At 41.3% G+C, this 121,896-nt stretch overlaps 1 protein-coding gene across 1 annotated transcript; it reads right to left on the bottom strand.

Moving 5' to 3' along the window:
* Positions 1–1,401: 1,401 nt before the first annotated feature.
* RSPO3 (R-spondin 3) lies at positions 1,402–60,223 on the bottom strand. Its single transcript, XM_066315347.1, has 5 exons — positions 59,901–60,223; positions 28,118–28,309; positions 26,433–26,579; positions 23,940–24,137; positions 1,402–2,442 (listed from the first exon to the last, which is right to left on the bottom strand). Exons 1-5 carry the CDS (start codon positions 59,995–59,997, stop codon positions 2,249–2,251), a joined length of 828 nt encoding a protein of 275 aa, XP_066171444.1. The 5' UTR covers positions 59,998–60,223; the 3' UTR covers positions 1,402–2,248.
* Positions 60,224–121,896: the final 61,673 nt, after the last annotated feature.

Genomic DNA, 121,896 nt, shown 5'->3' with positions numbered 1-121,896 from the left:
TTCCAAGAAGCTGAACATCCCTGTTTACCCACCAGCACTGCAGAGAGATGAATGACTGCAGCTGTAGGAGAGGGTTTGAAGCACTGCGTTCCGCTTTCTGTTGCGATACCAACACCTCTCAGCCCAGAATTGCTACTTGCACCTCATCTTTTGGTGCCAGCCTCTGCATCTGGCAGCCTGAGGATTTCTCCTTTCCCCTCTCTACATCAGCATCACCCAGAGCCTCAATGCTGCACACAGGTTCTGCATCCTCCACTACTCTAAGACCAGCTCCTCCTCAGCTGCTGCTGCCAACAAGGTGGGAAGATGTTGGTGGAGGGATTTGAGTGCTGCTGCTTGGATCAGTAGTGGGAGACTGAGACCAGACCACTCTGGAGGAGGGTGTAAACAAGTTATGCAATGGAACTGGGAGCTCACAAATAGTCACCCCTGCTCCAGTCTCCCACTGCTAGGTGCTCCTCACAGGCATTCAGCACACCCTGCTTTGCTCTCTCTCCCATTCAGCCTCCATTCTGTGTGAAGAGTGTTACTTGTGTACAATGTTCATCTCAGTAAAATTCAGCCTTTCGGTCTTCTCACCAGCAAAAATACAATAAATGCATGAAATCAGGGACTGGTTACAGAAAGTTTTAATTAATTCTCATGAACGTAGGAGGCAAACTACGGAAGTCATAAACACCATGTGGTTAGACTACTGCATCTATATATATCCTTAGAGACAAAGCTCTTACAAAGCAAACTGTAGAAGACCATCCTAACATTGCTGCCTGGATGATTAGGATATTCCTTGGAAAGTCACTGAGGCCTGTCACTCAGGTGTCCTCACCCTGAGAGACAGGCTTCAGTGTTGGACAGAGTCTTTTTTAAGTCAAACTCACTGTATGAAACAGAAATAGTGAACAAGGAAGGGAACTGACTCCTGCCACCTGTTCTAGTCCATGCTCCACAGTGGGTGGGCTGCTACCTCCATGACAGCTATCATTGGGCAAAACATGGCAACAGAACACATACCCATGAGATATGTTGGCTCCTCAACATGTTTCTGTAAAGGGTAAGTCCATTTCTGAGCAGCAACTCAGTGTGTAGCATAATCTGTGTTTCACTGGTGGGCTGTTGTAGCCTCTAACATACCCAGAATGGTACCACAGGATTTGGTTTGTTCTCTGAGCAGTGGAGATTTTCTGTGTCAGAGAGAAGAATCAGAATAGGAATTTAAGTAAAATTAGACAGAAATTTGTGATTTGTACACATTTGTAAATTTATTTTTGTGGATACTCTTTTGCTAGATGCACAGTGTGGGTATAAGTTGTGTCCTCTTCTGTCTGTGAAGCTGTGAAATGATTCCCTTCCCCAGCTGAAAAAGTGACACCATCACTGTGAAAAACACATACTTACATGATCTATTTTTCTGGTTTTTATTAACTCAACATTGTCTCCTACAAATACGATTTGTCATTCACCAGAAGATTTGAAATGTAGACTTAAGTTACACATAGGTATAAAAAGCATAAAACAGCACACGGTACCACTGTTTAGACCAGAAAACATTGTGCTGTCCACAGATAAGAGTGTTATTCAAGCTCAGCTCGGTTTCCTTCTGCCTCAGGGATTCAGTCTTCAAAGCTGCAGATGCTTCTGCTTCTTACCCCTCAGCAGCTGAAGCCCTGCTGGCTTTCTCCTGATGTTTCTCACCCATAACTGGAGCATGGACTAGGAAAACACAGGGCAATCCCATCCTGCTCCACCAGAGGTTGTAAAACCTTGGGCTCCTACTGGCTCTTCAGAAATGTTTTCCTCCTTCTTTAATTATGTACAATATATGAAGGGATACAATTTTCGTCTTTGATTTAGACATATCTCTTGCCTCATACTTAAACAATAACTTGAAAAATATTTTACAAAGAAAAAGAACATTGTTCATCTGAATGTCATTCATTATTATATTGCTATATTTTATATCCTATTATTAATATATACAAAATTTCTTAATTGCCTTTTACAGATGCATGGAAGCATATAATATAACAGTTTTAAAGTATCCCATCTTTAGATTTTTTTCCTTGGCTCATGTCAATCTCTTTAATAAACTATTGTTGCTTGGAGAATATAGGAAGTATTTGGAATGTTGTTTAAAGTTTAATAATAACTGGTAGCATTGTCCATTTGCGGCCTGAATGGTTGGAACACCTGTCAGGGCGATCTGGTAGAGATAGCAGCATCATAAGACTCAAACAATCATGGAGGGCCACTAATGTGCAGTGTCAGCGGGTGCCAGGTCCTGTTCTTTGTTTGGGGCTTTCCTTTTCTTCGGCTGCGTTTTGTTGTTGCTTTCCCTCTGTTCTCGATTTTGTCTTCGGGCTGCTCGCCCTTTGCTTTCCTGTCTTGTCTCCTTGCTTTCATCTTTGGTGGTTTTTTTTCTTTTCTCCTCCCTATTTTTTTTCCCTGAAAAAAAATGATGGCACATTAGAAGATTTGCTCAGACTATTGCAATTTCTGAGTCCCTCACTTTGCCATAACCTGTGAAACCAGCCCTGGATTAGCACCTCCCATTAGGAGCTGGGCACTAGTATTAGTATTTGGAAATGTCCAGTCACCACACTCACATCCCAGGGGATTTTTGGTACTGCAACATGAATGCCATGGCAAAGTGTCTGCTTGTCTGCTCCAGCCCAGATGTGTGTGATAGTATTCAGACTAAAATGTGTCTCAAATCAAACTCTAGACCGTTGTCACAAAATTAGGTATTCAACTACTTTCTTAATTTAAAAATTACTTTAAAGGTAACATGTTGAGGAATTTGTTGCTGTTACAGACCTCTCCAATAAAGCATCTTGTCCCCTTAGGAACATTAAAACCATATATTGGCTGTGGAGCTGTTACAATGGGGTGCATTTATGCTTGCACATGAGAAAAAATCTTTATGCTGAGTGTGGTGCAGCACTGGAACAGGCTGCCCATAGAAGCTGTGGATACCTCATCACTGGAATTGTTCAAGATCAGGCTGGATGGGGTTCTGAGCAGCCTGACCTAGTGAAAGATGTCACTACCCATGACAGAGATGGTCTTCAAAGATCCCTTCCAACCAAAACATTTTTGTGATTCTATTTCTTCTATTAGCTTTATAAACCAGTGCAGGAATGACGTTGGCTTGAACTTGTAAGTACATAAAAGCCTAAAACACATTAGATTTTTTTTTTTTGTCTATGTGAAACTACTGAGCTATGCAGCTGAAATTCACCTGCAGTTAGATTAATCCCAATGATATCTTCAAAGATAACCTCTCTGGGGACTTTCCTGATAGAATGTCATACTGACCTGCATGCCTTCTTACATGGAAAAATTCTGGACAAGTATTGAAAAGCATATGGCTAAACTCTCTTTTATGATATCCCAATAGTGATACTAGTGAAAGTAATCTATCCTTCTTTGTTACAGAGAGAATACTTTTTGGTTTTAAAATTTAACAGAGATAATCCAGGCTTTCTTATACTGGTGTAGGGGGAATTGCACAAACCTGGCAGTAGCTCTTGCTGTTGAGGGTGCTAAATTTTATCAATTTTGCCAATTCCTGCCTCAAAACCAAAGACAGTGGGTTCTGGTGCCTCACTGAGCTCTGTGGGAGTATGTCACAATGAGGGAGTAGGTGCAGGGGAAGCGGCTTTGTTCTGAGAACGGATAACCATCTAAGGTGGTGCAGGGTGCAGGTCAGATAAAGGAAGAGAGATTCAGAGGAGGTGAAGAGAATGCAGAAAGCAAGGAGCAAGATCAAGATGTGAGAATATGCGGTATCTTCTTCTTGTGTAGCTCTATGGGAATATTTTACAGCTTCTCCATTCTTTACCACCACTGCCTGGGATTGGAGAGCAAGGGAAGTTTTAGATACACATATTAAGTCCCTTCAAGTAGGGACCAATATCTGCCTTTATCATTTGTTGTTTCTGAAACAGTAAAATTTGAAATGTAAAATGACATCTTAAATTTTAGGGAACCAGTCAGAGATTACCTGAATATACATCCACATACCTGCAGAATCCCTCACTGAATTTGTAAATGCTACCTAAGATGTGCAGAGGTGAGCAGGGGAGACCTGCAGAACTAATGTAGGAGGCTTAGAAAGAGCTACCACCACTGGGAGAACTGAGAGACCTCCATGCAGAAGTAAGGCTGCATCTTGCCCAGCTGTAATGCTGTCTCTTACTAATGGATAAATGACAGTATGGGATTTCATTCCAGTGGTTTGTAAATACTGTTGTCCCAAGATGAAATGTTATTTGAATGGAAACTGTCCAGACATTCAGTGTTTGACATTACTCACTTGGTGATTAGCCAAAATCATTCAGCTGTGACTTCCCAGCCACAGTTCTTTAAGTATGTTGGAATGACATGTAATGGTTTCCCATTCAGTCATGGGCCAGGATATATGTATTTATATGTGTGTGGATATACTAAGAATAAGATATCGTTATCTAGCTAGAGACTTATCTAGGCACGGCTTTACTATTTCTGTTTTAATCAGACTAGTATCTTTACAATTGACAAGGAAAACTGATCTCTGGAAAATACTTAAAACTGAATCCCAATTCTCTTCTACTCTGAGGGTGGCTAGTGTGGAGTCCTCTGTGGTTTTGTACATGATTTAATCTTACTTCCTCCGTTCTGCTGCCATTTGTGAAAAGATTTGCTCCCTAGACCTGTACTGTTACAGTAAAGCAATATAGCATAGAAGGGTCATCTTTGCTGGTTCTTTAGTTCCTTTCACTACTATTTCTAAAACCAGATTTTTTTATATGACAGTGTAATGTTACTCCTAGTCAGTCTTGTGTTTCAGTTTCGACCCAAGAGAAGATTCTACCAGCAGTTCTCTGATAGCACTGGGATATAGCTGGAGCCTCATTCTTGTGTACATTACCCTCCCTGTTCATATCTCTTCTCTCTTCTTCCCAGAGATTTATTCCTGAATATTTTTTCTTTTTTCTTCTACTTGATGAAACTCACTTTATAGCAGCACATTGAACTCGGTACCAGCTATTGTGAAAATTCATTGGAAATTTGGGCATTTGGCTATCTGTGAAATGAAAAATGCAAAAATTACATGGGCCATTTTGTTCACAAGTTCTTCTCTGAATAAGAGATGGCCTTTCAGTACTTAAAGGGAGCTTATAAAAAAAAAGATGAACGATTCTTAATATGGACAGATAGTGATAGAACAGGATAGAGAGGTCATAAACTAAAAGAGAAGAGATGTAGAATAGATGTTAAGAGGAAATTCTTTACTGTGAGGGTGGCGGGACACTGAAAAAAGTTGTTCAGAGAAGCTGTGAATGGCCCATCCATGGAAGTGTTTGTGGCCAGTTTGTATGGCGCTTGGAGAAACCTGGTCTTGTGGAAGGTGTTCCTGCCCACAGCAGGGGTGCTGGATGACGTCTAAGGCCCCTCCCAACCCAAACCATTGTGTGTTTCTATGACCTTCTTTGCCTTTGAAGATGACAAGGCAAGGCCACCATTAAAAGTGGAACTCAGCAAAGAAGTAAACAATACAGTAACATGCCCTGGAGGAATATATTCTTCTGGAATTTCAATTTCATTTAAGAAGAATGTTCTTGTTAGGAAGTTCTCCCGGGCTGAAGCCTGTAACATTTTAAGCAATTTGCGGCTACGTGTCTATGTCTCGGTGCCTGTCGCTGCCTGCTCCCGGGCTGTGCTGCAGTGCCGGTGCCGCCCGCGCGGGGGCGGCGCGGTTCCGCAGGCGCAGGTTCCCTTCTCCGTCCCTCCCGCCCGTGCCCTTCCTGCCGCTGCACCGTCCGGCTGCTTGATTTTGCCTGCAGGTGAACCTTCTCAATGGGTCAGCGAATCCTTACTATGATGCATTAACGTTGCTAACGTTTATTTCTTCTTATAGACTCAATACAACCGTTCGAAATTAAAAAAAAAAAAAAAAATAGGATAAGTCTTTTTAGACAGGAGGTGAAACATTTTCCAATAGAGTGTTTTGCTCATGAAGAGAATATATATAATATTAGAGAAGTATTCATGAAAATCTAATACATCTCTAATATTGTATATTACAACTATTGTGTATAATACTTGCAATATGTATTACAATAAAGTAATTATTGATGTTAAAGTAGCTTTTATGTTGGAACTAAAGCTTTGTACAGACATCTGTACTAGAAGAACTGATCTGCAGGCACTCTGAGTTTTCTGGTACACAGGAGATACCTTGCTGCTTCTAATAATAGCAAATTCCTATATTGATGAAAATCTAGAGACTTACTATAATTTTAAGAAGTGCAGTAGTTCAAATTAAATGCAGCCATGAAATTAGTTTGGATAACAATGTAATTACATGTCTAATCAGATTCAAGGTGCTGAGTTCTTTTTAATGTATTTTATAGCTCCGGATCAAAGAAATTCCTGTGTCTGTATTTATTCAATCCATGTCTGAATACATCTATTTAAACAAGCCAGGGTATTTCAGAGAAGCCTTTGCATTACCCCATTAGATCTGGTATTTCCACTAGATCTATAGCTGTGTTTTATGGATTAGCAGGAGGAAGCATTGGCCACGGCTTGGGAGGCCTTGGTACCCAATAGCAGTATATGACAGACAGTTACTTAGGAAATCATGGCTGACATGGATTAACTACCACAGGTGACAGATTTCTTATGCTTTAGGCATTGTCACTTAGTCCTTCCTATTATATTCAGCTATAATTACAATGGAGCTGGGTGCTGAAATCCCAAAACACCATAGGAAAACATAAAATCTGATTGGGCAAACCAGGCAAACTTTGATGGGGGGTGGGAGGGAAGCATCACAGAGTAGGCCTCATGGAAATCCCAGAGGGATGAGAATCTGGTGTCAGACGTTTGTGATGATTGTATTTCTTTCATCACTCCCATGAAGACATTTACCATGGGAGAGCAAAAGGAGCAAGCGGAGTCATGGAACTTCTGTTGGGATTGCAGGCACTGATGTAATAGGCCCCTCTCTGGAAGGGTCCCACTGCTTCTACTGTGACTGTCACCACGGACCACAGATCCTCCCCACTACACTGTAATAAGCTGAAGAGCTGCAATAAAAGACCACAAGTGACTGCTGTAACATGCCACAGTGTTCTTTCACACCCCTCACAGCCTTGTCTGACCTCTTGCCAGTTTTCTGACTACTGGATACTGTCAGCACTGGTGCTGCAGCACCACTGCCCCAATTTCTCTGTAGCCCATGAGGTACAGGGACAAAACCTAAAGGTTAAGTGCCACCACACTGTGTTGCTCTCCTTCCCACCTGTCCACACCCTTTCCAGAGGCATTTTTAGTCCTCTTAGACTGAAAGTCTGTCACACTTTCCTCATGATGTGGCCTGGACAACAGCATGACGCAAAGAAACCATGCTGAGCAAAGAAACCAGGAAGAGGAGCATGCCCCAGGCTCTGAACTCCCTTACTCTAGCTCTGTCAACAATACAGTCATGCCATATTATGCAAATGAGCAGATCATTCTCATTTTCAAGAAAAGTGACACATTTTTTCTGGAACATAGCCTGTAGCATGTACTCACACTCCTTGCCAAGATAACAATCCTCCAAACCCCCAGCTGCCCAATGATGCAATGGACTTTCTCCTTTCATTCCCAAGCCACAAGTGGCTGATTCATCTGGTATGAGTTTTTGAAGTTTAAACAGCATAAGTGCATAACCTTTTTTCACAGCAGTCTTTTTTTTTTTTTTTTTTTTTTTTTTTTTTTTTTTTTTTTTTTTTTTTTTTTTTTTTTTTTTCCCTTACCAACTGTGGCCCTATTTTGTAATCAGAGTGTGAGGGTCGACAACTTCAGAACAATCTAGATGCTACATGACTTAGTGCATTTCCTGACCTGCCTTACTGCTGAAGATATTCCAAATGCTGAAGAAAATATAGGTAAAAATTTTAACAGAGCTAAGGTCCAAAGACATTAAAGGAGCAAGGAACTTGGCCAAAGCTATGTTCTCCTACTGTTGAGATGCATGACGACTGCCTACCTGGTTTCCATACCAGTCCAGATGGATACAGGTCTTAAGGCACATGTCATATCCATAGTTCTATGTGGTGATCTTAGATAATCCAAGATACCTGGACAAACCCAAAAAGTGGCCCCATGGGAATCTAATGACCAAGTACAAGGTCTGGACACCTGTGTCTGGACAACTCGCAGTGTCAGTACAGGCTGGGGGGTGAACAGATGGAGAGCAGCCCTGCTGAGAAGGACTTGGGGGTGCTGATGGATGAGGCTGGGCATGACCCAGAAATGTGCTCCTGCAGCTCAGAAAGTCAATGATGTCATGGATTGCATCCAAAGCAATGTGGCCAGCAAGGCAAGGGAGGGGATTCTGCCCCTTGGTGCCTGGAACACCCCAGGTCTGGGGTTCCAGGCACAGGAAGGACACTGGCTTTTTGGATCAAGCCCAGAGGAGGGACTCTAGGCTGATTAGAGGGATGGAGCCCCTCATAGGATGAGGAAAGACTGAGACGATTGGGATTGTTCAGCCTGGGAAAGAGATGGCTTTGGTGTGACCTAATTGTGGCCTTAGAGTACCTGGAGGGAACCTACAGGAAAAGTGGAAAGGGGCTTTTGACAAAGGCAGGTAGTGACAGGACAGGGAAGAATGTCTTTAAAATGAAAGACAGTAGGTTTATATTAGATCTTAGAAAGAAATTCTAGAACAGGTTGCCCATAGAAGCTGTATCTGCCCCATTCCTGAAAATGTTCAAGAACATGTTGTACTGAGCTTCAAAAAACTTGGTCTAATGAAAGATGCCCCTGCCCATGGCAGGGGGTTGGAATTAGATGATCTTTAAGGCCCATTCTAATCCAACCCACCCTGTGATTCTATGGTGATGCTATACCTCAAAAGCTATTGAGACTTATGGTTGAGCAACTGTATTATGGCACTTGGTGACTAATTTGTACTTACATGTCCTATCTCCTCTTAAGAGTGGAAATACTTCTCTAGATGTAGACTTTAGATGTCTTTGTATGAGGATCCTTAAGGCTCTTTTGCCTCTGAAAATAGCATCCGGACTACTAGGTTGCATTCACTTGAAAAATGTTCTTATTTACATTGTATGTGCTAGCTTGTCCTAGTGCTGAAAGTGGCATATTAGCAGGAATGAGAATGTTGTTTCCAAATCCAGAAATAGCTCTGGCCTGCATCACAGCCGTTTGCATAAAGCAGGCAGAGAGGAATGGGAGGAGGCTGACTAGATTAGTTATGCCAAGACAGGAGATGTAGGGTTTTTCACTGCTGTAGGAGATAAGGAGAAAGTTGTATCCTGTTAGGTGTATGGAAAGTCAGGAGATAAAATTTCTTCTGTGGATGGTTGGGAAATGACACTTATACACTCATGAGCTCATAAGCAAGGCTTATGGAAAGTCCCTGGCTTGTGATGACCTCTTGCAATAGAAACTGGTTGGATGTGCCTTTCCCGTGCCATAGAAAAGATATTGCCAGTGCCTGAAAATAGGATATCCTTCAGTCAAAGAAGCAGCCAGAGAAGGAGGGTTCCTATAATGAGTTCTCTTTGCTGTTTATGGAGACATTTACTGCTGCCTCTTCAAACAAGCACTTGTGGGGATTTATTCCCTTCATGCTTGTCTGTTGGGACTAAGGGAATTTGTCAGCAGCCTTGTTTTAATCAGAACTAACGTGCTAACAACACCAATTTTGTAATTACATAACAGTTTTAATCTTATAAGAACCCGCAGCCTATAAAGTCTGAACACAATTTCCAAAGACAGGAAAGTAATGGCAGTTTAGCAGGCCAGAAAATCACTCCCCTTTCCTTAGGACAGGAAGTAACATAGACCATGCTGATATTTAGGAAACTGGCATTTTCTTCCTTTGAGACTTTTAACGGTGACTTCTGAATGGGACTGGATTTTTACAGTTCTCTTAAAAGGTCTATGAATGTCCAAATCCACTTGATAGGCCTCTTTTAAGAATTAGGAGAATCAGGAACCAGTACAAAGATTGGGAATAATAGTGATTGGTACCAAAAGCCCTGTTGTTAGGGCATCAGGATACTGGGAGAAATCTCTAATAGCTTGTTTTCCTTTTAGTCACCAATAATCCAAGCTCTCCCATTACCTTGAATTGAGGTCATAAATATAGTCCTTTTTAGAGACTTACTTCAGCTGGTGCAGCTTTTGAAGAAACCAGAAATAAAAATCTAATGCTGCATTATGTCAGAGCTGCATGTTTAGTCTGCCTCTCTAGAAATAATCAAGAAAAGTTATACATGATAAGAGACAGATGCTAGTGCCTCAGCAGACATTTAAACTCTTTCTAGTAGAATAGTAAAATGGAGAAAACCCCCAAAGAAGCTTGTTTCTTTAGTACTCAAATTTGTGCTCTGAAGGGAGGGATAAGTGAGGGATAAGTTTTCCTTGGCTTTACTTAAACTGATTGCCTCAATGGAACCTGGTAATTCAGATGATGCTAATATGACCCCACTGACTGGGTGTATCCCAAGGAATGCCTTTTTCCATTATCGACCATGGCTCAGAGCTGAGCTATATTGGTGACTAAGTACAGATCCTGGAGGCATTTTGCAAGTGCTGATTCCAACACTTGGATCAGGCCAACAGTTCCTGCCCTGGTACTACATACCAGGACCAGGGAGCCTGGACATCTTCCACCATTTCATTTGCTGGTATAGGTGCACTGATATCCTCCCCCTGGAGTCCCCTCCTTACATTTTCTTAAGTTTTCTGATATGCCAGCAAGATAAAGGAAGATGAGGAGTCAACAGGATGCACCTCTGGCCCCTCTCGGCATGGTTCACTTGTCCCCTCCACTCTGAGCATCGTTTGTTTGCATTTCTGCCTGGGGTGACACCTGTGCTGACAGGTAGACAGGAGTCCCTGTGCACCCCAGGCTAGCTGGACAGCTGGATCAGCCTGTCAGCAGCAGGTAACATATGGGGGGACAGCAGCTCCTGATGGATCCTCTCAGCAAAACCATCAGCACAGAAGCAGGATGTTATTACTTAAATTCACCAGAGGCCTGATTCTGACCTCTGTGTTGTACTTGCTCAAACACATGGAGATCACCAAGGTTGGTGTTTGGTGTAATTGAAGGGAGAATTGCTTTCAAGAGTACTTTTCAAATCAAGGTGTTGAAAATTGACTGTCTCTTTCTGTTTTGTGTCTCTAGTGTGTGTGTACTATTTCAGCTGGCCAAAACAATTGTTCCTCCCTCTCTAAGTAGTGCCAATATTTCCAAATACATTTTCACATTGATTAAAATGACAGGTCAGGCTTTTAAATTTCATAAGGATCTGAGACTCCAAAGATTCCCTCTCTAAAAGGGTGACATGAGATTTAACTTTGGCCATCTCCATACATTTCTGAAGGATTTTTCTTACCTATTGAGAGAATACCTGGAATTTTACCAGGTAAAGAGAATCTTGTGGAAAAGGGCATTGGGATCAGAGCGACTCATGGGCTGCCTCTGAAAAAGGTTCAGGGAATTCATATGCCAAAAGAATTCAGAATTTAGCCCAAGGAAGCTTGGGAATCTTGGACCAAGTTACCAAAGGGATCTCAGGTTTTCAGGCTGTTGAGTCCTTGTCAGCCTGCCAGGAGGGTTACCAGAGGCCAACCCAATGGACAAGCTGGAAGGATACTAGGCAGAAACCTAACACAAAGGCAAGGTTGTTTCAAAAACCTGCCTGCTTTTGACTGGGACTTCATTGAAATCAGCAAGTTTCTGGGAAATGTGATGACTTTGGTAATCTTATATTTTCCATTTTTTTGGAAAATCAATGCCTATAAAATATATAAAAAAATTTTCTAAGTAGGAGTCATGGTGGATATGCAGAAAAGGAATGCAAATATTTTAACATTGCCCATAAGCCTTCAATTTAACATGAATCACAGATAGGAATTGTCCATGTGAATTTTATCCAGGCTGTCTTGCCTTCTTTTATTTTTTTTTCTTCCCCAAGAATGTGATAAGTTTATTCTTTTTAAATCCCTCTGAGGATGAACTGTGCATTTAGAGCTTTTTGTAGTAACACAGCTTTGCACACTGAAGTGAGCAGCCAACTTTATGAGTAGCTGGAAGTGGAATGTGAAGAATGATTTTGCCATGTGACAGTGCATCACCGGAGCCCACTTCACTTAGGATACTTCACAAACTGACTGCCATGTTCTTGAGATGGATGGCTCAAAGGCTGGAGGAGATGCAGCCCCCACTGACATGAGAACACAGCCTCTCATGACAGGGCATCCCCAAATGCTAAGGAAGATCTGCAACCCCTGATCCACCTCTACCAGGAGATCAGCCCTATGTCCTGTCTCACACAGATCCAGCCAGCAGTGCACAATGGCCACTTGGCACAACTTGCAGGTTTTATTTTTCCACTTGGCTGGTGCCTTAAGAGTATTATAGCAGTGCTGGTAAAATGGTAACATGCCTAGGTGTTCCTGTGGTGTGTGTGCAGCCCATACAGCAGGGCTGGTTACAGGAGCTGAACTGCTGGAATGCAAGAAAGATTCTAAGGAACCTGATGCAAAAGTTCAGCAAGTGATATTTTCAGTGCAGCAATATGTTGCAACAAGTCAGGATCCTCTCTAGTCTCTCTGGGAAAAAATTGGACTATGGGGATCAGCAGCCTCTCTCTCCAGCTGTCTCCTGCCTCCAGCTGAAGACCACTGTACACTTCTTACCAAATATATTCATGCTTCTCTTTCAAACTGAGTAACAAATCATTTTCTTGCCTTCTCCAAGAACTTCTGCTTTAGCCAAAAGCAGAAACTGCTCACTATTTCTACAGAGTTGAACACCACCTGCTTTTGTTAGCAACTCCTTTGACACTCTTTTATAAGACCTGAGACCAGCCCTTTAGCCACTAAATCAAATAATATTTTGCAAGGATCTAGGATGGCATACTCAGAAACTGTTTACAGACAGTGTAATACAGAAGTGTAGAAATCTCAGGGGCAAGAAAACAGCAGATAGTTGATGCATACATACTGTAGCAAGATACTGTAAAGAGCAGGATGCTTTGTCCAAGGGATTCAGAACAAATAGACTCTTACTCCAACCTCAACCAGAAACTATAAGAAGTTACTTAAAATTTTTCTTGTACTTTTGAAAATGTTACCCAAGATGTCTCTATGTCCAGGAAGTTAATTTATGTGCTGTGAAAGAGTTTCTTTCAGATAGAAACCAGAGATTCCATCAGCCTTAAGTATTCACAGGTATTCACAGAGACAGGATTCTTCCATCTCCGTATTACATCTTCCATCGTGTCACATTTAAACTTGAGAGATTTATGCATCATGGATTTAGTTTAAGACCACTGTGAAAAAAAATCCAGCAACAAAAAATATACTGTGCCTGAGAATGCAACCCTTTGTCTCAGTGACAAGCATTTTTTTCTTTATAATACCATCCTTATATGACCTCTTCGGGTTCCACAAGTTTAAAACAGAGATAAGAGTTTCTTTAATTTTGGTTGGATGGATATGGACTCTTATGGATAAAACCCACTAGTGCTGCAAATCAGAGCTGCCAAAGTGCACAGAGAGTCCTCCTTACTTCAGTTAATGTTTTGAAGAACCAAATATCGTACTTCAAATAGAGAGCTAAGGATTCTTTTTTACAGAATTATTATTTCCATGCTCATGCTTAAAGACAGTAGGGGCTGGATCACCCACTGGCATTCCCCACCACCACCCCACATCCGTACAAGAAATAAAGTCAGTTCCTCTGGATTTAAACTAAATCCTTCTGGTTTAGCAATGCACATTTCTGCTTAGGCAATAAACATCTGTCATCTGCCATTCATTAATATTAATTATAAATGGTCACTAGCTCATGGGATCCAAGTCCACCAGCTGAGATTTTTCCAACTTTGACCTTGTTAGGGTTTGTATAAAAAGTGTTCAGAAGGGTTCTTCGAAGCTCGAAGACGGCAATAAGCGCAATTTGCAGAGTACAGCATTTAGATTATGCACTTAGAAAAAGGGCAGTCACAAGGGGTGATGGGGAGTGGGGGAGGGAGGGGAGGAGGGAATACAGAGCCTGAAATGGAGCTCCTTTAAATGCTTAGGCGTTTTAGACCTTTCTGCAGGCTAATGACAGGGAAAGGCATTGTCCATAATGAAACGAGTCCATCCATTAAACATTACTGTAAATGAAAGGTTGCATGAATTAAAGGTTGTTCATCTCATGTTTCAGGAATGTAGCTGTGTTTCATGTCTGAAGCCTGTTTTCCTTTTAAATGGAGTTCTTCAGATGACAAATGAGAGAGAATTTCAGAAAGCAAATGGGCAGAAGTAAATACATGCTCAAGAACAAAGCAGAGACATAACTGTAGCTGTAAATCTTTACACTGGGGCTACTGTTTGCTTAGATATTGGGGAGGATTAGATTAGAATTGAGAAATTTCATTACTGGGTCATTTTGCTTGTAAAACAAAACAACAATAGAAAATCCCCACAGTTAATTGTCAAATTCTGACCTTACTGTCAGCTGTATACGTTTCACTCATGGAACACCAGTTAATTCTTCCACTACCACTTTGAATTTCAAGGAACTAAAATTAGAAAATTTAGAAAATGCTTTTCCTGAATTTTGCATAGCCACCACATTTTTAAATGAAAAATATTGGGGTTTTTTTTCCAGTATTTTTTTTGTCACTGCAAAATTGTTTCAACAGAAATTATTGAAAAAGAATATTTGTTTGCATTTGTCCTTATTTTGTTGGGGTTTTTTTCCAGGCCTAATCATACATATGATCCCCTCATAGATCATATCTGCATCTATTCTTAAAATAGACACATTTTCATTGGCAGAGAGAGGCTACCTTATATCTCTGGTAAATTAGCAAGAAAATCCAGCCCTGTACTCTTCCTGTAACAATTATTCAAAGCTGGTGAATGCAAAGAGAAGTAGAACAGGTATCTCTGCAATGCCAATGACTGAACTGGACAAAAAGAATGAATAGTTGGTTTCAGTTCTTTGACTCAGGCCCAAATAAAAGTCTGAGCTTGGTAGCAGTAGGCCTTATACTGATGTCAGTGCACAGAGATACTTGGATTTATGCTCTGTAAATGTGCAATATGCTCTTTTTTTGTGGGAAGGCAGCAGGCAAGAAAAAGATTTTGGGAAATTTTGTAGCCATTTTATAAATGCTTATCAAAGAATTATTTAGTCCCTTACTTTTCTATGAATCTGAGCAACTATACTTAGGCTGGCTCTGATGATTGTTTGTCTAACCTTCTTAAAAATCTTCCATGGAGGTTCCCACAACCTCTCTCCCAATCTTTAGGATCTCTGAGAATAACATGGGATGTTATCATCTCGTTGGGAATGTTCTGAAGTTTCCTTGGACCTTTCTAACACAAGATTATGGCAGCAAGTGCTTAACTTTATAATTTAACTTCATAACTTAACTTCATACCCTTTTCAAAGTTACAAAGGTGAAAGAGAGCTGGGAGGTGGCATCTGAAGCAGACCAAGGGCTACATCAGGTGTCAGAGCTGGCAGGGAGAGTAAGCTGAGAAGAGACAATGAGACTGGAGATGCAGAGACCTGGGTGGGGAAAAACAAACAGAGCTGCCTGGGTGGGGAAGAACAGGCAAATATCCAGAGAGATGAGGAGAAACAGCGGCCAAAAATTGCTCCTTTGTTTTCACTTTGTTACAAAGGAATGCTGAAAATCCCTGCTTTATGGTTAGATCCACAGCACTCTGAAGTCAATGGGATTTCAGTGGGTCTTGGATCAGGCCCTTTAAAATAAGGGCAGCTGTAACACAATAATGAATGAGTGCCATGCTGCCCATGACTGCAGTGTTATAACAGCATTGCTATACATGGAAGTGTTCCATAGCCCAGGATTTAGCTGATTAAACAGTGCTGGATGTGTCGCCATTAGACTTGAAACATCCACAGCCTGATTTACTCTCTAGCTTGCATACCCCAAATGTTTTGCATTCTTGGACTAAATTTGATAGATGCGCCATCAAACTTCTCTCTTGCACTTGTTCCTCTTTCCAGGACACTCAGATCAAAATAGTGAGGGGTTTAGGTCTCCAGGTGGTGAGAACCAGGTGGGTCCTGCTCCCAGCAGCCATGTCCCTTCACGTTTACTTTGCAGCAATATTGTCCAAAAGTGAGAAAATAGCTTGATGTAGCATCTGCTAAAGTGTCAGTGAAAAGAAGTTGTCACGGTGTCCCACTGTGGCACACATCCTGGAAGAGCCTCATTTCTTCTTCCAGCAGTGACAAACGTGTCCCCTCCTCAGAAACAGCTCCTTACATCACTAGGAGTTAAGGAAAGGACTTTAGAAGCATTAACTGTGAGTTGTGATAGAAGACCAATGTGGGAAGAAAGCCGGGTACATGAGGTGGCTCTGGCAGAGGAAGGAAGGAAGGGATGAGGCGTAGGGGAGAACCACACACTGCTCTTTTGCACGTGGTCTCTGCCCTGCGGCATTGAGAGGGGTGAATAGGCACAGTTTCCTGTGTGCCTCTCCCTGAAACAATGGGAAGTCCCTGAAGGTGAAGGTGCCATAAGTTGTGCCACAGCTGTTGGCAGCTGTGCCAGGGAGGAAGATCAGAGACTAGGCAGACTCTTGCATGTCTGCATAACCTAGCTGGGAGTTTGTTTAAGTACTCGGTTTGACCTGCCCTCTTCCCCAGTCATATCTGCTATGGAGGGAATAGCCTCAGCTGGTTTGGTGGCAAGCTAAAAAGTGGACCTGCAAGGACCAGACCTCTGCCTTCTTCTCTTTTGCAGAATAGATAGAGATGTGGATTTCACTTTCTGAAGCTGGAGCTTTCAGTCCCAAACATTTTTATTCAAGAGGGAAGAATTTAGGCAGGTGCTGGAAATTTAGTGCTGAATGAATACCTGATGGATACTTTGGAAGGGGGAGGAAGAAGGGTTCTTGAGGAGCTTGTATTCCCTTTGTCTTTTCCTACAAAGCACAGGCATCTAAAATATAGTCAGCTAGACAATTCTGGAGCACAAGGAGGCACCAAAAGGGAAGATCAGAACAGAAAAAGAGCTGATTTCTATCCCTTATTTGGTTTAGTGATCTGAGGAGGACAGCTTTCACATTGTTCACATTTTAATAAAAGAATGCAATCAGCCTTTTTTCTCATTCACTTCCCTTACAAGAACAATTGACCACATACTTCTGTCTCAGCATTGACACTGTTCCTGTTAATATGAGGTTGATGCTTTTTATCATCAGCATGCCCAGCACATTTTTGTAACATGCTCCAGAGGACCTCAGGGCACCTGAGTCACCTCCCCTCTGCTCCCAGGCTCCCCAGGACAGGGAGGAGGCAGAAGAGGAGCTAGCAGCAAAGGAAAGGAGCACATCTTCCAAGAAGCACAGACACAGTGTCAGTCCAGCTCCCTGCAGGGCTTAACCAATTTTGATATCTGAGGGCACAACCATCTTCACCTGACTGTTCATCAAGGTACATGTTATTGAGAGATCACAACCTTGTACAGAGGGTGTGCATTCATGGTTAGTACCATATATACAGAGGCACACAGCATGGATGTACTGCCTGCTTGTGTGGTTCATGTGTGTCTGTCAGAACTGGGAGGTTTGATGGGAATTTAATGTTCACAGTAGCAGAAACAAAATAACTTGTAGTGAAATGAAACATTACTGGTAATTAGTTCAGTCTCTAATGTCTCTATTTGCAGGTATTAACTTAGTAAAGCTTTCAACACAGCCTATGAACAAATCTTGAAAATGCTACAAGGTTAAAAATAACTTTTTCAACCTTTTCAGCCCTTGATTTCTAGTCAGCACATCCTCTACTATTAGCTGTTTTGGACTCACAAATCATTTTGGCTCATTTTGGCCTTATTTTTCCCTCTGAAGCCTATTCACCCAGATCTCTTCTCTAGGTTGTGCCCTTGTTTGCAGACCACTGGCCAGTGGCAGCCGGGTGCTGGCCATGCTCTGCCTTGCTTGGGGTATCCCCAGGATTCCATTTCCCTTCACACTGCAGCTAGCGGATTCCTAGTCTCAGCAGCCCTCCTATTGGAGGCTGGAAATGTGTTAAAGTTAAAGAGTCAAAACCCTTGCAAGGAAAGGAAATGAGAAGCCCTCTTGGCAGCAACAAACGGAAAATAAACAACCAAACTCTTCACAAGACAGATTCCTCAATTATAGTAACTCAGGCTCGCAAAGGCCAGAGTTAGGACCCATTGGCATATGCAATATGTAAACACAGGGATGCAGTAATTAGCTCCATGTTCATTTTGAGGTTTCAGAAGTCCTGTGACCTGCCATGGAGTAAGGTCATTAACCATAACCACACTAGTGACCTTCACACAGGACATCCCATCTCTCACAGTTACATGAGTGAACTGTGTACTGGGATGTCTCCCCGGCTCACATGCTCCAGCCCTCATGTTTTAAATGACACTGAGCTATATAGGAGTGAGAGAATGTGACTTTGTGGAATGGGCTGTGATAGGAATATCTTATTTTCCCACATAGTCATGCTTAGGACTTAAATGTGATTAAGTAAAAGAAGTCAACACAAGAAATATCTAGAATGGTTGTCCATTTTTTAATTATTTTTTTTTTTAAGTCAAAAAAATATTTGTTTAAAAATAGTACTCTGAGGAATTACCGAAGTGGTGTGGGCCTCCATTGCCTTGGGAAGAGATTTTTATCTTTGGAGTATAGAGTGTATAGGGACAGACTATTCATTTGAGTAAGAAGAGATACAGCCATTGCTACACATTTATCAACATGACAAAATACTGCTCTAACCTTATTTTGCCAAGACTAGTAAAATTGGTATTGGACATGAGTATTTTTCAAATCTAATTTTTGTTTTACTGTGGTTTACCTGTGGTTCCCCTGAAATAACACTCATCCTGCTTAGAGTGCCTCCTCACACCACAGCCAATTGAAGACTTCTTGAGATATGATCAGATCAATATGATTGGAAGTATTATGTGGACATATAGGAAGTGGAAAAACAAAGAAACAATAGAAATGAGCTGAGTCTCAGTTCTCTAGGCTATTTAATGGAACCTGCAGTTTTATATTCACATGTATGCCATAGAGTATAGAAGTTATTAATTTAATTTATTTACCCAAAATTTCTACACTTCCCCATTAAAACTCCTTAGCAACAAATCCTGTTCTCTTAGTTCCCTTCCGTTCACCAATCTGCATCTAGGATTCAGCTCCTCATCTCAAAGGCAATTCTCTCTTTCTTATTCCTGCTGTAAACTTAAAAAAAATCATAGTATAGCATCTCTATTCTCCTTAGAGCTTAAACCATTAACTGACCATTAAGCTCCCTCCCCTCCAGGGGGTTGTAGTCTTTTGAATGTTGACTAAAATTATCCCTCTTCCTCTTATAACAGTATTCTGCTTTCAGACTGTACAAGGTGACAAATGCTACATTCCACAGTGAAAGAAACCATGCAATTCTGCATTCACCCACGCATGTCTTCATGTCTAATGCTTAAAAGTTTGCCTGTCAGGAATAGGAACTTTCTTTGGTCTGCATTTGCACAGAATGGGACACAGTTTAAATTAATATTGCTTCTGTCCTCTGAACATCTAAGCACCACCACACACAAAAATTCAATATAAGAACAAGAAACAATCGAAATTTATTTATTTGCTTACAATAATGGAGCTGTGTAACCAGTGTCATCTATCTATTGGCTTGCATCTATCTATTGGCATCTATCTATAATACCCAGATTTCTAAAGTGTCTTTCTTGTTCATAACTATTACTAATTTTGGTAAGTGCTTTTATTCTTTTCAAACTGATTGAAACAGATTCTCTGAAAGTACTTGAAATTGTCTGGTCTCTGGAGGGGTTTAGTTGGGACTCAACAGAAAGTCATATGGTGAATATTCTTTTCTTGGCAGAATTAGTCATGAAAACAAGCAATTCTTTTTCCACAAATACTTTTGTATGCAGAATATCAGAATTTCAGAGTATTTGTCTTTTGTCCAGTAAAAGTCAATCTCATACATTTGCAGACAGCAGTTGAAAAGGACTTGTGTTAGGCCAGAGCACATTTATTAAAGCAAAGAAATAATACTGATGAATATTTTGCAGTGTTTGAGGAGCTCTGAAAGTTTTTCCTTTTCCAGGACCTCTATTTGCCATTTGGCATTAACAGACATGGCTACGGCAAACATATCTCAATTTTTATATGTCAGTGAAGGGTATGAGCCAGGAACGTGTTAAGTGTGAGAAGGTAAAAGTTATAGTATACTGCATAGGGTGAACAAAACAAAGAGTGTGAGGGAAAAAAAGAAGAAGGAAAAACTGGAACTTAATGTTGTACAGTCATGCAGACTAAAAGTAACACATCATCATGGGAGGATTAAAAGATGAAAATGATGAAATAAATTACAGTGAGGTTTGAATGGGACTCAACTACAAAAGGAGCATGTGAAACACATGGGAATTATCATGTCAGATCACACTGGGATCAACTAATTTAGTGCTAAAATAAGTAAAAAGACCCTTTTAGGCTAATTGAGCTATTTGTAGCCTCATTATTCCCGTTTGTGTCTATTCTGAAAATATTAGACATCTTCTCACAGTAAAACATCATTGCATAGCCAGTGAGGGGAAAAAAAGGTTTGCTAGACATCTCATAAGCTTCAATGACACACCAGCAGATGGAAACAAGCAAAGAAAAAAATCCTTCTTCATCTGCTTTATCTCGTTTTGCGTAGTTGTTCCAGAGACATGTCCTTACTGCTGTGCGATAGCAGTGCCTTCCCTGAGTAACATCCTGTCGCTGACCTCAACGTCTCCAGCAAAGTCACTGAGGCATCTGTGACGAGCACACCCCGTCATCATGTGGCCTTTGCCCTACATCCCTCAGCCACAGACATCTATCCAACATGGAAACGGCTGAGAGTGACCGAGCTGACCCGCTCTCCACGGCCATGGAGAAAAGATTAGCAGCACTGCTGGTCACTGCCGGGTCTGCGGCAACACTTCAAAAGACAATGCCACTGAGGTTCAACTCTAAAGCAATGCCTGAGTGGCCACAGGGAGTTGTACAATACAAAAGACCCTTTTCAATATTTCTCAACAGTAAATACAAACTTATTGACTTTCCCTTTCCTTTCAAGTGTTTCTGTTGTCACCTCCTTCTGCACTCACTGACAGGGCACAGCTAGCCTTAAGAACAGAGCCTGGCTTGCTTTCTTGGGCAATTATTCTATTGTTCAAAGGAGAACAGAAGTTCCTTTTTGTGTAATAAGGGACAGTAGCAGTAGGGAAGATATGTTGCCTTGAGATTAAGTTGGAAAGCTTTGTTTCTCCATTTCAGTAGGAATAGAAGGAAAACTTATAGCTTAATTCTTACCTTCCTAGCTTGTCACCATAATTTATCTCTTGAAGCTCTTTTAAGATCTTTCATATGTGATATTCCTCAGTTTTATTAAGGATTATATTTCTTTTTTAAAAAAGTTCATCTCCCTGAAATGATGAATGTGAATGGGAAAGAATTCTGTGAATATTGAGGTGAATGTCAGGCAAAAAAAGAAAAAAGGCTGTCAGACACAGGCATACAAAGGGCACAGACAGAGTGGGAACACAGGTTCCTCTTTTGAAGGAATTATCTACTTAGCATAAAACAGGCTAAAATACAGATTGAGACTTGCTCAAAAGAAGGAAAAAAGCCCACCTTTATCCATATTACAGAAAAGAAGGAAAGAAAAAGATTCATGATTGTGAACGAATTCTTGTGGTGCACAGTATTTTTCAAGTATGGTTTGGCTCAAATCCCATAAAATAAGAATGGATAGCAAAATACGTGAGTAGTTTCTTCTAAAGTTCTTATTACACAGGAACAGCAGGCATTTCTCAAAAAGAAATGTCTTGTCCAATCTGAAGTGTTTGCCAAATTGCTATAAGCAAACACACAATGTCATCGCCTCAAAAAGACCCAGTTTCATAGTCCAAAATTACAGTTCAGTCCTGTATTTTCATCTCTGTCAAGATTAGGCTTTGGTTGGGAAAAAAAATGGACTCTTTGCCCAGTTACAGCGGGCTAATGAGAGGCCATTTCAAGTTGTGCCACTGTGTAGATACAGAAACAAGCATGGACATTTTAAACATAGAAATCTGTAGGATTTCTAAAGGGAATCTGTAAATAGGTTGTCTTGATGTGACCTTGATGCAGGTACACCTTGCTACCTCTTCAGGACACTGCCTGAAACAAGCAGGAGGAGGTGACATCCATGCCCCATAGATCAGTACATCTACCCAGTTCTTGGGTGAGGAGGAGTCATCATAGCTCTCTGGTCCATAAGATCCTCCTTCTAACCACAGAATCAGAGAATATGCTGAGCTGGAAGGGACCCTCAAGGATCACCAAGTCCAACTGCTGGCCTGGAGCAGGACACCCCAAGAGTCACACCATGTGCCTGAGAACATTCTCCAAATGCTTCTTGAACTCTTTCAGGCTTGGTGCTCTGGTCACTTCTCTGGGGAGCCTGTTCCAGTGCTCAGACACCCTCTGGGTGAAGAACCTTTTCCTGATATCCAACCTAAATCTCTGCTAATGCAACTTCAGGCCATTTCCTTGCATCCTGTCACTGTCACCACAGAGAAGAGATCAGGGTCTGCCCCTTCCCCTCATGAGGAAGCTGTAGACAGAAATGAGGCCTCCCCTCAATCTCCAGTTCTCCAGGCTGAACAGACCAAGTGACTCAGCTGCTCCTCATACAGCTACCCCTCAAGGCCCTTCACCATCTTTGTGGCACTCATCTGGACTCTAATAACATTACTGTCCTTCTCATGAGGTACATCCCCAGGTACATCCCCCTTCAGAAAGGTTACAAGATCCAAGCCCCTTGAGCATTTCCATAAGCCATCTGTAGCAACCCTGGCCATCATTTAACAGTGGGACAGGGGGTTAATAATTAGTACCAGCAGCTACTGCTGCCTCACAGTTGTTCACATGGAGAGGCAGCTGCTCCACCTCTTCCACTCACCCTCAGAAGGAGAAATAGATGAGATGGGGAAATGGGAGGAACAGAGAAAAATGGGAGGAATGGAGAAAAGGAAATATCCCATAGTTCCTCCTGTGCCAACCAGAGTAACTTCACTGAAGACAGATCAAGTATCTTCCCCTCTTCAAGAAGGGAAGAATATTCAAACAACAATATCTAATGGGTGGAATTTGTGTAAATCAGTATTTCATAGACTTCTTAAGCATCTCCCAGTCTTAAGATGTGTGATACCATTCCCTCACTGCTGTGCTGGGGAGTAAGTCCAACAAGCTGTTTTGCATGGAGGGACAGTTCTGCTGGCAGTCTTGTTTCTTTGGTGAAAACCAAGTGGAGTTTCCCTTGTCTGCCATGCAACGCTGTGATTTTTCTCCCATGCTGGGACTTGATGACCCAGATGAAGATGGCAGGATCAGGCCGTGTTTGTCACCCAGAGAAAGAGTTCAGGCTGGGAGAGAGGCCACAGCTCTGCAGTTACAAGAATTAAAATCTTGTAGGGAGGTACAAAATAGGAATTGGTTCAGAGGAATCTCTCTGTTGAAGCATGAAACTTAGCTTCCTGATACCCAACAGACAACTCCCACCATAACATGTTTTAGATGGATCTTTTTGTTCTGAGCACTACAATGCAACTTCTCATCTTGGCAACTCTTTCAGCGGAGAGAATTGGGAGACAAAGTGCCTTCCCTTCCAGCCCACCCTGTCTTCTCTAGATCACACAAAGCACATTTTTTTGAGCAGTGTTAGGATTTTATTTACTGCAGGCAAAGGCACAATTCTCTCCAGCCCAAAAAACACCACATCAATGGCAGCTTTGTTGAAGCCTGCAATTGAGGCCTAAGAATTCAGGTGTGAATTATTAAACAAACACAATATCAATCTCATTATGATGATGATAACTTGGTACCTTTTCCTTCCTTCTGACATCTCTTTCTTTGTACAATACATTTTCTGCTCTCGGTTGTAGCTGGGCAAGGATTTCCCTTTGCTGACGGATGCTGTACGATCTCTCTGACCCTTACTTCATTTCCTCTTTTGAAACCACAAGTTTTTCCCTTCTTCATGCAAGGACTCCATGGACTCCACTCACTAGTTTCACAGTGCACTGCAATAAACATAGAACAAACTGAGCCTGACCAATATACTTTTATATACAGAATACATATGGTACATTATTTTCATTCTGCAGCAGCCAAAAGGTGGCAATGGATTAATTAGTAGTGAGTTGCAGCAATGAAATGACAGAAATTGTTAAGGATATACTGTACAAAATAATGTCAAATAATTATGTCTGTTACTATTTTCTACTCGCTGTTCTGTAACTCCATTCCTGAAACAAGGCAATAACAGCACAACCAGTCTCAATGAAATCACTGAGGTTTGTTCTGACTTTGCTTTGGTTTGATGGAGGTGTAAAACCTTTTAGCTTCAGTGGAATAAACTTTGGTCATGCCTGTGTGAAAGGTGAGTGAAGTCATCGGGTCAAGCTGCTGCAGCTTATCTCAAAGGTGGAAATTTGGAAATTGATAATTATTAAGGACCAACTGATATCAAAAGATGTTACATTAGAAGTCAAGTGTCTGGCCATCTAAAGAGCCATCATCTGGAGAATATACAAGCTGGAAACAGGCAAAGCAGAGAAGAATTTTGGTCAGTGTGAGGTTTCAAACTTTTCAGAATGGTGCAGGTTATCCTTTCTAAACCAGAGTGATGTGAATGTGCATCCTTGTACTGTTTGGAAGTCAGAAGTTGTGTCATTTCACACTTGTCCAAAGAGTGTAAACAAAAGGTGGGAATAAACTTGGAAGGTTAACAGTATGGTTTTAATAGCTGTCCTTCTCTTATGCCATCTCACTATCTTTCTCTTGAAAAATAATAGTAAATGCTTAAGATTATAAGCCACCACTGAAGAAGTGAAGAATTCTGGTCCCTCTATAAGGAGGAACAAGTAAGTCAACATTTTTCCAGATCCAGAATTTACTTCTGAATTTTCTGAAACCTAGAAATATAACAGACTTCAGGCAATCTCTGAGTCTTCCTCCAGTGGATTGTCATGTGGGTCATTTTTTTCATGTTCCACTGGAGCTCTCATGTTAAAATAATTGGCTTTCATGGGCACAGAAATGTTCTGGTTTTACTCCATAGCTTTAAATGGCTTTTCCTGTCTGAGACTGACTGTTAAAGCAGCTGAGTCTCCAGCAGTTGGAAAGAGCCATCAAGAAACAAAAATGATCCCTTGAATTTCTTTCAAAGAAAGTCTTCGCTTGAAAATAAAATCATGAAAACCTACACTGCCACCTGAACTAATATATATTTGAGAAGGAAAACACCAAACTACTGCATATTACTCTTATTCCTGCATTACTTCCCCTCCAAAACACTCTATGCCAGAGAGAGCTATGTGATTGAAGCTGTGGGGAAGATTTCCATCGTGGCCAGACTGTGCCTAAGGGCTCCCTGGTTGCTGGTGGCTGAAGAGGTTACTGCTTGTACTGCAGCTCACAGGCCTCATCCAACACAATTTACAGCCAATGTACGAAGATAACCTGAACCCTGCCACAGCTTCAGTGTGCCCATGGTGGGGGATGCTACCTGCAGCTGTTCACAGGCAAATATATCACTTGTTCCTCCTTCATTTGGAGGAGTGGCAAAGGAATGGAGCAGACAGTTAGGTGTGGTGACCTCCAAAATTGCCCTTGTGTGAATAATTGGAGCTTTTGAGTCAGAGGCTGAAGATACAAAAGCAGGTCTCTTCTCCACAGCCAGTGAGTCACAATGACGTAAATCTCACTCCTTCAGTGTCAGTGACACCCTATTTGGTGTTTTGTTTTAATACTCATTTTCTGAAGTCAGGTGATAATGCACATATACCATTTTGGAGATTGGAGGGCTCTGGGGGGGGCTGTTTCCTTACTATGTTAGTTTCTAGCCTTCACCTTTGAAAAGGTAAGCTTCAAAATGTTGTTGCATGCATGCTTTGAAGGCTCAGGTAGTATAAAGGAGCTAAAGTAAAGCCATTAGCATTTTAATCTTTTTTAAACTACATGTGGGATCTGACTCAGGGTTTTTGAAACTTTGATGTTAGTGGTGCTGCATAGCACTGTAACCAAGCAAGAGATATATGTCTTGCTACCTCAGGGCAGACCAAACAGACTGTCTTCCTCTGGCAGAATTGCTCTTAGCATCAAGGCTGCGTTTGTGGGACACAACCAAGTTTGTGCTTCTTGTGAAGTGGCAGACTTGGAAAACACCTTAAGTTTTTGTGCTGGGGAATACATCTTGTCATGAAGAACATTTTCATTTTAAGTTGCACTTCCCTGGTGTTGTAATTGATCATGCCTTCCTTAGATCCTACATCCCCTTCTGAGAAAACGAGGCAGGACATGGGGACCAGACTCACCAATGCTAGTGCACTCCATCGTGTGGTTGTTGGCTTCCAGCCCATCAGGGCACTTTTCAAGGCACTTCCCACTGTATAAGTAAAACCCACTTTTACACTTTGTGCAGAAGTTTCTGGTGAAGCAGGTATCACAGTCAGCTTTACATTCTGAAATGCAAACAGTAAACAACAGTGTTGTTGCTCTTTGCCATGAACTGCCATGGGCTCTCTCACATATACCAAAATCACTCAATTCTAGCGATGTCAGACAATCCTCAAAGGAAGCAAATTATGTTAGGTCTTCTCCTGGCCCATGAGGCCACATGGTGAGGCCAGCCACAAGGGACCCTGGCATGGGTGAGAATTTAGAAAGGATGGCCTGATGCTGAACAGCCTCACACTGCTAATCTTCTTGGAGACCTATGCAAATGGCAGGCAGAGCACAGCATGTGAGAATAACACAATTTGCTTCTGCCCTACACTGGCACCACACAGGTACTAATTAATCCCATGGGGCACAAGTGCTCGTTTGGCTCCACACTACCTATTCCCAGGAGATAAAAAATATTCATCCAGGAGAAAAAAGAAGGAAAAAAAACCCCAAAGCCAGAATTTAGAATCTACTTAGGAGTGGTTTTGATCAACATATCTTTCTTTTTCTTTAAATTATTCCCTGATGTTCAATCAGATGTTCTGTAGTATTAATGTATTCTCTATATAACTATCCAAATTGGCATCACTGATATGTTTCCCAGTTCTCAGAATTTTTTAAGAGAAATGAATTAAACCTTATGTATGGCTCGGCTTATGTTTGATATGCAAGGCCACACACTGCTAAAAAGTGAGCAAATACTTTGCAGTGTCAAGTTACTCTGTAAGACTTTACTCTGGAGTCCATTCATTAAATAACTTTTATTACCAGGTAAAAACTGGGAGAGTTTCTTGGCCATCGCTCTTATGTTTTTATATCACCTGTGGGATTAAAAACAGTGAATTCGACAACAAAAAGAGGCGTGGGGAGGACATTGCAATCTTTTCCAGTTCATTTGTGGTTCAAAAATCTATAGTGGGGTCAAAATGTTGCCTGAGCAGCAAAGAATAGAATTGGCTTCTCTGTCCCCCAGCCTGAAGACAACACAAATCAGTAGATTCCCCCAAATCAGGCTGAAACCTGGCCAGCTGAAGCCTGGCCAGCTTCTACAGGCATTCAGAGGACTACCATGAGTGTGAGACAAGCTGTAAAGAAAGAGACCAGGGCAAACCACATCTCCAAATAATGCCCCCCTGCCATCTTCTCTCTTTGTCGCAGGGGTCAAGCAGGTAAGGGCAGTGGGATAAACAGCTCCAGCCACCACGATTCAGCCTTCCTCGGTCTCCTCTCTCTCTTTAGAGCTGCTGGCATTCTCTTGCTTCTGGAGGGCAGTGCCTGGTGCCCACCAGTGCTCCCTCTTCACAGGGGATGTAGAGGAGGAGAAGGCCATCATCTGGATTCTAGGCAGATCATTCATGCAGAGCCAGGATCCCTGAGCTTTAGGCCACTTTGTGGTCTTTAACTTCTTCCTTGGGTTAATGTTTACTGCAATACTACAAAGAACTGAACAAATAAGGCCTGTCCATCTTCTTCTCTGTTGACTTGATTCCTAAGGAGACACAGCATTCAAGAGAAACAAAAAAATCCATGCTCTTCCCCTTTCCCCAGCACTTACTTGCACACTTATTAATGTCGGGATACCGTGTCCCATAGTATCCACTTGGACACGAGGAAAGACATACTCCAATCTGTTTCATGCCAATCCTCTCCAGAACAAAAAAGAGCCTGGGCTTACATGACAGGCATCCATTGTAGTCAGAGCATGTAGCACACCCTCCTTGGCAACCCTGGCTCACGTTAGGATGCACTGAGAAGAGAAGAATTTAAAGAAAACAAACTGTGAGAGAACAATACATTAAATGAGACCATGAAATAATGGTTCCTCTGCACTTGGAAGGGTGGACTATCCATCTCTCTGACAGCTCTAAAGATTGCTTCATTTTTTCTTATGTCTCTTCTGACCTGACTTGTCATTTCAGAAATTATTTAATCTGCATAAAAATGAGAAGCTCAGCTGACATCTTCACATCTTGCAGAAATAGCCAACAGTAAATGATCTTTGAAATAGATTGCATGGAACAGCAGCATTCTAGAGAATATTAATTTTTCTTTTCCCTATTTTCAGGGGCTTTTCTGCCTTGTGTGCACTTGGCTCAGGAGATAAATTCATGTTCACTTACTCTTACTTTTCCTAGTTGGATGACTAAAAATCCGTCTAGTGTATAATTTCCTTCATTGACTAAATGCCATTTTATTTGAGTTCTGCTGTGCAGGAAAAAGATCTTGTAAGATCCTTGTAAGATCTGATGATACTTTAAAAAAAAGACACGGGAAAGCCATTCTTCTCAGCCTCCTTCATTCCCTGGAATGTTCTCTCTGGCATGTTTTTAATCTCTAACAATTACAACCTGATGTTTAGACTTAACTGTGGCATTTACTCTGGTCCAGTCTCAGCATGTAGCACAGGTAGGATTATATTTGCCTTTCAATTGAATTGTTCTAATTCTTCAGACAAGGAAAGCAAAATTTATTACACTCACTGACTAACTTCTTTTGGGACTTGGGTGTAGCAGGAAAGAAGATGCCCTTGCAGACTATCTTTTTAGTAGCAGACATTAATCTGCTGTGTGATACACTGAAGTGTGTTACTTCTCAGTGGTAGGGAATAAAGTTTTTCATCCTCCTGTACTTTAGAAGTTGTTACCTACTTTTAATTCCTTCTTGCTTGCTTTATTAAATAAGTTGAAACTAAGAAAACAATGAAGCATCAAGTAACTCCAGACCCTCTGTCCCCTCTTTCTTTGGTCTTGTCTTGCATGAAAAAAATGGTCATTTTTTTAAGTGCAAGCTTTAATCTCTCAGCCTAACACATCTGGTTATATTTCATATATAGAAGAAATATAGTCCTCACTTACATTTGTAACTTGTATTTATAAATACTATTGGCTTCCTGTTCTGCCTTCTCCTTAGGCCAGTGATAATTTTGTAAATATGCACATGCCATGGTGTGATTGTTTATTTTAATGCTTTGATTTTATTTTGATCTGCAGGCACTGCTAAATAGTTTGCGCACACAATTAACTTGTTTTTTTCAAGTCCCTTCTGTGGACCCCTTGGAGGCAGACCAGGAGTCCATATGAATCCATGGCTTACATGTTGAGAGCCGCCACTGCCTGCTGCTCAGGGGAGGGTTGCCTGGCAGGGAAGTTCAGGAATACCTCTGTATTTTAGTCACCTACACTCTCAGCAGAAAAGACAGGCCCCATGAATGGGAAAAGCACTTTTCTGTGCTCTGAGGTTTCAATGACAAGTTCTGTGATCTGAAGAACCTCAAAGGGAATTCAAGTTCACTCTTCCTCTTTCACTGATAAAATGAGGAATGAGGGTTATTTCTCTCAGTAGGGCTGGACATAGATGAGACGTACAAACTTTGGCCATGCTGTGCACAATCAATTTCACTAAGAATGCAAGAACTCAAGTCTCTCTGCATACTGAGACACTCATTTTGTAGGACTACCCAGAGGAAAATGTGTTTACAATGAGGACACAACATCATTGTGAGAATAAATGAGAATAGTGAGAGGTTGCAACCCCAATTCAGTTATTATATTTGCTTTCACCAGACTCTCAAAATACTGAGTACTTAATCAATATAATATTTTTTTCTGAAAATATTCCAAAGATACTGAGCTTATTGATTTTGAAATTATTAGCCCAGGAAATATTTTCTTTTTAAAGCTAAGTAAATGAAAACGTCCTTATCTCTCTCTCCTCTCTCTTGTGGCCCTCGTATGAAACTGCTTTAAAAGGCAGACACGGTAATGTGATCTAAGAAGCTGACATTATTTAAAAACTATCTGTGACTTTCCTTCATTAAGTCTGACATTAGGATGAAAAAGCAGCTGAAGTACAAAATATTTGTCATCAAAGCTGCTATATAAAATATGCATGACCACTTTTGACGGGAAACATATTATGTGTGAGCACCTGTGACACATCATTATGAATAGATTCTCTTGACAGAGAAAACATTATATGCAACTGCTCTTGAGGTCAAGATGTGTGTGTGAGCTGAGACAGGCAATACTTTACTATTGAAATATGATAATTCTCTATAGCTAAGATCCATTACATGGCAAATTTCCATCTCCCCTTTAACTCAAGAAGTACTAAGTATAAAATAAAATGTACTCCTATCCATTTACACAATTTCTGTCTCTTTTCATGCATTCTAGATACATCTCATACAAAAAAACACAACAAAAAAGAAAAGTCTGTATTTCCAAATGAAGAATGTTACTGCTAGTGTTATGGACCAAGGAATAGGATAAAATATGCAAGTCAAGTTCCACTGATTTGATGTCATGTTATAATTAACTCTGTGAAGCAAAATAAGCTCCAGTTCTTGGAAATTCTTAAAGAAAAATATAACTGAAAAGTCAGAATTGGCATTTTAAATGAAGTATGTGCTTTTTCTCTTAAAAACTATTAAAGATATATGCTTTTTTGATTGTCTCTTACTATGTCTGGCATTTCTTTGAGTCTTGTATCTGTGTAATAAAATAGTTTCTCATTTGTCTTGCAGTAAGGGTAGACCCTTATTCTGGCCCACGCAAGAATCAAAGCAGGAAGGGACAAGCTGCATGCTCCAGAAACTCCAGGCATTCTTTGAAAGTGCTGGGCTTTGTCATTGAACCTGGGAGAAAAAAATTGTGGAGCAAAAATATTTGTGCCTAGAGAATGAGAGAACACGTTTGAAATTAGGCATCTCCAAGTTCCAGCTGAAGATCTTGTACTTGTTACCCCTCAGCGTCCTCCCTCTAGTTCAGATCCAGATGCTTGCCATATCCTCACAGTGTATGGGCCAGTCCTTCCCCTGCTGCAAAGACTGGGTGGGATTGAAGGGATTCCAGAATCCATTCAATCTTCTGGGTACAGAACTGGCCCTTACTCTTCCTCTCTCATTCCTCAAGTTGTTAGTACCTGCAGATCTCAAGTGCTTCAGCAACCATAACCCCAAGCAAGAAACCAGAAGTTTTATCTCTTTTTTTTCCCCCCATATGAGACACTGAGCTCACAGCTTAAGTGATGAAACATAAACTGGTGAAATCCAGTCAAGGTACACCAGGAGTAAGCATTGCTCAAATTTCTAGACTTAGGCCAACAGTAGAAATGGGTAAGAAACGTATATCGACATTAAGAAGTGCTTTGAAGTGAAAAAGCAGGTGATAAAGCACCAGGAAGAGCAGAGACCACTCCTGTTAGCCACAAATTATAGATGTGGTAAGAGGGATGAAGAGAGATTCAGTGCCTTGGCAGAGGGTTGGGCACTGTGGCCTTGTGGGTTAGGCACTGGCTGAAGAACCAGGAGGTATGGACTGTAGCTTTGCAAATATGTCCAAGAAATGCTCTTGCTAAATACACTTGCTTGAAACCACTTGGTCTTTGGTACAGCCTGCTCTGTTACAACTGCAAAAAAAAATTAAATATAAAAAATTCTCAACAACATTTGGATCTGACTCAATGAGGATGAAATAATCTATGCATGACCCTACTAACCATTGAGTGCTCCACCCTCTTGTATCCAAACACTTTTTGAACACAGTGAAATCACAGACTCTCAGGGATGGAAAACGCAGCATAGCGGTGGGCAAAGCAAATGGTGGGAGCACAGAGATAAAGACAAGTTCTTTCTCAGCTCTTACAGGAACATCACCCAGAAGTGATACAAGCTACTCATTTGCAGACTCATGAGTGGCTATAAGTCCAAAATCTATCCCTCCTTTTTACTTTTTGTAAAACCTAAATGGTGGAGATTATAGAAGACTCCAAACAAATGTTGAACCATTCCCTTCTTCTGTCTGGCTTTAAGCCCCTTTCTTCCCAGATGCCTCTTTTTGTGCAAGCTGTTTGTCCAGATATTAGTTTTAAGTCTCATTAGCAAATGAAATCTCAGAATATTTTCCAAAGCCCTAGTCTGGAAACAATGAGTCTCTGTTAAAAATAGAAAGTTAAGGATAAGGAGCTGAGTTTGAATCTTAACTTTTGTGGATGAAAAGCTAGATTTTGAACATGCAGAGCAAATAAATTCTAAACCTTTGCAATGACATTTTTCAATCAGTTTTACTCCATGTATAGATTAAAATTTATAGAATTCAAAAAAAAAAAAAAATGGAAATAAGAAAATGCAGGAGAAATCCAGCTGGGCATATGTTCTGACAGTGGGAGAAAGCACAGGGTGAAAGAATATTCTTTGCCCATTTGCCACAGCTGAGGTGCACTGTCTCATCTCTGCTGTCCAATAACGAGATGTCCATTTAGAGGTTTGCTCTTGAAATGGATATGCTAAGCAAATGAATTCCATCCCTGCTGCTGTTCCTGGTTTCTCAGGCTTGTGAGTTCTCACAGGAAATATTTTCACAGCAGAGCTGCTCTGGAATTCAGCCTTCCCAGCTGGGCTGCCCCTTGCCGGGAGAGCCAGACCCCACCTCATCTTTTACCACCACGCAGGACCCACATGGACATTAGCCCTTGGTGGGGATTTGGGATAGGAAATCCCATGGGTTCTCCTGTCATTCAATTGCTTTATGTGTTCTCTTACGTCCCTTTCTCTTTCCCTTGCCCAGTGAGAAGCAGCTGCCTGTGGTAGTGGCCTGAAAACAATACTTCATGTAAAGCAAAGCCACTCTCAGTCATGCCGACCGTCCTTTAGGCAAGTGCAATGATCATTTGGCAGTCAGCTCTTCTAATGAGAAAGTCATTAAGGAATTCAGTTTGCAATCCACAGCGTATTTCCTCAGACTCTTTCTTGGACAGTGTCTCTTTGTGTGGAAACGTGTTAGAGGTGGGACACACAATGGTGGGGAAAACACTGAACTGTCGTGCAGGCAATAGACAGTGCAGAGCAAGACAAAGCTCAGGAGTGGTAGGACAGCCCTGGGATGCATGGGCTTGACATTTGGTATTATCAGTGCTAAATAGATTGCCAGCCTGGGCCAAGGTGAAACCTGAGTTCAGCCTTCCAGGTTAAGCTCTTCATGATCACTCAGCCTTAAATTACCTGCAGGGAGGCAAGGGACTGTGATGGGGGAGCAGCTGGGGAAGATAAACCTGTATGCAGCAATTACTACATTGGATTGGCAATAAGTTTCCTGGGATCTAACTGAATCTGTGGTGATAGCTAAGGAATGTGGACTCTCTGTTCAGCCTCCTCTGGATATACAGGAATTTGAGGCACCCACAAAAGAGGCAAAGAGGAAAACCCAGTCTAAAAAACTGTTAAAACTTTAACATCTTCTGTTTCTCTTTGTGATTTAATCTTCACAAATATTTTAGGACTTCTTTCTGAGAGAGTGGTAGCTCTTCCAGAGATTTGCCTGACTTCTATTTTACTTTAGAGTATTGCTGCCTTCTGATACAAAACATGTAGCAAAGAGGATTGCCAAGTGTCTTCCTATGTTTTGAAGGAAAAAAGATCTTATACAAAACAAAAAAATTTTCCTCAAACCTCTGCCTGGCTTGACAATATTTTTCTCTTCAACTTCACATCTGAGGGAAAAGAAACTAATCTATTTTATTTACCAAATGTCAAGACTTCTAAAAAGCAGCAGAAACATGAGTATGGGACTGTTCCACAGTCTCAGGGAGTATCTGTAACTGTTTTGTAGCGGTGTCTACAAGCAAGGAGGCCCTTGGCCCAAATGGCCAAGACCTCATTGGGGATTGCCTCACCATTATTAAACACATGTCTGGCAGAGTGATCCTGAAAATTAGGAATACTGGCAGCCAGAACACATTTCCTCTGAATTCTGTTAGAAAGAGCATCAACAGGCTGAAAAATCTCACCAGGGGTGCAGAGTTTTATGCAGTCTCCTAGCATCTTTAGCACGACAGAAATCAGCCACAACAACCACAAATGGCTCCTTGTCATTCCAGAGAGTTTTGTAAATAAACTGAAAAATTCTTTTTGTGGAGAGAGAAGGGAAATTGACTTTTTTTCCACATACTATGGAGCGCCACCAACATTCAAGGATCTAGGAAGTTTAACCAGTATAGGAACCAAAGAGGATGCTTGAAAAAAATGCCTTAAACACTCTGGTAATGATGGTGAAGGTAAGACCAGGTCATGCAATACCTTCTCACATCGAGTTCTAAATCCTATAAGTAAATAAATAAAAAATTATTACCTTTAGAGTCAGCTATAGTTGTTTCCCAATACCCAGCCTTCAAGACTATTCATTATGAATTTTTTCTAAAATGTAACCTCAATTACATAAGCTCCATCTTATTGTCTAGAAAAAAAAGCTGTTATAGAAAGGTAAGTAATTGATTGATTAAAAGTAGTAACCTACTAATTGTAGTAACCTAATAATTCTGTGACCGGCTCTGTTATGACAGTCATCAGATTCAGCTACTTGCAAATAAAGCATCTGTCCTCAGAAAAAAAAAAAAAAAAAGTGGTGTGACTTTTGGAAAGAAATTGTATTTGATGCACATTTAGACAATACTTTAATATTCTAGTCCTGCCAGCTGCTGTCGTGAAGATCCCCAGTTGATTTTATACTCGTCATATGGACACAGACACTGTCCCTATGATTCCCTTGACTCTCCAATCTCTTCCCTACAAGAGATGCATGTTTCTACTGAGTAAAGAAGCAAAAATACATAGTGTACAGGCTCATTCTTTGAAATGTGTGGTCTTTCTGCTTGAGAGTTAACTTTCCATTGCCTATTTTTGTGTTTCTAACAAAGGTTATGAATGCTTAGGCTATCCTGGTGGTAGCAGGGTCTGTACTCCCCACACCTCATTTGCTTTTCCTGGTTTGTTCTCCTAACATACTGGAGACTTTTATTGTTGCATATTACACAGATGCTCGTGTATTTCCAATCTGTATAAGGATCACTCAGCTCATACTGTCAACATTACACAACTACAGTAGCATTTGCAAGTTTCTCATTTCCCACAGGGTCTTTTGAGACCAGAGTTTTTCTCTCAAAGTTTTGTTTCAGAAACCACAGAAAGAACAGCAGGATGTAACAGATTTTACTTTCCATGCTGGGGACTAGGGAGAAGGGTTTAGACAGCAAAAGCCTGTAATCCCATGTTGAAACTATGATTTTCTACTACCATGTTTACAGCATTAAAAAACTAATAAGCCCAACAGCAAGCCAGCCCACTGCCTTGGCGGTGCTCAGATGTGCCTTTGGTCAATTATTTAATATCCTCTCAATTTAATGTATTTTCCTAAGTGAACTGATCAAAAGTTTGTACTGAATGAAATTATTTTTTTCTGTGTAATGATTAAATTCATACCATACTGAAGCTAACTGGAAGCCCCAAGTATATTGTTTGCAGTGGGACTGTTCTAGACTGACACCTGCAAACATTGAAATGGAGCATGTCTCTTTAAGTTCAAGACTCACATCAAGATTTCAAGTCATAGTATAGGTATTAAGGAATATCTTAATTCCAGTGCTGGAAAAATCTCTATAAATTGTGTTCTACAATTTGTAACAAGAAAAAACTCTGATCTTACATTTTCACGAATAAAAAAGACTAACTTCTCCAGGCTGACTGGACCATCCATCTGCCAGTGACACAAAATACTGTCCAAAATTCTAAATTGAAATTAATGATTGAAATACTAGTTCTAGTGACCACTTCTCTGCTGCAGTGCTATGTAGCGACACTCAGCAAATGATGATCCAACTGTTTTCACCTTTCCCTCATGTCACTGGGAGCCATGCTAGTCTAAAAGAGAAAGAAGACAAAAGTTTCTGACTTCAAAACATGAACAGCATGAAGCGAAATCAAATTCAGCTCTGGTGAAAAACAGACAAGAGTCATCATCACCAGTCAGCTTGAACTCACTGACAAACGTCCTGGGCCTCTAAATCAATGCTAAATCTCCTGTGAAGAAAATGGGGTGACATTAATTTGTTAATCAACATCAGTGTAGTCCATGGTTTGGAGCATAAGTATCTGATTTTTAGAGGGCAGTGTGATTGGATGGCCTGTTTAGATTGGGATTAAGTAATGGGATGGGTGAGATTTAAGTTGGCATCCAGTTCCTGAGAAACTGACTCAGTTCAACAGCTCTGTGTGCCTGGATTTTCTAGTGAAGTAACTATGAATGGCACGTAGCTAGGGCTTGCTTTATCACCCCTTCTGCGTGCTGCCTTCCCTTTGAAGTCTGAGTCTTTCCCTTCCCAACCTGCTTCACTGCTGCACACACTGACCCACATGAAAGAAATTTAGTGCTCGCTACAAGCATCATTCACTTCCCCAAAACCATAATGCATCTGACATCACTGCAGTGACACACAGCAGGCAGTTCACTGTTCAGCTACAGCTGTGCTACAAAGTATTTGAGCTGAATTATTGGGGTGCTGGTGACAAAATCAAGGCTATCATCCATTTTGTGCTAAAAGCAGAAAAACGGTTCATTTTCTATGTGGTGATAAACCACCACTTCCCTGAGAATTCGCACACCAATCAGGTCAGTTGATTGGAAGAGAAAATGAATTAAAATTTCTGTTTGGTTTTTGGTTTTTTGTTTTTGGTTTTTTTGGGTTTTTTTTTTAAATGGATGTAGTATCTGTAATAGTATGTTGGTTATCCCAAATCCAATTAACAGTATAATGCTGACACTTCAAACTTGGTCAAAATATTTGACAAAGTATTTCTATTTTTGAGGAGTATCATAGTCTAATGGAATTTTATTCCATTAATAATTGTCTGAGTGGTTTTAATTTAAAATAGCAATGGCAACATTGTAAAGGTGATAAGGAATTATAAGATTTAGAATTTCAATTTAAAAGCAAAAAGAAATTCAATAGTAAAAAAAATAAACTGAGGCCACCTATTGACAATATTAGGTAAAGAAAAACAAAACCTCATAGCCCAATAATTATATATAAAATCAAGAATTAAATGTCTAGGAAACTATAGGTTAGTGTTATGAGTCTTATTAGCCATTCTATAGTAAGAGCTGCAAATTTAATGGTTTTGAAGCCATTTCAGTGTTTCGGTACCATAGCAAAAAAAATGAAAAAAGTCTAATTTGTCTTTAAAATTTGTCTCTAGCCTAAACAGAAAAAAACCCCTCACATTTGGAAAGATGAATGGGCAAACTATGAACTATAATTTTTAAAGATGACTTTTTTTGTCTGATGCATTATTTAATATCACAGATGCACGTCAAAAGTGACATCTGACGCTTTTTATGCACAATTGAAGAACTGGTCATAAAAATATACTTTTGTTTTTCATGGTAAGAATGGAAGGAGTCACATAATTTAGGCTGGATCAGATCAGCATCCTGAGGGTGCATATACAACATTGTTCTGCACATTCAAGTACAAATTTGTAAGACACATCTTCCTGGCCGAGTTCTTGCACAAAAAATGATCCATTTACTATTTTGTGGCCTAAGAAAGCTGCTTTTTCAGGTGTTGGGTGCCTTAGCCAGCTTGCAAAATATTCTTAGCACTTTGCAACATGCTCTGTTGAAGAACATTTTACTAATAACTCCAGTAATGAGGAAGAGAAGACTGTTTGGTTGTGTTTTGTCACGCTATAACTTAATTAAGTCATGCTGATGTAGAATGAACAATAGAAATAGAACCCATTACTGTAAATAGAACTGCCTAATATAAGTTATACCAACAATCAGTTAGGCTTCAGTGAAAACCCAGCATCCCCTAGATATTAGAAAAACATGAAATCACAGCAGTTATTTTTAAAGCATCCAAGATGATGACTATTTGGCAGCTCAGCTGGTGGCTAGTGGCTTGCCACCACGTTGAGCTGCCATGAGACAGGGCTTGGATGTGAGATGACCACACCACCACCACTCAAAATGCTGGGCTGCTGCAAGAAAATTGTGCTAAAAATGGCACAAATAGATGCCAAAATGGAACAAGCAAAAGGAAAGACTGAGCTGTGCCCTAGAATGAAAATATCCTCCTCTACTGGCTCCTTGACCTCCTGGACTTGCACAGAACAAGTCAAGCCATTTGTCTCACAGAGGTAGCTACCCCAAGTACCCAACAAGCATATGCTCCTGGTGACAGCAATCAAAATCCTATGTGAAGGGATCCAGTCCTGGGTGGAATGATAGACCCAGTTATCAACTTGTAATCTGGAGACCACCAGAGCTCTTCATGATGCTAGAAACCAGGAAAAATTATTGTGATGGTGTCAGTTTTGCACCTCCAAAGCAAAAATATACACAGTCCAGCACACATGAAAAAGAATCCATGTGGAAAAGGGTAAAAGGTATAGGTTAACTTTCAGCATCTGGTTACTTCATCTTTCCCTAGCGGTACCACTGAGTTATGTGCCTTCGAAAAAAGTTTGGGGTTCTTGGGTCTGAAGGTTGATGAAGTTGGCTCATTAAGGTCCCTTTTTAGCATTGTAAAGTACTAAAATCTACTTTTTCAAATCTAGGGTGTCCAGTGAGAAAACTAATCTCCTGCTTCATTCCTGTGTATATACTGTTGTTTTCAGAATGGCTGCAGAAAATGGAGGTGGTCAGAGGTCTGAAAATGAAGTTATTTGTTCAGGAGTCCAATCAAACAATTGCTACTTCACTTCTATAGCCAAACTTAGAAATTTTGGCTTTGTCATCTTTGAGCTTAATTTTTTTTCATCAGCAAAGGAGAAAGAGTACCTATCTCTTAGGATTGTGAGGTGTTTAATTCATGGATATTTACACTATGTCCTCAGCTTTGGCTGAAATTTCTGGCTTCTTTGCACATGCAAGCCTTCATAAGAGAGTCTGTTCCTGGCATCACATTAAACCTTGCTTTATAGAGGGTTCTCTCATATACATCAGATTGTTATGGGCACAACTACTGAGTCATGGGTGCAAGTGTGGTAACAATTTATTGTAGCTATTCACACAACATTTCCATGCACAGATTTCAAAGGTGGACTGAGACAAGTTGAGAAGCCAGTTCTTTTAACTTTCTGATTTCTGCTCTGTGACTGAAGAGATTAGATTATTGGAAAACATGCTATTAGCACTGGCTTGCAGCCAAAGGGTCTGCTATGGATTCTGCAAGGGGTGCTGTATTCACTGTAAATTAAGGAAAAGAGCTGGGTAAGTTACTCCAGTGAGGAATGTTCCCTTTGGGAATTGTCCACAGCAAACGAGAGCTGTGGTTGGTGAGCAAAGAGCAACAAGGAGAAGAAAAATAACAAAAAAGGTCAGAAATTTCAGGGAAATAAAAGGCTCTTTTTCTCCTCTACACTAAGTTAACAAGCTTTAAAGTTTCTTGATCCCTTTTATGCTACTTCCTGCCTACCCAGACCAAACTGGAAAAAAAGCCCCCCATACTATTACCATGTAAGCCCATGATTAAATTCCTCCCCATTTGAAAAAGCACATCAGCATATGGTTACCTACACACATATGTTACAGACCCCTTGACTTCAATTAGACTTAAATACCTGATTAAAATTAAGGACTCGTTCTTGAATGGAGGCTCTTGTGCTTAGTACAGACACTTATCTTTCTGAATTAGGCAAAAGCCTAACTCCTAACATACTAACTTTGAAAATAATGCCTTGAACTTCTCAGTAATTAGCTAATTCAAAGTTTAAACATTTCTATTTTTTAGCTTCTCAATAGTTTTGGATAATTTTGTACTGGTGAAAAAAAAATCAAATATTTTTGACATAATGACCACATTTTCATGGTGTTCCAGAGAGCAAAACAATTATTATTTCTCCTTATTTTTAGAAGATTGGAAAAAATATTCTCTTCCCTAATACTGCAGAGAAAAGCATAGCTCTGTGAATTCAAAGGACTTATGAAAGGCTTCTAGAACTCCTTATTAACTTTTTAAAATTAATGTTCATGCATTTTAAATCATTGCCATTATATTTGGGAGTAAGATTCCTGCAGTGCTTGGAGTCAGCAGCCCTCTTCCTTTGTGTCTCAGCAAGAGACTCAACAAAGATAATAATTTCAGTCCTTTTTTAATATAAAGGTGTTTGACTTTTAGTTTACTGAATAGTTTCATAAGGAGCTACTAAGCTATATCCTTATAGGAAGGCAAACAGATTGCTTTGATTTCAGTAAGACTCAAACCAGTGTCCTATAAAAGGAGAGACTCAAAGCCTGTTCATTAATCTCTAAAGTATCTTTTTCAGCTTAAATCTGCTGTTTGCCTTATAATACTTTCCATACCAACATCATATGTAACACTCCATATGGAAAAAAGCCAGCACCACAAAGGTGTTTTCACAGAAAATTAGAAAGAGATGTTCAAAGGCAAGCTAAATAAAAAGGAGGACAAATGATCAGGGAAAACATTTACAAAGTTTATCATGTACATGGAAAAAAGAGAATAATTAATGCAAACTATTGTGATTGCAACCCTCCTTAAAACCCCTGAGAAAATGATATAATCACATAGCAACAGCATCAGTAAGACTCCAAATATATGTGCAGTTCTGTAGGACTTTTCACCTTGTGGTCCTCAAAGCAGTTTTTGGCAATCAAATGAGATGCAGCTCCGCGATGTAAGTAAATGCTTTTGGGGCCTTATTACCTTTAACAACACATGTTTGGAGAAGAATGGGAAATGCACTGCCTGTCTGATGCCTGCTATAACCAGTCTGAGCTGAGACATTTGGGGAATCTCTCAGGTTGAAGCTGTGACTCTTGCCAGCAAATCCAGATTGGTCTTATTCTGCTTTGTATTGCAAGGAGGAGGCACAGCCATCCCAAAGCCCATACCAAAGCAGTGGCTCAGTAGCAGGGATTAAGAAGGGACAGTGCATCACCTCACAGTGACTTTCCCACCTATGAAGATCTCTAAGCTTTGAAGTGTCTTGTTCCTTCATAATGCTTGAGAGCTGCTGGTGGCAGGCAGGGCACAGCAATGAGGGAAATTGGGATGTCCTCATGTCTTCACTTGCAGAGGGAACACAGTTTCTTGGTCACAACATAGGGACAGTGCTGTCTTAGTCCCTGCCCCAATTCTCTCGTAACAACTTTGTAAGCAAAGAACATGAATATTTATCACCAAAAGGCTTTCACTGGCATAGAACAGGTCTGAGCTGAGACATGCTGGGGCCTCAGTCAAGCCTGCTCTTAAACAAAAAAGAGCATAGTAAAGTCTCTAACTGGCATAGGGGACTGTTTTCTCCAAAACCAGCCTTGTCTGAGCACACTTCTCAACAGCAGTTCTTTGTGTAGGCAGTAAAACAAAACAAAACAACCCCCCCAAAAAAACCCAACCAAAAACAAACAAACAAACAAACCCCCCCAAAACTCAAAAAAACCAAAACAACCCCCCCAAAAAAACAAAACAAAAAAAACTCCAAAGCCAAAAACCCACCACACACCAGTCTGTAACAAAACATTGCCCCTAAAATATCTATGTGATAATGATATCTACCATTGGAAGTAAAGATAGAACCGATCCATGGTTGAAAACAGGCATCAGTGAGATTTGAAAGCCCTGGTAGATAAAATCATTGCAGCAGTCTCAGGGAGGCAGTATAATCTCAGTCACACGTATATTTCAAAATCAGAGGTGAGATATCTTTTTAAAAGCACGCTGTACCTTAGCCATAAATTATTGTGCCTGGGAAAGGAATCATTGACTAGATTAAACAGTTTATGCCGGGCACCTTCTAACATCCCTTGCCACTGTGGCCCTGTCTAGGGACACATGCTGGCAAGGTAGCCTTTTGTTAGTATTTTGCCTTAAGACAGTATCAGCAATATCACAGTTTTCTTACTCACAGTGGGTTGTGTTATGCTTATCAATCTAATTCTAATGATTTAAAAAATGGAGTTATAGTGGATAAAAGCAAATAAAAGTGCCGTATTTTAATATAAGGTAATGAGCCAATATTTTCTTTGGGATTTGAGAACCACTTGTTTCACAGAGGATTTCAGAAAATAAATAAACTTTAATTTCTTTATAACAAACTCTACGTTGTTGCCTTATGAAGAAAATTGGAATTTTATGTCTGTCTGGTAAGGCTTCTATGTAGCATATCTGCTGAATGAGGCATCAGTGTAAGTAAGCAGATAGTAGGAGATTTGTTGATTTTACCATTATATATTTGTGCAAGATGGAGTATGGGAGAATATCAAGATAGTATCCTTTTGATTTCACGTAATTTTCTCTTGCTGTGTCTTAGCTGTGTCTTAGCTACTTGTCTAATCCACTAGTTTACTAATCTTCCTCTTTCTTGAAGAGACCACTGAGTCTGCCCCTCTACAGCTTTTCTAGAGCATGAGTATCTCTTCTGCTTGGCCTTCTTAAACTCCTACTTATGCACACACAGAAGTACAGAAGAGGATAAACTGCCTTCCCTGCTGTGACACAGAAGCCTCCGATTCCATGAGTCACCATCATCAGAGATGGGAGTACCAACCAAGTCAGCACGTTCCTGCTCAGTAGCTCATACCTAACCCTCCCAGTTGTCCAGGTTGCTTTTATTGATTTCTCCAGCTACAATCTAAAGTCACTTACAGAAAATGGTGACTAATTTTGAAAGGTTGGATATGACTATGAAGCTGAGTTGAAAGGATGAGCACAGACTGATGTCTAGGATAACCCAGAAACCATATCCAGACATTTTATTTAAGATGAGGGGACAAGAAATGAGAAGCAGACTGGTAGATTCAAAAATTAGATGTGATGCTAAGAGGTCTACCTTATGTGCATCATTTGCGAGTACCAGATATTTCCACCCTGGGAAAACATCATAAGTGGTCTGGATAAGCTCCCAGCCTTTTTCTTTCAGGACTTAACCTGTTCAAGGTGGACACTGGAGTCAAATGTTGTATCCAATTTTTACCCCTTCTGTATTTGAACTAGGACATTCTACTCACTGATAACTGACAATAAATAAAGTAACTAAAATTTTAAAAATCTCTATCACCAACCTCTGTCATGATAGAGAAGTCTGCTATGGTATGCACCACATAGACATATACCAGCTCTTCACTGTGTTCCTAGAATATCATTTATTTTTTAAGCAAAGAATTTGGCTAACATGTAGATGTGTTTATTGATCTTCATACATCTCAGTTGCAAAACCAGCATTTTTTATTCTCAAAATTATGTCCACTGGAAAGAGACTTCTGCTAGAATTACTTTTTAAGTATTTCATAATAAGCTCCAGAACAGTATTAGTGTTCATCCTTTCTCTGCTACTAATATCCTACTGCACTGAGAACATTTAAGATATTGGATAAACAGGCTAATTTTGGAATGCAATAAAAGTTAAAAAAAATCCACCAGACCAATGCTTGTCTTTTCTCCTGTAACACATGACAATTCATGATACATTTTGAGGTGGAAGGGGACTTAGTGGTTTGGGGTTGGGTTTTTGGGGGGCAGGGGAGAGGTTATATTTTTGGGGCAGACCAGAGAAAAGCAAAGATTTCTGAATCTGATCTTGTGGATCATTTAAAAGACTTTGGTCAGGGTAAGGCACTCTGCCCATTGCTGTCTGGAAGATTTGCAAGCATGGTACACACTCTACAGAATGTTATCTCTGAGCTGATATTTGTAATGATAACACACTGATGCTCAAATTACACTGTGTTCTGGTTGCTGCCTTCTGTCTTGCCCTTTCTTACAAGCAATCTAGAGGCAGAACTTTCATACTCATTTGTAAAGAGCCTATAGCTGGAAACATTAATAAGAGCTATCACTTAGGAGCAGTTACTTACACTTTGTTTAATCTCTAATGGTTTCTTCTAAACATTTACAGTAGAACAGTTGTCAGACCAAATGCTGGACATTACTGGCAACTTTCCAGCAGTCAAAAAGGAAGGAGAGAGGAGAGGAGAGGAGAGGAGAGGAGAGGAGAGGAGAGGAGAGGAGAGGAGAGGAGAGGAGAGGAGAGGAGAGGAGAGGAGAGGAGAGGAGAGGAGAGGAGAGGAGAGGAGGAGAGGAGAGGAGAGGAGAGGAGAGGAGAGGAGAGGAGAGGAGAGGAGAGGAGAGGAGAGGAGAGGAGAGGATGAGGAGAGGAGAGGAGGAGAGGAGAGGAGAGGAGAGGAGAGGAGAGGAGAGGAGGAGGAGAGGAGAGGAGAGGAGAGGAGAGGAGAGGAGAGGAGAGGACCCACTTTTTGCATCCTTCTGTGGGGTTTTAGTGAGACAGGTTCTGCATTGAGTAGCTTGGTGGCACTGAGCAAGAATGGTCCAGAGGACTGTGTACACCCTAGCATCAAGTTGTGCTTTGGTCATGTAAAACTGCCTCTATTCTTGATTATCTTGGGGAAAATGACTGTTTGACTGTTTGCTTTGCAGACATTGAAGTAAATAAACTGCATGAAAGGCCAGTGGCTACTACAAGAGGTCGAGGAGCTCCAAATTGCTTGGGGGTGTCAGCATAGCACCTGCTGTGCTTGGACAATCTCTTGGCTGGTAGATTTGAACCTGCAGTATCTCCCTGTTGTTGTGCCCCCCTGACACAGGTTGATATTGACTTTAAAATAAATAAAGCTAATACTGTGAAAGAAAGCCCTTGGTGGGCCTCATCCCTTCAGCCCCTGAAGTTACCTTGGCTCTGGTGAGAGCAGGGTGTATGGTGTGAAGCAGGTGTGGAGGAGGAACAAGAGAATGGGCAGCAGTAGGAGCCTATGGCTACTGGGAGGGACCTATGTGCCAGCAGCTGCTGGCTAGCAGATCACCCACCAGGCTGTCCAGCTGCGTCTAACAAGTGGGGTCTTGGGCAGGCAGGAGAGGATAAAGCAGCATCGCTGCTTTACAGTTGGCAGAAGTGCTGGTACGTGGGAGGGGGGCCCGAGACACGAGGCACTTGTGTGTCTCACTATCCCCCACTGTGACACAGCAGGTCTGTACTTACACAAAAAGGCACCAGAGATTGTTGTCTTTCTTTGGAAAAATTTCCATTGACTTTAAAATGAGAGCCTTGCATGAATAAGAACCTATGAATTTACCCAGATATTTAAGTTTTCTGTAGCATTTGCTATTGTAAAGGCCTGTCCTAATTTTGAAATATGTGTGTGTCTCTTGTGTGTGTGTGTGTGTGTATGAACGCATGTGTGAGAGGGAGAGAACTCTCACTGCCTACAACTGTTCTGCCAAGATAAACTTCAGAGCATTTTATAAATTAACTCTGCTCTATGTGTTTATTTTTCTTTTGGAGATTCTAAAAAGAGACTGTTCAACCCATCTTATTAGGGGCAGCACATTTTTTTAAAGAGAAAAATAAGTTTCGACTCTGCACTGGAAAGTATTTGCTATTTTCAGCGAAAAGTATTCTTTCCTTCTGACCTGGCATATTAGATAAGATTTATGTTTCTGACCTGACATTAGGTAGTTAAGATTTATTCTTCTATATTAACTTTACTGAGCTTGCAAGCTATTCATTTACAGCATAGGGAATATATTTATGGCAGAAGCAAAGAAAGTTCACTACAAAGTAGTAAAATATGTTATTAGGAGTGTCCTGTAGACTGATGAAAATTTTGAGTACCCTTGCAGCTGGCTCCCTTCTGACTCTTTTTTCTTTCTTTGTTATTTCAACTTTAAAACTTGAATTTGAAGTCAGTTTCAATGGCAAATAACTTAAAAGGGTCCAGATGATTCTAATATATCCACATACATGTACATACATTTATGCTGTGATTGAGAGGTGTGGGGAAGGGGATAACAAGTGACTTGAATTCTCTCCGTGTTCTGCTGGCAATGACCCAGGCATAAGTAACATTGGACCTCACTTTCCTGCCAATATAAATCAGGAGGAACTCCACTGGGGTATAAAGCTGGTGTGTGAGTGAGCGCTGAATCAGATCTGGAGCTTTTCTCTATCCAAAGGTGTGGACCCAGGCAATCTGTTAATGTCCAATTGACTTTAAGAGGGGAACCGCAGACTATGATGGAAACCTGGAAGCACTTCAAGACTCTATAGGCAGAAGGTTGGAAAGCTAGAGGCCTCCTATTGAAATCAGTGGCAAAACCTCCTATTAACTTCAGTAGGAAAGGAATCAGGCCCTAGAAATGTCTGGAAGCCAGAGAATTGCATGGCTCAAGAAAAAGGTAATAGGAGCTGATGACTTGCACCAATAAATCACCAATGCAAACCTGGCCATGCTTGATTTAGACTCAAAATTGCTTTCATCTGATGTTTGTTTGAAATGTTTTCATTGTAAAACCTTAAAGAAGAACTGGCAGCTGAGAGAGCTGTCTGAACACGAGGCCGACGGCTGGACAGGGTGTGGTACCTCCTCTGCCCCTGCGTCATCGGAGCGAGTCCATCTTAAAGAGAACAAGAAGCACTGGCCTGCCTGTAGAGACAGCAGTGCTTGCACTCTGCTGTGAACCAGAGAATTTTTATTTCAGAAACTGTCAGACTAAGTCTGTAAATCCACTTAGACTGAATATATTGGGGAAGGGGGATTATGGCTCCACAGCAAGCCAAGAGGAGGAGGAGAAATTTCCATTTGTGGACATTGTTCAGCTCCTGTCACAAGAGAGAATAAAGATGTGCAGAGCTTTGAAGAATTAAATGTGTTGGAGAAAGGCATAGGGAAAGTTGGGACCATCAGGCATTACAAGAGCTGGGAAATGCTTATAGAGTGCAATGAGCAGAGCTAAACGTTGTAGTTCAGCTGAGGAACTCTGCTGCCCATCTTGTGTGACACAACACAGCTGAGGAGGAGGATTCTACTTCTGAACAATTTGTAAGTTATACTGAGTCAAGGCCAACTGCCCTGCCACACAGCTTGACTACCCCTGGTAAGACGGTGAGGAGAAGCACAACATTGAGAGGGGGGATTTCCTCCTCCCTCAATATTTTTGCAAGTTGTGTGGTTTTCTCCGCTGGTCTCTGAAGGAGAGAGCAGTAGATAGACTGGATGCATAGTTTGGTATCTGTGCTTGGTCAAACAGCCATAGACATGTTTGATGCCAGCTGATGCATTCAGAATAGCCCACCATTTTACAAGCTCCACACTTCATATTCTTGTATTTGATGGACCTCAGGGCTATGTTCTCTGTTAGTCTGTGCAAATCTTCCCATCCTTTCTTATATCTGACATAAGCTCCAAGGATTCACATCTTTCTGTATATGTAGAGACTCATGGCTTGTTTTTACAATCTCTCTCTGTAAATCAAGTTGTTCACTGATTCTTTCCTCTCACCAAGAAACCCACTGCTACCATCAAGTCATCACACCACAGCCCAAGAGCATCCTTTCTCTTTCCACCATTTCTCCCCAAAACCCTGGTGTCAGCAACATAAGTTGCAATAATTTGTAATTGAAAGGGAAAATGATGTTGAGACATCAAAAGGGAAAATTATGTTAAGGAAGAAATTTGGTTGTAGATACAAACAAGAGAGTAAAGGCAAGAGACCACCAAAAACATGTTCCTGTGGGGTGACACTAAAGAAAAGCAGAAATTGCTAAGACACTGAGAAAATAAATATTTTAAAAAGTTGATTTGACAAAAGGCACATTATTGTACCTCCTGTGTGTTGGATGTATGATCACATGTGAATTCTGGTTCAGATTCAATGCATTCACCTGCTAGTTGTCATTTCCAATAGGCTTGGGCTGGATCCATGTGTTGAATGGATTACGAGAAGGACATGGATCATACATGTATTAAATCTGGCAGGCTAATGGAGCTGATCTAGACTTATTACTTCCTCTACCACTTGCCACTTAAAAAAACACAACATTTTGTGTCTATTTCTGTGCTTACTTATTTCCTAGTCTGGTCTAGTCTGGTCATTCCGTGAATTACTTCAGGCACTACTTTGAGACACAGTGCTCAGGTTCAATATCTGTAGCAAGAGAGGGAAGGCGAAGAAGGAAAACGCTCAGAAATACACAGTGCCGGCAGGGTGAATAAGTGCAGCATGGGGAAAGCCATAAAAATATCTCTCCTACACTTGTAAGTGGCAAATTGCAGCTGTTCTCTGACAAAAGACAGGAATACCCTCATGTCCTGTACCAGCAACTCACAAAGAGAATTGCATTTCTGCTCCTTTTCTTGGTGATTGGCAACAAAAAAACTCCCACTTATCATGTTTTTTTAGTAGCCTGTATAAACATTTAGGCTGGATTCTGTGCACATGCAAATTTTATGCTGGCAGGGCTCTGGGAGATATTTGCCTCATGACATGAGCTGTAACTAGAAGCAGAATCAGTCCCTTAACCTTTGTGACATGTTTATTCTGCCAAAACCATCTCCCACTAAAAACGATGCAGAGGCTCTAATTGAAACCCTAGGGTTAATATGGCATGTGCTTCATGATCATGACATTCTGTTTGCTGATATAAGAGAGGAATATTGTCTTTCCTTGCACATGCACAGATGTACCCATATGCACAACCCCAGGAACATTAGCAGCAGTTCTGCTGCATTGTCACAGTGGCAAGGAAAGACTCTTTGCACTGGCACCATCAATTTTCCCTGCCCAGAGCATTACCTCTGGAGCATCATCTTCCTTCCAAGTGGCTAAGTAAAATTCCCAGCATAGTGATACAGGTCATTTGAAAAGCAAGAAAGGTCTCAGAACCAAAAAAGGAAAGGTCCATATAATTTTCTGGTACAGTTTAAAGCATGCTAAGCTCATCAGAAAGAAAAGAGGGTTCCCCAACAAGCTTCCCCAGTCAATTTTTTTGTTGTTCTTTAATTTGGCATTTTGTTTAACCCACATAAAACTAATTTTTTGTTTTCCATGACCAAAAAGAAGATAAGAACAGTGGGAGAAGAGATGAAGTTTTCAGACAAACCAAAGAACTTCCCGTGGAGTCAAAAACCTCTATCTGAGGTTGTCAACATAAATTTCACCTATATTTTAAGACAATCTCTAAGTGAAAATACTTTAATTTTTGCTTGTGTTAATGTGAACTTTTGTGTATGTATGGGAATGCGTATATACAGACATAGATATTAATGTGTAGGGGAGAAGGGGGAGATGACAATGCATGAGCATGAGTTTTTCCAGTTCTAGGACAACAGCTGTAGGCTCAGAGTTTTCCAGGGAATTAACTATATAAGCCAGAGAATGTTTCTGTGGACGTCAAGGGAGATGGAAAATTCTACTTTTGAATAAGCTCTCTTATATGCAGTATTGCAATTTCTGTGACTGATCTCTTTTGAACAAGATGTGTCCAAGGTCTCTGTATACATCCAGATGAAAAACACAGGCCCTTTTTCCTGTTCCCAGAAGTAACCACAGCGAATCATGGAATCAGACTAGAAGGTTCAACCAGCAAGTTTCATAAATGAATAACTTACTTTTCAAGAAATTGTGCAAGGCATCAGAAACGATTATGGATTGACTTTCATAATGTTTGGTGGTCTTTTAGTGGTAGCTATGGTTAGAATCCTCCTCTCTCACATAATCAAGAAAGTAAGGAAATGCAAGAGAAGGCTACCCTTTTGATTAATCTATTTTATCTCGACTCAGGTGTGATTTCTCCTGAGGGAGAAATTAACTTCTCTGCTCACTGGGTAGCTAGAAATTATGTGATTTCAGAAAGAGGTGAATAGCAGCCTGTCCTCATCTTGAAAGGGTACAGTTCACAGTTTCCTTTGTGGCCGGCCAGATCCTGGCAGCAAGTAGTCAGATTCCCCAACTCTGATCACTCCCCAGTCAGTGCTTCTAACCTCTATAAAGCTTGGGAAGACTTGTGTTTAGCAGAGTATCCAGGCACAATATGTAGATTCCTCATAAATGAAAGCCTGTTAGGAACTTCCTCAATAATTTTCATATTCGTAGAGTGATCGACACCACACAACCATAACGTATGTGTCACTGCTTGTTATATATACTGAACTCAAAGTTAGTAATGTGGCAGCTTACTTATTCTAAGACATATGTTTGAAGGAAGCTGGGGCTTTGAAGCAGGATTAGTATCTTAGTTAATTACTCAGATGAAAGAACCTTATAGCCATGGAGGAGAATAAGCACTTTTGAATCGTATTGATTTTGTAGGTTTTAGCAAAAATAAATTATGCCAATGGAGAAAAAATGCAATATTTTTATCGACAAGCTGTCTTGGGGACTTGTTTTTTATGTTTATCTGTTCGTCAAAATGACTTTGGTCTATTCTTCAGAAATAATAGATGACCTAAGCAGTGATGAGGATACCCTTTTGCTGCCAGTCACTTGAAATTGAATCCTACTGGCAGATTTTTACACATCTGAAACTTCTCCTCAACTGGTAGCTTAAAAAACACATTTAAATACATTTAAATAATTTCATTCTTCAAGTCAGGGCCTTGATCCTAAAAACACTTGTCTAGGACATGGCATAGCTTATAAATCCCACACTTTCACACAGAATTCTACTTTCCCTTTTAATACGCCCTCAACTCTGAAACTTGTCAATTGCCTAACTTTTCATAAAACACAAGAGACAAATGTGTGATTTCATTTTGGACTGCAAAACAGAAACTGCTTTGGTTTCTTTTCTGTGGGTTGTTTTTTGGTTTTGGTTTTGTTTTTTTCAAAACACAAAATCATGTCATTTATTTGCCTTCCAGGCCTTCAGGATCTTGTCTATTACACATCAGCAGCCAGTGTGCCCAGCACAAGACAGTCTCATTTCAGCTGATTATTTTTAGTTCTGTGTTATACTAAAACTTTCTGGAATCCTCATCCATCCCCATGTGTTTGTGAAGTACTTGCACTTAACATCTTCTGACTCCCGTGTTGAACAAATAGCCTTTGCTCCCACTTTTCTGTTTTGGAGGGCTAGTTTTTCACTTGGCAATGACATCAAGTAAAATAACACCAGCAACTCATTATTCAGTGGCATAGAAAAAAGTGAAATTAATTATGAACATTCTAGGAAAAGGAAACAAGGTTATGAAACACTTGCCGACATTGGTTTGTGTAATCTTCATGAATAAGCAACTCAATAATGCTGGGCAAGTGTGCGTGGGAGGCTCACTCTGGAGAAACTGGCTGTTTTCCTCTCTCTGACCAGTTGAGCTGTTATGATAAAAAATGTTGTTGCTAAAGAAACCTGTAATAAATCCTAATGGGAGTATTGCATGTGCTGATAACATACATAAACTTTGTAAACATATTAAAGTGTCAGGTTTTAGTAGCTCTGGTTCATGTGGATATTCGTAAAAGTTTTTCAAGGAATGCAATGGAAATCTTGTTCCACCAGCTGGTTGCTTCTATGATTCTGGTTCACGTGAGAACCTTGTCTTCCTTCCCCTTGAAACAAAGCCCTCACCCTGAAGGGAAGCTGAATTTCAAGCCCTATCTCTGCTGTGACTTTCCATGAAAACACTATCACCTGTGAAACTGTGTACCCAAGGAATTATTTGGGGAGAAGTGGGGCAGATGAGCTGGTGCTTGGTAGAGGATTTATGCTGTTCTGAACATCCTGCTTTGTGTCATGATGTACTCCAGTGACATCTCCATCAAAGTACAGCTGGCAGCTCTGAGCAAGATATTTCAGTTGCCTTTTAGTAGGTGAGAAGGGTTGGGTGCCTACAAAAGGGACAAAATCCAGCACGCTGAACAAAGGAGTGTTAACCTGGCCTGATGAGGTCAGAAACTGTATCAAATCCTGGATTTCCAGGGAATTTAGGTGTCCTGGCACTGCACTACACAGCACTGCAAACCAGTACATTCTTTAACAAAAGAAAAAAGAATTCACTCTTTTCTTCTGAAACACACCAAGAAGGGAGCAGCAGCCTTGCTGCCCCTTAAGATATCCAAAAGCTTAGCTGCTAAAACTATTTGGCCAGGAACTGAAAATCTAAGCTAAAATAATTCTTCCATATAGCATGACTCTAGCCTATCTGTATTGATATGCTCTAATAAACTGGGTTTTTTCACCTGGATTTGCATGTAATCTCAGATTGCTGATCACACCAATTTTAGTTTGCACGGGAAAGGCAAGGACTTGAGGGATGTGTATGGAGTAGGAATGCATGTGACTTTCTTCCAATGCCAGTAAGCAATCATCTGCAATATTGTATGGTCTGTGTGGAGGAACTTGGTATTGATATATTTATTGTTTGTCGCTATTTATTCACTGCATTTTTTTAACACAGGGTTTCTTTAAGAGAAAATCTCAAAGTCTCTGCATGAAGGGACCTGAGCTCAGATAGATGCTCAATGCCAGTAAGATGAAACACCACGTTAGAAATGACAGAGCATCTGAGAAATGTCCATGTTTCAAGGGTGAGGTGAAAATTAGGCATTATTGAAGGTGAGGGACTCATATTTAAATCCTGTCCCAGACACACCTTAGGTACCCTGTGTCCTGTCCTTGGAAGTGAGCCTCTCTGTGTTTGCCCTTGCACTTTACAGGAAGCCACAGGAATCACACATCGTTACTATCCCAACATCTATCAATGACCTCCTGTGTCATTTTACAGTGCCCAAAAATTTTCTTCACCCTGCAGAAAATATTAAATGTCTGAAATCCCATCTAAGACCTTGCAATTTTAAACACAAAACCTGTCAGGATGTAATACTGACACACATTAAGAAGTTTGAAAGGATAAAGTTTATAGCAGCACTACGAGAACTTGGTGTAAACCTGTGGTTTGAGGTTTTACTTTTATTTAAAAGTACTACTATAAGCATTCCTTTATGTTCTTCCTCCCAATTATCCTGTTGTGTGGAGCCAAAATATCAATGCAAGGCTGAGGTGCTGCTTCAAGCTGGCAGGAGCTCAGTGCCACTGGCACAGCCAAAGGCTTTCCTGGTTCAGGTCTGGTCCCCATAGGTGAGTTCTTGCCTAGGAGCACTGGAGCAAAATGTGTTTTGTGGCTCCTTCACTTCAGTGACTGCTATGTTTGATCACAGGAGTATCATTAACTAACATTTAATAATAAATAAAATAACTAAAATTTAATAACACTAGCATTTTTAAATGCAGGGTCGATAGGTCATAATCTAGAAACTGAAGTGCACAAAAATGTTTATTAGCCAGCTGTCACACAACCATATTACAATTGTTCCTTAAGTAGCATTGCTCATCGCACTGCTCTGTACTAGCAACAAAAATAAGGTTAAAGTACTCATTAATAAAATCTGTTAGATTTTATTATGACAAAACATCTAATTGTAATCATTCTGCCGTCGCCAACTCTCATCTTTTTTCTTTTTTTTTTTTTTTTTTTTTTTTTTTTTAGAGCCATAGCACGTTTTGCAGTTTTGCATGAATAAATGTTCTCTGAGTACTTTTTTCTGAAACGTTGTTTGTGGTAATAGCAGACAGACAGCCTTTTGTATAAAAACATACATGGTTTCAGCTGCCTTTTGTCATCTGATAAGATTGCTTTGTTCAGAATTATTTCGGTAAAAAAATTGGCAAAGTGATTTTGAGTAGTTCAGACTCCAAAATTAGAAGTGAGACAAAAATTTTTTTATATAAGGTTTTATATCTCTTCCACCAAGCTTTTGCAACTTCTAATTTAATTTCAAGCAAAAGGGACAATTCACCATGGGGAAAAAAATCCTTCTTAAGAACATCCATAATTTTAATGGAGGAGTGTTGCTAGTAGTCACTGTCTATAAATGATTGAGTATGAAATGACAGACAGCCTGTTAATGTTAGCGATAAAGTGCAGTGGTCAAGCCAGCACACTTGCTTGGCAAACCAGAAGGCAAAATGAGCATGCTAAGCAAGAGAAAATAAGTCTGCTTTTTGAGTTCTAGCTCAGATTTTATCAGGTATAACTTCCATTGTCTCTAGTGAAAAATTTATAGCAAGAAGAAACAGCAGAATGGGGATTGGCAAAGGCTTGGTACACTAAGGGCAAAGCTCAAAAGAAGAAATTAGTCTCAGTTAACTTGTTTGGCTTCAGTTTACTCAATAGGTGGAAGTAGTAAAATAGTTGTACTTTTCATATGATTAAGAAAGAGACTGCCTCCAAAGCAGCTTAAGTATCACAGTTTTGAAAGGTAAGAGGCATTGTTTTATCCTCTTTAGGAGCTGTACATATTTGAATCATGCAATTTTCCAAGAATTTTAGTATGGGATTTCTTCCAAACTCAGAACGTATCCTGAGATCTTGCAGAAAAAGCGCATTCCAGCTCCAGCACAGTCCATAGGACTTTCTCCACTGAAAGCAAAGAGGGCAGGTTCAAGCTCTAAAACTATCTCACTAATAACAGAAATATTTTATTCTTTCTGTAGAGAGAAATAGGACTTTTCACGTATTTTCAGGTATACCATCCTACATAAATGTCTGAGAAGTTGTGGTAATATGTGTATTTAAAGTGTAACGTGAATTTTATACAATATAAGAAATGTTTTCAGCATGTCATAGGAAAAAAATTAAATTATCACCCTTTCAGATGTCAGGTATGAAATGCGCACTGGTCAGTAACGTCCTTTAGTCTCCTGGGATAACAACACTTATTGTTCCACACATGCTGGTAGATCAGGCACAGATTTACATACATATAGAGTTATTTAAAAAAAAAAAGCAAACAAAAAACACAAGCAGTCTATACCTCTCATGCTTCTAATGCTTTCAGCGATTAGTAGTGATTTTCTGGTATTTAATTTTTTAAGATATCACTACAATGAAATATGTTCACAGTTTATGACAACATGATGGAACAGCTTCTGCTTTCAGTGACTGCAATGGGAATTTTACCATCTATTTTTACATAGATTCTTATCCAAAAATTGAGAAACATAGCTTCACTGAAAAAAAAAAAAAAAAAAGAAAAAAAAAAAAAAAAGAAAGGGCACACTTGTCACCAGCAAAGTATTTACCCTCACAGCGCTAATATGAAAACATCACAGAAAAAAATTATCAGCAGCATACAAACACCTTTTGAAAGAGAGGTAACAGTAATTCAATCCTGACCAAGGGGTGCTGCTTGGTGGTTGCTTGCTTGGCTAACTTCTGCTTTAAACTGTTGCACTGAGATACAAACTTATTTCTATTTTTAAAAATCGGTAGCAACATCTATATTACATACAAACTCTGTAGTGCTGACATCTGTGACATGCCAACCCTAGACATGTAGATATCAAGAATATATATATAGGTGATGAACTATTAAAAGTATTGCTTCTACAATGAAGTGTTATCTTAACTAATAATGTAATTCCCTTTTTCTTGCTGATATTCTACCTCCATGTGAAATACACTCTGCACAAGAATATTAAAAGGCTGAAGATGTAATTTTACCAGTTGGTGTTTTATCAGTATTTTCCTGGTTGGTTTTTTTTTAATATATATTAATTAATATAGCTATGCTTGCAAATGGGCTGTTACACATCTCCCTAATTTTGATTTTGTAAGTAGTTGAATGCAAACCAAGCCAGAGATACAGAGTGTTTGCAGACTGGAGCCCTTCACCAGTAATTGTGACCAGAAGCAGATGCTGGAAGACCTGCAGTCTCACATCAGCAGAGAAATGGACAGAAGAACAATGGAAGGCAGGCAAGAAGGCAGGCAGGAGGGAAGGAAGGAAGGAAGGAAGGAAGGAAGGAAGGAAGGAAGGAAGGAAGGAAGGAAGGAAGGAAAGAAGGAAGGAAGGAAGGAAAGAAGGAAGGAAGGAAGGAAGGAAGGAAGGAAGGAAGGAAGGAAGGAAGGAAGGAAGGAAGGAAGGAAGGAAGGAAGGAAGGAAGGAAGGAAGGAAGGAAGGAAGGAAGGAAGGAAGGAAGGAAGGAAGGAAGGAAGGAAGGAAGGAAGGAAGGAAGGAAGGAAGGAAGGAAGGAAGGAAGGAAGGAAGGAAGGAAGGAAGGAAGGAAGGAAGGAAGGAAGGAAGGAAGGAAGGAAGGAAGGAAGGAAGGAAGGAAGGAAGGAAGGAAGGAAGGAAGGAAGGAAGGAAGGAAGGAAGGAAGGAAGGAAGGAAGGAAGGAAGGAAGGAAGGAAGGAAGGAAGACCAAGTATCCTGGCCATGCCATTATAGTGAAAGGCAGGAGGCAGTTTGATGGGCTACCAATAATCATGGGAGCTCTACATCCAAATTGCATTTCCATAAAGTCATACAGATTATTTTACTTACAAATGTAGGAGTGTGGTAGAAATACAGAATTTTCTATCACTTTGATTATTCTAGATTTCCAAATTTAGTCCATGGCTCACTGCTAGTCCACAGGGTTGTGGCAAATGGTCTGCCGGTCACTCACAGATCCGCGGCAAGTAATACTTTATTTCTGTCTGTTAGAAGGTCAGTGAGAGACGTACAGAACTGTCAGCAGTAAGTTTTGGGGGTTGGAAGTGGCCTTCAGACCCAAAATATTTTGAAGTTATTGACTTGATCCTCTTTATTTTCTAAGCAAACTGCAATCACTGGCCAATACACAGAAATTCTTATTTATTGGCACGCTAGTCTATACTCAGCTGCATATTACTCTGTCTTGTAAGACTCAAACAAGCAACTTTGTTAATTGCTTAATTACTCTTATCAGAATAAAATCACAAATTTCTCTGCTAATGGTATGTTCGCTTTTTAACTTTTATTGATCATGTTCTATGTCTAATTCTGGACCCAATCATCTGTCTGCACTCTGTTGACTTCAGGGGAGTTTTATCTCTCCATAGCCAACTATATCTTTACTACTGATCATGGGACAGAAATTTAAGATTCCCCAACTAGAAAATTCCGTAGGAGTCAGAAGAGCAAAAAGATTACAAACTAGACATTTCTCATACTAAGGATTACTTTGGCAATAGGTACAAAATAAGTAATGCTTCAGGACCAGATCATTCTGATAGGGTAATCTAACATAAGAACTTCAATTTATACCAGCTGAATGTCTGGCATGGCCTATTCTGAATTAGTTCAGGTTTTATAATTTCTTTATGTAAAAATATGTAAGTCTACAATATAATACATGGGATGGAAGACTCTGATAATAAGCAAAACAAAATAACATGGTCTCCCTGACTGCTTGATGGGAAGTTATTTGTACTATATTTAAAATAAGTAAGTTAAAGAGAAATTTAAAAACATTTCCCTAGAAATGTGCTTATGATTTATGATTAAAGGAGACTATCTCAGCAAAAGAAACAGAAATCCAGGGAAAGTCTTCCACACAGTAGATGAGTTTGACAGGTGTCTTCTTTATCTGCACACGGTAATTTATTTCAAGTTGCAGTTTTCACTAACAGCGATTCATACGTTTTTTAAGCCAAAGTGATTAGTGCAAGTGGTCGTAACCACTTTTATAACAACTTTCATAAACACTCACTCTCTAAATTTTTGCTTCAATTCAAGTAAACACTATTTATATCAAATCATGCTTTACAACCAGCTGGATATGAGGACCTCGGCCAGTAGACGATGCATACCACGTCCAGGTGAGGTGTTCTGAAAGGCTTTTTGCCCTCAATGCCAAAAAACCGCGCCAGATTTTCATTCTGACCCTCTAGCTGTGGTTTTACAGCCACTTCTTCCGCTCTGAATTTATCTTAGCTCTTGCATTTTAACCATAAAACTTTGAGCGAGCGCTGAGTACCTTCTCCAGGGTGTACCGACCAGCCGAACGCTCGCGGCCAACACTTCCGTCTCTGTTTCCCGAAAGTTACCCCGCTGTGCAGGTTGTCTGAGGACGAACGAGGTGGGACGGCGCTCTCCGGGAGGGCACACCGCGTCTGCCCCGACGCTTCCAAGCGCCGGCTGCCCTGCGCCCAGCGCTGCCAGCGGCCGCGGGCAGGAGGCAGCCCTCCCTTCTCCCGCCGGGAGTGGGGCAGCTCCCGGGCCGTGCCGGGCCGTGCCGGGAGCCGAGCACCTGCAGCCCGGGGCTGCCCGCCGCGGCGCGGGACAGCAGAGGTCGCCGCCGGCCCGGCGCTGGCCCGGCGCGCCGCGCACCAGGTGCCGGAGCGAGCCCGGGAGGAGGCGGCCCCGCTCCGCCACCCTCGCCCCCGGAGCCGTCCTGCCCCCCGAGCCCTGCCGTGCCCCCAGCCCGCGGCCGAGCCTCCGCCGCGCCCGTCGGGGTACCCCTACGGCTGGGGCTGGGGGGCAGCCGCAGCTTGCCAGGGGTTAAAGGAGTGGGTGGGAAGTGATGGAGGCTGCGGAGCCCTCCCTTGCCAAGGATAATAAATCGGATGCCCTGACATGTTTTACTTAGCCCTTAGTGCTCCCTCGCTGCGAGGCCGTGGGGATCGGAGGGCTGGAGACCCGGTCTCTCTCGTCCTCAGCTTCGCTTTAGGGGCACTTTAGGTGAATCAAACCTTGTTTGCAGGAGGCAAACCATACAAAGGAGGCTTTCAAGGGCCAGCCGTGCCAAGCAGGGCAAGGGAGCGAAGGCTGAGCAGGAGAAAATTAAACTAATAGTACCTCCCCTCCCTGAGGAAGTAACTCAGTTACTTCTTGCTGATGAAATGCAGGCTGCTGTGTTTTATGACATTTCCTCGGTGTCTGCAGCTGTCAGGGAGAGCGGACAGGCATGAGCAGCCCCTCCGCGGTAGGTGCGCAGGAAATGCCTCCTCCCCAGAAACAGCGGCGGGTCCGATTCAGGCGGGGTGCCGAGGCCGGGTCAGGGGCACGTCCTGGCGGCCTCTGCTGCCGCATCCCGCCTCATCCACGGCTCCTTGCGGCAGGGTCACGGCAGAGCTCCGGCCGGCGGCACGGCAGGAGGTGTCACCGCGGATTCGAGCCCACGCCGCACCCCGACACCGGAGCCAGAGACCGCCCGACCGTGGCAGCGCCCCGCGACCTGGACAGCGACTTCCCAAGGGGGCGACTCGCTGCTACCTCCCTATTCTTTCCTCCCCGATGACGGGGGACTCTTCTCTCTAACCCTCACGAGGGGCAGGGAGCTTCTTCCAGCCCCTCGCCCCCCGGGCCGCCGCCTGCCTCCTGCCTCTGCCCTGGACCCGGGCGGAAACGGACCGCGGCCGGATAAATCCGTTAAATTAAAAAATTCAGGGACCACAGTCCCAGGACGGTGGCAATGGGTGACTAGTGGCCAGCAGAGGCTGAAAGCCAGCGGGCTGGACAGAGCCGAGACACCCCAGTCCCCCTCCGCATCGCCGGGCGCCAGGCTTAGCCTATAGCGATATTCTGTATTGCCCGTAACTGGGAGGAAGGGAGCTTCTCGACCGGGATGGAGAAAGGCGCTTAGGGCATGCCGGCAGAAAAGTTACCTGTCCTGTCACCGCCCTTTCCCTTCAGAAAGAGGAAAAACCTAAGGAAAGACGTTCCCTTTTACTAGGCATTAAAATGTAAAGCACCAGACGCAGGTCTTCCCAGAGCCCGCGATGCTCATCCCGGTTAGGTGAGAAAGAGAAGCAGAGAGAGGTCAAAAATCGCCTTCATCCCTCCAATTGAATGAAACTGCCTGCAAATCCGCTCGGCCGCGCCGCCGACGCGGGATTTAGTTCCCAGCGCACTCGCCCGGGCACCGGGGACACGGAACCCCCCGGACAGGTGAACAGCACAACGAGAGGAAGCAGAAGTTATCAAAGTATAAATCTCTTCGCACTTACTTCTTCCCTGTCGCCGTACCCTGGAGGCGTGCTGGCTGCCAATGTATTCCATAAAGTTCAAAGTGATAAAAAACCAAGAAATCAGTCGCAATTGCATAGTAACCCTTTGAGAGTTCGACTTCTCCTTTTCGTCCTTTTTTTCTTTCCTTAAAAAAAGAAATAATAAACCGGGGTGGTAGGCGGCAAGGGATGAACAGAGCAGCAGAAATACCTGCACTGAAATCCAAAGCTAGGCTTGGCCGGCTTGATAGCTTTTGCCTTTTTTTTTTTTCTCTTTTTTTTTTCTTCCTTTTTTTTTTTTTTTTTTCCTCTCTCTTCCCTTCCCCTTCGCTTTTCCTATTGCACTTTCCAGCAATCTGCCCCGCTACCTGCCGCAAACCTCAGAGGGCAGTCAGCAGCGGAGAGGAGCCGAGCAGCCGCCGCCGGGGTCCATGCCGGGCCGGCGGCCGGCAGCATGTTGTGAGGGTGCCGGGGTGCGTGCGGCTGTGCGCGCCCGTGTGTGCGCCGGGCGGGCGAGGTGCCGACAGGACGGATGGATGGATGGCGGTGGGAGAGGAGTGTGCGAGGGCGGGAGCGGCGGGGGGGCAGAGGGAGGACCCAGCCCCGCCGCCGCCGATCCGGAGCAGCCGCGCTCTGCGCCGCGGGCACCGCCAGCCGCGGGGCGCAGGTGGGCCGGGCCCCCCCGGCTCTCCCGCCCGCCGACCAGGAGCCCCCGGGCTTCATGCGGGAGCTGCTCCTGAGCGGGGCCCCGGGGGAGAGGCCCGGGGCGGGGCTGGCCGGGCCGGGAGGAGGCGAGCCCCAGCGCCCCGGCACGGCGGGAGGAGGCTCCCCGCTCCCGGCCGAGCCCCCGTCTGCGCATCGGCTCCCGAGCATCCTCCGGCAGCGGGGCCCGCGGGCGGCCGGGCTCTGCAGCCCCGCTGGCAGCCCCCTCCCGCAGGTCTCCGCTCGCCTCCCCTCCGCCGCCGGCCTTCCCGGGGTCACGGCGGAGATGCCGCTGCCCCCCGCGCCCCGGCCCCTCCGTGGGGAGGGGCGCCCCCAGTCGTCGGGGGGACGGGGCGGGGTGCTCAGCCCCTTCCCTGCTGAGGGGGACACACGCAGCATCCTCTTTTCCCCGAATTTGCCCCTTACATCCCGGCTCGCAGTGGAGGTGGGGAGATGGGTGTGGGGCGCTGTGCGGGGAGGGTCTCCAGCCTCTCGGGATTTTCTCCGTTGTGGTCTTTCCCCGCTGGGCAGGGGTTTTCCGGCCTGGCTTTTGCGGCGGGACGGGACAGAGCAAACCTGCGTGTCCTGCCGGGGCCAGGGACCGTCCCCACGGCCTGCTGGCGGCAGGCGAGACACGGGGCTGGCCCCGGGCTGGGGTCGAGCGAAGCCGTGAGCCCGGGGGTGAACACGGCCGCCTCCCGCCCTTGCCTCCGGGACCCTCAGCAGAGCGCCGGCAGCAAGGGCACAGCTCAGCTGAGGCCGCCTGTTTGACAGAAGGGTATCGCCTTTCTTTTCTCCGGCAAGGGTTTCCTTTTGGGGTGAAGGGGAAGGCTACAACGGTGAGGTTGATTCAAGGTAAAACTGGCGACTTCACTGAGTCCTTTCTTGCTTGCCTTCTTATCTCGGTGCCTATCGCTGGGATGAGAGAGTGAGCCGTGTTAAACCGGCGCTGATCGCATCAGGAACCTCAATGGTGTGAGGAGCGGCTACTCTTGTTTGTAACTGTTTTCCCCACTCTCTCCCCCCGCCGCTGTCCCTCTCAGAGCTGTTAAATATCGGCACCATAAAATGTGGGGGATTTAAAGGTCTGTGGGAGGCTCCCTTTGAAAAGGACTCTGGGGAAAGTCTTTCTAATCCAGGATACTTGAGCCGGATGGGGTGGGATTGCCAGAGAGGCATAAAATAAAAATCATTCAGCAGACAAAACTAGGGGCTACCCTGACACGTAGAAAGTGCATTTGTCTCGATGTTTTGTTTCGTTGGAGATTGAAATTTCTTGTGTGCTGGTGTGTGCGTATAAATAGCTGAGCAAGCTACATGAGTGGCATAAATAAACAAGGCAGTGAAGAAAGGATGGGATATGTATGTGAGCCAACCTGCAGCTAGCCAGCCGACTCACTCGAGCAGCATTAGCACCAGTGGGCAGAGAAAGCATGTCAAAAAATAAACGATCCGCGAGAAACATAAGGAAAACATTAAACAAATGGGGAGTGCGCTCCCTCTCCTTGCCCTGACAAAGCACGACTGAGAAACTCTGCTCACTGTCTCTCCAGCCTCTTCCCTTCGCTGTGTCCCTGTTCCAGGAAAGATGCATGGGACAGATGTGTTGGGAGACAGCCCCAGGGACAGCATGGGTCACCCAAGAGCCTCAGCCAAACCGACTTGTCGAGTGTGCACCAACCGAGGGCCGAGCAGTAGGGCAGGGTATGCATGAGTGACCAGCAGCAGGGGACAGAGGTGGTTTATTTGCTGTGGAAGAGGGGCAGAGACATGGATCGAGGAGAAAACAAAAGCTGTGCCTTGACTCAAGACAGGATCCAAAAAGCAGCAGGGTGAGAGGACGCCAGGAACCTGGTTGCCTCCACAAACCAGCCCCATTAGGGGGGAAGAAAACCACCCAACAACAATAACAAACTGAACCCATAAACAGTTACTGCCATCCTGCGATAAAAGGGGAAGATTTATATTGTTGAAATGTGTGGAAGAAGCTTGTTCCAGAGCAAAACTCTGGCGTGCAATTCTCTGTTTATGTCGCTCATCCCGATGGATGAGATATCAGCGGCAAAGTTCAGGCTGACATCAGCCCTGGGGAGGCAGAGCCAGCGGCCGGGCTGGGCCGTGCGGGGCTGCGCAGCTGTGCCTGGGCCTGCGGGCGGTGGACGATCGGTTTCGGGGGGATCCAGCACACCAGAAGCCTTCCCTCATCAGTCCAGGAGACGTGAGAAGCGCCAGCAGGAGCACACACTGTGGAGGAAGCTGGATGTAGTGTTTCCTTGCAAGCGAAACAGATGAATCGGAAACAGTTCCCAGGGTGGTTTTATGCGCCTCCCTATTTTGGGGTTTATTAAAGAGGGTGGGGAGGGAAAGAATGGCTGATGGTCTGTGTGTTGCCAGAAAATCAAACATGTCTGTTTTATCGAGCTGCAACAAAGCCAGCAGCAGGAGCTCATAAAGTCAGCTAGGTATTGGTTTGTTTTCTGTTTGTTCATGTTTTTCTATTTTTTTAAAACAGAGTAATCCTTTAGTCAAAGAGTAATAGTGTGTAGTGTTTTCCCTATTGTAATTCTTGCCCATCGGTTTCTCCGTGCAAACTCCCACAGCTAGAAAATGTTGATTTCATTTTTCCAAATAGCTAATGCATCATATTAGAAAAAAAAAGGTGGCCTCAGGATCCCCAGATTATATACCAAATAAAATATTAATATTCAATTAATAGCTGATATTGTGTTTGCCTAAAATGGCACTCTAGTCATAAAAACTAGCCATGTGAACAGGACAGCTGAATGCTCACCCTTTGTCATTCTTCTCTAGACTGGAAATAGTTTGTGTAAGTGAACAAAAGAGTCACTAATTTGCCTTTTCAACTTGGGAAAAGTAAAGGAATAAAGGCCTTGGATTACTTCTGATAGGTAACTTGAAAATGAAGCATACTGTATCCAATACAAATCCTTATTTTTCAGGTACTGATCAGGGTGTAGATGGTATAGGTTAAACTTCACCACCAAGGAGCCATCCCTGGTAACTTCCCCACAGATCTGGGTTAATAATGTCTGAGAAGAGAGACGGGTTGGAGGACTGGAGCAGGAGTCCTGAGTAATGGTTGCACAACATCGCATGTCTACTATTTGTTAAACACCCACAATATTCTTGGCACCACAGAGGACCCCAAATCATGACAAGTCTTTGCTCCACATTTCTCTTTTCTTGTACAAACTAAGGGCAAGCACAGCTGGCAAGGCACACAGAAAGACACCAATATTTAAGAAATTACCCAGAATACACACACACACACACACACATACACACATCTGTAAGTATTTGTGTTTCTCTGTGTGTGTATTACTATTCTTTTCCATACTTCTCAGTCTGACAGTTGTTACATTTCTCTGCATTTCCTAACATAATCTATTTGTTATTTAGCCATGTTCATTTTAGAAGAATAATCTCCTGTAACACCATGAGTATTCTCAAAAGCTGTTAATATCACAAATAGAAGATTGTATTTGAATAGTCTAAGTACACTGAAAAAAGTGAGTGATGAAAAATTATTTCCTCACAACAAATTGAACTTAAGTATACTTTTTAAAAAATAAACCGATTCCTAAAGATCCAGTCCCAATATCCTTAATAATGTCTTTATGTTTCAGATATTTAAAATATCTAATGGCAGAACACTAACAACATGTACAGCAGAGAACAATCCTACACTGGCAACAAATAGACTAGATGACCTAATTGATTTTTCCCATCTCCGACTTGTGCAATTCTGTCATTGTAATAAAATCCCAGTGTAATCAAAGTTTAGAGGATCAGGTCTTAAATTAGCATGTCGATCTGGACTACCCCTCTGTCTGGGTCAGGTCCAAAGCCTGCTGCTGTCAGCTTGACCTTTTATCAGTCTGAGAGAGGTTTGGATCTGGTCTTCGGGATCACACTGGAGGAGGGCTGAATTGTTGTTTTATTGTATGCAGGGAAAAAAAAAAGGAATATTTGTGAGAAAAATGCACAAACAAATTTTGCAGCACAAACCTTCCAGATGCAGTTCAGTTAAGAAAGCCCAACAGGAAGGCCTCAAAATGAGAAGTTTTTGGCACAGAGGAAGTTTTAGCAGTTAATATGAGGATGATCAAACCATGCTAAGTCATTGTTTCCCTGTATTCATCTATCAGTTGGTCGTCTCTTGGACATGCGATCTGATTGTAAAACTCTTGGGATGCAGACCAACTTTTTGTTCTGTGTTTGCAGAATCTATGCCTACAGCAACTGTGTCTGCAAGAAAAACATCTCAGCATTGCCATGGAAGTATCTGTGTATTTTGTGTGTAAATACTCATTCTAGAACAGAAACAATTAACATAAACATTTTTCTAATGTATGCTAAATTGAAAAAAAAAACTAAACCAAACTTTTGATGTAGGCTAACTTCAACCACCCAGAAGGCAATACTAGAATAACTGTACTGGCTTCAATTCATGCATCAGTTTGCCCAAGTCTGCTTCTTCTGTGGTGACAGCCCATAGGGTGGAACTATCACTGGGTAGAGCTGGAGGATGTGAGTAACCAGCAACAAAGATTCACAGCCGTCTGACACATCCATTTGTCTAGGCATTGATTTCTCTATGATTTCAGTATTTGGGAGGAGCTGTTTTCTCACTTTGGCAGTGTTTCCCGTGAATTTCTTTGGTGTTAATGTGCATCTAAGTAGATTCCACACTTGCCCAAGTGACTTGTTCATTCCCACTTCCTGGGCTCTGTTGGTCCAAGGCTTTGGGAAATATCCATCTGAAAAATGAAAGACAAAAACGGTTTTTTTCAGCATATTAATTTTCCTGGTCTGGTAGACCATGAGGATGAAAAGCCTGACATGTAAAACAGTAAGGGCAGAGAGTGTCTCAAATAGGTCAGTGAAGCAATTTCACCACTGCAGGTGAAATTACAAATGTAGGGTTCCTTGGAAAGGCAGGGACAAGAGAACAAGCCCTTGTTGAAGAACTGAGCAGTCACTGTCTCAACACGAGGAACAGATCATGCAGCCATGGGTTACACTGCCTTGCCCTTCACTAGACATTGGTAAATGAGATGTTTCAGTATTAGGCAAATACTGCTGAGCAGTCTGGAACTCTTCTGTACCCAGATGCTCTTGTTGCTTATTTCAAGGTGCAAAGTGAAATTCTGGAAAACTGCAAAGTGGTAGTCCTGAAGAATGTTATTCTATGTTTGACTCTGGTGCATCGGTGACATGGTATTCTTCAGAAGGACTTTTGAGCACAAGCTGATGTACATCACTATGCCTGGAGAGCTTGAAGCAATCGGATATGTTGCATCAGTTCATATTTTGCATTCAGTTCATCAGAACTGAAAAAAGCCCTTGTAGTTTTCTGAAGAGACAGACATTCCCTAGTGAGAGCCTTACCCTTTTTGTGTACCTTCCAGCATATTTCTGATCACTGTTTGTGAATGGAAAGAATCACACTGTGTTTTACTTCTGAACTTAGTTCTCTTTTCACATGAGGCTGATGACTGGTCCTTGAATAACAAGGGTTTAGTGATGTGGATTTTCTCCTAAGCTAGTATCTACATCTGTTACACTGAACAAATTACAAATCAGGCATCAAACAGCTATAACTTGAAAGCCAAGATCTCAAGAAATAGGGAAACATCTTCAATTTAGGAGTAGCAAATCCTACCTTGTAGGCATATGACTTAGCAAGTGACATCTAATATTCAATATTTCAATGTCTAAACTCTCCAAATAAACTGTGGCAATAGGTGTTCCTTCCAGCCTGCTACCAGAATCAGCACTCATCCTGAACTGAGAGCAAGCAGGAGCTAGCAATAAGGAAACACTCAGCCCAACTGGGATTTTCTGCCCAGCTAAATATCCATTCATGCCTGAGTCAGCCAGCCTCCTCCATAAGAGGAGAAATTAAGATCCTTTCTTTCAAAAAAATAGTCATTTGTGTCTGTTTCTAGAGTTCCCTTTAGCCCAATGGCAATAAAACTTGGCAATAAAACATATGGACCCATGGTCCATGAGTACCTTCCATGGGAGTGTGATTCAGGGTGCAATTGCACCCCACACCCCGAGCTCTCAGTTATGTGATCCTTTGGCTGAGGTTGCTTCACAGGCTGCTTTTATGCATGTGTGCCACCATAAACATTCTTGGTGTCAGATGATAAGAAGGAATTGATTTTAAGGCACATGAATGGAAATCTTATTTTCTGTCTCTTTTTTGAAAGTATGCTTGCACATTTCACATTAAATGGAAATTTATGAGCAGAAACTGGTGTCTTCTGGCTTCATATACCCTAACCACTAAGAAAAGTCGCTATTGTTACCATTTCTATTTTTCTGTCCCTGTTTCGTAAACAAGCTTTTACATGCTGCTTGCTGAGAGGGCCCTGGTTCCAGTGGTGGCTGGGTGTAGATCCTCAGTGAATTTAGCTCTGTTTGGCCCACAATCTGCTCACGCAAGAGTCCTGCCTGTGCTGGCTCTGGGTCTCTGCAGGAGCTGTACTCTGAGGAGCATTCACCCCAGACAAGGAAGGACATTGTGAATTTAATTAGATTCTTCCAGCCTCAGCTGCTGCTGAAGATGATTCTTAAATCACAGCTTTCTACACAGCTATCAAAATCTCTTTTGGATCAAACCTCTCATATCAATCTGCTTTAATGTGCCTGCAGAGTTTACACACAGTGACAATATTCAGAGCATCACAAGGAAGACTCATTGTCCTTACATGATGTTGTCCCACCAAACTTCCATCTAAGAGTGAAATAATATCTCCTCCAACTGCCTAATCTGTTAGTTACTTATCTCTAATAGTTAACTGTTTGAGAGGGTTTTAGTACCCACAGACTCATAGAAAGGCATCTGGGGTAGCACTTCACAGCAGGACTTATTACTAAGGCTTATTAAGGACATTACTGAGACTTTTTAAGGGCATTTTTCAGAAATGGTATATTCCTCGATAAAACATTTATTGATAGCGTGTGGAGTTAAGAGGGGGCTTTATCTGCAACAGTAGCCTCTACAGTTGGTACTGGCAGGCTATTTAGCGGAATCTAGGCTTTAACCATGGGGTAGGCATATAAGGAGCACATGTATAGGTTTTTCAGGAACTAGAAAGCTAATTTTGTAGCATGGAGTCAAGCAGGGCATATGGTAGATAACAGTCCCCTTTCACATTCTAACACAGGATTGAGATTTCTTAACAAAGGCAATAGAGTTGCAAAACAGCATGACTTTGTTGCAGTTAGTAATTAATGAGGTGCTAAAAGTGCCTAAACAGAGGATCGCAGACAGAGAATGCATGACTCAAGAGGATAAGAAGCCCCCATCATTTCAAACAACAGTGTCATTTAAATAAACAAGCAGCAAGTCGCTGGGTGTGTGAGGTGGGAAGGGAGCAGCAGGCAGCAGTAACATGCTCTGTCAGCCAGCACTTTTCTGCCTGTGAGAAACCAGTTGTGCTTTTCCAAATGCAGCCAGAGTCTTTAGGTGTGAAACATTTGTTTAATCCATTATTGGGGCGCAGGGGAATCGCACAGTCATCGATGCTGCCATTTTTCTGGTGGCATGTTAGTCAATTCGATATATAATCAAAGAGCAGTAATTGCCCCGAAGGCTGTTACCAGCGACATACTGTGCAGGACAAAGTCTACCTGGCAGGCTGGTTTTTGGTTTTTTCCCCCTCATAACAGACATAATTTTCTGTGTTCTCAGATGAGATATAAACCACTGGTTTATGCCTTCTTATTTTCTGTTTTCTTTTCTTTTTTTTTTCTTTTTTCTTTTTTTTTTTTTTTTTATTTTTAACGAGCTTCGGAGATTTTGTGTCGTTCTGCAGAGCACTCCAGGGTTATTATTTATTTTAAGCAAAACTAAGTCCAGTTCAAGTATTATATGAAAATAGCAAAGGTTTATAAAGTGTTTGTCCTGCAATGTTTACTTTCTTTCCAACCAAACATTTATAAATAGATTGAGAGAAACGTGGCAAAGCACCAGACTCATCCACTGAGATATTTCATAAGAAACTATAATGTAAAAGTGGAATAAAGGAGCACTTTGGGAAGTGATGTTTGTTAGCGAATTCTTTTTGTGTAGAGGGATATGATGCAATATGTCATGTTGACTCTCTGGAGTCTATGGCACACTGATCCAAACTTATTCCTGGAGGTACTGCTGTGCAGTACATGTCTTGTAGTCAGACTGAATTTATCTATACATTGATGCAGCGAGAGATGGCAAACTTTGGCTTCCTTCTTCTCTTTCTTTTGTGGCTTTAAAAACCTAGCAATTGAGAATCCATCACATGCTGGAAAGTAATGGGCCTAGCTAGTAAGAAATCCAGTTTCTCTATTTTCACATCCAAGCAGCTCAGTAAATTCACACTTTTTTTTTTACCCTTTTCTTTTCTCCTCCTTTTTTTTTTTTTTTTTTCCTTACCCAAGTATTTTTTCCTCTTACTTTCTGGCAAAGAGAGAAGGAAACTTGTGCCTGTCCTGTATTGCCTCTTCATTATTACATATGAAACTTATGGAATGTGTTTTATGTTCTGCTTGTTTTTCATTAGAAACATAGACATAAATGCTTTGAGAGACTCTATGCCTTGTTCCCACTGGGTTCTTTCTCAAAAATTCAGTTGTATATTCTCTGGTACCTTTTCTTCTGTTCAATATCTCATTACCACCTGTAAACAAACCTGTGTAGCTCTCCAGAGTGGCAGTGGGAGCACTAGCAGATACAGAGAGAGGATAAATTGATGTCTCCTGTCCTGCACAACAGGACTGAGGGAGTTTCACCAAAAGGCTTGTAATGACCTAAGTGACTACATTGGCCCTGCTCATTTTGAAATGATCCTCATTTTAGAAAAAAAAGACATTTGGGATCTTCAGATGTTGCAACACTCTGTTGAGTTTGTTTGAATCCCCAGGGGCCAGAATGAATGAAGGTCCTGCTCTACAGCAGGTCCCCAGAGACCTAGGTCTACTCTGACTCATCACTGCAGACCAAATGAAAGCCCTCTTACTGCATTTAGTTGATGAAGACAGGAAGGCTTTGGTCTCCTGTTTGGAAAATGTAGGCATGCACAGTTACAGCTCTATGACCTCTTACTGAAAAAGAAGATGCACCTTTGTTTTCTGGTGCCAGTGAGGCACTGAGGTGCTCTGGTCTGAGTGGTGCAGGGGCTTAGCTGTAACTGGCAGGGAGCCCTATTGAAGAGAGGCTGCTGGGCACAGAAGGATTCTTGCACTTGGAGAGAACTTCGGTGGGACAACAGTGAGTTTCTGCAACAAAAAAGGGATCTCCTGAGTCAAGCTTTTCCTTAAATATACTCTAGAGGGAGTCAAATCTAAAAGTTTATTTATCTTTAAAGTATTTCAATTGCAGTTGCTTCTTTTAAAAGGTTCTGTTTGCTTCCTGTTTATTTATTTTAGGCTTGTCTATTAATACAGCAATTTTGGTTGAATGTTTTTACTTTTTCAGATCAGGTAGCTGCTAATAGCACTTAAGAGCCACTACTCAGAGTGATATGTCACTGTCATGGCAATAAATAGCCCTTGAAACCAGCAATCAATTTTATCTTTGAAGGAAGCAGGCCCCTAGGAGACAAAAGTAGAAAAGAAAGTGAGAGTTTCATATTCCAAACACATTGAGATATCGTTTGTATCAAAGTCAATTTTCTACTGTAATTCGTATGACTTCAGTGTCTGTTGACACCAGGTCTATAACATGGGAACTTTATAGTAGAAACACAACTTTGAAACAGATATCCCATCAATTGCACCCCAGTATCTCAGAGGAAGGCTGCGGCCACATTCTATTTAAAAAGCCAGTCCACTTTTTATATTAATATGTAGTTTGAATATGCAACTATCTTTAGCCTACAGTGATCACTGGACTATGTTTTATGGAATTAAACCTGTATCAAAGGGTGAGGAGAGGGAAGACTGTGCCCCTTCAAAAACTATTTTGGGTGACAGTGTCTCCTGGAGCAGACCTACCTCTCTTTAACCTCATTTTGCATAGTTATCCAGAGTAGCAGCAGACAGGAAATTTTCTGCTTTTATTTAGCTTCCACTGTTACAGCTGCTAAATGTCTCCTGGCTTTCTGACAACAGCAGAAAACAAGCATTTGTCAGAAAACCATGGGTTCAATTTCTTCCCTTAGAGGAGAGAGCGAGCAATGCTCATGAGGTTCCCCTCTAGAGATTCCTCCACAATCATTGAAGGAGTTATGCCCACTGCCTCACAGAAAAGACTATCTGGTATCTGGAAACCCAGAAACTCCACAAATTCCCTGAGATCTAAACACTCAGCAGAGATAATGAGTGAGAGGCTAGGGCTAGCAGTTGAATTTCAACCTGGTTTCACTCATCAGTGGACACAACCTGGTATAACTCAGCAAGCAGAGCCCTGCTTGTACTGAGCTCTGTGCTGTGAGGGGATCTGTATTTTTTCATGGGGAAAATGAGAAGGATGTGGGGAATATAGACATAGGGTTAAAATTGATCTGACCACAAATCTGCATATGAACTTGTCTTCTCAACTGTTTTTGTAGTCAGTGGAAAGACATTGGTATTTTATAACTGATTTATTTGTCCTGTGATAGATGTCTAAAAGAGCTGACCTGAATAGCATCCTAAAATACATAAATGCCCCAAGTTAGATGAAATAAATTCCCTTCTGCACTATTGTGCATAGACAAAGGAATGTGTGGAGGGAAGGTCAGGTAACTGATAGAGTATGAGAAAATAAACCCAAGCTCATTGACATTTCTGATTACCAAAATCATTACTGTTATCACTGTTTCACTCAGGCTTGAGGCATTTTGCATAAACCCCTGGAAAGCACCAGTCCCTCCCTCCTCTTTTCTCCTAGGGTGATGAGGGAGCTTGTCTGTCCTGTGGGAAATCCAAGCTCGTGTCCCTCCTTGCCGTTACATTTTCTGTGGACTCCACAGCAAGAAATTGAAAGGCACGTCTTACCTAATGGTTTGCATTACATGGGCACAGGCTTTTCCAGCCCATCATCTGCAGCTTACTGTCCTCGTTCTTCCCAGCTTTCCAGGTCCAGAGTAGCACATTGCCCAGGTTACTCTCACTGTCCAGCTCTCTGCTGTGCAGCTGAGCATCTCTGTCACTGCAGGCTGGAGGACATCCCTTCATTGGTGGCAGTCTCCCTGCGGGAAAAGTCCTAACTGATTTTGGAAAAAGGAAATAATTGATCCAAAGCCACTGGTTACATAAGGGGAGAGCCACCTTGATATCTGCGTTAGGAGAGAGGAGGAGCAAGGGTTGGATTTCCAGTTCTCCATACTCTAGAAGGTGCCTTACCCTACCTAACACAATCCAAGCAAATGCAAACCAATGCCATTCAATGGTTTCTGTTTGGCCCTGGCTGGAAATACTTCAGACTTTCCTGGTAGCATCAATGAACACACCATGATTTTCACAAGGAACTTTAGCTTCAGTGCATCCTCTTTTCTTACAAAGTTGCTAGCTAAAAAAATTTGGTTTCATTCCTCAGCAATATATTTCCTTTAGCTCTTTCTCACCATAGCATTGGGCCTCCCTTAGGAACCATGTGGGCCAAAGGACTGGTGGATGAACTGTGGCTGTGTTTTTCAAAGAAATCAGATGTATGAAGAGGAAACCAGGGTTAATATGAAACATTTCTCTACACCTCAAATTGGCTCAAAGAACATATTTTTCTTTTCTGCCTCTTTTTTCTCTCTTCTCTCTCTTCCTTATTTTTCCTTTTCATTACTAAATGAGATGGATCAATTTTTCCAAAGTTCACAAAGAGGAAGTGCAGATTCTGGTGTCACTGTTTATGTACAGAGATTGACTGCTGCCCATCATATTCAAAAAACATCACGAGAGCATTATAAAAGGATATTTTACTCAAATTAAATGACTGGTTGCTGCTTTGACCTATGCTTTTATAACTAAGTGGAATATTTCACACTTTTCATCTTCAAAGCCCTTTGTAAGTGTTTACTTGTTAGTCTTCACAATGACCTCAAGAGATACAATTTTTTTATTATTTTGTTCATGAAGAAAGTGAAGACAGAGAGGACCTGATGAAAATATAATTTTCCTTATGAGTTGCTTCCCAGCAGAACTTCTGTTGTGATACTGATGGTGGGAGATCTGGTGTGGGCAAGGCAGCAACAGCCACCAACATGCAAACACTGCAATCTGCCTTGGGCCATGAACAGAACATATATATGGTGGTTGAATTAAAAGTGATAAGTCACAGCAGTTACAGTTATTCCCACCTACTGATGGAACTGTAGCAGTGGGAATGTCCTTTGGACTAAAATCAGTACAGACACAGCAAGAGATTTGCCCACAACCAAGCTTATTAGGTATTGCAACACCATTCTTGTGTCAATACTCCCATTAAATTTAGCTGGAATTATGAACTCTTAACTCAAGATGCATTGGAAGTCAAAGCTACGTCGTGGAGGTGAAAATAGTAGTGCCAGTAATTCAGTTTAAATGGCTTTTCCTGGGGGTTTTGTTTGGTTGTTTGGGTTTTTTGTTTGTTTGTTTTGTTTTGTTTTTATTTTATTTTTTCCTCAAAGCAATTGATGATCTTGAAAGCAGATGCATCCAAACCTGTCTTCTTCCTCCTGTGGAAGAGTGTGTTATAAGCAGTCTTACATGGCAATGGTCTGCTTCCCACAGTGCCATGGAGGGCTGAAAAGGCAGAGAATTTGTGGCAAAAATCATGGCTGTTGAGCTGTTATTGAAGGACCGTGTGTAGCATTAGCTCCGTGAGATGCTAATTCATGATAGAAATGCAATGTTGTCATCAGAAGTACTGTGGCCCAGATTTGTACTCTCAGGTGATCCAGACTGCAGAGTTGTCTGCCCCAAGACAAGAATTTTCACGTATATATAAAACCCTATATAAAACCCTTTAGGGATAGATAATTAACTTTAAATTAATAAGCATTCCTCATCCAGATTATTTTTCAGTAATCATCAGTTCCCAACATTTTGCCTTCACCCAGTTCAGTTAAAGAGGTGAAGTCAAACCCATCCAAGCCCTACATAAATATTATTTCATTTCTTAATACTAGCTCATTTTAGTTCACTTAACAGCTCTTCTTGACAACTAAAAAGGCATTTTAAAAGAGGTGGAACTACCTCACTAGTTGGGATTTATGCCAGCTATTAAAACCACAGAGAATGTTGTACTGGGGCAGATTATGTTGCATCTGCCCTCCTGGGGATTCTTGTTCCTGCCTCTGCAGTGCCTTTTCCAAATTACTGCCAAAGACAAACACTGCAATATTCACAGATTCAGGGTTGTTATGACTCTGCTGCACCAAAAGTTCCCTGGTTCAACTAAACCTCTTACACAGAGAACCTTAAGAAGGTCCTGTCTCCTACCCAGGATTAAAGTTCAGGTTTTTTGTCCTTGCTATCCTGGCTCATTACCAAAACCACAGAGGAGCTCTCCGTCTGTCCTTTGCAAAGTCTCACACAAGCAATATGTTCCCTGGCAGTCAGTGCCTGTGTGAAAGGGAGCAGCACAAAGACACAGAACTAAACTAAACTCAACTTTCTTCAGTTTGAAGCCGAAGGATCAACCTTAAAGAAATAGAAGGGGGAGAAAAGTTAACAGACTGAGCTTTTGCAAATACCATTCTTCCTTGTGGCATTAACTTTCTGTGGTGGTTTTTGGTAGAACTGGGTCCAGAATGAGTGTAAGACAGGTATAGGACAGGATTCTACAATCTCACCGGGTGCTGGTCAGCATTAACATCTGCATAGTTTTGGTTAATGGTGTGCAGTTTGTGTGGCTGGCAGGGTAGAGACAGTATGGCAAAGGCTTGTCACTCAGGGATAATCTCATGAGAACAGGGCTGTATTTCTTCCAGTGCCTGCTGGGATCCAGAAGCCAGGTCACTGCTTTGCTTGAGGATGACTCCCAAGCTGGGAAGTTCTGCTGGACGTGGGCTGGTGCCGCAGGGAGACTGCTTGGAGAGCCTTGTGCTGAGCCAAGACACCAGATGATGCAGTGCTTCAAGCACAAGGTCACATGAAGGTTTAGCTGAGCCTGGCCCTGTGCTAAAGCTCTCATCGCTTCCCAAATGCCCACGTACTTACAGGATAAGTGTGTGCAGGGGTGGCTCTGTTTGGGGAGGGCTGGGCCTGCCTTACAGAGCCTGAGTTGCCTCTGTGTTCCACATACTCTCACTCATCTCTACCTCCCTGTGTTATCTGAGCTTCATTGAGGATTCCTGCTTTCCTCATCCCTCCACTCCAGACAACACAGGGTTAACCGATTTTGTTGGGCTGACTGAGCCTAAATCTTAGATTTCTCCTGCAAAAACAGTCTGCAGGAAAGGCTTTGGTAGAGATTGTTCTGACTATGAAAAGTGTCTATCTGAAGACTAAGAATGAAAGTGCCACTCTGAAATGAAAACCCCAGAAAAGACCAAGAAAACAGGAAAAATACATCCCCTTAATGATGCCCCAGACTGACTAGGTGGCAGGCTACTGGGGCAAGTGCCCTAGATTAATGGAATAACCTCTCACCCCTGGAAACTAGTTTAAATCTTGCCTTAGGGTAATAAAGGAAAATTGCATCTGATGGTGTCAAATTAGTCCCTAGTGGACTTTTCTGCACATCACAAATTCACCACAAATTTCACATAGTTTGTCATGATTGGCAGAATCTGCTGGGGAGAAGTTTAGGATGAGAATAGCTCAGTTTTTTTAGGCTGCAAGTCAAGAGTCTTTTTGCAAATGGTTTTAACACTATCGGCCCTTCACTGTCAGAACAAAGCCTCAGATTCACCCTCACTCCTCAAAGCAAAGGAAACAAATAGAGGAACTGCCATCTCATGACAGAATTAAGCCATTATTCTCTCTCCTGGCTCTACAGCCAAGGTGGTTTGTCAGAGACAGATCTAGCCTATCCCAGACTGACATCAATGTCTCATTTGTGAAGATATTTGGGGTTTCCACCAGCCTACAAGAGATAAAAATAATATTATCACATGCTAGAATTTAAAGTAATCAAACCTTTTTAAAAATGGTGGACTTGGCATAAATAAACTGCAGAGTCTCTTGAAATGTGACCATTTCACACGTACTGCACTGTGTGAAATACCAGTTGGGAGACCCTCTAAGTCTGCAGTTGTACATCTGTGTCAGGGACAGGCACATATCTGCATCTCACATTTGCTCTGTGCACACAGAATTTGAGGATAAAAAGCTCAAAAAGCCTATCCTGTGCATTAGAATTTTGAACAATTATCTTTGAAGAAATAAAAAGACCCTTTTTAAAGGCTTCCAAGAAGATTTACAAGGAGGGGGGAACAAATAGGAAAAAAAAAATGCAAAATAGCAGCAGGAAGATGGGGTCTGAATTCATTCTCATAGCTAATGGGATGTCAGGTCTCTCTTCTCTTGGTTCTGGTACCTGAGCAAACCCACTTTTGATGGAGTTGCTAAACAGTGAACTGGATAATTTAGTGAAAATGAAATTCTCTTCATTCAACAGTGTAATTTGAAAAAGAAAAAGACGTTTTCTCCAGCTGCTGTGAGAAAGAGATGGTGTGCTGGCCCACAGAGTGCTGGAGTAATAACTACTGATGCAGTCTGACGTTACCATACAGGGCTTTGAAAATATCACAGCCCCTGTTTGTGTTATTGCTGGATGTCCTTATTGCCAGCCACAGCACTTGTCAAACGGCTGCCTTCCAGATTTATTGCCTTTGCTCAAATACTGTTGTAAATCCTTAATTATGGTGTTGAATTTGATATAAACTTGTGCTTAACATCTTTGAACATGAAACTTAAGCACTTTGCAAAGATTAGCTGAAATAAGCCACAGTAAGGTGTGAGTTTTCTTTTAAACAACAGAAAGAAACACTACACCTGTTTTTATGAACGGTCTCTCTTGACAAAACAGAATTTAGAAACACTGAGCTACCCTGACCTGTTGGTCATTTTGGCTGCACTCCCCTAGGGTGGATGTGGCAGTGCCCTGCTGAAAGCCTGGTGCTTGTCTGAGCCCATGATGGGGATGTGCAGAGGCAGGAGGGTGGTTGCCAGTGAGTCTGTGAGTGAGAATGGGCTAGAAGCCATTGCTCTGGAAGTTAGGGTCATATCTGGGGGTGTCGGAGCATGAGGACAGCACCAAATCCAGCCCTTGACCGCCCTACAGGAGGGCAGTTTTATGGACACCTCTGGTAGTATGGACAACTTAGGGAGCTCTCTTTTGCTGCCTTTTCTGCCCATCCTTCTTCTCCAGCCTGCCAGGATGCCCTGCCATGGCATTTTGTGGAAATCTCTCAGCACAGTGCCTGTACCTGCTATAGGGCCATTGAATAATGCTAATGAATAACATAGGGGAAAACATAAATTAGATTTTTTTTTCCAATATACACATCTGTAGTGCCATTTTCTACATAACTAAAACATACAAATAAGATAAATCTTAGAAGTTCTGAACAAAACAATCCTAGTGTCCATTCCTACCTGTTTTCAGGTTTAGCATTGCCCTTTGAAAGAATAATATCACAATTTTGCATAAAGCTTTATTCTAGCATAGTCTGTTGTATTGCAAATCCCTACTTAGCTCTCTAATATGAACAAGTGCTAACACTTATATCTATTTTCTTGGTGGAAGCAAGTAGCTGGATCAAGCTTTCAATGAAACGAGCTTTTGTAGCTCTAAAGGCCATCTACAAAGCTGAGTTAAGAAGTGCATTAAGATGAAATACTCAGGATCAAGTCACAGAATCACAGAATTATGGAGTAACTTGGGTTGGAAAGGGCCTTTAAAGGTTATCTAGACTAACCTCCCTGCAATCAGCATGGATTTACATGGATCTACATGTGATATATGATCTACATATGGATCTACAACTAGATCAGTTTGCTCAGGGTCCCATCCCCATCCCTGGAGGTTTCCAGGGATGAGGCATCTACCACCTCTATGAATCACAGAATCATTTAGGTTGGAAAAGACCTCTAGATCATCAAACCCAGCCTTAGACTGCTCCCCACCCTGTCAACTAGACCATGGCACTAAGTGTTGATGGTAACTTCATTGACTCCCTCGGCAGTACATTCCAATGTTTAACCATCATTTCTGTGAAAAAATTCTTCTTGATGTCCAATCTGAACTTCCTCTGGCGACTTCCGAGTAACCTGAATCTCCCCTTCTCATCTGGGCGACCAGTGCCAATGCTTTATCTCTCTCTTACTAAAAAATGCCATCTTTATATCTTCTCTAAATACACCCATTTGTTAGTTTAAAACCACTGTCCATGTCCTATTGCAACAGGCCCTGCTATGAAGTTTGTCTCCATCTTTCTCATAAGTTGTTTTTAAATAATGAAAGGCTGGAATCTCCTTTTCTCCAGGCTGAATAATCCCAACTCTATCAGCCTGTTTTCACAGGAGAGGTATTCCCGCCCTCTGATCATCTTCATGGCTCTCCTTTGGATCATTTCCAAGAGGTCCATGTCTTTCCTGTGCTGAGGGCTCCAAAGCTGGACAAAGTATACTCCAGGTGGGGTCTCACCAGAGCAGAGAGGCTGAATGACCTCCCTTGACCTGCTGGCCATGCTGCCTTGGATGCAACCCAGGATATAGCTGGCCTTTTTGTGCTGTAAGCCCACATTGCCAGGTCATTTCCAGCTTTTTATTCACCAGTATTCCCAAGCCCTTCTTAGCAAAGTTGCTCTCAATTCATTCTATGTCCAGCCTATATTTCTGTTTGGGATTGTTTCAACCCAGGTGCAGCACCTGGAACTTGGCTTAGCTGAGTCTCCCAGGGGCTCACTCCTCCAAGTCCCTCTGGATGGCATTCTGTCCTTCAGACATGTCAACCACATCACTCAGCTTTATGTAGTCTCAAACCTGGTGAGGATGTACTCAATCCCATTGTCTATGTCATTGATGAAGATATTAAATGGTATTGGTCCCAGTAGGAGTCCCTGAGTGGCACCATCTGCAACTGGATATTGGAGAAAAATGTTTGTTTGTATCTCTGCCTTCTCCTTGACAATTTTTACTGGTTTGTCAGTCCTGTCCATCTTGGGGGTACACTTTCTTTGATCTTCCTTTTCTGCTTAATGTATCTGTAGCAGCTGTCCTTGTTATTCCTTGTGTGTCTTTCCAAGTTCAGCCCCAGCTGCACCTAGGCCTCCCTGACCCCATCCCTGCACAACCAAGCAGCACCCCTATACTTATCCCAGGGTGCCTGTCCCTGCTTCCCTGCCTGCACATTTGCTTCTTTTCCTTTATTTTGGGCAGCAGGTCTCTACTCAGGCATGCCAGCCCCTTGCCATTCTTGCCCAATTTCTTGCGCATGAGGATTGAGAGCCCTTGCACTCTGTAGTAGACAGACACAAAGCCTCCTGTACCATTTGTCAGTACTTAGGAGTAAAGTTAACCTGGAATTTGACTTCAGCTCAATTTCATCTTCCATACAAGTGAAAGAGCAAGTGATTCTCAGCACGAGCAGAGATGAATAGAGACATGTATGTTCTCTGTCACACATAACTTCTTCAAACAATACTTTCATCAAAAAATACTGAGAGAGAGAAAGGTCATGGGATGTGATGTACAATGGGTAGCTGAGGACAGCCTGAGATGATGTCATGGGCAAGATCTGACAGCAGGGGAAGGATACAGATCTACACTTTCATTAGTCATGGTTTATGTACAAATCTGTACAGAATTTTTTTTCCTTAAAAAAATGCATCCCTTAATTATTTTAATCTAAACCAGCACTGTTAGCTAGTAAAAAACAGTGAGGTCTCATCTTTTTGCTGTCTACTCGCTAACAGCTTAAATTAGACTTAAAAATTCTTTCTTCTGTGGATGTCTGGGGCATAAATAACACCATATGTTCAGCAGCAGTTTAAAGAAAATATCATTTTTACCTTGACAATGACACTGCAATTTAGGAGCCATTGCTGCAATCACAATGCAAACATTGAAGTATTCTGCCTAATCCTTATAAAATATTATATTACTTTCTTGCTGCCTTTCAACTGTATTATAAATACAGCATTATATTTGTGAGCGGAAAATCCCATCATCTTCCAGCTTTGTGCTGCTGATATATACAAATCAGAAAATTTAAATGTCATGAGGGGCAACCCACAGGCTGAAAAACTTGTTCCTAAGAACATATGGGCCTCACTGGCCTCAGGAAATATTTGAAGAGTGAACACATATTTCATCAAGATTTTTGAAATCCCAAGGGTGAGGAAGGAATGAAAACATGACAGACTAATTTAAAATGGCAGGTATTGCACTTTTCCTGTTCAACACTGGAAATCAGATACCTAATCTTAACAAAAGTAATTATTTTTATTACTCCTATTAAAGAGGCTAACACTTGCCATCTCCCAGATTTCTGAGAGGGGTTGAATCTGTCCCCTCTGCAGAGGTGGTTATATTGCCCTGGCTGGGGGCAAATGCCATTACTTTATAGAGTGATGTCTATTTTATCTTCCCAGAAGACTGTACCTGGAAGAGTCTGTTCTGTGCAGAGGGAGAAATAAACTCTCACTGCTGGGCCAGAAGCAAAGGCAGCAGCCTCTGAACCCAGCAGGGCCAGACGTTTTGTTTGGGGAGGATGGGAGGCAGCTGCCCTGCTGCCTGCTCATCCCGAGCATGACCTTTCCCTGCTGCAGCCTGGCTGCTGGAGGTGGAGGAGGTCAGGATGCATAACACTGCACCATGGGGATCTGCTTTCCCCTTAGCTCTTCTGCTATCCCACAGCTTGACTTTGGGAAAGTAATTCACCTCCCATGTTTCCCTCTGCCCTTTGTGGGGGTTAGTTAGATGGCAAGGGAGGAACTCCTTTTCCTATTCAGGGCTGAACAGTTTTTAAAACCATTTCCTTAAATAAAAGTGGGCACGATTAAAAATTGATGACTGGCAGTTGAATTCCTCCTTTTCCTGAGTACCTTTCACTGCCTTCTGCCACTTGCCTGCTCATTGGACCCATTTTGCATCCAAAGTTCTGGAAGAGCACTTTAAACATTTCATTCCTGAAAGTGAAGTACCATTTTTGATAGTAGATAGAACTGTCTCTCTTTTTTTCTCCCCCACTCTCATATACAGAGGAAAAAAAAAAAAAAAAAAGCTTATATACAGAGATAAGCTTCTTAACCTTCTAACTATATGCAAAAGTGATTTGGGTAGTCTCACGTAAAGTCTGATTCCAGGGAATTTTTGCTGTTGTTGTTGTTGTCGTAGTCTTGCAGCACAGGCAGGTAAGGCATACAGGATGGTGATGAGAAATTTTATATCAACCCTAAATCACAGGATTTTCAAAGACATTGCACATATTTTTTAGGCTACTGGATCAAACATTCCCTTGAGAGCACAGAGGGCTTGGATTTACTGCTGCTGGCACAGGGTATGTGTTGCACTCTAGCTAGATGAGTTTTGCCTATAAATCACATGCAAGTTACTTACTTTTGCCTTTGCAGCAGAGGAATAGGAAACCTGTCCCTGGTGATGCATGGTTGATGCTTTCTAGTAGCCTGTAGATGAAACATTGCAAAGTTGGAACATTTTACAGGGATGAGTTTGCTGTGCTGGCATTCCGTGCAGCAAAAGATTTACCACTTCCGAATTTCTCAGAGGTTTTCACAAGGCTGGTTTTTCTCAGGTTCAGGGGCACATGAGTCATGTTACTGTCATCAGAGGGAAGAAAGCTTTGGTGTCAGAGTCCTCCTCATGACTCTCCTTCATCTGGGCTTGTTGTGTGGTCATTGATTTCCTCAGAGAGGCAGTAAACCAGAGAGGCTCTCACACAAGCAATGTTCTAAGTATATTCCTTCAGCTTTGAGGCCTTTAGTGCTGCCAAACCCCACTAAGAGGCGTGTTAAATGGTATGATGGCACTGAGCATCACTGGGCACAGACACATTTTCAGTGGTTGTGGAGAAAAGAATCTGCCTTGGTAAAAACGAATGTGTACTGTGAAAACCCTGGAGATAAGAAATATGAGCTGCTAAGATACACCAGTTTTCAGTGATCATACTGGTGGCTGGTGCTGCACCTAGATCAAACAGCCAGCCTCCCAAACTCCATGAACAACTTACATTGGTGTCTCTTGCAGATGGCTTTCTGCAAGAGAAGACCTGCACATGCTGGAAGAAGAAAGAAGAGGTGAAGAAGAAATATGAGAGCAATTAACAGACAAGAAGCTTCACTGTGTGCACCAAACTCCAGGTTCAGAAAGGACCCTTCTACCAGTACCTATGGTTAACCCTCCTTAGTTTTCAGCCAACACATAAGTAGTAAAGGGAATTAGGAATATGGACTGATAACTACCATTCATAAACAACACAGTTCATACAGATCTGAGATTCAGTGCCAGATGTCTGGGCTGGCATTGGATGAGGTTTCTCCAGGAACAGAAAGAGCATCACCACATTGGTATGGCACAGGACCCAAGCAAATGAGTCTGGGAGAAGTGGCTCAGTGCAGTGCTGCACACTGCTGCCTATCTTGTTTTTGGTGTTGTCACTTGTGGTGCTGCATGGTGCCACACGGCACTGAGAGTGTGCTCTGAGGTAATGTTAGGACATAAGGTCTGGCTGGAGGACAGCTGCCATTGTCAGGGCAGAACTGTGGGGGAAACAGTCCTCATTGCTGGCAATGCAAAGTCAGTGCAGGACATTAAACAATCTTTATGGTGGGATGTGCAGGGATTTGTTTCAAAACTCAAATCTTAGTAAGTTTTTGTCTTTCCACACTGCTCTATCTTATGGAATGGGGATGCTAGAGACTTGTAGGCAGCATCCGGTCTGTAGATTTTATCTCTCCTTCCAGAAGAATGCAGACAAATCGAATACAGCATGTACAAAAATAATTCTCTCCTTTTTTTTAATAAAAGATATGTCTGCACAGGAAGCATGGCTGGCTTTTCCCTTTCTTTCTCCAGTATGCCAAAGACATTGCACTGTGCTCCACAATCCTGCACTAGAAACACATGAAACTGGAGAAGGGAGATGAATTATCAAGAAATTGATGAATTGGAAGGTAGAGATTGCAGATAAATGAAGTGGATATTTCTGACCTCACCAACCTTTATCTGCACATCGTTTATCTAGACTTTCAATTAGCTAACCATGGGTGCAGAAACCCCAGAGCAGACCTTTGCATCATTAGTTTTATTCTAGCACTATTTATGAACTCAGGCTTTGTGATGTGAAATTCACTATGCTTCTTCCAGGACCACTCAGCCACTTTTCAATGTCATCCAGGCTAATAAACCTTGACAAGCTAATTCTGATTCCCTGAAGGGACAGAATGAAGGTCTCTGTTCTGCACTCCTAGCATGTTGGGGTCCAGAGGGTTTATTACTGACTTGAGCAGTGCAGTAATTTGCTTGAGGTTGGTGCTCACCAATACGTCAACTCTACTTTTAAGGCTCTTCCTACTAGATCTAGAGGTACCACAAAAACATAATGCAAAATAGTGACTAACCTTACTAGGGAAAAAAATAATTTTGCTAGAATCAATTTGTTGAGTTGATTGTGTTGGCTTATCTCCCCATCAGTTAGGTTTATGCGGCTCTGGCGTCGTCCATCCTGTGGTTGGCACCTTGAAAGGATAACATTAATGAACTCAAAAAAATGTGTTTGTGCGTAGGAAGAAGTGTTGCACACATTTTATCCAGACAAAATGTTCATATCTAGATGACCTGGGAGGACCGAGATCTGGTGTTGGCATTGTGGACCCATTTCTAGGCACAGGAAGATTTTGGAAGGGAATGGAGGAGCAGGAACTGGCTCCAATTCCAGGCAGACATTGTGGTCAGGGTCTCAGTGCTTCTCACTATGTTGATCCTCTGCCTCATTTTGTAAGGGCTTTTACATTATCTGGGAAAATTCCAACCTTGCAATCATCCTGTGACACCCCTTGGGAAAAGAAAAATGACACGAAAGCATAATAAAAATAGCTGCTACTGTATTATATGGTAGTTATCCCATAGTTAAAACCCACTACCCAGATTTTGGATTCCTCATGGAGCAGTAACCGTCTTCAACAGCAGAGAAATAGTTATGTAGGTGGGAAGAAAACTCAAGAGACATAAAGCTATTTATATCAAAGAACACTTCTCTCATGAATGAAGACTTTTTGCTGCCCCCGAAATCTAGTCCAGAAAACTTCAAAAGTCTTTGATTGTTTTCTCTCCACATTCTGCTGCAGCATGTTTAAATTCTGCTTTATGATAGCACTGGTCAGCAGACACATGATATTATGAGGTGGGTGGCAAGAAGACTCAGTGCAAGACGCACTGTTTCTGTACAGGTGAGAGAGCACTGGGGTGATGACAGCACTGGATTTCTTTCTGCTGGCTTAAAATTTATTTCACATATGTTTTGTTTCTCCTTTAACCAGATGATGATTTCATTGATTTGATTGCTATCTTATGAACCCCATAATGTCTTATGTTATCATGAATTATCTCATATCTGCCTGCAATGACACAGCCTTCCCATTGAGAAACAAACCACCAGGTCAACTTGAATTCATACTGGTGATAGTGATAAGTGTCTTACTGACAAAGAGCAGAAGAAGATAAAACAGCATGAGTAGAAAACAAGTTTTAAAATAAAAAGAAAGTATTTCCAAGGGTGAGGCAATCATGTTTCAAAAGTGCTGGAGCTTATTTTGATAGGTAGAATTTACTGTCGTGACTCAAATCCCAATTTTTGCCAAAGTTTCACAGTCATAGATCCATGGTCCATGTCTTGCTTAAAAAAAGGTAAAATCAGCTGACATTAGACCTTCATATTATACACATGATTGCAAACTAACAATACCTTTCTCTGTGTTTCAGAATTTTGTATTTAAAACATTGTGCAGTTTTCTATTCTTGTATGATTTTAAACCAGATCTTTTTAGTCTCCAAAAAAAAGCAAGTGTATGTCTTCCAGCCAAGCCTTTGCAACACATGGTCTAGTAAAATACCACTAACAGTGATACCATTACATCCTTTCACGCACAAGGTGAGATTTCTTTTGTTCTGTAGATCTGCAGCAGTGGGTTTGAAGCAGCCCATGGTGGTTTGCTTATCTCACTATGCTATATTTCATAAGAGTTACATCTTCCGTTTTCACGACCAATTAGTGTTAATGTCTGCAGGAAGGCTTGGATGGCTGGAGCTAGCCCCCAGGGCACCATATCCCCACCTCAGCTGGTTAAGGTCATGTAGTGGACTCTTATTATCTTACTCCTCCTGAAACAAGGGCACACCAGGGAGCAATAACAAGGTGAAAAAGGTTGATATTTTGGCAGGTGCTGCTGACCTATTTACTTTGGAATAGCCTTAGAAAAAGTACCTGACCAAATCAGGATAGGTAGGAATAAATGCTGCCTTTTATTTAACACAGGTTGTTTTACTGAAATTGGTGGGAACAATGCACTCCCAGCAGAAGGGATTTTTCGGAAGCCCCATGGTTTCCTTTGTCTGGCCAAAATGAGCAAAGCTGACATGAACACAGGGCTCCATGAAACACAGCTTTTGCTGGAAAGCCTCAGTTTACAGCTGTGAAGTATATGGCTGGCTTTCAGATAGCTCAAGTCAGGCCTTTGCCAAGGGGTAGGTGTGGGGCATGAGGCAGCGCCACTCTGTCAGAAACAGAGATTCAAGGTTGCTTGAAGATGTACAGTGATGTGGATGCACAAATCTTGCCACTGGGAGGGATGAACAATCAAGATAGCCAGTGCAGGAACATGCTGTCAAGGAGAAATCCTTGTCAGCACTTGTCCATCAACAAAAAGGCTTTGCTCCCACCAACCCTTGTATCTTGCCTCCTCTTCCCGTGATACACAGGGGGAGACCAAAGAGCTTTAGTTTCTTCATCCTCTCACAGGCTGAAGTTTCTGATCCACATTTACTCTTTCTCATTGCTGGCAGGCAGCACAGCTTTATGTTTCTGAAGCTCTGAGAGAGGAGTTGATTCAGCAATAAGCATAGGCTGTGCTGATTTGGCTTTTCTGGTGGCTGTCAGCCATAAGTATTACTCATGCCATACCTCCAGGATCATTTGAATCTGGTAAGAATCCAATCTGCTGCTGAAAGTGGAGCTCTCATGCTGTCCTGTGGGCTCAGTCTTTCACTGCCACAGCCCTCCCTAGTGCTGTTACTAGCACTTATGTGGGCCTGTGGTGAGCTGGATCAAAGAGGGCACCCCATGGTTAACTAAACTCCCTCACCCACTCCTTTGCCCGTGGAAAACTCCATACTGATATAAGCAAGTGTTCAATCTGTCTCTGTGAAGAGTTTGCCTCCCATAAATATCCCAGGATACCAAAGGAGGAAATTAAAAGGGCAGAAAAGAGCTTCTTGCTCCCCAGCAGTTTGAGGCATTTACTTGTTTTCAGATTATTTCCAAATGTCAAAAATGGGGTAAGACAGATCCATTTCAAAATACTAGTGACTTCACAACACCTCTGTGTACAGGCCAGGAAAGTTGCACCTGCTTAGTCCACGCCTAATAATGCTGTTTCATGTGGTGTTTCAGTGGCTCCTGCTATTTGAGAAAACTATACTCAGATGTCAGGAAACTTGATTGAAAATATGTACAATAAAATGTGCAGGGAAGTCTGTGAAAAAGACAGTGTAGTTCAAATAACATCACATGTTTAAAACTGCAAAAGACACTTTGCAACCATGTGTTGTGTAATGATCAGGGTGCTAAATCATGTGTCAAAGCTGAGGGATTTGGTTTCTCTGAAAAGTGCTAATATTTTTTGATGCTGAATAGAAGCTGTGTTTAAAAGAAATGATCAGAAAGCAGAAGTCAGTTTATGAGGGCATTAGTGCTTCAGATGTGGTTTGTCTACTTAGCAGCAAACCCAGCCTGTAGCAAACATATTTTGAACATAAGAAACAAATCATCTTATCTGTGCCTAAACCTCACATAACCATTTGCCTTGATAGTAAAAGTAACCAATGATTAAATTCCTGCAACAATGAAGTTGGTAAAAAGTGATGTGTCAAAGAGAACTCACTGTTTAATGGTTGGTTCCCTTCTGTTGGAAATGACAGCTTGCTGCTTCTTCCTGGCCAAGTCTAAAGTGCATTAGTCATTTCAGTGATTTGAACTTCATCCAAGACTTCCTCAGAACTGTTCTTAATAATCTGTCTGCACTGTCTTGCTCTTGGAATTGCCCCAGAATTCCCCTGTAAATCTGTTGCACCTAATGTACCTGGTGTCCATAAGCCCAGCCAGTGTTTTGATCTGGTAGTTCACTAAGAACCTGACTATACTATGATAAGCTGGATCAATTACTCACCATTTCCATAAGAAGGAAGTTAATTTCCTTCTGGAAAATGGAAGCCACTGAAACTCAGCTAGAGACAGAAAGATAAGCAGAGCTGGAATGGCAATTAGCAGCATTGGGAAAGAGGGAGTTAAGCAGTTTCAGTCAAGACAATCCCAAACTGGGATTCTTTGACCCCTGTACAGATAAGAAGGAAGATCAGACTGGAGAGGCAAATGAAGAAAAGCCATCCATACAGCAATCTAGAGACCACTGTCCTTATTCTTACTATGGGGCCATTAACAGTTCCAAATCTTTCCTAGTACTGACAAATCATTTTTTCAGGTATAAAATATTCCCTGGGCTAAACTGAGATTTTCTACATAAATCTTTAGTTGAGTGTAGGACCTCCATTTTCTTTGTTTCACTTTTGGTCCCTGGCAAGTGGGACTCAGGGCAGCTTCTAAGTAGAGACACCACATCACCAATTACATAAAAAATAGTTAAACAGTATCCAACGGAGCACAGTGCAGGCATTAATGATAAAAATCCCGCAATCTTGCAAGTGAAATCGCTGGATACACTACTATAGGTATGTTGATCCATATGTTTTCGTGGTTTTTTTAGCTTGCATGAGGTTTCAGAGGAAATGTGGGTTGAAAGCTCAGTGTGTAACTACAGTCTACTGGATGACCCAAGATCAATTTAAGCCCCAAGCACTTGCAAAGTGCACGGATCTCACAGCAGCTTGTAATGAACTGGGTTTCCTCAACCTCACTTAGCACCCTCTTCCTATTAGTCCAAATTTCAATGCCTGCTGGCACAATGGTGCCAGGCAATTTTGTCTGTAGCAGAAATTTCAAGGCACCATGTTGGAGAATGAACTCCTGACATTTTTTTGGTAACACACGTATTTCCTCAGTATTCATTGCACTCTGCCACCAAAGCTTAGAAGAAGCTCACAGACAGGTAGATATGCTCCTATCTAAGGCCTACTCTGAGCTAATTTCAGCTCTTCTAGTACAAATTCAAACTCAGAGTACGTCAGCATTACAGGCTAGTAATAGATTATTACTCTATTGTCTCTTTTCTCTTACAATATCTAGCTCAATGAACCACATGGAAGTCCTAAAATTTGAATTTTATGAGGATTTCAGGAATTTTGGAAGTCTTCAACTGTACCAATATGACAGCAATGACTTACCTGTCACTACAGTCCTTTGCAATTGGCAGCATTAAACTGTTATAAACCACAAAGCTTTGACCATCTGAAGGTCAGTTTATAGGAAGATGTTTAAAAACAACAACCCATTTCTGGCTTGATGGGTTTTTTTCTGATTTGTGCATCCTTATCTGGGTTGGAGCATGCCCCTCATGCAACTGCATAAAGCCTACCTCAGAAAGCATGGCAATGCAGTCCTGGCACTCTGTTTCAATATTGACATTCAGCATGAGGAAATGCTGTAGTTATTAAAACCTGCTGTATCCACTTGTAATCCCTGTGATCTCCTTAACAAAGCCAAGCTGCCTTCTTCAGATGCCAGTTGCCCTACTGTACACCTCAAATCTCAAAATATGCTCTGAGGCTCTGGAATGAAAGCTGGATTAATGTCAGCAGTTAGAACAGGTCTGTAGAATCTGTGTCTTACCATCTGTTAGAAAAAAAGTCCTAGACAGAAATATGGAACATAACAAATAGGAAGGAAATGTTGCTAAGTTGGTGGGCTGTGAGCACTTCAGATAGGCATCTGGAAAGGAACAAGGTCTTTCCCAACACATAATGAAAACAATTCGGGGTAGTGCCACTTTATTCTGCACTGTGAGCTGCAGGATACGTCCTTATGAGTCCTAGCACCTCATGTGAGGTGTGCACATCTGGTGGCAGTGATGAGAGGATGGCTTTCTGCAGTAGCTGTTCATACTCAGCTAACCCAGATACCAGGGAACACCTGCACTAAATTCACTCGGGGTGGCCTGTCCTGATACACTCTGTGAAGACATGAGACTCTTAAGATTTACTCTCTACACTTGAAAAACCTATCACATGACCTCTGTTTAAGCAATAGGACACACACAGTCCAAACCAGTGTTTAGTATGAGGATCTGGGTTCAGGGACCAAAACAAAGTCAGTAGCCAAAAGTCAAGCTGAAGGTCAGAGGAAGGGCTAGCAACAACAGGCTTCAGTTGTCAGCCAGCCCAGGAGCAACTGCAAGTTCTGGCTGCTCTTTCCAGCCAGCAAACAGGGGTTACTTTAGCATGACCCAAAACGGTTGCTTATTCAGTCATTCCTGCCAGGCCTCACTGGCAGGGAGGTCTGGTCCAAACCTAGGACCCAGAAACATGCTCTCAGTTTTCATTTGAGAAAATAAACAGAGATAGGGTTTCAAACTGTGGGTGTTAAACGCCCATGAAGAACTCGCACGGTGCAAGTCATCCTCCCTTCTTGGCTTGAAATATTCCACATGAAAATCTGGCAGACCATGTCTAAGCAACAAACACATTTGTCCCACTGTGGGATCTATTTTGAGGCAATACTTAACCAAAGCAGGGCTCAGCCTGAGGAAAACATTTTTTCCCAATTGCTAGTAACTTGCAGAAGCAATTTCCAAACATGCTTAATGTTGAACAAAATCTGCTATTAAAGTGAATGTCTAAATTCATGGGCATCAATGGAGCCAATTAAGAGCAGACAGAAAACACATTTGACAGTCTCTCCCACATAATTCCCTGTGTTGGAAAGAGCATAGAAAGATTAATTTCCAATAAAGTTTATATGAACAAATACAGAAAGCGATCATCCTTTCAGCTTCTTGCATTTTGTAATTCTCTTCTCGTGAACAGTAATCCTGTCAAATGTCACATCAGTTTTGTAACTTTTTTTTTTTATGACAGGATAATTTAACAGCCATTACTAATATCTCTTGGTATGCAAAGCATGACCATGATACAATGCAGGAAAACTTCACAATTCAGAAAGCAAAATGATTACATGCAAGCCCCAAGAACCTTTTCCACTTGTGTATAGATTTTTATGAATTAATTTCTTTAGAAGAGGCTTGCAGATTGTGGACAGTATTAATATGCACCCTTGAGTGAAAATTGAGTGATGATGTCAATTACAACACAGTGCAACATCTTTAGGATGCTAAACTAATTTGATTGACTTAAACTGGAATCACTCCAGATTTGTTTAAATATACCTGAGAACAGAATTTACTACCTATTTTTCCTTTAATTAGGGAAGTGTCTCAGGAAGTCTTACTGAAGCTGGTGAAATATCTATTGTATGTGGCACAACTGATATGTTAGGTTTGCACAAAATAAAGATGCCACTGAGGTTTGTCACCTACTAAACCCCAAGTTTTAGCAAATGTTTCAAAAATTTTTGCACTTCTCATGTGACATTTTGACATGTTGACGGAATAAGCATCATGACATTTTAAAATACTGTTATTTGTAGGAAATTAAAAAATGAATCTGTTGCCATTCTAAATTTAATCTAGTAGCATGAATTTTACATTTATTATAGAGGATAAGTACTCCTTTTTTTTTCCCCCGGCTTTATTGACTAGAGCAAGAATGGATTAATTTAGAATAGGTGATCCCAAGGTTTATAGAAGGTTGTATATGGATTTTCTTGTAGGTCTGGAGATGCCCAATAGAATGGAATTCCAAACAACAATACAAAATGCAGCTTTTTCAGAAAATGTGTAGTTAGAATACCATATTTTCTCAGACCAAGTAAGTGAGCAAAAATTTTGATGGCAAAGACACTCATCCTTTGCTTCTTTTCCCTGCATTCATCCTTGTCATCCTGCTCTGAAGCTTGTGACTCTCAGATAGGCCAGGGAAAGCTGCTTCTGAGTCTATACTATAAATCAAACCATTCTGATGTTCTTTCAATTAAAAAAAAAAACCAAAACCAATTTAACAAGGAAAGAAAATCCCCAAATTTCAACAGACGTGCTGGTTGCTTTCACAGAATCACAGAATATTCTGAACTGAAAGGGATCCACAAAGAACATCAACTCTTAATTGTGGGGATTGAACCCACAAACATTGTTAATTTTAGCACCACATTCTAACGAGCTGAGCTAATCTCAGGGTCTTTCTTCCATAATCTCAGGGTCTTTCTTTTTAAAGAAGACATTGGAAATTCTATCCAATATTCCAATTTACCCTTTCTCGTTAATTTAATTTCATTAAATTGTTTCATTTTTTGCTCTTTCCTTTCCTCTCGCCCTCTTTTTGCTAGACCAGATCAAGAGGTCAAGCAGGCCCTCATACATATGCTGAGATTGAAACACAATCTTGTGATAGGAACACAGTTTTTATTCATTGGGATTTCTGGTTCCTTTTCTGCAGAAAATGACAAGTTTGTAGTGAAAAAGGAGATCTCAAGGAGGGGACAATCTCACAGTAAATGAAGCCAAGTGCTCTCCCAGACAATCTTGATTTCACCACAGCAAATTTTCCTGCACAGGGACTGGCAAAACTTTTCCATATCATAATTCATTGCAACAAAGATGGCACATTGGCTTGTAAGGTATACATTTTTGAACACCCTCATACTCATGGAGTCCAAACACTAATACACAGAAGAGTGAAATCTAAGCCTTTCATAAATATCTCTCCATATTTTGTCTGGGTTTTTGGGAAGCATAGTGAGATTTTACTTCCTGGAAGCTTTTTTCCAAGTCTATAGTTTAGAAGTATTCAGTAAACCACAGTCTAACTGACAAGTATGCTATACATTTCCAATATATTCTCTGCTGTTTGGCTACTAAATCCACCATAGGAAAGGTAATTCTGTTTAGTAGTGTGACCCTAGTTCTCTCCAACAAATATGAGTCCATTCAGCACAGGCAGGGTGTTCACTTTCTTGTTTCAAAGGTTTTCTAGGCATTTTTCTAAGGGACTGAGGTATTAAGAGCAGTGGAAAAAATCTTACTTTTTCATTTCATGTCAGTACTTTTTTTAGCATCCAAATATAAACATGGAATTTATTTAAATGCTGTGTAATGAAATTTAATTTGTTAGTTTCTACTTTCTTGACTTATATGCATAACTACAAGTCTTTAGCTCTCCCTTCTTGCTATAAATCAGTCTGTTACACAGCAAAAAGCTTCCCTAGCAGTTCTGCTTTCTGTTACTTCCAGACATCATTTTGGTTCTTTTCTTCCTGATTTTTCTGGTAAAAAAAGTATTTCTTCTGTCACATGCAATTTTACTGTTAGTATCTCAAAAACTCTCTCTCAGGATATTCAGTCTGTAAGCATTTGTGGGGAAAAGCTATTTGCTTCCATGAATTTTTTTCTTTGCTCTTTTAAGCACACACAGCTAATTTCTTATTCTTAGAATATGGGAAGAACTGATGCCAAAGAATTTCTCCAGAAAAAAGAACTTATTCTTGTTTGGCCAGACTGGCAGCACATCGAAGTTGGTATGAATCCATTCAAGATGATAAATGACTTATTGACAATTTATATGGTGATTATCTAATGTATTTTAGTTTAATTATTTTATAACACAGGGAAGGTTGGTGAGAATGTATCATTTTGATCAGTTCATATATCTTGTGCTAAAGACCTAAGGAGAAAGGATCCAGGAAAAAAATTAGAGGCATCAAAACCCCATAGTTTTACAGTTGTTTATCTTGGGAAATACAGGTGAAGGCTGGTTACCATAGAAGATTCTTTTCTGTACAACACTGTTTCTTCTCCCTCAAATCAAAAGATATATGCTTTGCTTTATGGTCAGTAGAGTCAATCATTGTCTAAAGGTTTTTAGGAGGCTTCAAATAGAAAAAACCCAGCCAATAACGATAATTTATACAAAATGGAAAACTAAAGGGAAACAACTCCCAACACTTTGATAGAAAGACTGTTAATGATATTCATATAATCTGTTGCTCATATTGGTGCGTGCATATTTTTAATCAACTGATTTTAATCAAACCTGTTTTTTTCTTTGTCACTATTTCACATATAAGATGACAAAAATGGCAGAGTAAATTGATAGTTGCAGGATAGAACTAGGTCTTTCTGAAGTTAGCTTTGCTCTTTTCAGATCTTGTTCTCCAGTTCTGTCAATAAAGAAAGAAACCTCAACAGACTCAAACACAACTTTACAATCTGTCTGCTGTGGACTGTGCCAGCATGCTGACTTTCATGCTTCTCTTCAGGAGCACAGATTCACTAAGAGCAATTATAACCACATGGGACCATTCAAGGCAAGCAAAGAAGAGAATGAATTAAAAATGAAAGAACATGGAAAAGTGTCTTGCACAAAAAGCAATGGCAAAAGCAACTAGTGTTTTGTAGGAATGAAACTGTGCAGATATCAACCACATCAGATGGTGATGACAGCGAGTGACATTGCCATACAGATGATGTGGAAAGGAGTCCAGCCAAATGATGTTTTCTGGATGAAGCCAGCAGCAAACACAATCATGCTGTGCTGTGCTGTGGTGTGACAACCTGTCACCCTTGTTGCACATTTTTTTTTTTGTTCTCTTTAATTGCAAACTAGGATGGAGCACACCAAACCTTTTTATCTGCTTTAGGCATTCAGTACTCCTTGGGAGCCGAGCTTGACTATATGCCCAAGACTAGCCAGGTAGCATGGGTGAAAGTGGAAATCTGGACACAGACAAGGAAATATGGCGAAGAAACACAGACCTTTCCTTCCTTTTGAAACCAGTGATGGTCCATGCAATATCTGGGTCCTTCCAGAAGTGGACTTTTGAATATTCCACCATCAGAGGATGGACTGGAAATACTCCAGTGCCTGCTGCAGTTGTAAAAAGGGAAAAACTGTGAGAAGGGCATGTACCTTAAGAGAATCAGAAAGTCCAGACAGCCCAAGTAACTCATGGTCTAGGAGATTCTGGGATTCACAGGCTGCGCATGGCTTTGCCTTCTTCACCCTAAAGTGAGAAAATGCCTGCATGAACCAGGTCTGTGCAAAGGAGTATCTTTAGTCATTCCCTCTCATGACAACTGCAAGTGGTAGCAGCCCTCCTTGCCTTGTCCAGAGAATGTGCGGTGTGTGATGGCATTCAAGAAGTGTGAGTATCATTGAGTGTTCTCCTACCCAGAGAAGGTTCTCATTCTCCTTCCCATTATCAAAGAAAAAAGCTCTAAACTGAACAGGTCCACTCACACTGGCTCCTTCTTACCCTGTTCATGAATACTTAATCACTGAACCAAAATCTTAAACTGTTGCCAGCTAAATGATGCATTCCCTTCATTACTTCTCCCCCCACCAAAACTAACAAACAAACAAAAAAGAATTGTAGGAACTTGAGAGAAGTGGTGTCATCTTTTACTTTTCAGGTAGGGAAAGAAATGAGAACCAGAAGGACGCCTGTGCCACAGTGGTACTGAGAAGGGAGTTTGGCAGGGAGACGGAACAATTATTCTCCTACTTTCCACATTTCATAGTAGTTGCAATGGACACATCTGTGTGGAATGAACTGGCTTCTCCTAACTCCCTGCAGATCTCCCTTATTCCCTTTGTAGACCAGTGGAGCCTGGGAGCTTCACTTGCTGTCAGCTGTGAGTAGCAGGAAATAGCAACATAAACCCCTCAATAGGCAGTTTACAGATCCAATAGATATTAAGACTCCATCTTTGATTTCATTAAGGTTTACTCTACCCATCTGTAAGATGATGAGTTTTTAAGTCTCAGGCTGATCAGTGGAAATAGCTATTGTTAAAGACAATAAGAAGAGAAGACTTACAGAAATACTTGTATTTGTACAGATCTCTTTTGAAATGTAAATGTGCTTGCAGTACTAGGAAGACAACAATGGTTTTATGGCAGCTTGAAATTCCTCAAATAGCACTTAGGACTTTTAAAATTAGGAAAAAGTTCTCCTTAAACATTTAAGCATAGCTCCTGGAATTTAATGGGAGTTTTATCATCATTTTTGCAGACACCTTTTCTTCAGGGACCTTCCTTCCTTCAACCCACAGTTTATCTGGGGAACTGGAGAGTAGGGCAAGCAGCTTGGAACTCCTTATGTTCCTGACTGATGAATCCACTCCCCTTCTCCCTCCCCATGCAGCAGCAATACCCTTTCATGGTCCCAGAAGGATGGGAAAGAGCTTCTGTCCCTCCCCTCCAACTCTAGGATGCTTTCCAGTGGTAATGTACACGAAAAAATCCCTGCCAAGTGACAACACACGGCATATTCCAGTAGCCCAATTTAGCCATTATGACTTTAATCTGTCCTGTGCCAGTTCAACATCATACCATGCAATGCACCTTCTCCATCTTTTTTAGGCTTTCTGCAACAAATTTTTCACATGGTCTAAAGTCAACTCTGCTCAAGTATACCCCAACTTCAACAATCAGGATGCATAAGGGAAAGAAAAATCAAAATGTTCCCCAGTTTGGAGGAGAATATTTTATTAGGACAGAGCATAAAATATCATTTGAAAGCTTAGTAGATTTGGTCTATATAATTTAAACTTATGTCTACAATCAGTCAGGTTTCCTGAAAGGGGTGGATAAGTTAGAGAGGGAGTGGCCATGAAAGTCAGGATATTTTTATTCATATCTTGGTAACTTTGTGGAGCTACACAGGAGATCTTGTGAAGATAGTTGAGCAGGTGCTCTAGTAAGGTTAAACAAGGTGGAACAAAGTGCAGATATAAAGTTATCAAAATAGCAGATCACCTGCAGAGATACTTTTCAGAAGTGTCATGGCCCTCTCACCTTTAGATCATGAGCAGGTCTTTCGGTCTCTGAGTGTATTGTGACTGTCTGCTGTGTAGTGTCTCTGAAGGTCGGGATAGAAGACACTGAAGAAAATGCGTGTAAATGATGAACTTCCTTCCTTTTATGCTTATTGAGAGTCCATTGGTAGGAAGCTTTAGGAAACTTTTTTTTGTGTATACTTAATTCTGTTTGCTCTAATTTGTATTTCATTACTTCTAGTCATATGTCTTGGTATAGTCTTCTCAAGCCCTGGTTGATATACCACAAAATCTTCCTAAGGTGGTGAATCTTAAGACAAGTGGAAGATAGCTGGTGAAAAGGGTGCCTTCAGAGGTGGATGCAAGCACAAAAGGTGGCAGCAGCTCCTACAGGGCACCATGGCTGGATTACAATGCAGGTGGGATGCTGGTACCCTCTGGTGTCATTCCTGTCACATTCAGACACTGGCTCATCCCAGCATTCTGCGAGCAAGCTCAGTCTTACTTCCAGTCAGCTGATGTGGGTAAAGCTGGGCAACTGCAGCATGTCAGAAAAATGAGTTTTTCTTTCTTGCTTGCTATTTGTAATGCTGAAGAACATGAAGAAGGGCTTGTGTGACAGCAGAACCAGGCTGCATTAATGTCTTACCAGTTCTACTCTGTCCTCATATCACTTCCTTCTTGCTTCCAGTTTTTAAACCTGGTTGTTTTCCATTAGTTCTGCTGGTTAGCATGAGAGGTGTGTGTGGTATCCACAAGACGGATGTCTACACGAGGAATAAATCCCTGTTTTCTCTTTCCTGCCAACACATTAAATAAAAAACCCAAAATGAACAATCAAAAAAGACACATTTTTTGGGTGTGGTTAACAGATCTACTTTAAAATTCTACTTCAAGAAGACATGATAAGCACCTTCCAGGAGCCGCTTTCTCTTACTGTCTGAAAGAAGAGTCGGGAGGCCAGCTCAGATGTACATCCACACCGCTGACACACACGTGAAGTAAGAGGAAACCCAACTAGATCCCAATCAAGACATCTATATAAACAGATGACATTTTCATTTGGAGGTGCTGAAATCAAGTCTTACAAACCTGAAGTAAGGTAAAACCTAGAAACTGATTTATTTATTCTAGACATTCAAACACAAAAACTGCACCTTTCAAGATTGTAGTGAAGAAATGTATTAATCTTTTTACTGTATTTTAGTTTTTCTAAGACAGAATCCTATAGTTTTATCCCTATTGGGCTACATCCTATATCTACAGATCAAGACCTAAAGATCTTGTAATCTGGAAGTCTGTAAAATCTTAGATAAGGTCTAGAAGATGCAAACCATATGTTTGTCTTGCCCATCAAATCCTGGAATTAAACTCATCTGTAAATCTGTGTTCTATCCACTGCCATATGGGAGGGGTATATTGTACAAAATACGGAAGAAAATACAGGTCTAGGTAGATATTAAAAGTGCCTCGTAAGAGTCCTTTCTTTGGAGAAGAAATGCTTTCATGAATGTATCACTTGCTCTCTATGGTGGATATGTGCATTTTGCACACACTTATCTAGGGGCCTGAGCTACAGTCTAGTGTCAATAATTTCCCAGTTTTCTCCTCCTCTTAGGAACAGTTGTGTTCTATGGAGCTTTATAGTTTAACGTGTACTTGCTGGAGACCACGTTCTCCAAAGCTCCCTGCATGTGAAAAAATGGCATAGCACTTAATGTAAAATACTGCTTGTCAAGTACTGCATAGCAAATCACACACGATCTCTCCCTTTCCCAATTAAAAACCTACCTTTAAGAAATGTGGCAATAAGCAGAGGCACATGGGCTGTTTGGCAGTCTGCCTGAAAATCCCTGCAGCCAATGAATAATGATCACACTACATAGCATCTGCTATCCAGAAATAGACTGTACTGTCTCCCAAACCTGCTATTGTATCTTTGGACAAAACATGGTAGAGGTGAATGTACTTTTTCTTCTGGTCACAGTGAGGAGCCAGATTTTCATTTAAATTAAAGATGTGATTAAACAAAGTCCAATAATACATAATGTTAGCAAAATATTAACATATATAAACTACTTTGTTTCATATTTTTCTATATGAAATGTAAGTATTTTGCTATAAAACTAGGACAGTTCTAAGACAAAAATATTTTCCTGAGGTCTTCTATAAAAAATTCAACATTGATTGAGATTAATAGCTGACATCCCAAAACAAAGCTTTCAGGCAAGTTAATAAACACAGAGAGCTGTCAGGACAGGTCAAGCCCTGCAAGCATTCTTTCTCCACCACAACAGGAAAAGTATTTTCATCTTCATTTCATCAGAGACTTAGCTGATAAATCAAAAGCCAAGCTTACCTCTCTTTACAGGCAGAGACATCCAGAGAAAGTGCTGAAGGGTCATGAGGAACAAAAATGCCTCCAGAAGGTTTGGTGGAAAGACCAAGCCATAAAAAGATGGAGCAATTATGAATTGGAGACAATGAAGAAAATAACTACTTTTCTGCTTTTTGGTTTTTTGTTATGAAGACATGGTGCTTGTGACTTGAGTCTCAGACACAGAGATTTTCTTTGTCTACTAAGCAAGGGAAATAAAAAAGATTCACAATTATTAGAACTTCAAAAATAATAAGATATTGTCAACTGAACTGATTTGTCAACTTAAATTCTGAAATTTAAGATTCTTACCTATGGACAGCTAATTCCAATCTTTGCCTGGGTTTTGGCAACCAAGTAGAATTTAAGAAGCAAAAAATGCATATTAGGAACCTGTCAGTAGGGGAGCAGCATTAATAGAAAAGCCAGCTCAAGTCTCCCACATGCTAAGAGGCTTAATTTAAAAGCTTGTAGATACAGGATATAAACCTGAACACAACACATGTAAAAATAAGTGGCTAAACTTGGAAAAAGTTTCAGAAATTTTGGAGCTGGTGAATTCAGCTTTACTCAGAAATCCCAAACAGAAAAAAAAATGTATTCTGAGCAAGGCTTCATTTTTGTTTGCTTCCCATGCCTTAGGAAGTGTGTTAATTTTAGTCAGGTTATCACAACTTGAAAAGATGTACAAAGGTGAAAAGGATCTCTATTGTGTTGTGATAATGATTAAGATGTGAATCTGCAATTGGTTATGCATTAGCTGCATCCTTTTCACTGACAACATGAAGCTCAGAATATGTAAAATTATGCATAGCTGTAGACATTGGCCGGATCAAAGAACAAAGTAGGCAGGCAGCTCTGGAATCATGGATCCAAACTTCACTTGGATAGTTTATACCATATTAACTTCTTTGTGATTTTTATAAACAAAAAAGTTCACCTGATCTTTCAGGGTTGGACATGTAGCCCTCAAGAAATTATTGACATTTTGTAAGTCACTAAAGAGAGTTAAATATTTCTTCATTTGTGACAAATATTAAAGAAGCTGAAATTATAATCCAGCTTTAATACATGAAATGAAGTTTATCCACAGACATACAAACTAAGGCTAAAGTAAAAAAGCATGTTAAATGGTAGAACAGTTTATAGCTTTCTGATTCTTTTCCTTATGGGGAAAGTAACTTACTGCAATTGTTTTCTCTTAGCATCATTCTCTTATTATATATCAACCTTGGTTCAGGCATTTTGATACTATTGTCCCACATCAAACTAAGCATTACTTGGCAACAGGCAAGGACAAACAGATAGGCTTACAATTTGTTTTTATAATTAGCTACTGTGTCAGTGTGAAAGCTAGGATGCATGTCCAAGGTATATGATCATGAAGTGCCAGGCAAGGCTACCAGCTAGGCTCATTCTCAGCATTAGCCATCATGAACAAATGGGTACATAGCAGTGTGTAACATTGGGCTCAGCAAGGGCAATTTCAGTGAATAAAATAAAATTTCAGCTTCACTACTGAAGCTGCTTCTAGACATATAAGGGGAGATGGACCACGGCAGGACCTCACAGAAAGTTATAATCATCCCACCTATTTCAGATCGTAGGCAATGCTGCTTAAGTTACAGGCAGATAATTTCTAAATTTCTTTTTCTGTCAGTGGAGAGAGAAGTTCACTGCCATTGGCAGATGTCTAAAGTTAGGGGGGATGAGTGAAAGCACAACTGTTTCCAGGCATAGGCAAGGTGGTGTGTATTGCCTTCACATCTTTCTACATATATTTCCATAGAAGGGTAGCTCACATAAGGTGTAATTGAGCATGTGCTGCTACAATTCAGATCCATCCCACCCCTTCCCACCCACAATGAAGAGATGTTGCCCATGACACAAAAAATTCACAATTTTTGTGTTACATGTGGGCCATCTCCTTAAAGCACTTCCTTTTGTGGACTGAAAATTGTACTAGAGTGGTCTTCATGCCTGGTAAGAGGAATTGCCTGGGCCAAGAGGAGACATGACTGTGCTGGGAACAGATACGGTGGGAGCAAATGAGCTGGTCATTGGTATAGCACCTACTCTGGGAAACACCACTCTGGGTTCTGGTAGAAGAGGAACTTCAGGGCCTTCCTAGGTCCCCACCAGCCCATCCAGGAAGTTCACCACTAAATAATACACCTTCTTAAGCTGTGTGAAACTACACTGCTCTTTTTAAATATGTTTCTGTTTGATAACAACATCCTGTTTGATAGGGGAATGTGCTGTGCTGGGTTATTTGATTCTGTTGATTTCTTATGCCTTGCAAGAGCTCAGGAAGTAATGAAAATGCATTTAGACATATATGTATAGATGACTTTGTAGGTATATATCATGTAAGAACTGTATTCTGGATTTGATAATTTCTGTGGGTGGAATTTCTGTTCTCATCTGACAGAGTTTTTATACTGAATTAGGCTGTGTGATTGATACAACTGGACACATTAGAAAACCAGAACCACATTGTTCAACTTCACCTCGGGAAAAATTAGAGATTAGTTTTGTATTTTGTATTTTGAATCACTTGTGACCAAATGATTATGTAGATGTTTTACTCTGCACACGTTCTCCAAAATGTTTAAGTACCTTACTTTGTCAGGATTTTGTTTATATTTATGCCTCTGTCCTTTACCATGAATGCATCCGGTCAATATTTTCCCGATGGCAGAACCTCTCTGTGTAATGTTTGCATTTGTTTTCTTGAAAATGCAATGAATTTGAGACAGTTTCAGAAAAACAAATGAGTGATCTGCAATTTCTCTTAATTCTTGACAGCTCTGCCCCAAGGACAGGACCATTGGGCTCCCAACCTTGGGCAATTGTTTTTGTCTGAGAACAGTGAACCATCAGAAACTCCTGTTAGTGCTCAGGAAATGTGTTGATTTCTATAAAAAAGCTGCAGGATAGAGAAAGACATGATTTGGGCTTAACCATTATTTGGCCCAGTATTGATGACACACTAAAGGAAATCTTGTGCCATTTCCCTCATCTTGTTTTCCTACAAGCAATAAAACTGTTTCTTTATTGACTCTACACAGAAATACTTTCTAAATAACTGTAGACTAGTGGCTTAAAGTTTCAGATCATTCACTCTGCCATTTTGATTCACAGCATAATGGAGATAAGAGCTAAGGTGTTTGAATACTTCAGTGATAACAGGAGGGTTGCAGAGAATCCAGATCTATTTCATTGGGCTCAACAGAGCCTGGAGCTTAGAAAAGGACTATCCATATGTGCTATTGTGTGTCAAAACAGACATGTCTGTGTTGCAAGTAGATTCAGGTTATTCGGCTACTTCTCTAACCAGATACTTGTAATTCTTTTATTTATCTGCTCTAAAGCATCCATGACTTGCATGCATGCATTTATCACAGAATGAGAGGAGACAGTTTTAGTTCTCTGAGCCATCAATCTGGGCATTATGTGCCCCTGTATTACATCAAGGAGCTGTGGCCATCCAGTTTTGCAGCCTCTCCATTCAGATCAGAGTTTCAGCTATCTCTGTCTTAAAAGCATTTCCCCTCCAGGACCCTCACCCCAGCTGCCTCTGTGGGTAAGATTTGAACAATAAAATGAAGATAATTTCCATCTAGTTTCTATATACTCTTGTTCCTCCTTGCAGAAGGGATTTGGGCAATTTTAAAAAGTGTCATTAAAAAAAAAAAACAACGGTCATGGTAAACATTTTTCTTTTCTTCCTAAAAGGCTGTAAAGGGAAGCAAAATGGGCAGCTCAGGGACTGATACATGCTGTGTCAAATGACTAGAGTTTTATGACCTTAAGAAACTTGGAATATTTATGACTGTGCATACTGGCCTGAAAATCAGGGTTACTGTTAGCATGATGTGAATTGGTTGAATTTTTAATATTGAAAATTTAGCCTTAAAAATGTAGGGGCCAGTTTCTGTAAAGAAATACACCTCTTCTGAAGCAAACATTGTCCTTATTGTTACAGTATAGAGTGACCACAGGCAGGCCTCATTATGTTTATGCTTAACCTGTGCCAGAGGGGAAAATGAAAAAATTCCTACTTATGCCTGAAGAACTAAGGATATGGGCAGACATACTTTTATTCAACTATCTAGAATAGTTTATCAGTTTGCTGCCCTGTCAATTTCTCAAAAAAAGTCCACCAGATCTTCTTGCCACATTCCTCACTGGAATGACATGAGCATTAAACAGAAATACAGTTCGGAATATATTTTGAAAGCAGACTTTGCAAAGCCTGGTACAAATTTATCCTCTGGTGTTCTTTTTTACTTCATTAACTTCACCATATTAATGACAAATTGTATAAGGCAACAGAAAAGTGGCAAAATAAATGGGTTTTTTTACAAAATAAGATGCTGCCTTGTACCTCTATTTGAATTGAACTGGCCCATCATGCCAGCTTGGGGGCCTTAGGTTATTCCAAAATGTCTAGACTTTCTTATTAAAGATATTCCACTTTCTGGATTTTGCCAAGACTAATAAAAACATCAAAACTTGCATAAAATGACAAATGGATGCAGTAGAGGGGGGAAACTAAAAACAAACTCCTTACCCAAACCCCAACAATATACATCAGTGCTGAGCAAAATAATTGAACTTCTTAAGAACAGATGTTACTTCAAATTCACAAGCACAGACCAGTGTTTCAGAAAGCAAAAAATTTATCATTTAAAGATTGTGTTGGAATTCAGGAGCCAAGCAACTACAAGCAGAAGAGATGCTATATTAGGATTTGGTGAGGCTATATGCCTGGATTCATAAGTGGCCACTCCTATGTACCCATTAAATGTTCTTTAAAAAGTTACAGGCTGTGTAGGACATTCAGAGTCATTTTCTGTGGTCATGGTCATAGGCAAACAGCACAACTAGTTTGCTGGCATTTCAGATTTTCTGCATCTTGTTTTAAATTCTTTATATTCACTGTACTATATAAAAATGTGATAGTTTGCATATAGGGAGTTGTGGTTTTGTTCAGATCTGTGGTTTTTGCATCCTGGAAGTCTTGTTTTGAGACCCAATCTTGTCATTCCAAATTGATTACACAAAAGCTATAGAGTAGGTTATAATTTCCATGGTGTGTGTAATATGTGGTGTAGCTGATTGGGCACTCAGAAATTGTGGTAGACCCTCCAGCTTGCTAACTTCCTAACTCAGCAGATCACAAGCTTTTATATACATATATGTCCCGTAACAAGGATGGTGATGTTATTACTGTAGGTCTAATTAGATATCCTTTAATGTTGCTTTTACTCAAAGTCTTGGAGATGCATTTCATCAGGATTTGGTTTTTTTCCAGATTTGTTAAAAAGGAAATAATTATTCTGTATCTCCACCACAACTTAAAAAATAACATTAAATACTTGCAGGACATTACAGACTGAAGGGAATTAAAATAAAACCTCATCAGGAAAAGGAAACTTACACCAAGCTACAAAAAACAAAACCAAAACCCTGCATGAGTAATTGGATCCCAAAATGTAATGAAGTGTTGGCTGAACGTTGCAGTACATACCAAATACTCCCTTTAACAAGACGAAATCTGAAAACAGTGGAAACATAGATCAGAGTTTCAGCTCAGAAATGATAGTGTAGGAACAAGGAGCTGTACTTGAAATAGGTTTCGCAGTCATGTGTATTTTAAACATATTTTTGAAGAGACCTGTTTTTTTGTGAGCAACTAGAATCAACCTCAAATTCAACTAGAACAAAAGGCTCAAATAAAATCTACCAAGGGCTTAAGGGTACTGGCATGTCACATTAGTAGAACAACATTTTTCCTCTTAAGACAGTATTGGCACTTGCTAGAAATTAAGAGGAGAAAGAGGAGAGAAAATGCTACTTATACTCTGGTAATAAATTTGAATTGGACAATTTTTGATTAAAATATAGTCTCTCACAAAAATAAAATAGTAGATGAGTTTGTTTGTAGTAATTGGATCTATTGATAATAGGTACTCAGTTTGCCATAGCTCTGGAAAGAGTCAAAGATGGGGTGCTGCATGAATACACTTGAAAGGGATTTCTCTCTGCTTTTCCTCCCTCCAGCTCTGGAGTTTCCCATGCTGTGTAGGACAAGGATGGATTAGAGCAGAGAGTGAAGATGGACAAGATTGCTGCAGCCCAGGCCTCCCAAGGTGTCAGCAGGAAAGCCACCAAGAACTTAGCACAAAAAACTTGATGAACCCTGACACAAGAGTGGGATGCTGAAAGAAAAGCAAGGTTTTAAGTCTCAGTTCTGTAAGTGAGGAGCAGTTGCAGGAGTGAAGGAGAAGGAGGACTGCCTTGTGCATTCTGCTCAGGAATCACTTCCATACCTATATTCCAGTGTACAAAGTAACACACCAGTACCCTGGGACTCCACTGTCTTCTATGTAAACAGGAACTTCAGTATCTTATGTCAGTGCCTGGAGATAGAAACTGACTTAGGGAGAAATATCTGCTTTAGGTCCAGGTTTATTTACAAGGTCCTAAAATTCACTGAAGTCTGAAACTTGACTGTATTAATAGGCTGTTATTTAAAGCTTGAACTGCATTTTTCAAAATTCAGACAAATGCCAAGTCAGAAGAATATGAGTTTCTCCTCATTGTCTGTTCTCGTCACAAGTTAGTGATACTCGATTCGTTGATTCTGTGCAGTTGCAACCACCCCAGGAAGAGGAATCTTTCCATGCCCTTTGCTTAAGTGTGGCACATTAAAATATTCCCATTGAAGTGATTACATCTCTTCTGAATTTTACTAGCTAACTATGTGGCAGCAATGCTTCAACAAAGAATAAAAGCAAATGATCTTCTTCCTGCACACTGCAGGCTTTATTTCATTATCAGAAATTCCCCTTGATTTGAAAATTTTCAATTTAAACTCGCTATGATCAGGAGAGGTCAAATGTATAGGCATTGAAAGACATCCAGGGCTCAATTCTCCTAAACATATGGGAGCATTTCACCCTTTCCCCTGCCCTTATCATAAAGGTATTCATGCTGTGGTCCCGAAATGTCTGATTCTCTTGAAGATCCTATTCTTATCTGCTAGTCCTCTGTAGTAGATATCCTCTCTCAGACATGATAAGGTCTCTGGAGTGACACTAAATGTCTCTGCATGAGCAACTGAATCAAACACATTAAGACATTTATCACAGGATTTTCAAAAGTGTTGTGTCACTCATCTCCTACTAAAAGGCACTGGAGATTGATTTGGATCATTATCATCATTAGCAACCTAAATAACTGGTCTTAATATTCTAACCTGTCACCATACAGCAACTGAATATCTTGCATAATGGCTGGCACACATCCACTAGACAGTTTGCCAGACACCAGAAAAGGTGTAGAAGAGTATCTATGGACAGGATAAACCACAGGACCTGAAAATCAGCACGCAGCTGACTGTGTTTAGAAAAAGGTTTTATTGCCAGATAAAAGCATTATAAATATCCATTAGTAATATCAGCCTGTTGTCACAGAAATAAAGAATTATATATAAACTTGATTGCATTTCAATTAACAAACTTGAAAATTTTAAACATATTTTTAATATATTCTCACTGGCTGCCAAGGCTGTAGCTCTGCAGAATTTCTTCCTCACCATTTCTCACTGATGCAAGTTTCCCTTGTGTAGGATGGAGTGATATCTTGAAGGTATAGGCATCTTTTGAAGAGACTGAATGAAGAAACTGTGTTCTTGAGTACTGTTCCTGATTTCTGCCACCTTGACTTGCCTGCCTTGGCCCCAGCGATGCCAAAAAAACTGGGAGAACAAGCCAGGCTTCAAACCCCTTAGAAATGTGTAAGAACAGTTGTAGAAAGAAGGAAACAAATAACCATCCATAAAACACAGCAGAATTCCTTCTCTTTTGTTCTTGAAAGACATTTTTACTCTAGAAAAATGGAGGCATTTGCACTACAGGAGTAATATAAAGCAAGGAAAATCTACCACTTGAACAGCACTCCTTGCATGAGTGAGAGATATGCCTTGTTCACCTTGTCCCTTTAACTCTGATTTTAACCCACATTGTGGCTGACAGATTGTGCAGCGTATTGCAAAGCGAGGGCCAGCCTGTGTAGCAATGTTTCCTACCATCACTGCTGACTAATCAGTTTTCCTGAGATGAGAGAAAATGGACAGAAGAAGGAAGCTCTGTGAGTTTTGTCTCACAAAATAGGTAGAACACTTTCCCTTTCCAATGACACCATTTTCCCAGCTGGCATAAAGTCACTGACTTCACTGGCGCTTACCCAATGTATCACAAATGAAGAGCTGGGCCAAAATAGCCACAAACATCCAGATGAATAAATACTTTAAGACGTTTACACCTAAGGGGAAGAAACTGAGGAGAGAGAGGATTAGCTGTGCTGGAGGTGTTGAATGTGTGGATAATCGACAGTCACTTTTAGGCATCTATCCATGCCTTTCAGGCTGTGAATAGGGTGTCCCTCACCTCTGGGTTTTCTTCTCTCTTTTCTCCTCCCCTCACCACAACGTGTTTGGCATTTGGAAGTTTTGAAGTAATTTCCTCCTTTGGCCTCACCTGGGATCTTTGCTGTCCCAGAACCTCCTCCTGACCTCAGTGTTGTGTTTTCATTTAAAGTCGGGGATGTCTATAAATGTCAGCAGTACAGGGCAATTAGAACTTTGAAAAGGGCTGTAACATAAACCAGCATTATAGTGAAATGGATACCGCCTTAAGCTGCCTGAAATTCACTTGCTGTTGGAAAGACAATATCCTGCCATTCTCCCATGGTGGCCTTCAATTGAACACATTTGGCTGAGGGTTGACCCATTATTAGGATAAGTCTCTGCATGGCTTGAAACAATGAAGAAACACAGGGAGAGAGAAGCCAGCAAATTGGGCTGGTAGTTAGCCAGCACTAAGCAGAAATGTGACACTGGATTAGGCTTTAATAGCTGTCTGTGGTGCTATCTATATTGAAATCCAATGCTCTCCTTGTTTCCCTGCATTGCAGGCAGAAGCATGTGGTTAGATGTTGAACGAAATCGCCTCCCCCTTTTTTTTTTTACTAATAGCCTCTATAACATACCTTTTGTAAATTGAAAAATAAACATTCATTGCAATAGCAATTTCGCTCCTTAGTAAGGTGCCTTTTTCTCATATGTCATGGCATTATGTAAACTTATGATGTTTCTAGGTACCTCTGTCCTTGTCCCTCCAGTGCACATGTGCTGCTCTCCCTAGCTGCTCCAAGTTGCTATATATACGCTCTAATTGTGCCTTAACTTCAGCTCCATTAAAGCTGTTCGTACACCCTCAAACCTCAACACGCTCTCTCACTCTGGAGGGGAAAGAGAAATATTTTCTGTACAAAATATGTTCTGAGTTTGTCAAAACTATGTTTCCTTTCTTTTGTGAGGCAAACTAATGTAAAAGCAATCTGGTTACACTCCCTGAGCAACTGGGAGAAAGTGTTCAAGTCAAGCAGGACAAAAAGAAAAAGACAAAAGCTCCGAAGAGACCTATTCAATGGATTTCTATGTGAATACCTGTATTTCTGCAAAGAGATTTAATGGAACCTGTCTCCCTGCTCCTAAGGCAACATTTTGTGTTACTGCACTTTGTTATATACCAAAAGTCCATCCAGGCAGAATTTTGCGAATTTTCTGACAGGGAATTTTGAAAGGAGATTTCTCTGAATTATAAATGTTTGGATTCATACACTGCATTTTTTCCTCCTTAAACCTAGTATGGAAACATGGAGCCATGAAACATGTCTGTGAATATAATCATGCTTTACTGCATCTCCTTGGAATTCAGTCAGTTCACTGATCCTGCCTACTACCTAATAGATAGGAATGTTCTTTTATGGTACCTTGACTTTTCTCAAAGGTCCCACATTGCACATTCACCTACACACATTTAATCACAATCAGATTGAGGTGTTTTGACACAAAACCTTGAAGAGATTCCCAGCAGATTTTGGGTCAGGTTGTGAGGGGTTTTGAAAGGACTCTTTAGCCAAGTGGTAGGATTTCAGCAGAGTCACCCCACCCAATAGGGACTGTCTTGTGCTGGTTGCTGAGCATTGTGCTGTGCTGTCCCACGAGTGTCCCTGGCCTCATGCTGCGAGGATGTGCACAACAAAAAAAAGCAGGTACATAGATAAATTGTAAAGAATGATTTCAGAGCATATGTCTAAACTTCCTCATCAGTATGATGCCATTTTAACATCTGTAATAAAACTAGTCCTCTGTGTTAGACACACAAACAGGTCACGGCCTGTGAAATTGTCAGAGGTGTCAAGGGAAAAACAAAGTATGAGGTTGACTCTGAAAAGAATGTGTAATTTACTACACAATGATCAGTGCAAGTTCTTTTTCCAAGTAGAGCTAACTCCCTAGAAGCAAATGTTTATTGCTCCATAGGGTCTAATATGGCTGTTCCAGCACATTTCTAGTCACTCCAAGATGTTTTGCAAACAGCATGGTGTACAAGCTTTATCTCTGACCTTAGCAGTCCTGTGATGAAACTTAAAGCATCCATGGTCTCAAGTAAATACGTTGCTTACACAAGAAGCATGCCTGCACAGCAAGCAGTGTAGTGCTGTGTACCTCATCTCCACAAGGGTCAAGTCCACCTTTGGGAAACAGGCAGGATTGCAGAAAGACTATTAAATTTGTCTAAAAAATCTATGTTGTCAATTGAAGAGAGGTGTATATACCTCTTCTGGAACAGGAAGAACTTAAAAGAGGGGAATGGATACCTTTCATACATATATATATGTATGTATATAGATGTGTGTGTATGATTTTTTCCTGATATAAAGTAAGATATTTTTTATGTACTCTTGAAAGTTGTATAACTTACCCACTCCAGCCTTTAGCCTTCACAATATTCCATTATGGAAGTTATATTCCATTATGGAAGATATAGCTCCTGTGTTACATCTCCCACTAACACTTTTTAGTGATGAGGGAACAGAAGAACCATGCTATTATTGATTGCAAACTCTTTTTCAGCTGTTGATGCAGAGCCACCCAAAAGTCCAATCTGTGACTCTGTAAAGACCCACATCTCCCAAACTATACAGACATTTATGGTTCACAGGTCTTTGCCAATGAGTTTCAGAGGCTGGACACTTAAAGCTGAATGATGCTCGTGCTCTGAGTCATGCTTTGGAGGAAACAAACATTGCCAAAATCCTACTCTGATGATAGTTTAGATGCAATTCTTTTGTGAACACACTTAGCCAGATACCTCAGAAGGATAATTTCTCTGTGCAACAAAAGTAAAAGCACAGAGGAATAACTTTTTTTTTTATTTGGGCTTGGGAGGGTCTGGTCCCAACTGCAGATAAAACATGGGGCCATGGAGCTTGGGTGCTCAGTTCAGTATAGTTCCCAATTTCTACACCCCAATGTAAGAGCTTCCAAATGTCCCATGTGTCACAGGCTTTTATTTACTATATGGTCAAATACTATGTCTGACACAAACCCAAAAACGACATTGGTTTCACCACCTTTTTTGCAGCAAACACTTTCCCAGGTGCCCAGGAGATGGGATCTTGGGAAGAGACTACAGAACATATACAGACTTTCCGAAGAGGTAATGAACTTACCTGCTGAACTTACTATGCACCTAATCAAATCATTCCCAGTTGCACATATGAAGAAGAACTGGTTCATGCCACTGCCCTGCCCACAGCCTCTGGGGTCTTCCTCTGATCCTGCCATACTTGCAGGCCTGGCTGCCTGCCACAGGCATGCAGTCCCTTTGACCCACAGTGCTCAGTCCAGCTTTCTGTTGCTCTGTAGCACAGGTAGAAACTCCTCAAAAGTATTCACTTATGAACATTATAATCTCAGAGGTATCAGCTTGAAAGTCAGCATGTTTTACCTGCTTTAGTGACTTAGGCCAGTGTAGGATAAGGACCAAAATTGTGACATAATACAAAGGACAATTTTAACCAATATAAATTAGTGCACCTCTGAGGAATACTCATTTACTGCTTTGCTTTGACTGTGTTTAGTTTCTTCATTGGGACAAAGACGTTCAACTACTGGGGTAAATTCTGCATTTAGTTATCACAGTGTAAAACCTCATTACTCCTTCAGCAAAAAGCAGTCATTTGAGCCTTACAAGAGCATCACTGAGAAGGGAATTTGACCACAATTTACAGTATTTCTCACAATACCAGCTGTACATTAGCCACAAAATCATCTCAGAGATGCTTGGATTAGTCTCAGTGGTAAATGAAAACAGGTAATCCCTTCTTTAGAGATGATTGTGTGGGACAGTTTATTCCCCTTCCATGAGAAACCTTCCATAGGGCTCTTTAACATCTTCTGACTTGAGACTCTAGTTCTAATCCTTCCTACATGACTTTAGACCACAGTGAGCACAAGCCAAGCCCAAATCTGTATATAGCAAGCCACAAGATTGTACAGCAGAACACCACCAGTTTGCAGGCCAAACACAGAACAAAATGTGGGATGCCCATAGACCACCTGATTGCCTTCTGGAATGCCCAACATAACAGGCAACAGAAGGGGCTGCAGCTCAAGGGAATGTGTCAAGGAAGATACTGAGACTACTTCTGCCTTCTCAGGAGACTATTTACAAGTCCTCCTAAGGAAAAGTGGGCTGAATTTCCAGGGCGATCAGCCTGGAGATGAAAGAGTTCCAAGGAGACCTTATAGTAGCCTGTTTGTTTAGGGGTGTTGGACTAGATGACTTTTAAAAGCGCTTTCAACCCAAACTAATCTGTGATTCTATGATATATCAGCATGAAATGTTAGTCATCATATCAAAAATGTACACAGACCTATTGTTAACTTGTGGTTAAAAATCACACAAATAGGGAAAATCACATCCATTTCAGTTATGATCTTGTTTCTGTACATGCTGCATGGCCCCTTTCCCAAGTACCTTGTTCATAGCAGCTGACTGAATACACATGAAACAGAAGAATTATCACCAAGTTTACAATCATATTTGTCACCCAGATAAATTATCTGGTAGATCTACGTCCGTATTACTGAACTAGAGTACAAAAGACATGTCTCAATGTGTGGAAAAGTGTGCAAACAATGAAACAAACCACTGATACTTTTATTTGAAGAGGCTGAAATGTTATATTTGGGGATGTTATGCAGAAACCAAGTAAATACTTTAAATAAATTCTTATTGACTTCTACATTCTTAAACTGAAGAGTCTGCTTTAATCAAAAAGTATATGTTGTCTCTGGTACACTTTAAAAAGACAAATAATAAAGGCAGGTAATATACATACTTTAATCTTTTCTCTCATAAGTCTGGCTGCTAATGCTCAAGAATGCAAGATAAAATGAATGAAAGCCTACTTTGGGAACCTTAAGCAAATTCCTTGCGCACCACACTGGCATTTTATTGCATAATTAAATTTATTGCAAAGGCACTTTATCTTCATTACACATGACAACTTTACTTTTTCTTCCTTGCAATCTTCTGTTTAAGTCTTTAAATTCAGATATTCTTGCTTCTCCAGACTTACATGCACATGCTGTTTAACAAATGTCAGAAATAATTTATCTGGGAAGAGTCAGAGTATATTTTTTACTTACTCCTCATTCAGAGTTGTCAGATAGGCACAGTTAATGCAAAATGTAGCAGTCTGGCCCACAATTTACCTGTGTAACTGCTAATCTCACTGTGTGCTGTACTGTTTCCCTCTGTGTGGTTTCGTGACACCACTGACTGCAACACCATGAAACAAAACAGAAGCCAGTTGCAATGGACTTGTACCAAAGAGTCTTCACCTATCACATACCAAGAGAGCATTGAATTGGATAGTTGAACAGTGGTTTCTCTTTGAAATCATCAATGTAGTAGTCTAGCACTGTTCAAAGGCACACAAGCTTGTTTTCTGGAGCAGAAGAAGTTGTAGGTCAGCTGCTTTTAGTGAGTGAAGAACTTAAACTAGGGCCAGAGGACTATAGGAAATCGCGGAAGGAAATGGCCCTCTAGAATCCTGTTTGTGTCTTTCATAGGATGGCTGGAGAGGATGAAAGAGAACCAGAAGCCAAAAGAGGAGACTTGTATACCCAGAAGGGCAGGCGGAAGGAAGCTGCAGAGGAGGAGTATCCCAAGGCAGTGGTACATGGAGGATAAAGCACAGGGCCACATCCCACAGAGGAGAGAACACGCCCACTATGGCCATCCTGAGGACAGGAGGGGAAAGGGAGGCAGGTGGGCAGAGAGGGGGATACAGGTATCCAAGAGACATGATCAAGGAAGAGAGCAGCATAAAGCCATACTCATTCTCCAAAATCTTTTTGGAAAGGACCTAGGAATTACAATTATCAGCTGAAGGGAGGAGCTCAAATTCAGAGCAGAGCAGGAGATGCAGAAAAACTGTAGGGTAGGTGTGAGGGGTGGAAAGAAGAGAAGGAAAAGGAACTGGCATCTGTGTTTGGAAGAGATTAAAAAGGAGCCTGTGGAATGAGGTCTGTAGTTGCGCTGGGGAAAGGGAAGGAGGTTTCATGGAGATTTGCCTAATGGCATCATGGTGATGAGCTGTGGGGAATGGTGATGGCAGAAGTGGACAAAACATTAATGAATAGTAAATGGGCAGAGTTTATAGAAAAAGCTGAACCTGGAAACTCAATGAGTTTTTGCAGAAAAACTTCATCACTTTATGTTACCTGTGAAGAAGGCTGTTTATGTCCAACATAGGAAAAATATGAAATAACAGTATCTCTCCTCTTTCTTGTGGCAGCTGTTCCCTGTTAACCCCCCGAAGTTTTCTCATTTCAAACTTTTTCATCATGTAGGATATGTAATATTACACAGTAACCAATTTTTCTCTGACAAAGGTTTCGATTTGAGCTTCAATAAATAGGTATGGCAGAGCTCACAACCAATTATTTTTCAATAAGTTTGCCTGGGGTCTTGTACCCAAATAAAAGACATGTTCCAGGGTCTGGATACCTTATCATCTAGGTGGGATTTGAATGGGAGTTCTGGTTTCAGGACCGTCATTCCTCCAAATCATCACACCACATTTTTCACAGTCCATGATTCTGGACCAGTCTGACTCTTAGTGGTGAGTATATCAGTTTGAACCAGACCTGGGACATTTTTGGATCTGTGTCAGATTGCTTTTTTCCTCTCTTTTGAGTGGAGCAGTAAAGTGGAACACAGGGATCAAGAGTACTTTTTCCACTGAAACACAGCCCTCAGACTGCATAATTCCAACTTGCTGAAATACTAAAGGCAGTTGAAGTGGTATCAAGGAGAAAGGGAGCCCTCAAACACTTGTTCCCCATTTGCAGACCCTGTTGCCAGTGCTTGTGTTCTGGGAGGAGAGATCAGTCATACACTGTGAAAATCTAAGAAAAAATAAAAGAGAGTGATAACTACTTGACTGGATTCTTCTGCCCCATTTAAGTCCCTTTCTGTCATATGACGTTCATGGGGATCATGGGAGCAATGGGAATTGTGGCAGAGAGCCGGATCATTGCATTCCTTCTTCCACCGCCTCTAAAATTTGCTAAAATACATTAAGGATTTATACCATGGTCTCTGTGATAAGATTAAAAATCACTGTGTATTTAGAACTGTTATACCTGAGATGCTAATTGCTTCTATTTCAAAGCACATTAAAACCTACAGCACTGATGTTTGTGGCAGCCTGGACCTCAGTAAGCTCATATTACATTTATAACTACAGCCTTTCTTTTGTTTCCTTTTTTGTATAGCACATGCATGACATTTTATTTTTATGTTACAGTTCAGGAAGTCTTTTAGTGAAGCCTCATGGCTAATTTTGGAGGACTGAAGACATCCAAACATTACGTTACCCAACCACACCAGCCACCTGCTACATCTACATGACAGAAGCAGGGAGGTGGTATCAGCTTGGACTCGATACTTGCCTTTTGTAACAGCCTGTGAGAATCTGAAGGAACACCCACACTGCTCATGAGCACATGACATGTTAGCAGCCTCTTCTGGGCACAAATGTCAGCTCTGTTTACCATTGTAGGTTCAAATGTTGGTTATAATAGCATGGCTGGTATTGCTACCTCAGAGATGAACTCTGACCAAACCTTCCATGGTTTCCAGTTGCAGCTGGTTTGTGTTTCTCTTCTATTTCTCAAAGTCTTGGGAGAGGACAGGTGTGGGATTTTCTACAATACTCACCAGTTAAAATAACGTTTATATGAGAGGGGAGACATTTATTAATGTGCTACCAGTGCAGCAGCATGTATGTAAGCAGAAACCCCAGCATGCCAGGAGCTGCATGAGTAGGTGTCTGACAACAGCGCCTGTCCCCAGGGAGCTCTCAGCCCAGCCATGTAAGAAGAAACTGCAGGAGGGACACAGGAAAAGCCCCTGTTCAGGTCGCTGGGAGAGATTGGATCTGGGAAAGGCAAATCCATTTTCTCAGATCTTGAGTCACAGCACAAATTTACTGTCACTAGCCAAAGCCAAACCAGCCCCTCAATAACAAAAAATTATTCTATGGGAACACGAAAGTTCCTCACTCTGCTTTAAGGCAATAAAACACCTATCTCTTTTAATTAACATGTAGCCCAACTTCAAAATTAAATTGGTATCCTGAAATGGCAAATTAAACTCACTTCTCTTGCAGCTATTGAAAAAAAAAAAAAACATTTAGACTTTAGAAATGCCTACACTTTCTCTTCATAGTTTTGAGTGGAGCAAATATATCAGTTCCTAGTTGCATTACATAGCAGATAAACTTTATATTTGTCAAAAATGCATTCACTCAGGTTTACACATAGCCTTTCAGATTCTGGATTGAAATTAATGAAATGAACCCTTATGTTTAACTTTTTTAAATGTATGGTATAGAATAAGAATCATAAAATGATAAAATGGTTTGAGTTGGAAGGGACCTTAAAGATCCCCTGGTTTCAACACCTCTGCTGTAGGAAAGGACACCTTGCACTAGACCTGGTTTCTCAGACCCCTGTCCAACCTGACCCTGAACAATGCCAAGGGATGAGGCAACCTTCTGTGAGCAGCCAGTTCCTGAGTCTCACCACCCTCATAGGGATGAATTCCTTCCTAATATCCAAAGTAAATTTATCTTCTTTCAGTTTAAAGCCATTCTCCACTGTCCTATCACTACCTGCCCTCCCTCTCCAGCTGTCTTGTACGTCCCTAAAGGTACTGGGAGCCTGCTACAAGGTCTCCCTGGAGCTTTCTCTCCCCTGGCTGAACAACACCAATTCTCTCAGCCTGTGAAGAAGAGAGGTGCTCCAGCCCTCTGATCATCTTCATGGCCTTGCTCTGGATGTGCTCATAAGTCTGCGCCCTTATGTTTGCATCTCTAGAGCTGGATACAGCACTCTGGGTGGAGTCTCACAAGACCACAGTGAGAATAACTTTCCTCAAACAGCTGGTCACAAGTCATTTGATGCAGCCTAGGGTAATAACTTTTCAAATGCTGGTATTTTTCCTAGGGGTGAACTAATCCACTGGAAATCAGCAGCAATAAGGATGTCAAAGCCCAGGAGGACAGGGACAGAGACAAAGCCAGATCAGTCCATTTTGTGAGAATTACCTTTTAGTAATTTAACAATTTTATGTCTTTAGGTAATTTTATTTGTATAAGAGCAGAGCAATGGAATAGGTAACATTTTCCTTGGGGAAGAGACCCATGTGTAATTGCATGGAAATGAGAACCCTGTTTTGGGAAGCTATAGAGAGCCTGATAAACAGCCCCAGACCCTTCCAATTGGATATATAGCATCCTGCTGTGTAAATAGGGGCAAACTTTTTTCAGGGATGAAAGAAATGGAGAAGTATATGAGGAATAGGAGCTGCCAGATTTTCACATAAATCAGGCACTGACTGGGCTGTCAGCACACCTGCACATGGGTAAAGCAGGGTCTGAAGAGACCCAAGGATTTAGTAGAGGAGATGCTAGACTGTGATGTGTGACTGGCTGATGGGCAGTTAGAGGGAAACTCTCAAAGGTCAAATGAGACTTTCATGACTATGTTATCCTGAGTCTGCTGGGATTTATGAATCCTTTAGCAAGGGTGAAAAATTCCTTGTCACAGGGGTTAAAATTAACATCGTTTGGTTTGGGAGCCAGCTCCCCATCTCACCACAGAGCGAAGGAATGTTATCTCTTTCTGTGTTCATAATATCATATGCTATGTCTTGTCTATGTGAACTTCTTCAAGCTTTCTTTTCTTGTGTGTTCAGAAACAGCTGGTAGTACTTATATACCCTAGTTAGATGTAGATTTGTGAATGTAAGTGGCAAGGACCAGTTGTAGACAGTCCCCTTTGAATATGCTCTGCGAGGGCCAACACACACATGCAGTGCTGCAGCTGTCCTGCTCCCATGCAGTGGGGAGAAGTAGGCAATCGCTCCAGAGAAAAGCAGGAATGGGCACTGAGGTGAGACAGTGCTCCCAGTCTGTGTCAGGACTGGACTCCTGTGGGCTATGGTGCACAGGGAAAGCTTCACAGAGCTGTTGTGCAACCTGGCTGTGTATGGCAGTGTGGGTTTTGGTGTGAAGCAGAGCACCAGTTTCAAACCCAAGGCTTCTTATTCACTGAGTATCATCCTTTTTCATACCACACACTCTCAACTGCCAAAAGCAACCCCAAATATCACTGCTCACCCTCTCCCCCTGGATAAAGTTGTTAATCCAGTCAACCTCTTCCAGAAATGAGTGCATCATCAGCCAGATGAAGCTTTCACCCAGGCTGTCTGGCCAAGCAGCAGCCTGCTCTGGGAGCATGTGGCTCCTGCAATGCATGTGCTCAGGGTTTCACTGGGTGAGCTGTTCATCTGGATCCTGTTCATCTTGCCTTCAAATAAGGGAATCTGAGGAGTTTGTCTCCGATTTCTCCAGTGACACCAAGTTATGTAAACACTCTTGCTGCCGTTAACAGCTCGCCATTTTTGCTGTTTGAAACATAATCAGTTTGTATAACAATATGGACTGATTTGGGTATCCAGTCCAACACGTTCTGATTGCCTGCTGTCTAAACATTTTATTGCTGTAAATTTATGGGGACTCTGCTGGCCTTTCCAAAAGACCTCTCAGAATCACAGCACTTTATAATGATACCACAATGCAATTCAGCATTTCCAAGAATTACTTTTGTTTTCTTTAGAACAGAAAGGGTTTTTTTTAAGGGTGGTTTTTTTTCTGTTTCTGACCAAACAGAAATATTTCTAGTTATTGTATTTTAAAATAAGCATTCCCTTTTTTTTTTTCCTTTTTTTTTTTTTTTCCCCTATGTGTTGGCCTGACCCTTTGACTTTAGCAGGAGTCTGGGAAGGGTGTCCTAGTACCTTGTTGAAAAGACTGCAAGCATCCTGCTCAGAGCTATATGAATGTCCAGTCAGGCCCTGCCACTGTGCCTCAGAACCCAGCCTCAGACACTGGGGAATGCATGCCTTGGCAAACCTGAGCACAGAGGAAACTATCAAACATTCAGAGCAATTGTTGACAATTTCCAGTCACCACTAATTGCTTGGGGCTTTCTTGGACCCCTGCCACATCTATACCTTTGTGTCCTTAATCACTATGCACCCTTTGGATATTATGTCACACCTGGGACACAGGATAATTTATCACTTGCAGACGGATTAGCATCACAGTTCGCTTAGATAAATTTTACTTTAGCCTCAGTCCCAGAGGTCCTTCTTTTATAGCACAGTTTTATCCATTAAAATTATGACTTCCAAAATTCTGTTGTATTTTATGGCTTCCATGAGATATTTATGACTGTTACTGTTTAAGTGGACATTTCTAGAGATTTACTGCAGAAATAATTCAGGCAAATAGCTCAGAAGAGGTACTGCCAATAGCTTACAAGTTAAGGTTTGGTGTTGTTTAAAGGCATGCTATTTTCCGTGCGCATGTAAGTATTGAGTCTTAATGCACAATACTGGAACACCACTGAATATGTATTCAGAAATCCCTCTCCATATGGACTACTTCTAGACAAAATCCAAACACTGAGTTTTCATTTTCCAAACTCCCACCTTCCCCAAAACTGTTCGTATTCTTCGCTTTTCTGCAAAGTGTGAGAGATGAAAGCAGAGGCCAATTAAAAAGAACTTGTAGAGTCAGACATTTCCACAGGCTCTGTGAGGGGGGACATATGAAAGGTGTTTCTCTTTTCCTAGTTGCTTAGTTTGGTCCTAATTGGGGCAATGCTATGGGTGGCCAGGGGCTCAAAGGACAGAGCTCAGGTTGCAGTTTGATAGAGCCAGTGAAGGCTTAACTTACTGCACGGGGAAAGTTGATCTCTGCCCCTTTGATCCTTTTAGGACTAGAACTGGTCCTCTGTTTTATGCTGTAGAAAGCCTGAGGATTAGAAAAGTACCCTCCATGGATTACAGCTGGTCTCTGTGAGAAGTGACTGATGCTGTCAGGTGACTCTGCAATACACTTCCTAGACTTTTTCTCCTTGAGGTGAGTGTGAAGGCTTTTACAGCACTGCAGCACAGGAGCAGGAAGCACTCTTGTTATCATGCCAGCTTCCATTCTTCCAGCATGCTCCTATTTTAAAACTTTCAGCATCCTGATGCCTTGGTGAAACTGCTCTGTTGGGCAGCTGAGGGGAACCTCAGGCAAGGTCTTCAAGCTCCTCCCTGTTAATGACTCACCAGGCGACACCAGTGCTGGGCTCAAAGGGGCACAGAGCAGTGGGAGGTTTTTCACAAAGCGCCTTGCTCCCACAGATTTTAGGTAAAAATAACATTTATCTAGCTAGGTTTGAAATGCATACTTTGAATTAGAAATCAGATCACTAAAGACTTCTGAAATTTGACGCAAATTACTCTTCAAAACATGCATCATCAATAATTTTCACTAATTAAGTTAACGCAATTCAATGCAAAGGCCCAAAACCCTCCCTCCAGCATCACAGTATTTCCTCAACGAGTCAACCTGTATGTGTGGAAGGCACAAATATGGCCCTCACAAATGCTTGAAGTAACTGATCTCAAGAGGGTTTATCTGTTTGCAGAAGCAAATTCATAAGAGGTGACAGGAGGAAGACAGTCCAACTTAACTGTCAGTGAAAGGTAACGTCTTCATCTGTCTAGAAGAGAGACAAGTGTAGCTGTGGGAAGATATCCTGGCTGCACATAGCATCAGCTGCAGCTTACTAATGGCTCACTTTGGTCCTAGCCTCCCTGTCTCTGTCAAGGAACTGCAGAGTTGCTGCAGAGAGAGAAGGGGTTTAAATTAAAATAATGTCATTTAAGACTGATACGGGTCTTGGACTGACCTTTACACATGGCAAATTTCATCCTTCAAGTATCTTTCCTCCCCTTTCCTCTCCTCTCTGCCCCCAAATATGCTTTTTTTTCCCCTTCACTGCTCTCCCCTGCTGAACTCACTCTATAGAGTTTTGTAACAGAACTGAAAAAACAAGAAACAGACACACTATTGTATGCTCAAGCTCATGCAGGACTCTAAAACTAATCTTTGTTCTGGCAAATCTCATGCAGCATTGACTGCTTTGCTGGCTACTTCATTCATCATATAGAAAATGCATTTTAGTGACTACCAATTAGAAGAGCCAAACAGTGGCTTTGTCAGTATTACATGGTAACTATTACCTTTGTAATTGCATAGTGACTGATGTTCAGTATGATGTAATGACAGGTTAAATAAATGCATACTAATTTGTCGTGCTAAAAGAAAGGAATGCCAGCACATTAACACAATTGCAAGTTATTTTATATGATTATACATGAAGTAAAGGTACACATTTATCATGAAAGTTGTGTGTAGCTGCTGTGTTTCAACTTCTAAAAATTCTTTTTCACCTTTAGAATGTTTAGAGGTGTATAATCTTTCTGCACCCTTGTTAATAGTGTTTGCAGAAGAAACATTTCAAAATGTGTGAGATATGTTGGTGGTGGAGTTGTTATAAGACCTGAAATGGTTTCTTTCTTTCTCTGGAAAAATTAGAAAAAAATTAGAAATTTTCCTTTATTTATTGAAAAGTCCGTTATTAAATGTAGTTTTATAACTACTTAAAGCAATGCAGGCCTAAATTTTGGATAGTATATGTTGCCATGTGTTAAAGAAAAAATATTAGAAAATTAGTGTGAGGTCAGTTATTTACAAAAATATACCTCATACCTCACATAGTTAAAGATTTTTGACAGACATCTTGCTGTGAAAAATGTCAGTGAAACATAATTGGGAGGCTGGGAATTAATGTAATTGAAGTTTCATGGATAGAGAAATAGAAGTAAAATTAATGGCACAAAACAAAAAGAATAATTACCACAGTTGAGAGTAAAACTTGGAGGTTTTTGGTTCTGTTTAGAGAGCAGTAATTCAGGAACCCAAATGAAGAACACAGGAGTTACCCTAAGCCAGAAAAACCAAGCAGTTACAAAACAGATTCCCTCTTGATGACTTGGGAAGGTTGACCTGAAACTGGAGAATAAAGTAGATATTTATTAAAAGACCTTTAGGATACACCTTGGGCAGGACAAGAGCCTGACCAGGGTTACACCCAAGGTGGACTTAGAATGGTCACAAAAATGGATGACAGGTCATGAGGTCATGCACTTTTATAAGTTTTGGTCCATTTGCATATTGAGATTTAATTGTCCAGTTAAAGCTTCAGGTTGTGAGGTTTCATCCATCCTTCTTGTTTCTCCCTTCAGTCCATCGTTGTTTAGGCTTTGAGGCCTGTAAACTATCCTTGGTCTTCAGCAGGAGAAGGATTTGTTTTGGTTACTCACCCTGTGAAGAGAGCCTACTAGCACTTAATATGAGGCTCAGACCTACCCCCTACACCCCTAGGCAACGTAGAATCAGAAAACCATGAAAGCTAAAACTTAAGGCATCGTCTGTATCCACATTTCAGTTTGGATATTGAGTTTAGTTTTCCTCTTAGGTCATCAAAAACCCAGATTTCCCAGCTCACAACCTGTAGATCGGACTGCCTCTACCACAGCATCAAAATGAGAGGGAAGGTCAGGGTTACTTTGGATTTGGCAGGTCCAGAGGAAAAGGAAATTGGACAATTTGAAAACTTTCATTCCAGGAAAATCCATGCCTGAAATCTTTTAGATCCTTTTGCCCACACAATTCTTTACCTTTCCCCCACATTTTAAATTCACCTTCCAAATCTTCCTCTTCTCTCTAAAATTGATGTGTCTTTCCTCCTGGTCTCCAGATAACAGCTCTCCTAAGTGTTTTAATGTGTCATGCTCCTACTATAGGATGTCTTCTCTATCCTCGCTTTATCTTGCTTGGCAATTCACAGACCTTTCATGCTACCAAGTTCTGAGGCAAGTTATAGAGGAAAAGATTATTTTTCACTATGTGAAGAAATTCACAATTATCTAGAACTGTAATTTACCTTTTAAGTGTTCAGTCTGTAAATATTCTGTGGAAATGCAAATGCAGTGATTTCTGGGGCTGTTTCCAATGTTTGTGGTAATCATATTAATAGCAATTTTCTAATACAGGTGAGGTTTCGACTAGATACAATTCCTACACACAGAGACAAAGACTGGTTCTGGCCTTGACAATGGTTGGAAGTCTTTCTTCTCTGGTTGGAAGTCAACAGTATCCCCATTTTGGCAGAAGGAGTGCCAAACTGAGAAGTTATATTCCTGTTGTAGCCTTATCTTCTTATATCTCACAGAGGTAAGGTTTATAATTTCAGCTGGATATGTAGAAGTGAGGAGACTAAATGTGGTCTTAATATGCCAAATTAAGGAAAAGAAGACACAGAAAAAAATGCAAAAGCATTCTGGCTGTGTCTCTTGTCTCATGGCAAGAGGCCAAACACAATGCAGGTAAATTCTTTGGAAAGTGCCAAAATGCTCCCGGTTGTACAGAAGGGCTTGTGGTGTGGGACATCCAAGTACCTCTGCAGGACAAGCTGTGTGAGAGCAGCATCCATCAGGCTGGTCAGTGAAGGGTTAGC

This window comes from Sylvia atricapilla, chromosome 3, assembly GCF_009819655.1.
Source record: "Sylvia atricapilla isolate bSylAtr1 chromosome 3, bSylAtr1.pri, whole genome shotgun sequence".
Lineage (NCBI taxonomy): Eukaryota > Metazoa > Chordata > Aves > Passeriformes > Sylviidae > Sylvia > Sylvia atricapilla.
This window is presented reverse-complemented; position numbering and strand designations above follow the sequence as displayed.

Bases quoted from the DNA above. Each gene is read 5' to 3' on its own strand.
- RSPO3 (XM_066315347.1), bottom strand. From the start codon at position 59,997: ATGCAATTGCGACTGATTTCTTGGTTTTTTATCACTTTGAACTTTATG. The intron at 26,580-28,117 runs GTAAGTGCTGGG...TTTGCATTTCAG, and splicing joins CGACATTAATAAGTGTGCAA to AATGTAAAGCTGACTGTGAT. The intron at 2,443-23,939 runs GTACCAAGTTAT...ATTTTTTTTCAG, and splicing joins ATGTCAGAAGGAAGGAAAAG to GGAAAAAAAATAGGGAGGAG.